We start from the raw sequence: 144,179 nt of genomic DNA, 5'->3' as shown, positions 1-144,179 counted from the left end.
CGCATTTCTCAAGCTTACCGAACAGCTTGTTCTCTCGTAACCGTTGCAACACTCGTCTGACATCCAGAATGTGGGCCTCCATGGATTCAGAATATACCAAGATGTCATCCAAATAGACTACCACACACTGCTGCAACAGGTCACGGAAAACATCGTTGATGAATTCCTGAAAGACTGCGGGCGCATTGCACAACCCAAAGGGCATAACCAAGGATTCGTAATGACCGGTCCTGGTGTTAAACGCGGTCTTCCACTCATCGCCCGCCTTGATCCTTACCAGGTTATATGCCGCCCTCAGGTCGAGTTTGGTAAAGACCGTGGCCCCTTTAAGGCGATCGAACAGCTCGGAAATCAAGGGTATCGGGTAAGCATTCTTGATCGTGATGCGATTGAGACCCCTGTAATCGATGCAAGGCCTCAACTCACCGCCCTTCTTTTTCACAAAGAAAAATCCAGCCCCTGCCGGGGACGAAGACTTGCGAATGTGTCCGCGTGAAAGCGCCTCCCTCACATACTCCTCCATGGCCTCATTCTCCGCTACCGACAGTGGATAGACTTTGCCACGAGGAGGAACGGCACCAGATTGTAACTCTATGGCACAATCGTATGGGCGGTGCGGAGGTAGGGCAACCGCGCGCACCTTATCGAATACTTCCCGGTACTCCTCGTATTCAGGAGGCAACAGAGAGTCCGAGGAAGTACACAGCAACTTGACAGACCCATGGATGCAACTAGCCCCACACTGCGGTGACCACGAGAGGATCTCGACCGATCTCCAATCGAAAGTCGGATTATGCTTCTGAAGCCAGGGGTACCCCAAGACCACCGAGTAGTGTGGAGACGAAATAACCTGGAGGCAGACCGACTCTCTGTGAACGGCACCAATGGCTATCCCCACTGGAAGGGTCTCATGAGTCACGTGTGGTGGCAGAAGGGGTCTGCCGTCTATCGCCTCAAGAGCCAGTGGGGAACCTCGAGCCTGCAGAGGAATGGAATTGGCGGCAGCGAACACACTATCAATGAACAAACCACCAGCACCAGAGTCCACCAACGCCTGGGTCGTCACAGAGCCCCCGACCCAGGAGAGGACAACAGTGATCAGTGGTTTGTCAACACGGGAAACCGGGGACGAGGAGACTCCACCCAAGATCTGCCCCCGACAGGATCTCAGGGTACGAGCGTTCCCCGGACGGTTCGGACATGCCAACCGAAAATGCCCACCGAGACCACAGTACATGCATCGGCCCTCGCGTCTCCGGAGTGCCCTCTCCCCCTCGGACAGGCGAGCAAACCCCAGCTGCATGGGTTCACCCCCAGACAAGTGATCCCCAGGAGGCGTGGGAGGAGAGGGAGGCACGGGTGGGACAGCAAACGTAGGCACCAATCTGTTAGAAGACCTCCGCAGGTTCTCCTTAAAGGAAGGTCTCTCCCTGAGTCTGGTGTCAATCAAAATCAGGAAAGAAATAAGAGACTCGAGCTCAACTGGTAGGTCCTTAGCTGCAACCTCATCCTTCAAGGCATCCGAGAGACCATGAGAGAAAGCAGCGACCAGAGCCTCATTATTCCAGCCCACCTCTGCTGCCAGGGTACGAAACTCAATGGCGTATTCAGCTACGGATCGTGAACCCTGTCTGATGGACATAAGGAGCTTCGCAGCAGAGGCAGCACGAGCCGGCACATCGAATACCTTCCGAAGAGAAGCAACAAAACCGGAAAACTCGGCAACCACCGGATTGTTGTTCTCCCATAAAGGGCTGGCCCAGGCCAAGGCCTTGTCCGAGAGCAGCGAGATCAAGAAGCCCACCTTTGATCTCTCAGTAGGAAAGGCATGTGGCAGCAACTCAAAATAAATGCCCACCTGGTTAAGGAAACCTCGGCACTGAGTTGGCTCTCCCCCAAAGCGCTGTGGAAGAGGGGCAGAACCGGTCATACCCCGAAACACCGCAGGCGCAACAACAGGTGTCGGGGTAGACTCTGGCGCAACAACCGGAGCGGCAGTAGGAGCGAGCCCAGGAGCGACAACCGACCCATCGGCAACGGGAGCGAAATGAGCCGTGCGTTCAAGCAGGGTTTGCAACGCCACAGCGAACCGACCCAACAGGTGATCCTGCTGATCAAGTCTGGCAACCAGTGTGGGTAGCGAGGATGGCCCTGTACCGTCAGAATTCATGGCTTGGTCCTAATGTCACGGAACCATGAACCAGACGTACAACAAGAGATAAGTGAAAATACGAAGGCTTTATTGAAAATAAAGCTGTAAAGCAAAAGTCCAAACGGATGGTGAAACCGAGCAGAGTCTTTGCGAAGCCAGAGGTCAGGAACCAGAAGGGTAGTCAGACGAAGCCAGGATCAGGAACCAGCAGGGTAGTCAGACAAAGCCAGGATCAGGAACCAGCAGGGTAGTCAGACGAAGCCAGGATCAGGAACCAGCAGGGTAGTCAGACGAAGCCAGGATCAGGAACCAGCAGGGTAGTCAGACGAAGCCAGGATCAGGAACCAGAAGCAGCAGCAGTCTAGAAGCATGTGAACACAGGAGGACCAAGCAAGGAACTGAAGCCACAGACCTCCTATATATATGAGCTAGGCATCCAGCTCCTCCCAGGGGAAGGAGGAGCCGCAGGGTGGAAGGCTACAAGAAACCCAGAACCCAAGATGGCCGCCAGCACATGTCAAACGAAGGAGAGCAGCAAGCAGGTAAGACCATGACACCTGGAAACAGATAGCCACACCACACCCAGAATTGCTGATGGTCTGTCGCTGTAAGACAATATACATGTTATAATCATACAGTCATTTTGTTAAAAGCTGGATTCCCACAGTACACTGCTTGGGAAAGAGGAAAGAAGAAAGAAGATTATTGAACAATTCTTTGTCTTCTATAATAATCTTACACATATAACATCACTTACTCTGCATGATTCCCTGCCCCCATGATTCCCTCCCCCCTTTCCCTGCTCCTCTTATCTCAGGAATGTTTCTGTGTGAAGGTGGGGGGGAAATGAATTTCTCTATTTCACAGTTCATTTCTGAACATTTAACACAAGCGCCTTTCTGATTGCAGACACTGGGGCACTTTCTTTCTTGCTAATGCCATCAATTATCATCCTGACACTGCTCTGTTTTCTCACTCGTTAAAACTCCCCCTTCAACATCACCGGAGTTCTGATGCCCTCAGTCTGTGAGCTCAGTTTCTTACAGATTTTCATCCCTGTTGCCAGCCGGGCGACCTTCTGTCCGGGGCCACACTTCTCTAACATTCTTTGTCACATTTTAACTTTCAATTCTCCATATCACATCCTATAATCTCCCTTAACTTCTTATCATTCTTCACATGTTAACTTCCTTATTCTCTCGCTACAATCTGAGGAGCAGTATATTCTCTGGACTGCCCTCTTAACAACAGTATTTCAAACTGACACACACACAAAACAGAGGAGTGATCAGCACCTTTAGCCCTTTCTTCCGCAGACAAAGGATTCACCCTCCCCACTGGTTTTCTCAAATCTGACTATCACATCTGACTAGTCAGCTGGGACTCCCCGCACGTCTTCCCCAAAACCAGGGGTCAGGCGGGCTCCGTCGCGTCTTCCTGGGGTCAGGTCAGGTAGAGAATATCACCGCAGTCTTCCCCTAGATCAAAAGGTCATGAGAGGTTCTACCGTCTTCCTAGGGTCAGGTCAGGTAGTCTCCACAGTCTTCCATTAGATCAAAAGGTCATACGGCTCTACCGTCTTCCTGGTCAGGTCAGCCGGAGTTTCTTTGTCCCACACCTCGGCGCTACAGCGCCTCCTTCCAAACCAGGAGGTTACTGTCCCCTCCCTTTGTCTGTGGTTTTACCGTCTGTGCTCAACTCACTCCTCACATAAATCGCAGACACACACAAAACATATACACACCAGAGTGATCTATAATTTCAGACTATGGTTCTCTGGACCCCAGGCTTTCAGCATTACAGCCGACTACTATACTTACATGGGTACCACCTCACAGCAGACTAAGCCAACATGAAGTGACGAACTAAATGGCAGAAAGGCAGGTAAGAGTATTTTTACCGTTCTATGAAAGCCGGCCATCTCCTCTCTGCCGTTCGTCAAGTCCTGGGGCCTCTTGTGTGTCAGCTGTTGATGCTCCCTTCACCTTGGGGCCCCACATTGGGGGCGCCATTTGTTAAAGCAGCCCTAAATTAGGGCATTTTAGATACACTCTGGTGTTCCAGATCAATGTACCCCCCCCCCAGAGGTTAATATCCACGTGTGGCTGAGAGACTAGACGCTGACACATAGATGGTCAATGCAATCTCTAACTTTTATTACATGGGATAAGCCGTATATACATCTTCAGAAGAGGGCAGTCCTCTCTGAGGCTAAAACATTGTTTCATTGGTCAAAAAGGAAGAAGAGATAAGAGAGAGGAGATAATACACCTGCATCTGCGCACTGGGCCCTACTTTGGAATGTGAACTAATGTAAACATCTGGTTACCATCGCCATTTTGTAATGGCTTCTATTCTAACAATAATACTGAATACGTCATATGTGACATTTCAAAGAGGTGCTTCTCTATAGGCAGTGGATAATATATATCATCAAGTCATATGATTGGTCTACGCATTCCACCACACTCCATGGGACACCTGCAGAAAGATGAGAAATCAGACACTGCCCGCAGCACTTTGCCCCCCTTCCTCTCCTGCTTGAGACAACGAGAAGGGTGGGGGGGGTAGGCACTTGGAGAAGAAAAAGTTTAACTCATTACAGTCCTAGATATACAAAATATAGAATAAAATTCACACATCTTTAACAGGGTTAAAGACCCAACCAGTGCTATACTAGTACGGCGACGCCGGAAAGCGGTTAATGATGTATCCTCAGGATATGTTATCAGATATCAATATGAAATCATTTGGGGCTCTGACTTCAGGCGCCTCTGCTGATCAGCTGTCTGAAGGGGTCGCAGGTGCAAGTTCAGCATTCAGTGTTTTCCTGCAAACCGTCGACATTGTAGCGACAGCGCAGTGTAATTACAATTGCTCCATTCCATTCCTGTGAATTAGCCAGAGCAGTTGTAATTATCCTGCACCACTGCTGTAGTGTTGACAGCTTGCAGGTAAACACTGAAGAGAAACCAGCTCTCAAACAAGAGCTGCAACCCCTTCAGACTGCTGATCAGCGGGCTTTCTGGGAGTCGTAACCCAGCCAATCTGATTCTGATAACTATAGATGAATGAATTTAAAAAAAATTATATTTGACCGGTTCGCTGAATTTTCTGAAAAAATTTGCTTTGATATATATTCGCGATGAATCGCGATAAAAAATTGCTATTTTCAGGCTGCATAGAGCCTCTATATGGGTGTAGAACACTGTGCCTTGCAGTAACACGCATAGGGAGTATGCTGGGGTAGTGAAATAATACTGTCAGTCAGTATGACATGCAGATGACAGGCGTCGCTATTAGAATCACAGCACACTTCACTTATTTGGGCAGTATTAACTCAGCCTTACAGGTCCATGTTAGCGTCAAGAAGAAGCGCACTCCTTTTACACCCTCATCAGCTGATTTCACATAGATGTCTACACAGAATCTGTTCTATTAAACGCTTATACAAGTAGAGCCCCCCCCCCCCCGACAGAGTGGAGAGGGTGTCAGCAGTAAGTTTGTGTTGAAGTCACTGATTATTTTGCCCTTCCTCTTATCCGTCAGAACAATAAGCCACAAAAAACTGATCCTGTCTGTGGAGCATGCACCTTCAGCATTTGCTCAATAATCCATCAGTATTTTTAATGCACATAATATTAATTTAATATTGTAAAATCCGGTGTCTCCATGATAAATCTGCAGCGTGAGGGCCCCATTTCAGCTTCTACACACTTTCAAAATAATCCTTCAGCGGGGCGAATAGATGCTGGATGACCGGGGCGCTCCATGACCTTCCAAGGAGCAGCTGTCAGGAGCAGCAGTTCATTTCTGAGACGTCCGTATAGTGCAGGGGGAATCCAAAGACCCTCTCCATCTCCGTGCACCACAGGATGCCCTAATGACTGGGAACCCGTGATGTTTTCACCGGACGAAGAGACCGGGGCCTGGTTGGTTGGTTTAAATCTTGAGTAACTTCGCGACTCTTCCGGGCTCCAAGCTATCTTTAAGATTTATCTTCTCATTGTCTGTAGCTACTGGAGGCCTGTTTATGCCAGGCAGGTTCCCCCAGAAGTATCATGGTCGATGAGCAGCCCATACCACACTTGCATGAATCTTGACAGGATTTGTCTCCAGGTGGAGAGGAATTGTTTTCTTGGCATGCTTTCTCCATCGAAACACCACGTTGTTGAATAAACAGAAGACTGGCCAATTCCCTCCTGTAGTAGGCAAAATTGAAATTTTATTAGTAAATGTATTAAATATTTTATTATTAAATTAATTACCATATTTTTCGCTTTATAAGACGCACCTAGGTTTTTGAGGAGGAAAATAAGAAAAAATATATTTTGAACCAAAAGGTGTGCTTTTGGTGGATTTTGAACTAATGGTCTGGGGATGACACTGTTATGGGGCTCTGTGGATGACGCACTGTTATGGGGGATCTATGAATGATGCACTGTTATGGGGGGGATCTATGGATGATGCACTGTTATGGGGGGGAATCTGTGGATGATGCACTGTTATGGGGGGATCTATGGATGATGCACTGTTATGGGGGATGTGTGCTGTGAAACATAGGGCCATGAGGGGGGCCAGCATAAGATGCTATATGTGTGGGTGACACACATATAGCATCTTATGCTGGTCCCCCTTATGGCCCTATGTTTCACAGCATTACAGTACTTTATTCTTTGTATGTAAAATATTTCTTTAATCCTGAATCAATCGCTCTCCTTTTGATAAACTAGCTGACACTGATATATCGCCGGCCGCTATGCTGCTGTCACTACCAGAGCTTTGGGACGTTCTCACAGCTCTGTTTCTCCACCCCTGTGATGATGTCACTACTAGAGCTGGGAGGAGTTCTCACTGCTCTGTTTACTTTTGGTTTCCTTCCTCCCAGCTGTTCCTCATGCGTTTGATTTCCCTCTCTTTATATCACCCCTCCTCCTATTGTAGGGCGTGGATTATAGTTCTCATTTCAGTTGTAGCTCTTGCTTTAGTATCTTCACTTGTAGCTATCAGTTCACTGGACCTGTGTTCTGCTGCAGCAGGCACTCCGGATATTGCCAGCTGTCCTTGGATCCATCTTCTCTGCGGCTGCAACACCTTCAGCTAAGTGTACAGACATTGTTGTGTACCTGATTATTTTCTGACTGGATCTGAGGTGGCCACGGTTCCCTCCATATACTGAGTAGGGCACCGGTGGCCGTGCCCCTTCCACTATTGTAGGGGTCACAGTGGTCATCAGTCTTAGGTACGTGGGCATGCCTCGTTCCGCCATTTGGATCCGGGCATGTGCTTTAGCAGCATAGGGAGAGCTTTGAGGGTCTGACAGGGGTCGCCCTTTATCCTCCCTAGTTTGGGTCCGGTCAGTAGCTCTTTTACTGTGTATACTATTGTTGCTCACATACAGCCGTGACATTATAATCCACCAAAACCGTCCTTTTTTGACATGGATCCGCTTTCTGGCCTGGTTGACCGCATGCAGGGTCTTTCTTTGGAAGTAGCGGATCTCCGTCAATCTATGACAGCTTCAAGCATTGGGCTCTGCTCCGGCTCATGGAGTCTGTTGCGAGCCAAAGGTCTCACTTCCGGAAACGTTCTCCGGGGGCAGTGAGAATTTTGTTCGCTTCAGAGAGGCATGCAAACTCCATTTTTGCTTGTGTCCCCACTCCTCTGGTAAGGAGGACCAGAGGGTGAGGATTGTCATCTCCCTGCTCAGGGGTAATGCTCAGACTTGGGCTTTTTCGCTGCCATCAGGGGATCCCTCCCTTCGATCCGTGGAAAGATTTTTTGTGGCCCTGGGGCAGATTTATGATGACCCGGATCGTGTTGCTCTGGCCGAATCTAACTTACGTGTTTTATGCCAGAACAAACTGTCTGCGGAGCTTTATTGTTCTGAATTTCGGACATGGGCAGCTGATTCGGGTTGGAATGATGCTGCACTCCGGAGTCAGTTCTGTCATGGTCTCTCAGAGAGATTGAAAGATGCGTTTGCTTTCCATGAGAGACCAACGTCCTTAGAGTCTGCCATGTCATTGGCGGTACGCCTTGACAGGCGTCTAAGAGAAAGAAACGAGACCTCTCTGTCCAGCCATTGTCAGTCTAGGGGCAGTGGTGCGGACTCATTCAGTGTGCAGGGGCCTCATCCTGTCTCGCTCCCCTCTGAGGAGGAGCCCATGCAGCTAGGTCGACTTGCCCCTGATAAAAGAGGATTTAGTCCTCAGAGTATGGTGTGTTTTTGTTGTGGGGGCATAGGTCATTTGGCAAATGTTTGTCCGTCTAGGAGATTCTTGAACTGTACTAAGAGCGATAATAAGAGAAAAACCTCAAAAGGTAAATCATCAAATTCTGCTTCATCTGCTACTTTGGGCAAAGTTGATGTAGGAATTGATGCTTTTCCTCTGACCTGCAGTTCCCGTTTTCTCCTGTCTGCCAGGGTGGCGCTAGAGAGCAAAGTCATTTCTTGTGAGATTTTTGTCGATAGTGGAGCGGCCGTCAATCTTATTGACACTCAATTTGTAGCCATGCATGGTTTTCAGGTTTGCACATTAGAAAAGGATATACCTGTTTTTGCTATTGACTCTGCTCCACTCTCACAGAGATCTCTGAAGGGCATTGTTCACAATATCCGGCTAGCTGTAGGTGACACTCATGTGGAGGATATATCTTGTTTTGTCCTTAACGGATTGCCTTCTCCTCTAGTTTTGGGGTTACCCTGGCTCACTAGACATAACCCCACTATTGATTGGCAAGGAAGGCAAATAAATGAGTGGAGTGACTTTTGTAGAGAGAATTGTCTCACAGCGACTTTTGCAGAGGTGTCTACTAAAACTGTGCCATCATTTCTCTCTGATTTCTCGGATGTGTTTTCCGAGAGCGGTGTTCAGGAGCTACCTCCTCACCGGGAGTTTGACTGTCCCATTAACCTCATTCCCGGCGCCAAGCTGCCAAAAGCACGCCTCTACAATCTCTCACAACCGGAAAGAATCGCAATGCAAACTTATATCTCCGAGAGTCTCGAGAAGGGACATATTCGTCCCTCAAAGTCACCTGTGGCCGCGTTTTTTTTTTTTTGTTAAAAAAAAGATGGCTCTCTGAGACCTTGCCTAGATTTTAGGGAGCTGAACCGTATCACGATTCGCGATCCCTATCCCCTTCCTCTGATCCCGGACCTCTTCAACCAAATTGTTGGGGCCAAGGTGTTTTCCAAATTAGATTTGAGAGGCGCGTACAACCTGGTCAGGGTCAGAGAGGGGGATGAATGGAAAACGGCCTTTAATACCCCTAACGGGCATTTCGAGAATCTCGTTATGCCTTTCGGCCTGATGAATGCTCCGGCCGTCTTTCAGCATTTTGTTAATAGTATTTTCTACCATTTAATGGGGAAATTTGTATTGGTGTATCTTGATGATATTTTGATTTTTTCCCCTGATGTTCAGACCCATCAGGATCATCTTTTTCAGGTTCTGCAGATTCTGCGGGAAAATAAATTGTACGCCAAGCTGGAGAAATGTCTTTTTATGGTATCGGAGATTCAATTTCTGGGTTTTCTCCTCTCTGCTTCTGGTTTTCGCATGGATCCGGAGAAGGTCCGTGCTGTACTTGAGTGGGAGCTTCCTGAGAATCAGAAGGCATTGATGCGCTTTCTGGGTTTTGCGAACTATTACAGAAAGTTCATTTTGAATTATTCCTCTGTTGTCAAACCCCTTACTGACATGACAAAAAAGGGGGCAGATTTTTCCTCGTGGTCGGAGGAGGCGCTTGCAGCCTTTTCTAAGATTAAAGAGAGTTTTGCGTCTGCTCCCGTCTTGGTGCATCCCGATGTTTCCTTACCTTTTATTGTTGAGGTGGATGCTTCCGAGGTGGGTGTGGGTGCGGTTTTGTCCCAGGGCCCTTCTCCTGCCAAATGGCGACCCTGTGCCTTTTTCTCTAAAAAACTCTCCCCGGCAGAGAGAAACTATGATGTGGGAGATAGGGAGTTGTTGGCCATCAAGTTGGCTTTCGAGGAATGGCGCCATTGGTTGGAGGGGGCCAGGCACCCTATCACCGTTTTTACCGACCATAAGAATCTGGCATACTTGGAGTCGGCCAGGCGTATGAATCCGAGACAGGCCAGATGGTCTCTGTTCTTCTCCAGATTCAATTTTGTTGTTACATTCCGACCTGGGATAAAAAATGTGAAGGCTGATGCTCTCTCTCGCTGTTTTCCGGGAGGAGGAAACTCTGAGGACCCGGGTCCCATTTTGGCGGAGGGGGGTAGTTGTTTCTGCTCTATATTCCGATTTGGAGGCCGAGGTCCAGGCTGCCCAGACTGAGGCACCTGCCCGTTGTCCTTCTGGGAAGTTGTTCGTGCCTCCTGAGCTACGTCACAAACTCTTTAAGGAGCATCATGATCGGTTCTTGCTGGTCACCCCGGGAGTAGAGCCACGGTAGATCTCATTGCTCAGAGATTTTGGTGGCCGGCTCTTCGTAAGTCGGTGGAGGGTTTTGTGGCTGCTTCTGAGACGTGCGCTCGCGCTAAGGTCCCTCGTTCACGGCCTTCAGGTTCCCTTCTCCCGTTACCCATACCTTCCCGTCCTTGGACACACCTGTCCATGGACTTTATCACGGATCTTCCTCGTTCCTCGGGGAAGTCGGTGATCCTGGTGGTGGTGGACCGTTTTAGCAAGATGGCTCATTTCGTACCTTTCCCTGGTTTACCCAATGCTAAAACGTTGGCGCAAGCTTTTGTCGACCATATTGTTAAATTGCACGGCATTCCCTCTGATATTGTTTCCGATAGAGGCACGCAGTTTGTGTCCAGGTTCTGGAAGGCTTTCTGTTCTCGCCTGGGGGTTCGGCTGTCCTTCTCTTCTGCTTTTCACCCGCAGTCGAATGGTCAGACTGAGCGCCTCAATAAGAATCTGGAGACATATTTGCGCTGTTTTGTGGCAGAGAACCAGGAGGATTGGTGTTCATTTCTCCCTCTTGCTGAGTTTGCTCTGAACAACCGTCGTCAGGAGTCTTCTGATAAGTCACCATTCTTTGGTGCATATGGGTTCCATCCGCAGTTTGGGACATTCTCGGGAGGGGCTCTTTCTGGTTTACCTGAGGAGGAGAGATTTTCCTCGTCTTTGTCTACCATTTGGCAAAAGATTCAGAGTAATCTTAAAAAGATGAGTGAGAGGTATAGGCGTGTGGCTGATAAGAGACGTGTGCCTGGTCCGGACCTGAATGTGGGTGATCTGGTGTGGTTGTCTACAAGAAATATTAAACTGAAGGTTCCCTCCTGGAAATTGGGTCCCAAGTTTATTGGGCCTTATAAAATCTTGTCAGTCATCAATCCTGTTGCCTTCCGTCTTGATCTTCCACGGGTTTGGAAGATACATAATGTATTTCACAGATCTCTCTTAAAACCATATGTCCAGCCCACGGTACCCTCCTCTTTGCCTCCTCCTCCGATTTTGGTTGATGGCAATCTGGAGTTTGAGGTTTCCAGAATTGTGGACTCTCGCATTGTCCGTGGTTCTCTTCAGTACCTCGTTCATTGGAAGGGTTATGGTCCTGAGGAGAGGATGTGGGTTCCGGTTTCGGACATTAAAGCCACTCGCCTCATCAGGGCATTTCGTAGGGCTCATCCTGAGAAGGTGGGTCCTGGGTGTCCGGAGTCCACCCGTAGAGGGGGGGGTACTGTCACTACCAGAGCTTTGGGACGTTCTCACAGCTCTGTTTCTCCACCCCTGTGATGATGTCACTACTAGAGCTGGGAGGAGTTCTCACTGCTCTGTTTACTTTTGGTTTCCTTCCTCCCAGCTGTTCCTCATGCGTTTGATTTCCCTCTCTTTATATCACCCCTCCTCCTATTGTAGGGTGTGGATTATAGTTCTCATTTCAGTTGTAGCTCTTACTTTAGTATCTTCACTTGTAGCTATCAGTTCACTGGACCTGTGTTCTGCTGCAGCAAGTACTCCTGATATTGCCAGCTGTCCTTGGATCCATCTTCTCTGCGGCTGCAACACCTTCAGCTAAGTGTACAGACATTGTTGTGTACCTGATTATTTTCTGACTGGATCTGAGGTGGCCACGGTTCCCTCCATATACTGAGTAGGGTACCGGTGGCCATGCCCCTTCCACTATTGTAGGGGTTACAGTGGTCATCAGTCTTAGGTACGTGGGCATGCCTCGTTCCGCCATTTGGATCCGGGCATGTGCTTTAGCAGCATAGGGAGAGCTTTGAGGGTCTGACAGGGGTCGCCCTTTATCCTCCCTAGTTTGGGTATACTATTACTGTGTATACTATTGTTGCTCACATACAGCCGTGACATTTGCACAGTGTGGCCGGCGATACATCAGTCACAGTGCGGGGAGGGAGGAGGGGCTGGAGGCAACTCACAGCGGGGCCCGGTGCAGTCACTGTAGTACACCGGGCCCCGCGCACAGAAGTCTCTTTGTATGTAAAATCTTTCATTAATCCTTTATACCGTAAATCGCTCTCCTTTTGATAAACTTTACTAGCCTAATCGCCTGCATCAGTACTCACCATGAATGTAGCGTGCGGTCCCTCCGGCGCAAGACTTCATCCTGCTCCTGCTTCATTAATGAAGTGGGAGGAGCGTGACATCAGTCACACGCCGGCCGGACCGCACGCTACATTCATAGTGAGTACTGATGCAGGCGATTAGGCTAGTAAAGTTTATCAAAAGGAGGGCGATTTACGGTATAAAGGATTAATGAAAGATTTTACATACAAAGAGACTTCTGTGCGCGGGGCCCGGTGTACTACAGTGACTGCAACGGGCCCTGCTGTGAGTTGCCTCCAGCCCCTCCTCCCTCCCCGCACTGTGACTGATGTATCGCTGGCCACACTGTGCAGCATAGCGGCCCGCGATACATCCGTGTCAGCCCTGTAAAAAAAAGTCAACCATCGTTTTATAAGACGCACTGTCATTTCCCCCCCTCTTTTGGGGGAAAAAAAGTGCGTCTTATAAAGCGAAAAATACGGTAAATATAATATGCCCTCCTTTTAATTTCCATGATGACTGGGAACCCGTCATGTTTTCACCGGACGATGAGACCGGGGCCTAGTTGGTGGTTTGGATCTTCACTAACTTTGCGACTCTTCCAGGCTCCAAGCTATCTTGAAGCTTTGTCTTCTCATTGTCTGTAGGTACTAGAGGCCTGTTCATGCCAGGCAGGTTTCCCCCAGAAGTATCTTGGTCGATGAGCAGCCAATACCGCACTTGCAGTAATATTGACAGGATTCGTCTCCAGGTGGAGAGGAATTGTTTTCTTTGCATGCTTTCTCCATCGCAACACTGCTTCGTTGAATAAACAGAAGACTGGCCGATTCTCTCCTGTTGTAGACAAAATTAAAATGTTATTAGTAAATGTATTAAATATTTTATTATTACATTAATTAAATATAATAAGGATGACCTCCTTTTCAGTTCCATGATGACGGAACCGTGATGTTTTCACCGGAGGATGAGACCGGGGCCTGGTTGGTGGTTTGAATCTTGACTAACTTTGCGACTCTTCCGGGCTCCAAGCTATCTTGAACCTTTGTCTTCTCATTGTCTGTAGCTACTGGAGGCCTGTTCATGCCAGGCAGGTTGCCCCCCGAAGTATATTGGTCGATGAGCAGCCAATACCGCACTTGAAGCAATCTTGACAGGATTAGTCTCCAGGTGGAGAGGAATTGCTTTCTTTGTATGCTTTCTCCATCGCAACACTACGTCGTTGAATAAACAGAAGACTGGCTGATTCTCTCCTGTCTTAGGAAACATGTAATGTTTATTAGTAAATTCATTAAACATTTAATATTAAATTGAACCAAAATTTGATTAAAATTATAAGAAAATATACTTAAATTCGCCAAAACTGACCAAATAACTCAAGTATAAACTCAGCCTTACAGGTCCATGTTAGTGTCAAGAAGAAGCGCACTCCTTTTACACCCTCGTCAGCTGATTCCACATAGATGTCTACAGAAACTGTTCTATTAAATGCTTATAAAAGTAGAGTCCCCTGACAGAGTGGAGAGGGTGTCAGCAGTAAGTTTGTGTTGAAGTCACTGATTAATTTGCCCTTCCTCTGATCCGTCAGAACAATAACCCCCAAAAAGCAGATCCTGTCTGGGGAGCATATGCCTTCACTCGGTCAGCATTTGCTCAGTAATCCATGAGTATTGGCAATCCCAAGAAAAACAGGAGTGGATCTAAAACAAAGATGACACGTGAAGGTAATATTTGCATGTCTTCTGTGTTTTGTACCCACTCCTGCTTTTGGCTACCAAATGATAAGCCATTTGTGATGCGACCATACAGGCCTTACAGCTGCTACACAGACAGGATCCGTTGTGCGTCAAATTTTTTCTTCCTTCTGACCGATCAGAAGAAAGGTCAAATAAATGGTTATTTCAAAAAGGCCAAACAAGGAAAATAGCGACCCCGTCATAGAGTGGGGAGGGTTGTAACAGCATGAGAAGTCCACAGAGTTGCCCTATGACATAGTGGTGAGGTGGAAGCAGCATGAGAAGACCACCAAGTGGCATAATGACAGGGTCTGAAGGTGGCGGCAGCATCAGGAGGCCACAAAGTGACACAATGACAAAGTGTGGAGGTGACAGCAGCAGTATGATTAGGCCACAGAGTGGCACATTGACATAGTGTGGAGATGGCAGCATCAGGAGGCCACATAGTGGAAAGTGACATAGTGTGGAGATGGCAGCAACAGCAGCAGCATGATACTACAGAGTGGCATGGTAACTTAGTGTGGACAAGGCTGCATCAGGAGGCCACAGAGTGGCAAGGTGACATAGTGTGGAGATGGCAGCAACAGCAGCAGCATGATACCACAGAGTGGCAAGGTGACATAGTGTGGACATGGCAGCATCAGGAGGCCACAAAGTGGCAAGCAGGGGCGTAGCTATAGGGGGTGCAGAGGTAGCAGTCGCTACCGGGCCCAGGAGCCTGAGGGGGCCCAAAAACCCTTGTGCCAAATAAGACATTGGCATTATAGAAAGTGCATGCTGGTCAATTTACACTTCTGGCTGGAGGGAAGGTGTTAGGTCAAGAATATGGCATGAGGGGGTGCCCTTTCAATGTTTGCCTCTGGTAGCAGGAAGGCTACGTGCTCCCCTACCCCTTGCCAACAAGCACTAAGGGAATGGGGGCCCAAGCTGAACTCTTGCACCAGGGCCCGTGAGCCTTTAGCTACGCCCCTGGTGGCAAGGTGACATTGTGTGGAGATGGAATCAACAGCAGCAGCAGCAGCATGATACCACAGAGTGGCAAGGTGACATAGTGTGGACATGGCACCATCAGGAGGCCACAAAGTGGCACAGTGACATAGTGTGGAGATAGCGGCAACAGTAACAGCAGCATGATACCACGGAGTGGCAAGGTGACATAGTGTGGACATGGTAGCATTAGGAGGCCACAAAATGGCACGACGGTGACATAGTGTGGAGATTGCAGCATCAAGAGGCCACAGAGTGGCATGATGACATAGTGTGGACATGGCAGCAACAGCAGGATACCACAGAGTGGCACGGTGACATAGTGTGGAGATGGATGATCTAATCTGAAGCATCAGGCATTGGTGGGTGGAAATCCTGGCTGATCCATGCCTGATTCTTCTTGACAAAAGTAAGTCTCTACACATTTTGGACAAGCGAGTTCTTCTTGGGGTACCTATGGCCCCCGACGCACTAAACAACCACTCTGATGCCACACTACTGGCCGGGCAGGACAGCTTTTCCAGGGCAAACTCGGCCTGTTGCGGCCACAAATCCAGTTTGGCTGCCCAGTAGTCCAGCGGATCTTCTATGACGGCTGGCAGGGTGCTGTCAAAGTATGCCCCCACCTGCTGTTTAAGGTCCTGCTCCAGGTCTACCTGCTGCTGCTGGTAAGTAGTTTCTTCACTATACAAGTGAAGAAAGCTGCTCATCAGCAACTCTAGACTCAGGCTGCTGGTGCTGCTTTCACTTGCGATGAAGTCAAAGATCCAGTCAACCAATCAAGAACCGCTGGGTTAATGGTCAAGACACGACTGCTAGCTGACATGTGGACCTGAGGCCTCGGCAAGAAACCCCTGCTGCCACGCCCCCTTACTCTGCTGCGACCTGTGCCTGCGCCAGAATCATTTACTCCTCTGACACTCCCCTGTGCAGGGCCTGGCACTTCTCTGTCTCTGTCATACTTTTAGCTGAACTAAATAAATTAAAAGCAAATTAAAACACCCCTAAAAGCGCCAAATATATTTTTCTTTTTTTACTGAGATAGGCAACTAAAGGATTTGAAATTGGCAACGAAACGATCTCAGCGTAAATAACAGCAAAAATGAACTGTGTATATATTTCTCGTATTGGACTAAAATAGGCCACTAAACGATTTCTAAGTAAATAACAGAAAAATTGAACTGCGAATATTTTTCTCTTTTTCTCTAGAAATATGACAATAAACGCTTTTAGCGCAAATAACACCAAATGTGAACTGCATCTATTTTTCTCGTATTGTAGTGAAATATGACATAAAAACGCTTTTAGCGCAAATAACACGAAATGTGAACTGCGTAAATGTTTTTTGTATTGTAGTGAAATATGAAAATAAACACTTTTAGGGCAAATAACAGCAAATATGAACTTAGTCTATTTTTCTCTTTTTCTCTAGAAATATGGCAATAAACGCTTTTACCGCAATTAACACCAAATGTGAACTGCATCTATTTTTCTCGTATTGGAGTGAAATATGACAAGAAATGTTTTTAGTGCAAATAACAGCAGATATGAACTTAGTCTATTTTTCTCTTTTTCTCTATAAATATGGCAATAAACGCTTTTAGCGCAAATAACACCAAATGTGAACTGTGTTAATTTTCTCGTATTGTAGTGAAATAAGACAAGAAGCGCTTTTAGCGCAAATAACAGCAAATAAGAACTTAGTCTATTTTTCTCTAGATATATGGCAATAAACGCTTTTAGCTTAAATAACACCAAATGGAAACTGCGTTTATTTTTCTCGTATTGGAGTGAAATATGACAAGAAACGCTTTTAGCGCAAAATACACCAAATATGAACTAAGTCTGTTTTTCTCTTTCTATCTAGAAATATGGCAATAAACGCTTTTAATAAACAAAAAAGATGCCCAAAAGGAGAGAAAATTGATGAGAAGATCTCCCCAACTACCACAAATAACTTGAAAGGACCGGAGGTAGTTCAATCTAAAACTTAACGTTTATTGGATACTAAGTATGTTTGTCCGACTTTGATGGCATTCATTGACGTGCCTTGCCACGGATGTATCCCTTTTATTACTCGCATCACTTGAGATGTTCTCCAATGCGACTGCGAAACTCTCTCCTTGTTTTGCCGATGTATTGTGTACCGCATTCGCAAGTGATCAGATAGACAACTCCCGTGGTACGACAATTGATAAAACCATTTATGTAATGGTTGTATCCACTATCTCGATTGACAAAGGTTTTACCTGTCTGTACATAGTCACAGAAACTACAATTGCGACATATGTAGCATCCCTTAACTGGGTTCTCAAGCCAAGTTCTAGGGCTTCGTACACTGGTGAAGTGGCTATGCACCAGGCGATCCCTCAGGTTCCTGCCCCTCTTATAGGTAATAGATGGATAGGAGTTCAATGCATCCCCTGAATCAGGATCCATTAAGAGTGTCTCCCAGTGTTTTGAGATCATACTACAGACCTGGGTGGAGGCAGTGTCAAAAGTACCTATCACTCTGATGATGTCTGCAGTTTCTCTCTTTGGGCGGTTGGTTGGGTGTAATAAATCAGTGCCCTCCTGACCCCGTGTCCTCTGGAATGCCGTACGTAAGACCCTGTCCAGGTATCCATGTTCCTGGAATCTCCTTTGTAAGTCACCTGCCTGATTAATGAATTCCCTCTCTTCCGAGCAATTCCATCTAAGGCGTAAATATTGCCCGGTGGGAATACCACGTTTAAGTGGTCCTGGGTGGTCATTCTCCCATCTCATCAGGGAATTGGTTGAAGTTGGCTTATGATAGATGCAAGTCTTAATCTGTCCTGATGTTCCTTTCTAGATACAAATGTCTAAAAATGGTAAACAATCCTTCTCGATTTCTGATGTAGATCTCAGATTTACCATGTTTGTATTAAGACCATCCACAAACTCCTTGAATTCTCTCTCGGTACCGCTCCAGGTGACAAAAATGTCATCAATGAAGGCTGACCATAACACGACATTGGTAGGACCCGTTAAAGGGGGGTCCCTAAACATGATGGTTTCCTCCCACCAGCCCAGGAGCAGGTTTGCATACGACGGCGCACAAGTACTGCCCATCGCAGTACCCCTGAGCTGGTGGAAGAAGTGACCATCAAAAAGAAAACAATTCCTAGTCAGTACAAACTGCAGAAGTTCAATGATGAAGTCGTTGTGACTCAGGAATTGTTGGCCCCTGGCTCTCAAAAAAAGTCTTACTGCCGAGATGCCCGCCTCATGAGGTATTTATGAGTAAAGGGCCTCCACATCCACTGATGCCAAGAAACAATTCTCCTCAATTAGTATACCCTCTAGGTTGGTCAATAAACCACCCGTGTCCCTGATGTAGGAAGGAAAACTCTCAACAAAAGGTCTCAACAATTGGTCGATATAAATCCCACAGTTTTGTGAGAGACTGCCCACCCCCGACACGATAGGGCAACCTTTCAGGGGTACAACCCCCTTGTGTACCTTTGGTAGGCAATAGAATGTTGCCATAACCGGGTGAGAGGGATACAAAAAATCATGTTCATCCTGACTAATTAGATGATTCGATCTAGCTCTTAGTGGAATGTCACATAGTTCTGATTTATATTGTATACTTGGGTTTGAGGGTACTCTCTCATAACTCTTCTTGCCTCTCAAGATTGAAAGACACATTAAGCGATACGCTGAGGTATCCATCACTACTACAATGCCCCCTTTATCAGAGGGCTTGATAGTTATGGATGCGTCCTTCTCTAGGTTTCTAATTGCCCTCTGTTCCTCCTGACTACAATTATGTCTGTACGGAAAAGGTTCAATCTTAGTTAGATCCGCAATAGTATGTTTGAAAAACACGTCAATACAGGAGATGTCCCCTTGTGGTGGCATTTTGCAACTTTTATTCCTTTAGACAGTGAAAGGGCCTACCCCTCTTCTAGAAGGCGGCTCTGATTTCAAATTATAGAGGGTTTTAACGTCCTTAATAATCTCCACTGGTATGCCCAGGTCACGACTTTCTTTCTTATGTTGGATCTTTAAATATTTATGTCACCTCAATCTGCGTGCAAACAAGTGGAGGTCCTTAATCCAGCTGAAAATTTCAAAATTAGAAGTAGGGACAAATGACCAAGTATTGTGACTTCGGCAGTGGATAGGGGCCTACAGGATAAGTTAATCACTTGAGTGTTTGTTACAGGTGTTACTGTGTTGATGGCCCTTGTGTGTTTCGATTGAGGAGGGGGTAGTAGGGTCACTGTTACAAAAAACCTTGTTGGATGGATTGATTGTGTGTATACCATCCTCCTCTTCCTCGGCATCTATACCCACCTCTCCCTCTGCTCTTAGTTTTCCTTTGACATTCCCTTTCACTATCGGAAGCTTCAGTCTCTGTTGAAGGCAAATCTGAACCCCTATATTTCTTCGGGTCAGAGTTGTCAAGGAACAGATAAGCCCTGTTATCCTTAAAGTCCTGAAGGTCCTTGGCAAACTGTCGATGCTTGCGCTCCTTCAGTTGGAATTGGTACTGCTCAATGGTGTTTTGCAGCTGTAGTTTCTTGTCTATTTGCTCAAGGGTAATTTTCTCTTCCTCCAGCAAAAGCTGCATGAACCGTAGGGAGCTATTCGTAGCCTTCTTTTCACATTTTTTCATAAGGCCTGGGCTCCTACAGCGTTTTGCTGGGGTAAGAGTAATGCGGAGTCCACTTGGTACAATGCCCTGCTTGATATAATTTTCAAGACCTTGTACTACCCACCACGAGGAAACCTGCTCCTTATACAATTTAGTCAATTCATTCATTTCTTTTGTATGAAAGTGTGTTCAGAAAAGACCTCCTTAGCCTCTGAGAGCCATTGAATCTTGCCTAGCCCTGCCGTCAGGAAACCAGCCATGTCCCTCCAACACTAGAAATAGACAAAAAAACGTATACGAAGCCCTAGAACTTGGCTCGAGAATCCACTTAAGGGATGCTACATATGTGGCAATTGTAGTTTCTGTGACTATGTACAGACAGGTAAAACCTTTGTCAATCGAGATAGTGGATACAACCATTACATAAATGGTTTTATCAATTGTCGTACCACGGGAGTTGTCTATCTAAACACTTGTGAATGCGGTACACAATACGTCGGCAAAACAAGGAGAGAGTTTCGCCGTCGCATTAGGGAACATCTTAATGATGCCATCAAAGTCGGATAAACGTACTCAAATTCAAAGGAATTGAATTGATCACCAGGTCTCCCAGGGGAGGTGATTGGGAGAAACGCATTCTGCAGAGGGAGACCTGGTGGATCCACAAATTGAATACCCCGTGTGCAAATGGACTAAATGAACAACTGAATTTTGGCTGTTTCATTTGAGGGCCATGATCATTGATGTTGTCCCTTGTTTACAATGGTCTTCGTAGGATATGGTTTATGTTATTCCTGTTTTTAATTGTACTATTCGGTCATCATGTCATGATCTAACATACTCGATCACATAGTATATTAACATTCTAGGTGCCGATGTGGCACTTTAGACTGCTTTAGTATCACGAGTTTGGGGTGTCCAAGCCATTGTGACAATATGGACCTATACCTATACTCTGTGTCAAATCATGATTTTTTATTTTCTTCATTTTCTTCACCTCCACTGTATATATAATTTGCATAGCCTCCTTGTTATCAGAATGTGCCGTTATTCAGTAATAGGCCAGCCATAAATGTCCCCTTCTGCCTAAACAGATAATGACACTCCGATTGGAGCGCCTATTTTATTGTGGAGCGATGCGCTGATGAGCGGCTATCTGAGTCCGTCCCATCTGCTAGTGACGCTCGGATGACGTCACGGTGATTCCCGTCGGGGAGGCAGTGTTCGCGCCTCTCCTGGGCGCTCTTATATGCCGAGCGGTGAGACGCATCGGCTTACACTGCACGTGTTGAGGACGGGCCATACACCATTCTCTGTGCTGATTTTCGACCATTTGAATAACCATTAGGGGGTATTTCTTGTGTAGCCATATGCCCTAGTTTACCTCTCTTGGTCTGCATTTTACATTTTTAGGTCTATTCAACTTTCTATATCAGGTATCATCCTCTATATACCCTAATGATAGTGGGGGGTGTTTTTAGCACACACCAGCTATAGGTAGTCCCTCACTTCCAGCCCTTTATCCCCCGATGAGTCTGGGGCTTTAGTAATTACAGACAAAATGCAGGATTTTTTCTGCTTTAGGGGTCCTCATTAAGCTAGTACCCTTAGGCAGGGACATCCAGGGATTCTAATATTTTAGGGTTAGGTTTCGGACGGGCCACCCTGGGTCGGGCTATAGGGATAGGAGACAACATATATACTGTACATAACAGTTGTAAAACCTCTAAAGAGTTGTGAATGCAATAACATTGAAAGAATCAAAGAATAATTGAAGGCCTGACAGGGCTTCCTAGGGACAGTGAGTTTGATTAGGACCCTGTCCGCCATGAAAGATTGATCTCTGGAACTACAAGACGATATCCAAGTGACTCCCATCTACTGGTAAGAATGTTCCTTTTATTAAGTGGAATACCTACATACCTGATTGGGGAATCGTATTATTTGACCGAGTGGTTGCGACTATGAAGGTATGGTCACCCATGGCAATATCATTTGTTTTTTGTGGGTAATGTTTGTGGCATGATTGTTGGTGTGCACACACTTAGCACTATAGGTTATTTTTGTATCCTTTTATTATAGTATCCAGTATCCGGTCCTTTCAAGTTATTTGTGGTGGTTGGGGAGATCTTCTCATCAATTTTCTCTCCTTTTGGGCATATATTTTTTTTTTATTAAAAGGGTTTATTGCCATATTTCTAGATAGAAAGAGAAAAACAGACTTAGTTCATATTTGCTGTTATTTGCGCTAAAAGCGCATCTTGTCTTATTTCACTACAATACGAGACAATTAGACACAGTTCACATTTGGTGTTATTTGCGCTAAACGCGTTTATTGCCATATTTATAGAGAAAAAGAGAAAAATAGACTAAGTTCATATCTGCTGTTCACACCAAATGTGAACTGCGTCTATTTTTCTCGTATTGGAGTGAAATATGAAAAGAAACACTTATAGCGCAAATAACAGCAAATATGAACTTAGTCTATTTTTCTCTTTTTCTCTAGAAATATGGCAATAAACGCTTTTAGTGCAAATAACACCAAATGTGAACTGCGTCTATTCTCGTATTGTAGTGAAATACAAGAAACGCTTTTAGCGCAAATAACAGCAAATGTGAACTGCGTCTATTTTTCTCGTATTGTAGTGAAATACGACAAGAAACGCTTTTAGCGCAAATAACACCAAATGTGAACTGCGTCTATTTGTCTCGTATTGTAGTGAAATATGTCAAGAAATGCTTTTAGCGCAAATAACAGCAATATGAACTGTCTATTTTTCTCTTTTTCTCTAGAAATATGTCAATAGATCCTTTTAGCGCAAATAACAACAAAAGTGACCCACGTAAATATTTCTCGTATTGTATTGAAATAGGCCACTAAATTATATCAGCGCAGTTAACAGCAAAAGTGACCTGCGTATATATTTATCTTTTTCCACAGATATAAGCCACTAAAGGCTTTTCAACAAAGCACTTGCACCCCAATAACTAATTGCTGGAATGACAGAGAGGTATAATGAGACTATCTGGATCCCCAAGTAATGTTTCCCTGAACTTGTAAATCGCTTTTTTTCACAATGAGGATTTTCCTATGACTCTCCCTAGCGTCTGCACACGTCTCTCCCTCCTGTGAAATGATTCCTCTCACTATCCTTTCCCTGCACTAGTAAATCGCTTCTTTCCTTTTTTTTAACAATTAGTTTTTCTTTCACTCTTCCTAGCGCCTGCATACACGTCTGTCCCTAAACAAAGTACGATAGTGAATGGCAAACTCTAAGATGGCCGCCATATTTATAGGGCTGTGCTATCACCGGGCTGGCTGGCTGCTGATTGGCTGCATGCATGGCATTATGGGTAATCGCGCCTTCCCAGAGTTCCTTGCCCCATGTCCTCACACGAGTAGCCGCCATTTTAGCCACCATTGTAGCCAGCTAGTCGCCATGTTAGGAAACATTGCGAATCGTTACCACGAAGCGTGAGGAAATTATCATTAGTTCAGAATCAAATTTTTCCTGAAATTCTGAACTAATTAGACTTTGTCAGTTTTGATTTGCTCATCTCTACTGATAACTTATCCTGAGTATGATTCAAAAGTGGATAATACTTCAGAAAGGGCTGTGCTGGGATTAGTGAGAATGATAACCAAATCATCCGCAAAGGGGCAATGAAGTGTACCGTATTTTTTATACTGCTGATATGTTGGATTAGTGTCTCGATAACTATGATGAACAAAGATGGGCATCAACTGTTTGAAGGGGTCATGGCGCTCATACAAGCACTGCTTCCTCTTCAAAATGACTTGCGTGCCATCTTCTTTGCAGTGGAGGTACAGTGTAAGAATACGGCGACACGGTCAGATTTCTGCATGCAGTTTTGGAAGCCAAAACCTGGAGTGAATTCAATAAAGAGGAGAAGTTATATCTGTCCTTTTATACTTTCTCTTCTTTTATGATGCACTCCTGATTTTAACTTCCAAAACTGCTTCAGGAAACCTGGCTCTGTGGCCATAGCCTGATTATACCTGCTCGTTCCATTGACTGGAGTGGGATGGAACAGTTGTAATTACACTGTACTGCTGATGCAAAAGAGATGACGTGTAGTTAAACTTTGAAGAAGAAGCAGCAGCGCTTGCAATGCTAACCCATTTGGACACAGAAGTGGGCTGACAGCTATGAAACCATTTGGGAAACTTAGAGTAAGAAAAGTTTAGTAAATGGTTCTGGCAAAAGTGAGTTTCTTGGAACGTGATAATGGAAGGGTTATCCTTTTGCAGCATGACCTGGCTGTGTGTGGTTGGGGATGGGAGTTTAGACCTTTGCCACTAAAGGATCTAAACTTAACTGGTAAGGACAGCATCATCGGAATAGAAGAAAGTAAATAGTAAAGGCTGAGCATAAGGCTTTATGGTAAGCAAGCGTGAAGATAGGAGACAACATACATACTGCACATAGCCATAAGATTTCCCTCACAGATTGCTATTGTCCACTGCAGGGCGCATACTGGTGGTAAAGATCATGTGTCCCAAGGCAATGCCCTGGCAGACGCGGAGGCCAAGAAGGCTGCACTGATGTCCCCGGCCACATTGCAAATGGTGAAATTAGTACCTCCTTCACTTGAGTTAACTCAGATGCTTGTGGATCTCCAGTCCTCAGCTACTGACGATGAAATGGCCGATTGGTGTTATCCAATCTTGCAGAAGAATCCTAGGACAGGATTAATCTACAAAGAGGGGGAACCAAGAAAGGCCGGACGCTGGAGGTAGGCCCTGCATAAAGGGTTTTGGGCTCCGGGGCCGAGGAGGGGCTAGGAAGGGTTAAGATAGTGAGGTGGGCGGAGTGGCGCGGGAGGGCAGGAGTTGCAAGAGGGGGCGGAGCAAGCGGACCGGCGCCATTTTGGGAGAAGAGGAGCAGGAGAGCGGACATCTCGGCATCCTCTCCAGCTCCCAGCTTACCATGTCCGGTGTCGAGGAGGTCCTAGCGAGGCTGCGGGCAGCGGCGGAGGCCCGTAGTCCGGGCTGGCTGGAAGTCCAGGCAGCCGGCTTGCTGCAGGGGGAGGCGGCGGGTGCAGTTTGCCCGCCGTCACAGGAAAAACGGCCACGGCGGGCTAGGCCGCCGGCGCGCCTGATAGAGGAGGACACCCCCAGAGTCCAGCGCCGAGTTAGGAGCCCCTCTAGGGACCCTCCGGGCCATGGGGGACACTCTCAGCCCCTCCCTAAGTCCTCACGGCTTGGGAGGAATCCACAGGCACGGCGGGACTCAGTAAAGGGAGGGGGCGGCCCCCTTCATTGCGTGCGGCTGCAGACGGCGGGAATGCAGGACCAGGTACTGCAGGCTCCTCTCCTAGGCCTGGGGGGGAGGCCTGCTTGACGTGGGAGAGCAAGTGGTGCGAGGGTCTGCGGGGCTGTGCACCGGGAGGCGGAGCGGGTGCACAGGCCCCTTATGGATGACGGACAGCCGACGGCTGGTCCTATTGAAAAGTTGGGTGAGCAGATGGCAGGGGCTGAACAAGACGCGTCCAGCCTGAGAGTGCTGGGACGCCGGGCTACAGTGGAAGATTACCGGAGGGGGAGTCCAGGATGGTGCGATCTGAAGTGGAGCGGCTGGAATCCGGATCAACGGCTGCGGGGTTCACAGCGCCCGGGCAGCCAGGTGAGGCAACCTTGGGGACACTGTTTACATTATTGCAAGGTGTGGGGTGGGGGCCAGCGGGGGTGGTCAGTCTGAACTAATTGGGGGTTTAGGGCGGTTACTGTGCGGGTTGGCTGGTATAGGGCACGGCGGGCCAGGACCTTTGCAAGCTTGGGGGTTGGGGAGGGGAAGTGAGGGAGAAGCGGTGGCTGGGGGATCTGGGCAGGTTTTGGGGGGGGTGGGCCCCGGGGTGGGGGCGAGGGGGGGGGGGGTTTCAGTGCAAACTCAGGTAGGCGGTGAGGAGGATAGGCCGAGGGTAGATGATGCGGCGAGGGTGAGGTGTATGTGTGCTTTGAGGGCCCGTTGGGGGCGCAATTTAAAGCAGGAAGTGAGGGAGCGGATTTGGAAGGGGGAGTACGTGGATATTTTTTCGCTACTCCCGTTGGAGCGCTTTAATTTGGATGTGGTTAGGAAGGATTTGGGAAAGAAGGAGGAGGAGGAGAAGAGACGGTATAGGCTGATCCCCCGTAATTTTAGTAATTGGCTTCAGGCGTTTGCTATTTTGGCGAGTGTGATCGGGGAGAAGGCGCAAGATAGTTGTTCGCCTCTGTTTTGTTACATGGATGGCAGCCTTTTCGTGCAGAGCAGGGGGGGGGGGGGGCAGTCGGGTTTGACGCTGCCTCGGCCAAGGGCTTGTGCTTTTTATTCAATGAGGGGAGTTGTAAGTTCGGTCAAAAATGCAAGTTTAAGCATGAGTGTTCGGGGTGTGGGGGAAGGCACGGGCCAGCCGTTGCTTCCGGGGGCCTAGGCCGAGGGGGGGAGAGGCGGTTGGAAAAGGGGCGGACTCCGGTCAGGGTGGACGCGATGGGGCCGTATTTAAGTAGGTACCCGGATAGGGTGGGGGCGGAGCTGTTACGGAGGGGGTTTGAGGAGGGGTTTGTGATTCCGTCTTGTCATGAGGATGCGGGGGGTGGAAGAGGTAAGAATTTGAGGTCGGCTTTGATGCACCCGGAAGTGGTGTCTCAGAAGCTAGCTAAGGAGGTGAGTTTAGGGAGGTTGTACGGGCCGTTTGGGGAGTTACCTTTGGGGAACTTGGTGGTTTCGCCGTTGGGGGTGGTTCCAAAGAAGGAGTCGAATACGTTTCGGCTGATTCACCATTTATCTTTCCTTAAGGGGTCATCGGTGAATGATGGGATTGATCCGGAGTTGTGTTCGGTTGTTTAAACCTCCTTTGATACGGCGGTTAGTTGGGTTAGGAAGTTGGGGCCGGGTGCGCTGTTGGCAAAGGCGGACATTGAGGCCGCGTTTCGCTTATTGCCGGTTCACCCGGATAGTTTGCGCTTGTTGGGTTGTTTTTGGGAGGGGGGTATTTTGTGGACGGGTGTTTGCCGATGGGGTGTTCGATCTCTTGCGCTTATTTTGAGAAGTTTAGCTCCTTCTTAGAATGGGTAGTGAAGGATGTGGCGGGGTGTCAGTCGCTCATTCATTATTTGGATGACTTCCTTTGTTTGAGCCCGGCGGGTTCCAGGGTGTGTGGGTTGCTGTTGGCTTCATTGCAGGCGGTGTTTAGGGAGTTTGGGGTGCCGTTGTCGGCTGAGAAGACAGTCGGCCCCACTACAGAGTTGTGTTTTTTAGGCATAGTGCTGGATACGGTTCGGATGGAATGTAGGTTACCTGAGAACAAATTGGTTGATGTCAGGTCGGCGGTGCGGTTGGCGAGGGGGGGGGCGAAGATTCTGTTGAAGGAGTTGCAATCTTTGTTAGGGAAGTTGAATTTTGCTTGTAGGATCATTCCGATGGGCAGGATATTTTGTAGGAGATTGGCGGCGGCGACTGCAGGGGTGGTGTCGGGTCACCATTTTATTCGGCTGGGGAAGGAATTGAGGAGGGATTTGGAAGTTTGGGACGGTTTTTTGGGACAATTTAATGGCAAAGCATTGGTCATGGGGGAGGCGGTGGAGAGTTTTGACTTGTTTTCGGACGCTGCTGGGGGGGTGGGTTTTGGGGTGTATTGCGAAGGACAGTGGTGTGCGGGTGAATGGCCGGTGAGTTGGTTTGAGAGGGGTTGGGTTAGGAATGTGGCGTTGCTTGAATTGTTCCCGATAGTGCTGGCTGTGGTGCTGTGGGGGGGCAAGTTCAGGGATAGGATAGGTGGCATTGCGATAACTTGGGTGTTGTGCAGGCAGTTAATAGTCTTACGGCATCTTCGCCTCCTGTGGTTAGGTTAATGCAGCACTTGGTGCTGATGTGTTTGCCTCTGAACACGTGGGTTGTGGCGGTGCATGTGCCGGGTGTTAGTAACGGGGTGGCTGACTCTCTTTCTCGTTTGCAGTGGGAGCGTTTTCGTCAGCTGGCTCCAGAGGCGGAGGAGGAGGGGTTGGAGTGCCCGGTTTGGCTCTGGGACCTATTGGAGGTACTATAGCGGATTTGTTTAGGAGATCATTGAGTGAAGGGACTTGGTCGGACTATGGTAAGGCGTGGCGTTCTTGGGAGCAGTGGTGTGTGAGTTTTGGGGTTGGGGTTGATGGGGGGGGAGATCCCATTGGTGTTTTTGGGGCACATGGTGGAGGAGGGTTGGTCGGTGGCAAGGGTATAACCGGTGTTTTGCGGGTTTGGTTTTTGGTTTTTAGATTGAGGGTCTTCCGGATGTTACCAAAATCCTTTTTGGTAAAGCAGGTGCTGAAGGCGTTTTCGACGTGGGGGCCGGGCGGCAGACGGTCGTAGGCCGGTGTCCTTTGAGTTGCTGTTGAGAGTGGGGGTCTGTGTGGAGTCGGTTTGTAGCTCGGAGAGTGAGGTCCGTTTGTTTAGGCTGGCATTTTCGTTGGCCTTTTTCGGGGCTTTCCGGCTGGGGGAACTGGTGAGTAAGAGTACGGTTTGCGGGGGCGGTTTGGGGAGCGAGGATGTGGATTTGTATGAGGATAGGGTGGTGGTACGGATTAGGGTATCCAAGACGGACAGGGAGGGAAGGGGTCGTAATGTGTCTCTGTTTGCAGTATCAGGGTGCTTGGTTTGTCCAGTTAATTGTTTAAGGGAGTATAGGGCTGGGGTAGGTTGGGTGGGGGAGGGGCCGTTGTTGAGGCATGAGGACGGTTCGTGATTATCAAGATTCCAATTTGTGGCGGTATTCAGGAAGTGTATGACAGAGTTGGGAATGGACTCCAGTGGCTTTACGGGTCATTCCTTTCGTATTGGGGTGGTGGCGGAGGCGGCGAGATTGGGTTTGGGGGACGAAGATTAAGAAGATTGGGCGGTGGGAGTCGGCACGTTTTAAGTCATATGTGCGTTTGGGGGCTTTGTGAGTTGGGGTTTGGAGGGCGCAGTGTGTTGTTTGTGTTTTTATTCTCGTTTTTCTTGTTGCAGGTGGTGAGGCGGCGTTAGTCTGGATCCCGGGACATTCGTTTGTTTTTTGGGGTGCTTTGCGGGCGGATGTGAGGCCCAACGGACGGCAGTTGGGGATAGGACGGGATGAGGCGGTGGTGAGATGGATTGGACGCAGAGGGATGTTGTGGGGGAGTGTGATGGGGGAGGTTCATAGGCATGCGAGGTTGGATAGGGCCCCAGATATTCTGGTGCTGCATGTGGGAGGTAATGACTTGGGGGTGAGGTCTTGTCGGGATTTGATCAAGGATATCAAGTTTGACTTGTTGCGCTTGTGGTCTTTGTTTCCTGGGATGATCACGGTTTGGTCGGACATGGTGTATAGGCAGTCATGGCGAGAGGCCAGGTCGTTCGAGACGGTGGATAAGACAAGGGTGAAGGTGAACAGGGCGGTGGGTAAGTTTGCGGCCAGGAATGGGGCGGTGGTGGTGCGGCATGTCGAGTTGGAGGCGGGTACAGGTGGATTTTGGAGGGCTGATGGTGTTCATTTGAAAGCGGTAGGAATTGATTTGTGGTCCTTGGGTCTGCAGGGAGGCATTGAGAAGGCGCTTTGCATGTGGAGGAATGCGCGGGCTTGAGGGAGGAGTCAAGCCGCGCGTCGTTGGCGGGGGAAGGTCATAGAAGCTGGTGGTCTTGGATGGTGTGGGAAATGGGAGGGCCCCCAGGAGGGGGGGCTGGACTCTCATAGTTGGGGCATTTTTGGTTCGTTCAGAGAGGCGTCCATCAGTTGGTGTCTCCGAGCTGGAGTTTTGCGGCTGGAAGCAAGATGGTGGCGTGTTTGTAATTATATGTTTGAAATTTGGGGCTTCTATGACCTCCCTCGTCCGGGGGTATGGAAAAAGTTATTGTTATATTTATATATTTATATATGTTATGTATTTATTTATTTATTAATAAACGGCTGCTGTGGCCGATTTAATCCAACTCAGACTGTGTGTATTCATTTAAGGGACAAGAGAGGGTTTGGGGGTAAAAGGGGGAGTTTATATGTGGGGAAAGTAGGCCCCGGGGAATGCACAATAACCCATTCATGCATACCACAGCACAGCTCCCCTCTGTTCATTGCACATTTTCATGGAGTAGGACACAACAGCATTCAAACAACACACATGCTGCTAGCACAGAACTTCTATATTACAGGCATTAAACAGTTAGTGTCAGATTATGTGGGAAGGTGTATCACATGTTTGAGGAACAACCCAAACACCAATGTAACCAGATTGATTAAAACCCTAAGTGAATTTGAGGAAAAAAGTTGCTTGTAAGTCTCCTTGTCTTCCACAGGAACCAACTCACCCATTCCAAGTGGGAGATATCGTGCTGATAAAGAAATTAAAGAAAGGAAAATTTGCAGGAGACTTCACCTACGGACCACTGACTACAGTGGTAGCCACGACCCGCACAGCAGTACTCACGGAAGAACACCTACTTGGATCTACGCCACCAGAGTGAAACTTGTAAAGGAGGCACCCCAAAAGGAGGTAATAACGGGGACAGACAGTCCTGACCTCGAAAAAGGACAAAGTGAGGTACTAATGGGAGCAGACAGCTCTGACCTCCACCAGGATACACTCCCTCAATTCTGGAAGATGGCACAGATGGCCCACTTGGACTGTTGGATTACTGACTCTGCCGGAGGATAACAAAGCTGAAGTTGCTATAACTCAGAAAGGTGGAATCACTACCTTCTGGTACAATTCCTCCAGTACTCACGTTGCAACCTACTCCTTCTGTTTATGCAGCATAATGAAGTGCAGTCCTTCCACGAGATGCGGCAACCACTATAAGAATGGACATACCCTCAGAAACAAACAAACCCCCTAAAGCCCTGTATCTTAACTTTTAACAATATGAAAGCAATATCTGACCCAACATATGAAGAGACTCTTGCAGCAGAAACTGGGTTCTCTGATGCCAACCTATGGTTAAAATGGATGAAGTACAGTGCAGCTTCAGTAAATAAAAGTAATTGTTATATATGTGGGACCGCTAAGCCTCACCTAGGTACTGTGCTCTTATTATTGCCCTCTAGTGTTGAGGAATGTTTTTTGCAATTATTCTCAAATTCATCTAGTAACCAGTCTGCATGTGAAGAATGGAAGCAAAAATACCCACTCCTCATAAAAACTCCCCGCCCTGGTGCAGGTATACATATCTATCCTGGTAACTATACCTGCCACAGAGGGGGAGAGCAAGGAAGATCCCTGGGTAATTTCACTGAAGGATACTGTGCAACTTACAGTGAAACAGATACCTCCCTCACACAGAATCAAGTATACTCGATTGGAGATGTATATTGGATCTGTGGGGATGGAAAGATAAGATCTAGACTAGAGGGTTCCTGGAAAGGTGAATGTGCCCTTGCTAAAGCCATCATGAACATACACATCTTCACTGAAAATGAAAAAGACACCAACACACATATACGCAACCGTCGCACCCTCCCAAAAGGTAGCTTCGACCCACATGTGTATATTGATGCAATCGGGGTCCCAAGAGGGGTTCCTGATGAATTCGAGGCGAGAGGTCAGGTGGCAGCAGGATTTGAATCCATAATTCCCCACTTAACAATCAACAAAAATGTAGACTGGATCAACTATATTTACTATAATCAACAAAGGTTTGTAAACTACACCAGGGATGCGTTACAGGGTGCAGAAGAACAGTTACAGGCAGATTCCATTATGACATTTCAAAACCGCATGGTACTCGATATGATACTTGCAGAAAGAGGTGGTGTCTGTAAGGTATTGACAGACCCCTCATCCTGCTGCACGTTCATACCCAACAACACCAGCCCTAATGGTAAGATCACACTGGCAATAAAGAAACTCGAGGATTTATCAATCGAGCTCAAAAGAAACTCAGGTATCGATAACCCTTGGGATCAGTATTTTGACTGGTTCACTAACTGGAAACAGGCACTTGTACAGTTGGGAATTATTATCCTGATAATTATTATAGTAATAGCAATAGTTGCAACATGTATCATACCATGTGTACGGAAACTGATAATGAAAGGAGTATCAAATATGTCATTTTATGAGACTCTGCTGCCTAATCCTGAAGACAACTCACATGAAGGATATAGAAAATATCTGGCGGTATACAGGGAAAAGGGCAAGGGTAAGAACCATATTATCTAAGAAATTTGGTTCTAAGAGGGGATTGAAGGGAAATGTGACTCCATCTTGTCTTCTCTTACATGTACAGAATTGTTATAGTATCTCACCCACGCACTTCACATCCCCACCGCTGTGAGTTAGGTTCACTTATCTGTCTCAGGACAGATTCTGTGAATCTCCCAGAACTAGAACAAATGTTCTGTCTCATTCAGTGTCATTCGGCCCAACTGCGTACATTCTTATATGTGACATATTACATACCATAAAAGGATGTTCCGGTAGTATCTGTGTGATCACCAATATTTATCTTTTATGATTGGTTTAACGCTGTTGTTATGCAAACTTTTCTACTGCCTATATAAGGCCAAGCTATAGCATAATAAAATTAGAGTGTTTCTCAGTGATTGCCTGTGTGTGTGTCTGTTATTAGCAACTGAGAAACATCTCTCCTGACATCAGTGTCTCAAACCAAGGTGGTTGCAGAGGTCCAGAAAGGTCCAAATCCTTTCAGTAAGCAAGCGTGAAGATAGGAGACAACATATATACTGCACATAAAAGTTGTAATACCTCTAAAGAGTTGTGAATGCAATAACATTGAAAGAATCAAAGAATAATCCAAGAAGGATTATATAATTCATTAGCTATTTGGGTTTATTGGCTTAGAGAGAAGGCATGGGGCATGCTATATTGGTACACAGAAAAAGTAACAGAAAGAGCAATGTGTGACCTGCCTGTAAAGCAATGTTTAATGAATATTACAAAAACATAATAATAATGACAGGATGAAAAAAAACTGAAAAAGATAAATAGGCCCACTATGGAGCTGAAATTGCAAACTTGGCAACTCACCTACAACATCTACATTAAGATGCAGCAAATAGAACACCCCATTGGCGGTCACTTACAGTTCCACAGATCAACAGCATGGAGTCAAGAGGAACAGTCCAGTCCTGAGGGTGGAAGGCACAGTGAAGGAGGCTCAGTTCTCTGAAGAATTCCTCTGTGATGGTTTTAGGCCATGCTTACGGATCTTGGGAGATTTTCATTTTCCAGTTGTGTGCCAGTCATCTGGTTTTAGAAGATGGGGTAAAGAGAAAGTCATCATAAACTGGTATCCAAGACAGCACATCCATTACAGTTATCTGAAGACAGTCCCAGACTTGTTGAAATTTCCCTGGACTGCGGACAGTAATCTGTTTGCCTTCTTTCATTATGACTGGGCCAAATGGGAAGAGCCAGTAATATAACAGTTTCTCTTTTTGTAGTTGGCCCAGGGGTGGCTTAAATTTCTGTCGCTCCAGGTCTGGGAGTGCTTCTTTAATGTGTAGGGACAGTCATTTTATGTGCTTTTGCTCAAGGCAATCTGAACACTTTTTATTCAGGTCAAATTTATTGAAGTTAGATCTGGTGAATAATTTGTTATAATTGGACCTGAAACAAATTTCAAGAAATTCATTCATCTCTAATAGTAACAAATAGTAGAGAAATGGAAAGTAATATGATTGTAAGATCTGACTACACATGACTTTTTTGTGGTCTGTTGTCAAGTCAAACACATAGGTCTGATTACGAGCTGTATACAGAAAAAGTGCAGTATTTTAGAAGCTGTATACACAAAAGTTGCAATATTTTAAAGCGTACATTAAAGGTGTGCTTCTTTGTACAATCATAACTGTGAAGGAACAGTTATGTTTGGGCTTCCCTAAAGTCTCTTTCAGACATATTATTCCCTGTTTCAGTTGCATGGCTAGATGCATTTCTTTCAGAAGCAGTGAGTGTCTTCCTTCTGCCAGTACTTTATGCAGTGACCTCATTTCCCTTACTTCCAATGTGTTTGTTTTCTTTTAGAGAGATCAAAAAATCAGATAAGGAGGGATAAATCAGATTTACAGAAAAACAAGAGGCTCCTATGATGTTAAGAAGCAGTTGTTTTATCAGGCTCACAATCTCAACTAACTCTGACACACCCCCACTTCCTCTCAGCTGTCTCTTGAGTCTGTGTTACTAGTGATGGATCTCGCCTTAACAACAGACAGTGGCCTGCAAGTTAGGTAAAAGTGATACCCCCTAGTGGCCATTACTTTACAGCTTTTGGTGGCTACATGCATATTTTTTTAATTAAGTGATTTCGATATTTGCTAGTTACACCATTCTCTATTAAATGAAATTGTGTGAAAGTACAGTGACTCTTTAAGGTTATTTTATATTGTTTTAATGCATGAAAATAACAAAAAGGCTTGTGAAGGTAACCCAGCCCTTTAAAAGATAATATTGGTAGTAAAATAATAAATAATTTTCATTTTTAACAGTTGTTAAAGCACATGAAAACTCTCTCATACATTTAACACTCTGAAATATTATAGAACATTACACTATAGCTGCATTTTCAGCACTTTTACAATGCTGAAGTTATATGCATAATTGTTGAGCTGAGAATAGATCCAATTACATGGTTATTAAAAAGCTTTACTAAAAGTAATTGGTTTCTGAGGGTAGCAGAATTGAACGAAACAAAATAAAGTGCTATCATGAAAAGTAATATTGCTAAAATGGCCAATAAGCATACTGTATGATGAGTTATATGTTATTTTGATAATGCTACAGCTGAGATAAATAATATAATTGTAGGAACCTGAAAACATACAGAGGCACATGTACCAGCTATCAGGTAATTGTTGTTTCTTGTGTACTGCATTCTTTTCAAATAATGTGTGACTAATTTGCGTTCTGCAGGGACTATATGCTAAATGGAGATATCTAATAACAATCTATGCCTGAATAGAATGCTAAAAAATAAAACAATAAATCTTTATTTCATATGTTTATTAAAACAAAGGAGCAAGCAGCTCACTTGCAACACCTAATTAGGCTAACAAGTATCACCTCATAGGGGGGTAGAATTTAAAGGATGGAGGCCATATAGATATCTGCCTACACCTGCCGTCTCTCAAGATTGATGAAAGAGAATAAGGCACTATACACACACCCATATTTCAAAGGCTTTACAATTGAGATGTGGCACTATCAGAAATTTATCAATATATCAATACTAGTGTCTCAAAAAACTCAGCACTTCGTCATTGGCACAACTGTACGCTGCTGAGCTGAGGGATATCCTCAGGACAGTTCCCTAAGGCAAAATCAAACAATAGGTTCTGTGTGGCGGACTTATTTCATATGGTCGCTCACAGAGATAGCGCTTTGGTTTTACGCCTACTCCTTTCACCTATTCAGAATGCTAATCACACTTCACAGTAACCTATGGTACTCTACGCGTTTCTATGCGGTGGTGAGCGAGCATTTCATCAGGAGCAGGTAAGATCTAGCAGGTTAGTACATAGGAAAGATTAGCCCATGTGTACGCTCTACATAGTAGTGCACATCGCAACAGCCTCCCGGCACTATGATGGCCGTGATATGCTAAATGGAGATATCTACTTTCCAAACAATTCTAGTGTAATTGCATGCTGAATTTTTCTGTAAATCTACTAATTAATCAGTTATTAATTGAACCAATTAATTAAGCACTTGTAGGAAGTTATAAATTTTTTGCAAGATGTGGTTAAAGGTATTGTCCAACATCCATGGAAAAAGAGTGGCCAGCTGGAAAGTGCTTGAAAAAAATAAAAATAAAATCACCTTTTGACAGTTCTGCTGTTCCAGCTCCATGGCTCCTGTCCCAACGGTTTATGGTCGCTTTGGACTGGTAGTGATGATGTTCTGTATTTTCTCACAGGACCAATGAGGCCAATCACTGCCCTCAGCAATAACATGTATATGAGCAGCACATGATGGCAGAGCCTCAGCAGTCACAGGCTTTTATTTAGTGCATCTATCACCACTGAGGCCATTAACGTGACTAGAAAGGGAACAACATCAATTTCCATCCGATGGGGACCAGAAATGGTGGAGATGGGAACCACAGCGCTGGGACTTTTAAAAGGTGATTGATGTTTTGTTTTTTTCAACCACTCTCCAGCTCGTTTTTCATGGTCTCGGACACTCCCTTTATAATGGGGCCCAAGTAAGCCTTTTTTGCTGCATAACCAACCTACTGAATAGATTATGCTTGATCTATGGTAACTTTATCTTCCAGAATGTGCCTGGGCCATTGTGTAGCAAACAATAAAGGAATGCACTGGATGACAATTGCAAATCTGTTTAGCCCTATGCACTGCATTCTGATGTTGGTACTAAACTTGCTCCAGACTGCTTTATGTTTTTCATTTTCTGTAGACAATGTATTTCTGTTTTCGACTAGGCATCTATGCAAATCCTTGGAGTGAACTGCAGTTTGCATGCTGCCTGTAACATGCATACTGCTACGTAAGCACAGTCTGCTGCATCCCCTGTGCCTTAAACAATTCCAGACTGGGCCATTTACCCACTTCCTGACCAGGCCTAATTTTGCAAATCTGACATGTGTCACTTTATGTGGTAATAACTTTGGAACGCTTTTACTTATCCAAGCCATTCAGAGATTGTTTTCTCGTGACTAGAGTTGAGCGAACACCTGGATGTTCGGGTTCGAGAAGTTCGGCCGAACTTCCCAAAAATGTTCGGGTTCGGGATCCGAACCCGATCCGAACTTCGTCCCGAACCCGAACCCCATTGAAGTCAATGGGGACCCGAACTTTTCGGCACTAAAAAGGCTGTAAAACAGCCCAGGAAAGAGCTAGAGGGCTGCAAAAGGCATGTAGGTAAATCCCTACAACATCTAGGTAAATGCAAACAAATGTGGATAGGGAAATGAATTAAAAAAAAATAAAAAATGACCCAATATCAATTGGACAGAGGTCCCATAGCAGAGAATCTGGTTTCACGTCAGCAGAGAATCAGTCTCTTCATGCCATAGCAAAGAATCTGGCTTCATGTCAGCACAGAATCAGTCTCTTCATGCCATAGCAGAGAATCTGGCTTCATGTCAGCACAGAATCTGTCTTCATGTCATAGCAGAGAATCAGGCTTCACGTCACCCACCACTGGAACAGGCCACTGTCACACATTTAGGCCCAGGCACCCAGACAGAGGAGAGAGGTCCCGTAACAGAGAATCTGGCCTTATGTCAGCGCAGAATCTGTCTTCATGTCATAGCAGAGAATCAAGCTTCACGTCACCCACCACTGGAACAGGCCACTGTCACACATTTAGGCCCAGGCACCCAGTCAGAGGAGAGAGGTCCCGTAACAGAGAATCTGGCTTGATGTCAGCACAGAATCTGTCTTCATGTCATAGCAGAGAATCAGGCTTCATGTCACCCACCACTGGAACAGGCCACTGTCACACATTTAGGCCCAGGCACCCAGGCAGAGGAGAGAGGTCCCGTAACAGAGAATCTGGCCTTATGTCAGCGCAGAATCAGTCTTCATGTCATAGCAGAGAATCAGGCTTCACGTCACCCACCACTGGAACAGGCCACTGTCACACATTTAGGCCCCGGCACCCAGACAGAGGAGAGCGGTCCCATAACAGAGAATCTGGCCTTATGTCAGCGCAGAATCTGTATTCATGTCATAGCAGAGAATCAGGCTTCACGTCACCCACCACTGGAACAGGCCACTGTCACACATTTAGGCCCAGGCACCCAGGCAGAGGAGAGAGGTCCCGTAACAGAGAATCTGGCCTTATGTCAACACAGAATCTGTCTTCATGTCATAGCAGAGAATCAGGCTTCACGTCACCCACCACTGGAACAAGCCACTGTCACATATTTAGGCCCCGGCACCCAGACAGAGGAGAGAGGTCCCGTAACAGAGAATCTGGCCTTATGTCAGCGCAGAATCTGTATTCATGTCATAGCAGAGAATCAGGGTTCACGTCACCCACCACTGGAACAGGCCACTGTCACATATTTAGGCCCAGGCACCCAGGCAGAGGAGAGAGGTCCCGTAACAGAGAATCTGGCCTTATGTCAGCGCAGAATCTGTATTCATGTCATAGCAGAGAATCAGGCTTCACGTCACCCACCACTGGAACAGGCCACTGTTACACATTTAGGCCCAGGTACCCAGGCAGAGGAGAGAGGTCCCGTAACAGAGAATCTGGCCTTATGTCAGCGCAGAATCTGTCTTCATGTCATAGCAGAGAATCAGGCTTCACGTCACCCACCACTGGAACAGGCCACTGTCACACATTTAGGCCCCGGGCACCCAGACAGAGGAGAGCGGTCCCGTAACAGAGAATCTGGCCTTATGTCAGCGCAGAATCTGTATTCAAGTCATAGCATAGAATCAGGCTTCACGTCACCCACCACTGGAACAGGCCACTGTCACACATTTAGGCCCAGGTACCCAGGCAGAGGAGAGAGGTCCCGTAACAGAGAATCTGGCCTGATGTCAGCGCAGAATCTGTCTTCATGTCATAGCAGAGAATCAGGCTTCACGTCACCCACCACTGGAAAAGGCCACTGTCACATATTTAGGCCCAGGCACCCAGGCAGAGGAGAGAGGTCGCGTAACAGAGAATCTGGCTTCATGTCAGCACAGAATAAGTCTTCATGTCATAGCAGAGAATCAGGCTTCACGTCACCCACCACTGGAACAGGCCACTGTCACACATTTAGGCCCCGGCACCCAGACAGAGGAGAGGTTCATTCAACTTTGGGTTGCCCCGCAATATAATGGTAAAATGAAATAAAAAATAGTATTGAATGAGGAAGTGCCCTGGAGTAGAATAATATATTGTTAAGGGGAGGTAGTTAATATCTAATCTGCACAAGGGATGGACAGGTCCTGTGGGATCCATGCCTGGTTCATTTTTATGAACGTCAGCTTGTCCACATTGGCTGTAGACAGGCGGCTGCGTTTGTCTGTAATGACGCCCCCTGCCGTGCTGAATACACGTTCAGACAAAACGCCGGCCGCCGGGCAGGCCAGCACCTCCAAGGCATAAAAGGCTAGCTCTGGCCACGTGGACAATTTGGAGACCCAGAAGTTGAATGGGGCCGAACCATCAGTCAGTACGTGGAGGGGTGTGCACAGGTACTGTTCCACCATGTTAGTGAAATGTTGCCTCCTGCTAACACGTTCCGTATCAGGTGGTGGTGCACTTAGCTGTGGCGTGGTGACAAAACTTTTCCACATCTCTGCTATGCTAACCCTGCCCTCAGAGGAGCTGGCCGTGACACAGCTGCGTTGGCGACCTCTTGCTCCTCCTCTGCCTTCGCCTTGGGCTTCCACTTGTTCCCCTGTGACATTTGGGAATGCTCTCAGTAGCGCGTCTACCAACGTGCGTTTGTACTCGCGCATCTTCCTATCACGCTCCAGTGTAGGAAGTAAGGTGGGCACATTGTCTTTGTACCGGGGATCCAGCAAGGTGGCAACCCAGTAGTCCGCACACGTTAAAATGTGGGCAACTCTGCTGTCGTTGCGCAGGCACTGCAGCATGTAGTCGCTCATGTGTGCCAGGCTGCCCAGAGGTAAGGACACGCTGTCCTCTGTGGGAGGCGTATCGTCATCGTCCTGTGTTTCCCCCCAGCCACGCACCAGTGATGGGCCCGAGCTTCTTTGGGTGCCACCCCGCTGTGAACATGCTTCATCCTCATCCTCCTCATCCTCGTCCTCCTCGTCCTCCAGTAGTGGGCCCTGTCTGGCCACATTTGTACCTGGCCTCTGGTGTTGCAAAAAACCTCCCTCTGAGTCACTTTGAAGAGACTGGCCTGAAAGTGCTAAAAATGACCCCTCTTCCTCCTCTTCCTCCTGGGCCACCTCCTCTTCCATCATCGCCCTAAGTGTTTTCTCAAGGAGACATAGAAGTGGTATTGTAACGCTGATAACGGCGTCATCGCCACTGGCCATGTTGGTGGAGTACTCGAAACAGCGCAACAGGGCACACAGGTCTCGCATGGAGGCCCAGTCATTGGTGGTGAAGTGGGTCTGATCCGCAGTGCGACTGACCCGTGCGTGCTGCAGCTGAAACTCCACTATGGCCTGCTGCTGCTCGCACAGTCTGTCCAGCATATGCAAGGTGGAGTTCCACCTGGTGGGTACGTCGCATATGAGGCGGTGAGCGGGAAGGCCGAAGTTACGCTGTAGCGCAGACAGGCGAGCAGCGGCAGGGTGTGAACGCCTGAAGCGCGAACAGACGGCCCGCACTTTATGCAGCAGCTCTGACATGTCGGGGTAGTTGTGAATGAACTTCTGCACCACCAAATTCAGCACATGCGCCAGGCAAGGGATGTGCGTCAAACCGGCTAGTCCCAGAGCTGCAACGAGATTTCGCCCATTATCGCACACCACCAGGCCGGGCTTGAGGCTCACCGGCAGCAACCACTCATCGGTCTGTTGTTCTATACCCCGCCACAACTCCTGTGCGGTGTGGGGCCTGTCCCCCAAACATATGAGTTTCAGAATGGCCTGCTGACGTTTACCCCGGGCTGTGCTGAAGTTGGTGGTGAAGGTGTGTGGCTGACTGGATGAGCAGGTGGAAGAAGAGGAGGAGGAAGCTGAGTAGGAGGAGGAGGAGACAGGAGGCAAAGAATGTTGCCCTGCGATCCTTGTCGGCGGAAGGACGTGCGCCAAACAGCTCTCCGCCTGGGGCCCAGCCGCCACTACATTTACCCAGTGTGCAGTTAGGGAGATATAGCGTCCCTGGCCGTGCTTACTGGTCCACGTATCTGTGGTTAGGTGGACCTTGCCACAGATGGCGTTGCGCAGTGCACACTTGATTTTATCGGACACTTGGTTGTGCAGGGAAGGCACGGCTCTCTTGGAGAAGTAGTGGCGGCTGGGAACAACATACTGTGGGACAGCAAGTGACATGAGCTGTTTGAAGCTGTGTGTGTCCACCAGCCTAAATGACAGCATTTCATAGGCCAGTAGTTTAGAAATGCTGGCATTCAGGGCCAGGGATCGAGGGTGGCTAGGTGGGAATTTACGCTTTCTCTCAAATGTTTGTGAGATGGAGAGCTGAACGCTGCCGTGTGACATGGTTGGGATGCTTGGTGACGCAGGTGGTGGTGTTGGTGGTACATCCCATGTTTGCTGGGCGGCAGGTGCCAACGTTCCTCCAGAGGCAGAGGAAGAGGCCGAGGCGGCGGCAGCAGCAGCAGAAGAGGCCGAGGCAGCAGCAGAAGAGGCCGAGGCGGCAGCAGCAGAAGAGGCAGCAGGGGGAGCCTGAGTGACTTCCTTGTTTTTAAGGTGTTTACTCCACTGCAGTTCATGCTTTGCATGCAGGTGCCTGGTCATGCAGGTTGTGCTAAGGTTCAGAACGTTAATGCCTCGCTTCAGGCTCTGATGGCACAGCGTGCAAACCACTCGGGTCTTGTCGTCAGCACATTGTTTGAAGAAGTGCCATGCCAGGGAACTCCTTGAAGCTGCCTTTGGGGTGCTCGGTCCCAGATGGCGGTGGTCAGTAGCAGGCGAAGTCTCTTGGCGGCGGGTGTTCTGATTTTGCCCACTGCTCCCTCTTTTGCTACGCTGTTGGCTCGGTCTCACCACTGCCTCTTCCTCCGAACTCTGAAAGTCAGTGGCACGACCTTCATTCCATGTGGGGTCTAGGACCTCATCGTCCCCTGCATCGTCTTCCACCCAGTCTTGACCCCTGACCTCCTGTTCAGTCTGCACACTGCAGAAAGACGCAGCAGTTGGCACCTGTGTTTCGTCATCATCAGAGACGTGCTGAGGTGGTATTCCCATGTCCTCATCATCAGGAAAAAAAAGTGGTTGTGCGTTAGTGCATTCTATCTCTTCCACCCCTGGGGAAGGGCTAGGTGGATGCCCTTGGGAAACCCTGGCAGCAGAGTCTTCAAACAGCATAAGAGACTGCTTCATAACTTGAGGCTCAGACAGTTTCCCTGATATGCTTGGGGGTGATGTGACAGACCGATGGGCTTGGTTTTCATGCGCCATCTGTGCGCTTTCTGCAGAAGACTGGGTGGGAGATAATGTGAACGTGCTGGATCCACTGTCGGCCACCCAATTGACTAATGCCTGCACCTGCTCAGGCCTTACCATCCTTAGAACGGCATTGGGCCCCACCAAATATCGCTGTAAATTCTGCTGGCTACTGGGACCTGAGGTAGTTGGTTCACTAGGACGTGTGGCTGTGGCAGAACAGCCACGTCCTCTCCCAGCACCAGAGGGTACACTAACACCACCACGACCATGTCTACGTCCGTGTCCCTTATTAGATGTTTTCCTCATTGTTCCCGTTCACAACAATTTTGAGAATGGCAAATTTGGGAATGCTTTTTCAACCCAGAACAAAAAGTCTGCTTTTACGGTCACTACAAATAACTTGACCAGCTAAAACTGTGCAGATTTGGTTGAATAGAGATGTGAGACCTGTTTTTTTTTGCGCTGTGTGACAGGTATAGGTTTAATCACAGAATCACACTTCTATCAGCACGCTAGCGTGTGTCTTAGGTTTTTCTGAATGACACTATCAATACCTTCAATGTAAGATTTTCTTTTTGGGATAGATTTCAAGTAGGCCTCAAATACCAGAAACTAGTTATTTTGAGAATGGCAAATTTGGGAATGCTTTTTCAACCCAGAACAAAAAGTCTGCTTTTACGGTCACTACAAATAACTTGACCAGCTAAAACAGTGCAGATTTGGTTGAATAGAGATGTGAGACCTGTTTTTTTTTTTGCGCTGTGTGACAGGTATAGGTTTAATCACAGAATCACACTTCTATCAGCACGCTAGCGTGTGTCTTAGGTTTTTCTGAATGACACTATCAATACCTTCAATGTAAGATTTTCTTTTTGGGATAGATTTCAAGTAGGCCTCAAATACCAGAAACTAGTTATTTTGAGAATGGCAAATTTGGGAATGCTTTTTCAACCCAGAACAAAAAGTCTGCTTTTACGGTCACTACAAATAACTTGACCAGCTAAAACTGTGCAGATTTGATTGAATAGAAATGTCAGGTCTATTTTTTAGGCGCTGGGTGACAGGCTCAACTTGCCCCTGATGTAATATATGGCCAAAAAATAACCACACTGTTGATGGTTAAATGCACTTGGGTGACACAGGCTCAGCCTGCAGCTGATGTAGTATATGGCCAAAAAATAATCAGACTGTTGATGGTTAAATGCACTTGGGTGACACAGGCTCAGCCTGCAGCTGTTGTAGGATATAGCACAAAATAACCACACTATCGATGGTTAAATACACTTGGTGATAGCTCGTGCTGGCGCACCACAAGTCACAAAATGGCCGCCGATCACCCCAGAAAAAAAGTGATCTAAAAACGCTCTGGGCAGCCTCAAAAAAGTGAGCAAGTCAATAATAGCACTTCAATGATCCACAGCTGCAGATCGATCACAGAATGAAGTCTTTTGGAGGAGTTAATCTGCCTAATCTCGCCCTAACGTCGCAGCTGCAACCTCTCCCTATACTGATCATAGCAGAGTGACGTGCGGCGCTACGTGACTCCAGCTTAAATAGAGGCTGGGTCACATGGTGCACTGGCCAATCACAGCCATGCCAATAGTAGGCATGGCTGTGATGGCCTCTTGGGCCAAGTAGTATGACGCTTGTTGATTGGCTGCTTTGCAGCCTTTCAAAAAGCGCCAAGAAAGCGCCGAACACCGAACCCGAACACGGACTTTTACGAAAATGTTCGGGTTCGGGTCCGTGTCACGGACACCCCAAAATTCGGTACGAACCCGAACTATACAGTTCGGGTTCGCTCATCCCTACTCGTAAAACATTGTACTTCATGTTAATGGTAAATTTGAGTCAATATATTTTACCTTTATTTATTAAAAAAATCCAAAAGTTAATGAAAAATTGAAAAAATTCACAGTTTTCTAAGTTTGAATCTCTCAGTTTTTTAAACAGATGGTGATACCTCATAAAAAAATCTATTACTTAACATTCCCCATATGTCTACTTTATGTTGGCATCATTTTATAAATGTCATTTTATTTTTTTAAGACGTTAGAAGGCTTAGAATTTTAGAAGCAATTCTTAAAGTTCAGGTCTGAAGTCACTTTGTGGTGCTTACACAGTGGAAACCCCCCATAAATGAACCAATTGTAGAAACTCCACCCCTCAAGTTACTCAAAACTGATTTTAGAAACATTGTTAACCCTTTAGGTGTTCCACAAGAATTAAAGGAAAATGGAGATGAAATTTCAAAATTTCACATTTTTGGCAGATTTTTCATTTTAATCCATTTTTTTCTTTAACACATTTAGAGTTAACAGCTAAACAAAACTTAAGATTCTGCAGTTTACAGAAACACCCCTCATGCGGTCGTAAACTGATGTAAGGGCACATGGCAGGGCGCAGAACAAAAGGATCGCCATATGGTTTTTGGAATTATACCTGCTATAAATGGAAAAATAGAAGCTCTTTGCGCACATTTTTGATCAAACGTGTGTCGGGCCCTTCTACCAGGCATCAAGGTGGCTTCCGCAGATGGGTACCTAACACTAATATACCGCCTCTCTTGGACTTACCTAAGGTACCAGTTGTTTTTTTTTTACAGACAAAATACGCTGACACTAATAACTACCCACACAAAACCCTGAAACACTAAAACACAGACACATTTTTTTTTTTCACATACGAAACAGACAGCAAAAGCCTACACTATACTATACTGTATCTCTATCTAACCTACGCTACACCCTGCACTGGACCCTATCAGCTATGCTATTCACTCACTAACCTACATTGACTATCTAACACTAACTATCTGGATTATATATATGAGCTACCTAACTAATGTACCTAACACCCTACACTGGACCCTATCAGCTACACTATTCACTCACTAACCTACACTGACTATCTACCACTAACTATCTGGCTTATATACAGTACAGACCAAAAGTTTGGACACACCTTCTCATTCAAAGAGTTTTCTTTATTTTCATGACTATGAAAATTGTAGATTCACACTGAAGGCATCAAAACTATGAATTAACACATGTGGAATTACATACATAACAAACAAGTGTGAAACAACCGAAAATATGTCATATTCTAGGTTCTTCAAAGTAGCCACCTTTTGCTTTGATTACTGCTTTGCACACTCTTGGCATTCTCTTGATGAGCTTCAAGAGGTAATCCCCTAAAATGGTTTTCACTTCACAGGTGTGCCCTGTCAGGTTTAATAAGTGGGATTTCTTGCCTTATAAATGGGGTTGGGACAATCAGTTGCGTTGAGGAGAAGTCAGGTGGGTACACAGCTGATAGTCCTACTGAATAAACTGTTAGAATTTGTATTATGGCAAGAAAAAAGCAGCTAAGTAAAGAAAAACGAGTGGCAATCATTACTTTAAGAAATGAAGGTCAGTCAGTCAGCCGAAAAATTGGGAAAACTTTGAAAGTAAGGGCTATTTGACTATGAAGGAGAGTGATGGGGTGCTGCGCCAGATGACCTGGCCTCCACAGTCACTGGACCTGAACCCAATCGAGATGGTTTGGGGTGAGCTGGACCGCAGAGTAAAGGCAAAAGGGCCAACAAGTGCTAAGCATCTCTGGCAACTCCGTCAAGACTGTTGGAAGACCATTTCAGGGGACTACCTCTTGAAGCTCATCAAGAGAATGCCAAGAGTGTGCAAAGCAGTATTCAAAGCAAAAGGTGGCTACTTTGAAGAACCTAGAATATGACATATTTTCAGTTGTTTCACACTTGTTTGTTATGTATATAATTCCACATGTGTTAATTCATAGTTTTGATGCCTTCATAGTCATGAAAATAAAGAAAACTCTTTGAATGAGAAGGTGTGTCCAAACTTTTGGTCTGTACTGTATATGAAATAACTATATAATGCCCCTAACACCCTACACTGGAACCTATCAGCTACACTACTCACTAACCTATACTATCTAACACTATCTGGATTATATATATGAGGTATCAGAAGTCACAGGAATTCAGCACAGCACAAAGATCACACTCCTCTCTCTCTCACAACTGCATGAAACAGCACAAAATGTCTGTGGGGAGTTTCTCTTAGGCCTCTTGCACACGACCGTATGGATTTTTCAGTATTTTGAGGTCTGCAAAAAACAGATCCGCAAAACATACGAATGACGTCCGTGTGCTATCCGTTTTTTGTGGAACGAAGCAGCTGGCCCCTGACAGAACAGTACTATCCTTGTCCATTATGCGGACAATAATAGGACATGTTCTATCTTTGAACGGAAAAACAGAAATACGAAAACGGAAGGCATGCGGAGTACCTTCCGTTTTTTTTGCGTATCCATTGAAATGGAAAAAACGGAACGGAAACGGAAAAAAAAATCTTTGTGTGCAAGAGGCCTTATATAGTAAGAGGTAGGCAACTTTCCTATTGGTTGCTAGGGAATTTGCTAAGCTTTTGCGGTCTTCTCATTGGCCATCAAGCTAGAAGCAGGGAGGGATCATGTGTACTGTGAAAAAAAACTACGAATATTAGAATTTACTAATATATAGCTCTATATTCTAAATATTCACGAATTCTCAAAGTGACGATTAAAATTTGCGATTCGAACATTCACGCTCAACACTATTTATGAATACACAGGATAGGTGATATATGTCAGATAAGTGCAGGTCCAACCACTGAGACCAGCACTAATCATGACACAAAGGTCCCGTGTTCCCTGTTTGAATGGAGCGGTGACATGTATGTTCATGGCTCCTCTATTCAAACTGTATGGGACTGCTGGATAAAGCCAAAATTTTCTTTGCATCACTATATTCTGACAGCCATAACTTTTTTATATTGCGGTCTACAGAGCTTTATAAGGGCTTGTTTTTTTGCGTGGCGAACTGTAGTTTTCATTGATACCATTTTTGTAGTATATACAACGTCTTGATCACCGTTAATCAATTTTTGGGGGGGGACAAAATGACAAAAAAATGGCAAGTTGCGAGTTTTTTATTTTTTTTTCTGTTACTGTGTTCACTGGACAAGAATAAAAAAAATATATTTAAATAGTTCAGACAGATACAAACCGGATTCCAAAACAGTTGGGACACTAAACAAATTGTGAATAAAAACTGAATGCAATGATGTGAAGATGGCAAATGTCAATATTTTATTTGTAATAGAACGTAGATGACAGATCAAACGTTTAATCCGAGTAAATGTATCATTTTAAAGGAAAAATACGTTGATTCCAATTTTCATGGTGTCAACAAATCCAAAAAAATGTTGGGACAAGTAGCAATAAGAGGCTGGAAAAAGTAAATTTGAGCATAACGAAGAGCTGGAAGACCAATTAACACTAATTAGGTCAATTGGCAACATGATTGGGTATAAAAAGAGCTTCTCAGAGTGGCAGTGTCTCTCAGAAGCCAAGATGGGTAGAGGATCACTAATTCCCACAATGTTGCGCAGAAAGATAGTGGAGCAATATCAGAAAGGTGTTACCCAGCGAAAAATTGCAAAGACTTTGCATCTATCATCATCAACTGTGCATAACATCATCCGAAGATTCAGAGAATCTTGAACAATCTCTGTGCGTAAGGGTCAAGGCCGTAAAACCATACTGAATGCCCGTGATCTCCGGGCCCTTAAACGACACTGCACCACAAACAGGAATGCTACTGTAAAGGAAATCACAGAATGGGCTCAGGAATACTTCCAGAAACCATTGTCAGTGAACACAATCCACCGTGCCAGAGTGCCAGCTGAAACTCTACAGTGCAAAGAAGAAGCCATTTCTAAGCAAGATCCACAAGCTCAGGCGTTTTCACTGGGCCAGGGATCATTTAAAATGGAGTGTGACAAAATGGAAGACTGTTCTGTGGTCAGACGAGTCACGATTCGAAGTTCTTTTTGGAAATCTGGGACGCCATGTCATCCGGACCAAAGAGGACAAGGACAACCCAAGTTGTTATCAACGCTCAGTTCAGAAGCCTGCATCTCTGATGGTATGGGGTTGCATGAGTGTGTGTGGCATGGGCAGCTTGCATGTCTGGAAAGGCACCATCAATGCAGAAAAATATATTCAGGTTCTAGAACAACATATGCTCCCATCCAGACGTCATCTCTTTCAGGGAAGACCCTGCATTTTTCAACAAGATAATGCCAGACCACATTCTGCATCAATCACAACATCATGGCTGCGTAGGAGAAGGATCCGGGTACTGAAATGGCCAGTCTGCAGTCCAGATCTTTCACCTATAGAGAACATTTGGCGCATCATAAAGAAGAAGGTGCAACAAAGAAGGCCCAAGACGATTGAACAGTTAGAGGCCTGTATTAGACAAGAATGGGAGAGCATTCCTATTTCTAAACTTGAGAAACTGGTCTCCTCGGTCCCCAGACGTCTGTTGAGTGTTGTAAGAAGAAGGGGAGATGCCACACAGTGGTGAAAATGGCCTTGTCCCAACTTTTTTGGGATTTGTTGACACCATGAAATTCTGATTCAACATATTTTTCCCTTAAAATGGTACATTTTCTCAGTTTAAACTTTTGTTCCGTGATTTATGTTCTATTCTGAATAAAATATTAGAAGTTGGCACCTCCACATCATTGCATTCAGTTTTTATTCACGATTTGTATAGTGTCCCAACTTTTTTGGAATCCGGTTTGTATTTTTGGACGCGGCAATATCCAATATGTTAATTTTTTTATTGTTTATGTATTTTTATATGTAAAATTGGGAAAGGGGGTGATTCAAACTTTTAATATATTGGTGTTTTTTAACTTTTTTTTTAACTTTAATAAAAAAAATTTTTTTACAACAATTAGTCCCCATAGGGGCCTCATACATGGGATCTTTTGATCCCCTCTCCTATTCACCATAATAGAGATCTAATACTGTGAATAGGATTTTGACACACTCTATACTGCGCTATGCCTCGTGCATAGCTCAGTATGGAGAAAGCCATGCCAGGCCTGGATCGCTTCAGCAGCATCCAGGCTGCCATGGCAACCAATCAGAGCCCTGCAATTTCACTGCAGGGGCTACGATCGGAAGGAAGACAGAGCCGCATCACTTCACAGGTGCCGCGATAAGCCTTGATCGCGGCAGCTGAGGGGTTAAATGGCAGGGGCGGCGCGATCGCCGCTTCCTGTCAATGAGGCCGGATGCCTGCTGTAGTATACAGCTGACAGATCGCGCGTATGGAGCAGGCTCACTGCAGAAGCCCGCTCCATACATCCTCTGGCACGCAATGACGTACCTGTACGTCAAAATGCGTGAAGGGGTTAAAGATGCAACAATATTTGCTTTTTCACCTCCACGTTCTGAATATTAGAATATTTATAGTTTGCCATTAGTGTCGCCATAAGAGGGCTTGTTTTTTTTGCCGAATTGGTTGATTTTTTTTAAGCACCAGTACATACCTTATAAGGTAGTGAATAGATTTTGTTGGGGGATTTTGGAAGTTGGGTCCTAAGTTTATTGGGCCTTACAAGATCTTGTCCGTCATCAATCCCGTTGCCTTCCGTCTTGATCTTCCTCAGACTTGGAAGATCCATAATGTTTTTCACAGGTCCCTATTAAAACCTTATGTCCAACCCACTGTACCCTCCTTTTTGCCTCCTCCTTCGATTTTTGTTGATGGCAATCTTGAATTTCAGGTCTCTAGGATTCTGGATTCTCGCATTATCTGCGGTTCTCTTCAGTACCCTCTCGTAATTGGGAGGGTTATGGTCCTGAGGAGAGGATGTGGGTCCCCGTGCGCGGACATTAAGGCCACTCGTCTCATCAGGGCTTTCCATAGGTCTCATCCTGAGAAGGTGGGCTCTGAGTGTCCAGAGTCCACCTGTAGAGGGAGGGGTACTGTCACCACCAGTTCTGTGAGAAGGTCTGGCAGACGTTCTTCTCTACCTTTTGTATGACGTTCTTTGTTTTGGTTTCACTTTGTCATCTCCTTTCCTTCTGCCAGGTGTCACTTATTTAGACTAATCATCCTCCTTTATATTCCCTCCCATATTGCTTCACTTTGCGGTTTATACTACTTCCTGGATGAAGTGTTCACTGGAGGCTGCTGCTGCTGTTTGCTCAGATAAGTCTTTTTCCTTTATTGTGTTTCCTTGCTGGCTTGATTCTAGGTGACCCTGACTCCATCCGTATTAAGTGCAGGGAGCCGGTGGTCCTGTCCCCTCATTATTATAGGGTTTTCAGGTGTGACACAGTCTTAGGTACGTGGGCATGCAATCATCTACCATTGAGACCCTTGGATGTGCATAGCAGTCAGGGAGAGCTCTTAGGGTTTTAAAGGGCTCGCCTATATGCTCCATAGTTTGGGATCAAGCCAGTCGATTGTTTATTTATACGTTCCAGCTATCTGCAACTTCATCTGTGACAGTACATCACCAATGCGGAGTGGGTGCAGATACACCAGGTCTGCCACGTGTTAAACCCATTCGAGCAGGCAACCAAGATGGTCAGCAGGGAGCATGTCGGACTCAATAACGTACTCCCCATAGTGGTCCTGCTAGACAGGACACTAGATCGCCTGTTCGATGCTGGGGAGAGTGCCTTGGTGGAGCAAGAAGAGGCAACAATGCTACACCAAGACCAGGCCCAGGACGAGGAGGAGGAAGAATTTGTTGAGGAGTTTGCCAACGTCCAGGAGTCTGGGCCTGGTCAGTAGGGAGAGCCGTGGGGCAGCTCCCACAGGGAGCAGCAGCAGCAGGAGGACCAAGATGTCGTGGTCCCGGTCAGCCAAGAAGAGTCACAGCGGGCTGTCCTCTTCCCCCTGGCTGCCCACATGCTGCGATGCCTCAGGAGGGACTCCCGGATCAAGAAAATTATGGAGAGGGATGAGTTTTAGTTGGCAACCCATTTAGACCATCGCTGCAAGAGGAAGCTGGAGCAGTTCATTCCAGCCAGCCGGAGGCATGCCCGTATGAATAACCTGTGAGCCTCTCTGATCCTCCGGCTGGAGCAGGCAAACCCTCCGCCTCAAACTCCAGTTCTCCCTGCCCATCTCACCTAGCAGGTGGCTGGTCCAAGCAGCTCCAGCAGAGTAGGTGATCTTATGGGTGAGATGAGTTTGTTCTACCAGTCTGTGCGATCCAGTAGCAGCAGCAGCAGTCACCACACGCGACTGGCCTGCATGGTGGCAGACTACAAAGGTTCGGTCGGTGCATCCGATAGGATGAGCACCGTCGACCCCATTAAGTACTGAGTTGCCAGGCTGGACACCTGCCGTGAGCTCACTCAGTATGCGCTGAAAGTACTATCTTGCCCCCCCTCCAGCGTACTGTCTGAGCAGACATTCAGCAAAGCAGGTGGGGTGGTCATCGACAAGCAGACCTGTCTGTCCACTGACTCTGATGACAGACTGACATTTATCAAAATGAACGAGTCCTGGATCGGCAGCGACTTCTTGGCCCACGCCGTCTGTTCCGGGCGTGGAAGTGTTCCTTGTCAATCCCTCTCCTTTGCTCTCCCTCCCAAACTTCGTTGTTTTTTAACTTCTGTATACATTTCTTGATGAATTTATTTATTTATGGATGAATTTTTTAAATATATTTATTTATAACTTTATATATTTCTGTATTAATGATTTAATTTTAGTATTTTTTTATGAATTTATGTATGTATTTATTTATTTATGGATGCATTTATTAATATATTTATTTATTGATGACTATTTATATATTTCTCTATTGTTGAATTTCTTTTCTTTTTTGGGGGCGAACAATTTTATTTTTTTTCCAATCGATGAGTTTATGTATATTTTTTTTCATTAATTTATTAAACCTCTTATTGATTTATTCATTCATTTAATTAATTGTTGAAATTATATATGTATATATATATATATATATATATATACAAATAACAGAGCAGCACCTGCAGAGACAATCGCAGGTGCAAGCTACCAGGCAGCAATACAGCAAACAAAATAAAGTAGCAGCACACTATTAAATGCACTAAGACTGAGTGAACAGGTGAATGTGTGAACAGTGAAGAAGCTCTTAGCTCATATTATTGATCAAAGTACCTGCATCCCTTGTAATGGAGACAATGGCACAAAAAATGGAAAAAGGCAGAGTGGATCCAACATGCATGTGGGTCCAACACTCATTATGGCGCATAACAGGTAGTATTTAGTGTTAGGACCCGTCTAACAGAGATCGCCTTGACGTTCGGCAGACGGGCTTAGATGGTTTTGTACAAAATGCATTGTCCAAGCATCTCGCTTTTATAAATAAGCGTAGTAGTAGCACCATAATGCTGCTGCATTGTCTCTTTTTTTTCCTCTAGGTCTTTGCCATGGCAGCGTGCACCTGCGCACTGGGAGGTGCTGACTAACCCCCTTTTTTTGCAGATTCTCAATCGTCAGTAGTGATGGCCTTGCGGTTCACCCAGCGGTCGTTTCACGGCGAACTTTGCGTGTTCGCGATTCGCCGAACATGCGAACATATGGAGAAATTCACGCCCGCCATATTCTTTTACATTATGAAGATCTTTGACCCATGACACATCCATCAGGTGGTACAGGACAGCCAATTAAGACATTTCAGCACATGGACATACCCCCTACCTTATAAATAAACCTGATCTGGCTGCCATTTTACATTCAGTGTTTTGCCAGTGTAGGGAGAGGTTGCTGTGTGGAGCAGGGACAGGCTGTTAGGGACACCAAACGCTAGCTAATAGGGCCACAAAAGTCATTTTAAGCACTAGTATAGGTGTGCTATCAATATGTGTGATACACAGAGGGGTGTAATATACTTATAATATACTTTTATAATGAGTCAAAAACACGTAGATCTATATAGTGATCACCTGGAAGGCAGGGGCCTAGGGGCTAGGGGGGCTTACTAGGGCCATTTTTATATAGGGTAAGGTTCCGGATGGGGTCACTCTTATCAGGGCAGGTGGTCTGTGGTTGAGCTATCAGTGCCAGAATAGCACCCTCCTGTAAGGCAATATCAGGGACAGTTCTTTGCCCACCCTGTCCTTCAATACCACATCATCATCTAGACCAGGGATGGATGTTTTTTTGCTTTCCCTCCTGGATTCATCGATGTGCACTGGAACCCCCCGGATTGTGGTAGGACATATGGTTTCTGATTTGGTGCCGCCGAGCACCTGATTTAGTGCCGCCGAGCACTAGTTATTGCCTACCACATCTATGTTTTTTGCTTAACTTTAATAATTTAATTTATTTTCATTTTGATGAATATCTTTTCTATTCACATATCCACAAAACGGGTCTGCATCCGTTCCGCAATTTTGCGGAACGGGTGCAGCCCCTTTCATTTTCAATGGGGCCAAAATGTGCTGTCCGCATCTGTATTTGCGGATCCACATCCGCATTTGCAGATCCGCACTTCCGCATCGGTGCTTCCGTTTCCGCAAAAAAATAGAACATGTCCTATTCTTGTCCGCAATTGCAGACAAGATTAGGCATTTTCTATTATAGTGCCGGCGATGTGCGGTCCACAAATTGCGGAATGCACATTGCTGGTGTCCGTGTTTTTGCGGATCCGCAAAACACTTATGGACTTGTGAATGGACCCTCATAGTAAAATTATGAAAGGTTACGTTTTATCTTTATGTACAGTACAGACCAAAAGTTTGGACACACCTTCTCATTCAAAGAGTTTTCTTTATTTTCATGACTATGAAGGCATCAAAACTATGAATTAACACATGTGGAATTATATACATAACAAACAAGTGTGAAACATCTGAAAATATGTCATATTCTAGGTTCTTCAAAGTAGCCACCTTTTGCTTTGATTACTGCTTTGCACACTCTTGGCATTCTCTTGATGAGCTTCAAGAGGTAGTCTCATAACACCAGGTGTGTTTAATCATCTGCCCCTGATAAGGGACAATTTTTGGATACTTTGAAATATGAAAAAAGCATGTCACATGTGCCGTAGGGGTGTGTTTGTAAACAAGCTGTATGTTATCCCCGTCAAAAGTGCGTTTACCCATAGCTATGTATGTCAGTGTCACTAAATTAATTTAATCAATAACAGCATCAATAACAGCAGTTTTTTAATGTCCAGGCAAAGTTGGGGCCTGCATCATGGCCACTAATGCCTCAAAGAGTCACTTTCCATGTACTCACTTTAAAAAATGTATTTGGGGGGAGGGGGGAAGATTAAGTCACAGAACACAGAAATGTTCTCACAGTCCAGGCAGGCTGATCAATAAACCTCTCCTTGCTGCCAGTGCCCCATCTTGCCAGTCTTGCTGTCTGTCTGCCTACCTACTAAATACTGATCGTGTGATAGAGGCCCCATGCTCAATTTGCATGAGCTTTGGCCATTTGCCTTTGAAATCGGTATTATTCAGATGGAAAAGAATTCCTGCATGGAGTTTTTAGTCATTTTTTGCACTAGTATTTGATCAGTATTGATAAGGAAAAAACAGGAGTGGGTCCAAAAGAGAGATGACACGTGATGGAAATATTTGCATGTCTTTTGTGTTTTGGACCCACTCCTGCTTTTGGCTTCCAAATTATGATCAAGTTCAGATGCAGAACACTGACTGTGGTATAGAGGCCGTATGGATGCTCCAAAGACAGAATCCGTTGTGCTTTTCATTTTTCGGTTCTTCTCAGAACCGATCAGAAGAAGAGTAAAATAAATGATGATGTCAACAAGGACAAACATAGACACTACTGGCCCTGTCAGAGTGAGAGCCAACATGGTGGCCCAGTCACAGTATAGTGTGGATGGCAAAAGCATGAGGAGTCAACATAGTTGCCAAGTCACAGAGTGGGGAGGGTGGAAACAGCGAGAGGAGTCAACATAGTGGCGCAGTCACAGATTGGGGGGTGGGGGGGCAACAGCAGTGGTGCAGTAACAGTACAAGATGGTGGCAGTAAGAGAGGAAAGCAGAGGCAGCAGGTGTAAAAAAAAATTGTGCTGATCATGAGCGGCCGTGGGTGTGCCGGCAGCCATGGTCGTGGTAGGAGAGTTGGTTCCAGTGCTGGACCACTCCCAGCAAGGGGCCCAGGGGCAGACTGAGCGGTCGGGCACTTCGGACGTGGGGGTGTTCCTTCGGACGTCACTGTGTTCCTTCTGCACCGCACTGACGTTACACACACACACCACCAGTGGCGTAACTACAAGGGACCTGGCAGCGTGTGTGACAGTTTATTTTCAAGTTAGTTAAATATGATCGATTCTTGTCTTAATGTTCAGGGCCCCTTCACAGCAGCAGCGGCGGCGGACCAGGCCCCCTCGCTAATGTGATCTTAATCTTACTGTCTCCTGTAGTCTCCTGATGTGTCTGGGATTCGAACCCACAACCCTAAGTGTACATCTATACACATAACAGCTGCCCCCACACACCCAGCACTGCTATATCTCTATATGACAGCTGTCCCAGCACACTCAGCTCTGCTATATCTCTATATATGATAGCTGCCCCAGCACACCCAGCTATGCTACATCTAATAGACATGACAGCTGCACCAGCGCACTCAGCTCTACTATATCTCTATATATCTATCTACTGTATAGCAATACTTAGAGATATATAGATGTAGCAGAGCTGGGTGTGCTGGGGCAGCTGTCATATATAGAGATATAGTAGAGCTGAGTGTGCTGGTGCAGCTGTCATGTGTATTAGATGTAGCAGAGCTGGGTGTGCTGGGGCAGCTATCATATATAGAGATATAGCAGGCTGAGTGTGCTGGGACAGCTGTCATATAGAGATATAGCAGTGCTGGGTGTGTTGGGGTAGCTGTCATGTGTATAGATGTACACTTAGCCAGCTATAACAGTAGAAGTCTCATATTTTTTCAGTCATTGGCAAGGCTGCTCTTATGGCTGTGTGGTTAAGTGCTTTGCCTCTGATACAGAAGGTTGTGGGTTCGAATCCCAGCAGAAACTTTTCTGAAATACAAGCACTGACTCCATATATGGAGATACAGGGCGGGACACAGAAAAGGCTGACATGGAGGTAAGTATAAGTGTTTTATTTTATTTTTTAATACCCGACTGTTTACTGCATGGGGGGAGCGGGAGGCACTTGATACTGGCACATGGGGGGAGGGGGTTGGCACCTGATACTGGCACATGGGGGGAGGGGGGTTGGCACCTGATACTGGCACATGGGGGGGAGAGAGGCACTTGATACTGGCACTTAATTTTTTTGGGGGGGGGGGCTGGCACTATGATACTGGGACATGGGGGGAGGAGAGAGGCACTTGATACTGGCAAGTGGGAGGGGGTGTTTGGCACTTGATACTGGCACATGGGTGGGGGGGGAGAGGCACTTGATACTGGAACATGGGGGGTTTGGCACTATGATACTGGCACATGGGGGGTGGGAAGGAGAGAGGCACTTGATACTGGCACATTGGGGGGGATGGCACTATGATACTGGGACATGTGGGGGGGGAAGAGAGGCACTTGATACTGGCACATTATTGGGGGGCATTATGGGGGACACTAGGCCGGCAGCCTATTAGAGGCCGGACACTGAGGGGCATCTACTGGGGCACTATATATGGGGCATTTTATACTGGTACATTATGGGGGGCACTAGCAGGAAGGGAAGAGATGATCACTATGGGGGAATTTACTGGGGGCACTATATAGGGGTATTTTATACTGGGACATTATGGGGGCACTATGGGGGCACTATGGGGACATTAGCTCAACTGGGGGCATTACAAGGGGGTATTTTTGCACTGTCACATTATAAGGAGAATTATTTCTACTGGGGGCATTATGGTGGGCTTTATTACTCCCCTATGGTATGACCCCCTAGTAGCAGCACCAGCCTCTCCCTGCTCTGTTATCCCTCTGCCCCTTCTCCAAATCCTTATTATGAAATCTTTCTCATTAGGACAAAACACAACATCAGCTCCGCCGAGCCCCCGGCAAAAGTGTTGAAGTGGTATCCGAGATCCCCAAGGGCCAAGCCAAGTAACTGTAAGTTTTCATATGAAATATGTTTATGTTATACACATATAGCATACACTGTGCCACACAATATACAGTATACCGCTACACTGTGCCACACAATATACAGTATACCGCTACACTGTGCCAAAGAAGTGGGGTTTACACAGGAGGAGGGAGGTGCGAAGTGCGCTGGGGGGGCCCTTACAAATATTTGCTGTGGGGCCCAGTCACTTCTAGTTACGCCCCTGCACACCGCAGCGCTGTTCACGCACTCATTGGCGCTGTGGGATTCGCGGGAGAAGGAAGGGAACTCTGAGGAGCGTGGGCACAGAGTTCGCTGAGGTAGTGGTTTTTGGTTAAATGGTAGCCTAGGCAGCTTTACGTCTCAGCCATGTCTGGTCTGAAAGAAATTGAAAGACTGCTCTGGGCTGGCGGCGCTGCTGTTGCTGTGGGCTGTGGCAGGGCCGGGGTGAAAAGGGGAGAAAAAGAAGTTAGAAAAAAGTCTGATAAATACCAGTGTGAATGAAGGACTGTTAAAAGGGGTTAATAACTACTGAAGGCCCTTCACAGTAGTTATTAACCCCTTTCAGCAGTCCCCCATTCACAGTATTTATTAACCCCTTTCACTAGTCCCCTCTTCAGTGAAGGGGGACTGCTGAAGGGGTTAATAAATACAGTGAATGGGGGACTGCTGAAGTGGTTAATAAATACTGTGAATGGGGGACTGCTGAAAGGGGTTAATAAATACTGTGAATGGGGGACAGCTGAAAGGGGTTAATAACTATTGAAGGCCCTTTACAGTAATTATTAACCCCTTTCAAATGTCCCCTGTTCACAGTATTTATTAACCCCTTCAGCAGTCCCCTCTTCACTGAAGAGGGGACTAGTGAAAGGAGTTAATAACTACTGTGAATGGGGGACTCAGGACTGCTGAACTAGGTTAATAATACAGCGCTTTTCCATCCCGCAGAGTACAGTAAAGCAAAAGCGCTATAGTGACGTATTTTTTTTTTCTTTTGCCGGGCACTTACTGGGAGAGGGGCTTCGTTTATCAGGTTGAGGATGTGGCCTAGAATGTCCTTCTTTTTGGGGTGAAGCAAGTGGCCACCCTAGTCGCGAATCGTAATACTTACCTGTATAGGATAGGACTCAGGAGGGGCCTGGTCCTGTACTCGTGGGTGGGGCTTGCGGCAGAACATGGATGGAGCCTGTAAGGGGGCCCTTGATTTATTTTGCCCGGGGGCCCTGAGGCTTCTCAGTCCACCCCTGAAGGGGCCGCTCCTCTAGCAAAAGTGAGCCATGCCTGTATTGCATGCGCAATAAACGCATATTACATTGCCGATTTTCGCAATGAAGAAAATAATGACTGGAGATCACAAATTCTAGAATTTACAAATTTATGGCGAATATTAGGCCAAAATTTCATGAAATATCGTGAAAACGAATATTGCATATGCTGCTCATCACTACTGATGGAGCTGGTTCTGCTTCTGCCTCTCCACCCTCCTCCAGCAGTCATGGCAGTGGAGCATGAGGTTCCCCCCGGTCAGACCTTCGTGAGATGGCGTATATAGGCAGCGACTAACCGACTACACAGTATGTCTCGATTGTTGTTGAGTTTATTCTCCCTCAGCAGGTGGGAAAAAGGCCCCATCTTGGCCCGGTAGCAAGGGTCCAACATCGTGGAGAGACAGTAGTCATCTCTCTGCCGAATGGTGATAATTCGGCTGTTACTACACAAGCAACTCATCATGCATCTGGCCATTTGCACAAGGGATTTAGAGGGACTCCCTGCCTCTATCTCCACTCCATACTGCCAGGGTCTGTTTGGGTCATCTGCCTGGTCTTCCTCGTGGCCCTTCAGCTCCTCATGCTCCTGTTCATCTCCTGGCTCTTGTGGAGATAAACCACCCATTTCTGTATACAAATCCTAGGCGTTAATGCCCTCCTCCTCATCCTCCTCCTCCACCAGTTCAGCCCCCACAGGGCTCCGGAAATGTAAGCGCTATGTATCCTGTTCCCTGGTCAGCCAGATTTATCCGCATCTGCTCCAGGACTATAAGGAGTGGAATCACATCCTTCATCCCGTAGCCTGACAAATAAAGTGGCCTCTTCAAAGGGCCTGACCAAATGGCAGAAGTCAAGCATGAACTGCCATTGCCAAACGTCGAAGAGAGTACCCAAATTTTCCTGCATAATCAAGAAATCGTTCACGGCTTTCCTCTGCCTATGTAGTCGGTCCAACATGTGGAGAGTGGAGTTCCAATATGTGGAAATGTTGCATATCAGGCGATGTTGGGGAACACCATTCTACCTTTACAGCTCAAGTGTCACACCCGTGACAGGTGGTAGAAGATCTGAAAGACTTGCTGCATGTCAGTGATCTGACAGCTTCTTTTGGTTTCACTTTGTCTACGTGTTGCTGGGATGTCCACACCTCCTTTTCATGTGTAGATCATGTGATCATTACTACTCCCTTTTTAGTCTGGCTTTACCCATTACTCCTTGTGGTTGATAGCTCATTCTGGTTGTGGATCGTTTGGTGTCTGGATCTCGGCTGAGTTCCTGCTTTCCATTTACCTGGAGTTAAGTGTCTTTCCTTTTTGTATTGTGTTTATTTCCCTGTTTCTTGGTACCAGACTTGAGGCAGACTCTTGTTCCTTCACCTGGGAAGGAACAGGTCTTCTGTGGCCCAATCACTATCTTCAGGGCCTTCTAGGGTGAGCCAGGCTTAGGTTCCTGTGGATGAACAGTCCTACCATCGGGGTCTGTTCATTCTGTTTGCAGTCAGGGCTCAGGTTGGTATTTATTAGGTGGTGAACTTCTCCCTTTCCCTAGTTTGCCGGCCTGGTACCTTCTCCCTCCCTTTTGTGTTTGGTGTGGAGGTCCCCTCCCACACCACACCGTGACATTATTAAGCGCCAAAACCGCCATTTTGTTTGTGTCAGTGCGGTGATAGATCCAATCTCTGCACTAGTTGGACAACTACAGGGGCTGTCTTTGGAGGTAGCTAACCTCCGCAAAACTGTCTCGCAGATCCAGGGACCTCAGGCGGCTGGTTCTGACAGTGGGAATCAGTCCCTCCCTGAACCTAAGGTTGCTCTCCCAGACAGATTTTCCAGGGGCAGTGACAATTTCATGCTGTTTAAGGAATCATACAAATTCTATATTAAGCTACGTCCTCATTCTTCTGGTGATGAGAGTCATAGAGTGGGTAAAATCATGTTGTTGCTTAAAGTAGACGCTGAGGCAAGGGCTTTTTCTTTGCCGACCGGATCGCGGTCCCTCCGGTCGGTAGATGAGTTTTTCAGACCTCTAGGTCAGATCTACAACAACCCCGAATGGATTTCCCTGGCTGAGACCAAGTTGCATGGTTTACGCAAGAAAAAGCGGTCTGCGGAGATCTATTGCTCTGAATTTAGGAGATGGGCTACAGATACGGAGTGGAATGATCCAGCTCTCCGTAGTCAATTTTGTCAGGGGTTTTTCCAGACCCTGAAAGATGCATTGGCCTTTCATGAAAATCCGAAGTCATTGGACGCGGCTATGTCACTTGCTGTACATATCGATAGACGTCTGAGAGAGAGATCTAAGGTCTCTCACTCTCAGGATGTACTATTCTATTTGGCGGCAGCTTCCTCTGACACTTAGTGAAGAGACACTTGAGTGTATGTCTGGTGCCGAGCCCATGCAGTTGGGGGGAGCTACCACTAGACCTTTGGGAAAGAATGTTGGTCATAAGAAAGGAGCCTGTTTTTTCTGCGGTAAAAAGAGACATTATGTTAATGTATGTCCCTACGTTCAGCGTCAAGGTGAAAACAAAACCTTTAATTCTCATTTTACTCTTGGTGGTGTGGGTGGAGAGCTAGAGAACTTAATTGTATCATTTACTGGTAGTACCCGATTTCTCCTGTCTGCTGAGGTGGAGCTAGAGTCCAAAATTGTGAAAATTGAGGCCTTTATTGACAGTGGGGCAGGGGTTAACCTAGTTGGTCAGTTTGTTCGCATGCATAGATTGTCAACAAGTGCATTAGAAAAAAATATTTCTGTGTTTGCAATTGATTCCGCTTCACTTACTCAAAAATACTTATCACAGATGGTGCAGAACTTTAAATTGAGGTTGGGTGATTTTCATCAGGAATTCATTTCATGTTTTGTGTTGGAGTGTCTGCCTTCTTCGTTGGTTTTGAGCTTGCCATGGTTAAGTAAACATAATCCTACCATCAATTGGCAAGCGAGACAGATTCTCGATTGGAGTGATTATTGCACGGAAAATTGTCTTAATACCGTACATTGATTTCTGTTGTAACCACTAAAGCTGTACCCTCATTTATATCTGAATTCTCTGATGTATTTTCTGAAAGTGGAGGCCAGGAATTACCTCCGCATCGGGATTATGATTGTCCCATCAATCTTATTCCCACAGCTAAATTGCCAAAATCTCGATAATATCATCTTTCTGAACATGAAAGAACAGCCATGCGAGAATCTATCACCGAGAGTTTGGCTAAGGGACATATCAGACTGTCTAAATCCCCAGTGGCCGCAGGATTTTTCTTTGTTAAGAAAAAGGACGGTACTCTCAGGCCATGTTTGGACTTCTGTGAACTTAATCGTATTACTTGCAAGTATTTAGAGAAGGCTCACCTGAATGCTCAAGAATGGAAATGGGTGCACCTACCAAGAGGATTCACCCAATCCTCAAAAACAGTAATTTTCTAATTTTAATCGTATTACTGTCCGTGATCCTTATCTCCTTCCTTTGATCCCAGATTTATTTAATCAGATTGTCTGTGCCAAGGTTTTCTCCAAGTTGGTTTTGAGGGGGGCATATAATCTGGTAAGGATCAAGGAAGGGGACGAATGGAAGACAGCATTTAATACCCCTGAAGGTCATTTTGAGAATCTGGTCATGCCTTTTGTGTTAACCAATGCACCTGCAGTTTTTCAACACTTCGTTAATGACATCTTTCATCATCTGGTGGGGAGGTTTGTTGTGGTATATCTGAATGATATACTAATTTATTCTCCTGATATGAAGACCCATCAGGATCATGTAAGACAGGTGTTACAGATAGAGTTGAGCGAACCCGAACTGTAAAGTTCGGGTTCGTACCGAACTTTAGGGTTTTCGGCACCCGGACCCGAACCCTAACATTTACGTAAAAGTTTGGGTTCGGTGTTCGGCGATTTTTATGGCGCTTTTTGAAAGGCTGCAAAGCAGCCAATCAACAAGCATCATACTACTTGCCCCAAAAGGCCATCACAGCCATGCCTACTATTGGCATGGCTGTGATTGGCCAACTGCAGCATGTGACCCAGCCTCTATTTAAGCTGGAGTCACGTAGCGCCGCCCGTCACTCTGCTCGGATTAGTGTAGGGAGAGGCTGCAGCTGCTGTGAGGGAGAGATCAGGGAGAAATCTTATTAAGAACTGTTTTTTGTACTCAGCGATCTACAGCAAATGTGTTTTGTGGGTGCAGTGCACAATTTTTTTAAGCCTGCCCTGAGCCAACTACTACTGAAAACTGTCACAGATGAAGTTTGCAGATAACTGGAACTTATAAATAAACGAGCGACTGGATTGATCCCAAACTAAGGAGCTTATAGGTGAGCCCTATAAAACCCTAAGAGCTCTCCCTGACTGCTATGCACATGCAAGGATCTTTATGGTAGACGATTGCATGCCCACGTACCTAAGTCTGTGTGACACCTAAAAACCCTATAATAGTGAGGAGACACGACCACCGGCTCCCTGCACTTAATACAGACGGAGTCAGGGTCACCTAGAATCAAGCCAGCAAGGAAACACAATAAAGTAAAGGATTTATCTGAGTAAACAGCAGACACATCCTCCAGCAGTGAACTCCTCATCCAGAAAGTAGTATAAACCGCAAAGTGAGGCAGTATGGGAGGGAATATAAAGGAAGACGATTAGTCTAAATAAGTGACAGCTGGCGGAAGGAAAGAAGATGAGAAAGTGAAACCAAAACAAAGAACATCATACAAGAGGTAGAGAAGAACGTCTGCCAGACCTTCTGACAGAACTGGCGGTGACAAAAACGAACTTTTTTTTCTTCAGTTAGTCAATATCAATACATAATCGGCAGCCATTTTATGCAACGATAGTGCACCAGCACAGGCTATCTGCAAGTCCAGAAATACAGCTTTTTGTTTACTGGGGTTAAAAAAATAGATCTGTTAAATATAGTGCACATCTATGATCATACGTGCATAATACATCTTTTTGCTTACTAGGGTGAAAAACCCTCTAATATACTGCACATCTGGGATAAGACTTGCATAAGTGAGTGTCACATTTAGGCCACGAATACCGCTGTCATATAGAGTTTTAAAAAAAATTGGAGTGCAATACCCTACATCAGGGTTTTTATTGGCGGTTAATTATTTTTAACAGACTTAACCACTTTTTACTTTGCTTTGTAAACGCTAACTATGAGGCAAACATCTAATAAGGGACGCGGTCATGGTCGTGGTGGTGGTGTTGGTGGAGCCTCTGGTGCAGGGAGAGGACGTGGCCGTTCTGCCACAGCTACACGTCCTACTAAATCTACTACCTCAGGTCCCAGTAGCCGCCAGAATCTACAGCGATATTTGGTCAGGCCTAATGCTGTTCTAAGGATGGTAAGGCCTGAGCAAGTACAGGCGCTAGTCAATTGGGAGGCCGACCGTGGATCCAGCACGTTCACATTATCTCCCACCCAGTCTTCTGCAGAAAGCACACAGGTGGTGCCTGAAACCCATGCCCATCAGTCTGTCACATCACCCCCGTGCATATCGGGGAACCTGTCTGAGCCTAAAGTCATGCAGCAATCTCTTATGCTGTTTGAAGACTCTGCTGGCAGGGTTTCCCAAGGGCATCCACCTAGCCCTTCCCCAGCGGTGGAAGACATAGAATGCACTGACTCACAACCACTTATGTTTCCTGATGAGGACATGGGAATACCACCTCAGCACGTCTCTGATGATAACCAAACACAGGTGCCAACTGCTGCGTCTTTCTGCAGTGTGCAGACCGAAAAGGAGGTCAGTGAGGAAGACTGGGTGGAAGACGATGCAGGGGACGATGAGGTCCTAGACCCCACATGGAATGAAGGTCGTGCCACTGACTTTCAGAGTTCGGAGGAAGAGGCAGTGGTGAGACCGAGCCAACAGCGTAGCAAAAGCGGGAGCAGGGTGCAAAAGCAGAGCAGCCGTCGCCAAAACAGTTCGCCTGCTACTGGCCACCGTCACCAGGGACCGAGCACACCAAAGGCAGCTTCAAGGAGTTCCCTGGCATGGCACTTCTTCACACAATTTGCTGACAAGACCTGAGTGGTTTGCATGCTGTGCAATCAGAGCCTGAAGCGAGGCATTAACGTTCTGAACCTTAGCACAACCTGCATGACCAGGCATCTACATGCGAGACACGGGCTGCAGTGGAGTAAGCACCTTCAAAACCAAGAAAGGGCTCAGGCCCCTCCTGCTCCCTCTTCTGCTGCTGCCTCGGCCTCTTCCTCCGCCTCTGGAGGAACATTGGCACCTGCCGCCCAGCAAACAGAGGATGTGCCACCAACAACACCACCTCAATCACCAAGCATCTCCACCATGTCACACGGAAGCGTTCAGCTCTCCATCTCACAAACCTTTGAGAGAAAGCGTAAATTCCCACCTAGCCACCCTTGATCCCTGGCCCTGAATGCCAGCATTTCTAAACTGCTGGCCTTTGAAATGCTGTCATTTAGGCTGGTGGAGACGGACAGCTTCAAACAGCTCATGTCGCTTGCTGTCCCACAGTACATCGTTCCCAGCTGCCACTTTTTCTCCAGGAGAGCCGTGCCCTCCCTGCACAACCAAGTATCGGATAAAATCAAGTGTGCACTGCGCAACGCCATCTGTGGCAAGGTCCATCTAACCACAGATACGTGGACCAGTAAGCACGGCCATGGACGCTATATCTCCCTAACTGCACACTGGGTAAATGTAGTGGCGGCTGGGCCCCTAGGCGCAGAGCTGTTTGGCACACGTCCTTCCGCCGCCAAGGATCGCAGGGCATCATTCTTTGCCTCCTGTTGCCTCCTCTTCCTACTCGGCTTCCTCCTCCTCTTCTACCACCTCCTCATCCGGTCATCGACGGACCTTCACCACCTACTTCAGCACAGCCAGGGGTAAACGTCAGCAGGCCGTTCTGAAACTAATGTGTTTGGGGGACAGGCCCCACACCGCGCAGGAGTTGTGGCGGGGTATAGAACAGCAGACCGACAAGTGGTTGCTGCCAGTGAGCCTCAAGCCCGGCCTGGTGGTGTGCGATAATGGGCGAAATCCCTTGCCTGGCACATGTGCTAAATTTGGTGGTGCAGAAATTCATTCACAACTACCCCGACATGTCTGAGCTGCTGCATAAAGTGCGGGCCGTCATCCTGCCGCCGCTCGGCTGTCTGCTCTACAGCTTAACTTCGGCCTTCCAGCTCACCGCCTCATATGCGACGTGCCCACCAGGTGGAACTCCACCTTGCACATGCTGGAGAGACTGTGCGAGCAGCAGCAGGCCATAGTGGAGTTTCAGCTGCAGCACGCACGGGTGAGTCGCACTGCGGAACAGCACCATTTCACCACCAATGACTCGATCTCCATGGGAGACCTGTGTGCCCTGTTGCGCTGTTTTGAGTACTCCACCAACATGGCCAGTGGCGATGACGCCGTTATCAGCGTTACAATACCACTTCTATATCTCCTTGAGAAAACACTTAGGGCGATGATGGAAGAGGATGTGGCCCAGGACGAGGAGGAGGAAAAGGGGTCATCTCTAACACTTCCCGGCCAGTCTTTTAGAAGTGGCTCAGAAAGAGGATTTTTGCGACAGCAGAGGCCAGGTGCAAATATGGCCAGCCAGGGCCCACTACTGGAGGACGAGGAGGAGGAGGAGGATGGGGATGAAGCATGTTCACAGTGGGGTGGCATCCAACGCAGCTCGGGTCCATCACTGCTGCATGGCTGGGGGGATACGGAGGACGCAGACGATACGCCTCCCACAGAGGACAGCTTGTCCTTACCTCTGGGAAGACATAGAATGCACTGACTCACAACCACTTATGTTTCCTGATGAGGACATGGGAATACCACCTCAGCACGTCTCTGATGATAACCAAACACAGGTGCCAACTGCTGCGTCTTTCTGCAGTGTGCAGACCGAAAAGGAGGTCAGTGAGGAAGACTGGGTGGAAGACGATGCAGGGGACGATGAGGTCCTAGACCCCACATGGAATGAAGGTCGTGCCACTGACTTTCAGAGTTCGGAGGAAGAGGCAGTGGTGAGACCGAGCCAACAGCGTAGCAAAAGCGGGAGCAGGGTGCAAAAGCAGAGCAGCCGTCGCCAAAACAGTTCGCCTGCTACTGGCCACCGTCACCAGGGACCGAGCACACCAAAGGCAGCTTCAAGGAGTTCCCTGGCATGGCACTTCTTCACACAATTTGCTGACAAGACCTGAGTGGTTTGCATGCTGTGCAATCAGAGCCTGAAGCGAGGCATTAACGTTCTGAACCTTAGCACAACCTGCATGACCAGGCATCTACATGCGAGACACGGGCTGCAGTGGAGTAAGCACCTTCAAAACCAAGAAAGGGCTCAGGCCCCTCCTGCTCCCTCTTCTGCTGCTGCCTCGGCCTCTTCCTCCGCCTCTGGAGGAACATTGGCACCTGCCGCCCAGCAAACAGAGGATGTGCCACCAACAACACCACCTCAATCACCAAGCATCTCCACCATGTCACACGGAAGCGTTCAGCTCTCCATCTCACAAACCTTTGAGAGAAAGCGTAAATTCCCACCTAGCCACCCTTGATCCCTGGCCCTGAATGCCAGCATTTCTAAACTGCTGGCCTTTGAAATGCTGTCATTTAGGCTGGTGGAGACGGACAGCTTCAAACAGCTCATGTCGCTTGCTGTCCCACAGTACATCGTTCCCAGCTGCCACTTTTTCTCCAGGAGAGCCGTGCCCTCCCTGCACAACCAAGTATCGGATAAAATCAAGTGTGCACTGCGCAACGCCATCTGTGGCAAGGTCCATCTAACCACAGATACGTGGACCAGTAAGCACGGCCATGGACGCTATATCTCCCTAACTGCACACTGGGTAAATGTAGTGGCGGCTGGGCCCCTAGGCGCAGAGCTGTTTGGCACACGTCCTTCCGCCGCCAAGGATCGCAGGGCATCATTCTTTGCCTCCTGTTGCCTCCTCTTCCTACTCGGCTTCCTCCTCCTCTTCTACCACCTCCTCATCCGGTCATCGACGGACCTTCACCACCTACTTCAGCACAGCCAGGGGTAAACGTCAGCAGGCCGTTCTGAAACTAATGTGTTTGGGGGACAGGCCCCACACCGCGCAGGAGTTGTGGCGGGGTATAGAACAGCAGACCGACAAGTGGTTGCTGCCAGTGAGCCTCAAGCCCGGCCTGGTGGTGTGCGATAATGGGCGAAATCCCTTGCCTGGCACATGTGCTAAATTTGGTGGTGCAGAAATTCATTCACAACTACCCCGACATGTCTGAGCTGCTGCATAAAGTGCGGGCCTCATCCTGCCGCCGCTCGGCTGTCTGCTCTACAGCTTAACTTCGGCCTTCCAGCTCACCGCCTCATATGCGACGTGCCCACCAGGTGGAACTCCACCTTGCACATGCTGGAGAGACTGTGCGAGCAGCAGCAGGCCATAGTGGAGTTTCAGCTGCAGCACGCACGGGTGAGTCGCACTGCGGAACAGCACCATTTCACCACCAATGACTCGATCTCCATGGGAGACCTGTGTGCCCTGTTGCGCTGTTTTGAGTACTCCACCAACATGGCCAGTGGCGATGACGCCGTTATCAGCGTTACAATACCACTTCTATATCTCCTTGAGAAAACACTTAGGGCGATGATGGAAGAGGATGTGGCCCAGGACGAGGAGGAGGAAAAGGGGTCATCTCTAACACTTCCCGGCCAGTCTTTTAGAAGTGGCTCAGAAAGAGGATTTTTGCGACAGCAGAGGCCAGGTGCAAATATGGCCAGCCAGGGCCCACTACTGGAGGACGAGGAGGAGGAGGAGGATGGGGATGAAGCATGTTCACAGTGGGGTGGCATCCAACGCAGCTCGGGTCCATCACTGCTGCATGGCTGGGGGGATACGGAGGACGCAGACGATACGCCTCCCACAGAGGACAGCTTGTCCTTACCTCTGGGCAGCCTGGCACACATGAGAGACTACATGCTGCAGTGCCTGCGCAACGACTGAAGAGTTGCCCACATTTTAACGTGTGCTGACTACTGGGTGGCCCCCCTGCTGGATCCCCATTACAAAGACAATGTGCCGTCCTTAATTCCCTCACTGGAGCGTGATCAGAAGATGCGCGACTACAGGCGCACGCTAGTAGACGCGCTCCTGAGAGCATTCCCGACTGACGCCGGGGGACAAGTGGAAGCACAAGGCGAAGGCAGGGGAGGAGGAAGAGGTCGCCAACGCAGCTGTGTCAACACCAGCACCACAGAAGGCAGGGTTAGCATGACCGACACATGGAAAAGCTTTGTCACCTCGCCGCAACAACCGGCCCCAACTGCTGATATGGAGCGTGTTAGCAGGAGGCAGCATTTGAACAACATGGTGGAACAGTACCTGTGCACATGACTACACGTACTGACTGATGGTTCTGCCCCTTTCAACTTCTGGGTCTCCAAATTGTCCACATGGCCATAGCTTGCCCTGTATGCCTTGGAGGTGCTGGCCTTCCCTGCAGCCAGTGTACTCTCTGAACGTGTATTTAGCACGGCAGGAGGCGTCATTACAGACAGCCTCAGCCGCCTGTCCACAGCCAACGTGGACAAGCTCACATTCATTAAAATGATCCAGGCTTGGATCCCTCAGGACTTGTCTGTACCTTGTGCAGAATAGACAGTTCTAACAGCCTCAACCATCCATCCTTGTACTCAAGTGCACTTATTCCTTTTTTTTTTTAATTATATGTCCCAATATTTTGGGGGATACCCCTATGTAAAAATGCAAAATAACACACATCTGTGTTGGCTACCTATTCCTCCTTCGCCGCCGCTTCCACCTAGACCGCCACGTGAGCCTACACGGCCACATCCACCCATTTACCGCCTCCTCAAGCTCTTTCTCCTACATCATTCCTAATTTTTATTTTTTTAAGGTCTTTTATGTTTTTTTAATTCATTTCCCTATCCACATTTGTTTGCAGAGCATTTGCCATGCTCTTAAGCATATTTTGCTGCCTTTTGCAACCCTCTAGCTCTTTCCATGACATTTTTACAGCCATTTTAGTTCTCAAAAGTTCGGGTCCCCATTGACTTCAATGGGGTTTGGGGTCAAGTTCGGGTCCAGTTCGGGTCGAACCTGCCGAACCCGAACATCCAGGTGTCCGCTCAACTCTAGTTACAGATCCTAAGAGAGACTAAATTGTATGCTAAGATGGAGAAGTGTGTATTTGCAGTTCAGGGAGTGCAATTCCTGGGTAAGCTACTCTCATCCTCAGGTTTTTGGATGGATCCTGAGAAGGTCCGTGCTGTGCTGGACTGGGATTGTACCGAAAATTTAAAAGCCCTTATGCGGTTTTTGCGGTTCACCAACTACTACTGTAAATTCATTTTAAACTACTCGACTGTGGTTAAAACTTTTACGGACATGACTAGGAGAGGTTCGGAGTGTCTGGTCTGATGCTGCATTACAAGCCTTTTCAGCGGTGAAGGAGTGTTTTGCTTCTTCCCCTATACTGGTGCAACCGGATGTGTCACAGGCTTCATTGTGGAAGTTGACGCATCCGAAGTTGTGGTAGGAGTGGTCCTGTCGCAGGGTCCTTCACCTAGTACAGGGCTGGCCAACCTGCGGCTTTTCAGCTGTTGTAAAACTACAATTCCCACCATGCCCTGCTGTAGGCTGATAGCTGTAGGCTGTCTGGGCATGCCGGGAGTTGTAGTTTTGCAACAGCTGGAGAGCTGCAGGTTGGCCATCCCTGACCTAGTAAATGGCGTCCATGCGGATTGTTCTCTAAGAAACTCTCAGACGCTGAAAAAAGATTATGACGTGGGTAATAAGGAATTGCTGACCATTAAGTTGGCTTTTGAAGAATGTTGTCATTCGTTTGGAGGAGCAATTCATCCTATTACGGTGCTTACTGATCACAAAAATCTGGCTTACTTGGAGTCAGCTAAACGTCTGAACCCAAGACAGGCCAGATGGTCGTTGTTTTTTTAACAGATTTAATTTCATTGTCACCCATCGCCCTGGAGTTAAGAATATCAAGGCTGATGCCTTGTCACATAGCTTTCCTGGGGGAGGTGATTCGGAAGATCCTGGCCCGATATTGTCCGAAGGGGTAGTAATATCCGCCCTATACCCAGACCTTGAGGAAGAGGTGTTGGAGGCCTAGGGAGAAGCACCAAATTCTTGCCCTCCGGGGAAGTTGTTTGTTCTTTCTGAGCTACGTCACAAGGTGTTCGAGGAACATCACTGTGCTGTTCTCACAGGACACCCAGGGAGAAGATCCACTGTCGATCTTATACTGTAGATGTTTTGTCTCAGAGAATCAAGAGTTGTGGTCTTCATTCTTGTCTTTAGCCGAATTTGCCATAAACAACCGTAGACAGGAATCTACTGATAAATCGCCGTTTTTTGGGGCATATGGGTTCCACCCGCAATTTTCTAGCACTGAGACTTCTGGCATACCTGAAGAGGAAAGATTTTCTTCTTCTTCGTCAGCTATTTGGTATAAAATTCTAAATAATCTGGAAAAGATGGGCAAGAAGTATAAATGTATGGCTGACACGGACTATGAATGGTTCGGACCTGAAAGTGGGTGATTCTGTGTGGCTGTCCATAAGAAACATTAAGTCGAAAATAACTTCTTGGAAGTAGGGTCCAAGGTTTATTGGTCCATTTAAGATCACTGCCATTCTTAACCCGGTAGCATTTCATCTTGAGCTCCCCCAAGCTTTGAAAATTCATAATGTGTTCCATAAGTCGTTGTTGAAGGGTTATGTTGAACCTGTTGAACCGTCCACCTTGCCTCCCGCTCCTGTGATGGTGGACGGTAATTTGGAATTTCAAATCGCCAGGATAATTGACTGCCGAGTTCAGATCCCTCCAGTATCTCGTGCACTGGAAGGGTTACGGACTGGAGGAGAGGATGTGGGTCCCAGTGGCCAACGTTAATGCTAAGCGTCTGGTGAAAGCTTTTCACAGAACTCATCCAGATAAACTGGGTCCTGGGTGTCCGGAGGCCCCCCGTAGAACGGGGGTTACTGTCACGCCCGTGACAGGTGGTAGAAGATCTGAAAGACTTGCTGCATGTCAGTGATCTGACAGCTTCTTTTGGTTTCACTTTGTCTATGTGTTGCTGGGATGTCCACACCTCCTTTTCAGATGTAGATCATGTGATCATTACTACTCCCTTTTTAGTCTGGCTTTACCCATCACTCCTTGTGGTTGATAGCTCATTCTGGTTGTGGATCATTTAGTGTCTGGATCTCGGCTGAGTTCCTGCTTTTCATTTACCTGGAGTTAAGTGTCTTTCCTTTTTGTATTGTGTTTATTTCCCTGTTTCTTGGTACCAGACCTCAGGCAGACTCTTGTTCCTTCAGCTGGGAAGGAACAGGTCGTCTTTGGCACAATCACTATCTTCAAGGTCTTCTAGGGTGAGCTAGGCTTAGGTTCCTGCAGATGAACAGTCCTACCATCAGGGTCTGCTCACTCTGTTAGCAGTCAGGGCTCAGGTTGGGATTTATTAGGTGGTGACCTTCCCCCTTTCCCTAGTTTGCAGCCCTGGTACCTTCTACCTCCATTTTCGGTGTTTGGTGTGGAGTTCCCCTCCCACACCACGCCGTGACGAAGAAGGACGTATTTTGCATGGTAAGAGTGGCTGATGTACATGCACAGTTTCCTGGCCATTTTCAAGACATCATGCAGTTGGGTGGAAGACTTCAGGGGCCATGTCTGTGAAGGTTCTCATTTAACCAGGTCATGGTATATCTGTAAAGAATAAATCAAGGCAACTGGACTTACTGTAGATTTCTTGAAAACGTTTCACTCGTTCTTCCAACGAGCTTTCTCAGAATTGAGAAAGCTCGTTGGAAGAACGAGTGAAACGTTTTCAAGAAATCTACAGTAAGTCCAGTTGCCTTGATTTATTCTTTACAGATATACTTCAGGGGCCAGGTTGCTACCAGATTAAAGATGTTTGCCATGTAGGGCACATGGGTCAGCCATCCTTTACACAGCACTGACAGAACATTCTCCCCGTTATTGGTGACCATTGTTCCAATCTTCAGTTGGTGAGGAGACAGCCAGCATTCGATTTCTTGGTTGATGACGCGGAGCAGTTCCTTTCCAGTGTAACTCCATTCTCCCAGGCTGGCCAAGTGCAGAACGGTGTGATAACGCCATGCTCTGCATAGGTGGTATGTTGGAGGACAGGCTGAGGACAAGGTGGAAGATGAGGAGGCAGAGGAGGACATCAGTGCTGGAATCACAGCATGAGAACACAGAAGTGGCATTGCAATCACCTAGCCAAGTTTCTGGTGTACCTGGGCAGGAACCACATTTACCCAGTGGGCCGTAAAGAACATATTTTGTCCTTGACCATAGTTACAGCTCCACATGTCGGAGCTGCCATGAACTTTTGTCAAGAGTAGGGTGTGCATGCTCGTTTCCTACTATTTGACCTGATTTAGGGCAGGGACTAGCTTCATAGGTCCCTTAACCGCCTCCGGACCGCCTAACGCAGGATCGCGTTCCGGAGGCGGCAGCCCTGCGCACAGTCACGCATATATGCGTCATCTCACAGAGAAGCAGACATCACAGTGAGTAGCACCAAACACTTCACCTTAGCCCCAGATCACCCCCATCACCCGAATTAACCCCTTGATCACCCCTTGATCGCCCCTGTCAATCACCTAGTGAAAGGAAAAAAGTGATCAGTGTAAACTGTCACTTTTTTTTTTCACTGGTATTGACTGTTAGGTTTTAGGATAGTTTAGGCCCCTTGGTTAGGTAGTTTAGCGTCAGTTAGCGCCCAGCCCACCGCACCGCAGTCACTGATTCGCTGATTAGCGTATCGCTAATCAGCATTTGTACTTTTATAGTATCTGTAAGTGATCGAAACTGATCACAGTCAGATCTATAATTGTATTAGTGTCACCTTAGCTCGCCCTCCACCCAAAACGCAGTGTTTGCCCGATCAGGTCTGATCGGTCGCCCACACGTGCGTTCACCCACACCCGCCCCGCCGCAGTGACAAAAAATATATATTTTTTTGATCACTGCACAATCACTTTACAAGCACTGCGGCGATAAAAAAAAACAGTTTTGATATTTTTTATCAACCGCAGCGGCCTCCGGTACTTTGCTAGCCTCCCCTTTGTAAGACAGGCTTGCTTTTTTTCTTGGGTAGTCTCAGGGAATACCCCTAAATTTAGTAGTCCAAATGTCAAACAGGGGGTATTCTTCTGAAGAGGCCTACAGGATTCTGACCCAGTCGGATGAGGAATGGGAACCCTCATCTGACTAATCTAGCGGGTCAGAATATGAACCTGTAGAAAGCAGTGGCAGTCTGACCCAAAGTTCGGACGAGGAGGTGGAGGTCCCTGATAGAACCAGGCGTACCCGGCCCCGTGTCGCTAGACCACAGGTTGCGCAGGATCCGCTTCAAGAGCAGCAGAGTGGGACTGGCGCTGTCGGATCACGTGGTGAGGCATACACCAACAGCGCAGCCCTCCCTGGACCTAGTACCAGCACTGCCGTACAACATGGTGAAGTGGCGAGCACCAGAAGGGCAGTTGAAGCTGGTACGGTGGCACGTGCAGTAGTTACCCCGTCGCAGCCACCGCAAAGACAGGCCCGTAGAGCCCCCAGAATCCCTGAGGTGCTGGCAAATCCTGATTGGCAGTCACCAACTTCAGCGCACCATTAGTTCCCCCTTTCACCGCCCAGTCTGGAGTTCGGGTTGAGACAGCTCAGATCGGTTCGACCCTGGGATTTTTTGAGCTGTTCTTGACTGCGGAGCTCTTGGACTTAGTCATGGCAGAAACAAATCGGTATACCACTCAATTTATATCCGCCAACCCGGGAAGCTTTTATGCCCAGCCTTTCTGGTGGAAACCAGTCCAAGTTTCCGAAATTAAAATTTTTCTGGGCCTTCTCCTCAACATGGGTCTAACCAAAAAGCATGAATTGCGGTCATATTGGTCCACGAACCCGATTCATCACATGCCCATGTTCTCTGCTGCTATGTCCAGGGCACGATTTGAGGCCATCCTGCGTTTCCTGCACTTTAGCGACAACACCACCTCCCGTCCCAGAGGTCACCCAGCTTTTGACCGGCTCCACAAAATTCGGCCCCTCATAGACCACTTCAACCAGAAATTTGCAGATTTGTATACCCCAGAGAAAAACATCTGCGTAGACGAGTCCCTAATACATTTTACCGGGCGCCTTGGCTTCAAACAATACATCCCAAGCTAGCGCGCCCGGTATGGGGTCAAATTGTATACGCTCTGTGAAAGGGCCACAGGCTATACCCACAAATTTCGGATCTATGAGGGAAAAGATCAGACCCTGGAGCCGGTCGGTTGCCCTGACTACCTGGGGAGCAGTGGGAAGACAGTCTGGGACTTGGTGTCACCCTTATTTGGCAAGGGGTACCATCTTTATGTGGACAATTTGAACTAGTCGCGTGGGCTTCCCCCAACGGCTCGTTACCACCCGTCTTGCAAGGGGGGAGAGTGCTGCCTTGTGTAACGAAGAACTGCTCGCGGTGAAATGGAGAGACAAGCGTGACGTTTACATGCTCTCCTCCATTCACGCAGACACGACAATACAAATTGAGCGAGCAACCCGTGTCATTGAAAAGCCCCTCTGTGTCCACGACTATAATTTGCTCATGGGAGGGGTGGACTTCAATGACCAGATGTTGTCTCCGTATTTAGTTTCCCGACGCACCAGACGCTGGTATAAGAAGGTGTCTGTATATTTAATTCAATTGGCTGCATATAATAGTTTTGTTCTCTACAGTAAGGCTGGGAGAACGGGATCCTTCCTCAAATTTCAGGAAGAGATCATCGAGAACCTCCTGTATCCAGAAGGTTCCGTGGCCCCATCCACCAGTGTAGTTAGCCGTCTACACGAGCGACATTTCCCCAGTGTCGTTCCTGGTACCTCAACCCAACCGTCACCCCGAAAAAGATGTTGTGTCTGTAGCAGGAGTGGAATAAGGCGTGACACCCGCTATTTCTGTCCTGACTGTCCTGACCTCCCTGCCCTATGCTTTGGAGAGTGTTTCCGGAAGTACCACACACAGGTACACTTAGCATAGGGATTGCATCTCACAGGACAGGCACACAGGGCTATTAGGGCCCTTTTACTCACAGCTGCTGCAAACCTCTCCTTTCACCTGGGATAAAGTGCATAATGTACTTCGCCACATCTTTGGGCGATTTGCGCTTTGCACATTGTCCCATGGGGAAGGAGAGGTTTGTCCTATAAAAGGTAAAAAAAAAAAAAAAAAAACAGTAAGCAAAAAAGTTTACTTCAGTTCAAAAAGTTTAAAAAAAGTTTATATGTTCTGTTCAAAAGTTATTATAAAGTTAATAAAATTTATTGCGTTGCGGCCTGGTTCTTTCTTTTTTGTTTTGTTTTTTTTACCTTCCAGGTGGACCAACGGATGGATTAGCTGCAGCACTGATGTGCTTTCTGACAGAAGCATTGCACTGCTGTCAGAATGCACACAAGTCGGTGTATGCGGCGCTGCAAGACGAGATTTCTCCTCTGCAGTAAAAGATACGTTTGCCGAGGCATATGAGCTGAGGAGGCGGCGGTGTTCATATGCTTTGGCAAACACTTTGCATATATAAAAAAAATAAAAAATCCCGGCAATGATTTATTCATCCACATCGATTGATGTGAATGGATAAATCTGGTTTGCCAGGGCATACGGGCTAAGTGGGTATGGATGTTGGGCGGAGCTCCTATGTCCTGGCAGACCCCTTTCCCCTCCTTTTTTTTTTTTGGCAGAGATTTTTTCATCCACATTGATCGATGCGAATGAAGAAATCTGTGCCGTTCATTTTTTGCGGAGACCCTCAAATGCCAGGGCAGTACAAACACCCCACAAATAACACCATTTTGGAAAGAAGACACCCCAAGGTATTCGCTGAGGGGCATATTGAGTCCATGAAAGATTGAAATTTTTGTCTCAAGTTAGCGGAAAGGGAGACTTTGTGAGAAAAAACCCCAAACAATAAATTTCCGCTAACTTGTGCCCAAATTTTTTTTTTCTATGAACTTGCCATGCCCCTCATTGAATACCTTGGGGTGTCTTCTTTCCAAAATGGGGTCACATGTGGGGTATTTATACTGCCCTGGCTTTTTAGGGGCCCTAAAGCGTGAGAAGAAGTCTGGGATCCAAATGTCTAAAAATGCCCTCCTAAAAGGAATTTGGGCACCTTTGCTGCAAAAAAGTGTCACACATGTGGTATCGCCGTACTGAGGAGAAGTTGGGGAATGTGTTTTGGGGTGTAATTTTACATATACCCATGCTGGGTGAGAGAAATATCTTGGTCAAATGCCAACTTTGTATAAAAAAAATGGGAAAAGTTGTCTTTTGCCGAGATATTTCTCTCACCCAGCATGGGTATATGTAAAATGACACCCCAAAACACATTGCCCAACTTCTCCTCAGTACGGAGATACTGTACCACATGTGTGACACTTTTTTTCAGCCTAGGTGGGCAAAGGGGGCCACATTCCAAAGAGCACCTTTCGGATTTCACCAGCCAATTTTTACAGATTTTGATTTCAAACAACTTACCACACATTTGGGCCCCTAGAATGCCAGGGCAGTATAACTACCCCACAAGTGACCCCATTTTGGAAAGAAGACACCCCAAGGTATTCCGTGATGGGCATGGCGAGTTCCGAGAATTTTTTATTTTTTGTCACAAGTTAGCGGAAAATGATGATGATTTTTTCTTTTTTTTTCTTACAAAGTCTCATATTCCACTAACTTGTGACAAAAAATAAAAACTTCCATGAACTCACTATGCCTATCAGCGAATACCTTGGGGTGTCTTCTTTCCAAACTGGGGTCACAACTTTTCCCATTTTTTTATACAAAGTTGGCATTTTACCAAGATATTCTAGGGGCCCAAATGTGTGGTAAGTAGTTTGAAATCAAAATGTGTAAAAAATGGCCGGTAAAATCCGAAAGGTGCTCTTTGGAATGTGGGCACCTTTGCCCACCTAGGCTGCAAAAAAGTGTCACACATGTGGTATCTCCGTACTCAGGAGAAGTTGGGCAATGTGTTTTGGGGTGTCATTTTACATATACCCATGCTGGGTGAGATAAATATCTTGGTCAAATGCCAACTTTGTATAAAAAAATTGGAAAAGTTGTCTTTTGCCAAGATATTTCTCTCACCCAGCATGGGTATATGTAAAATGACACCCCAAAACACATTGCCCAACTTCTCCTGAGTACGGAGATACCACATGTGTGACACTTTTTTGCAGCCTAGGTGGGCAAAGGGGCCCACATTCCAAAGAGCACCTTTCGGATTTCACCGGCCATTTTTTACACATTTTGATTTCAAACTACTTACCACACATTTGGGCCCCTAGAATGCCAGGGCAGTATAACTACCCCACAAGTGACCCCATTTTGGAAAGAAGACACCCCAAGGTATTTGCTGATGGGCATAGTGAGTTCATAGAAGTTTTTATTTTTTGTCACAAGTTAGTGGAATATGAGACTTTGTAAGAAAAAAAATCATCATTTTCCACTAACCTGTGACAAAAAATAAAAAGTTCTATGAACTCACTATGCCCATCAGCGAATACCTTAGGGTGTCTACTTTCCGAAATGGGGTCATTTGTGGGGTGTTTGTACTGTCTGGCCATTGTAGAACCTCAGGAAACATGACAGGTGCTCAGAAAGTCAGAGCTGCTTCAAAAAGCGGAAATTCACATTTTTGTACCATAGTTTGTAAACGCTATAACTTTTACCCAAACCATTTTTCTTTACCCAAACATTTTTTTTTATCAAAGACATGTAGAACAATAGATTTTGAGAAAAATTTATATATGGATCTCGTTTTTTTTGCAAAATTTTACAACTGAAAGTGAAAAATGTAATTTTTTTGCAAAAAAATCGTTAAATTTCGATTAATAACAAAAAAAGTAAAAATGTCAGCAGCAATGAAATACCACCAAATGAAAGCTCTATTAGTGAGAAGAAAAGGAGGTAAAATTCATTTGGGTGGTAGGTTGCATGACCGAGCAATAAATGATGAAAGTAGGGTAGGTCAGAAGTTTAAAAAGTGGCCTGGTCATTAAGGGTGTTTAAGCTATGGGGCTGAGGTGGTTAATATGATAGTCAGTGGGTGTTACTGTGGTTAAAACCCTGTTAATAATCAGATGGTTATATATATCCTATACATATGTCATAAAGGTTTATCTTGAAACTAATGGATGATACAATGGGGCAGATTTACTTATACTATCATTTTTAGACAGTCTAAGCTTAAGTAAATCAAGCTTCTGATCATAGACCTGAAGTCGATAAATTCAAAAAACTTTGTGGTTAATGCTATTTCCGTACAGCAATAAAATGTATTGGCTCAATGGAGCCAAACTTCGTCTCACCCGAAGTCGCGCGAGACTTCGGTGAATTATTACTGTATTCATATCTGTGTATTTAGAAATATTTTAAGATAGGAATCCGAAGTGGGCTTTGATACTGGCTGGTACCTCAGTACCAAACCCCTACTTCGGATTCCTATTGCATGCCATTTATTATATTTGTCACATGAAATACCAATACGTTTTTCAGTCTAAATTATGTTTATTACAAAAGTTCTGTCAGTTTGTACGCTGACATAAAAATATAACTCCATCCACAAAACATATCGCCCACTTTTTAGTATATGCAAACTGCCTGGCATGATGCACCTGTGTATGTGTGTATTTTTGCTGCAACAGTGTTAAAAAAACAATGTGAGTCCACCAACGTGAGTCCACCATCGAACAACGTAACAAGCAAATATGTTATAAATCACAAAAGTTACCAAAGTCCCTTAATTTTTCTTACACAAATTGTGCATTTATTAGTTGGTTTATTATGGCTTAATTTGGGCCAGAATTTTGGTGCAGAGTGTTGCAGCTTAACCTGTTAAAGATGCTGTCTAGTTTGGTTCGTAACGCTCTGCTAATTTTTAATTTTTTTTGTGTGTTTTTTTATCTCAGCTTTTCAAAGTTGGAATCACATGTGTACTTGTGAATTTTGGCTGCAACATTTTATTCTCAGATGCGCTCCCTTGCCCTGCACTAGATCGCGCAGGGCAAGGGCTCTTTTGTTTACAATAACACACTACTGGGCGGAAGCTTCTGCCCGGCAGTGTGTTCGGTGACGTCACCGGCTCTGATGGGCGTGCTTTAGCACTGCCCTAGCCGTTTTACTGTCAGTGATGTCACCGGGCTTCCTGGCAGCCCCATGGAGAGCCCGGTACTTCACCGGAACTCCTGAAACTGCCTTGACCCTGCGCGATTTATCGCAGAGCAAAGGAGAGCATCGGAGCATGAACTGCTCCGATACTCAAGTCAGGGGGGCTGCCTGAGTGAAAATGGAGGTATGTCCGGGTTCAGCTCTGAACCCGGACAACCCCTTTAACTTTATCCTGCAGGTCAGTACGATTACGGAGATACCAATTTGATGATGCATTTTTTATGTTTCACTATTAAAAGTCTTTCTTTTTAAAGATTGTTCCGTGTCATATTCTGATGTCCATAAGTTTTAGATTTGACTGAACTGTGTGGTGGCTCATTTTTTGTGGTGCAAGCAATATATTTTTATTGATATATTTTGGGATAAATTGGACCTCCTGATAATTTTTTTAAATTCAATTTATGAAAGATGCGAAGTGACAAAAATCCAAAAATGTTGGCAATGGGGATTTTGTTTTTATTTAAATCATTCACTCTGTGGGTTAAACAATGGGATGTTTTAATTGATTGGGCCATTGTGGATGTGGTGATACCAATTGTGTTTATGCAATCACCTAGCCAAGTCAATCACCTGACCTGAATCCGATTGAGCATGCATTTCACTTGCTGTAGATAAAACTGAAGGGAAAATTCCCCAAGAACAAGCAGGAACTGAAGACAGTTGCAGTAGAGGCCTGGCTGAGCATCACCAGGGATTAAACCCAGCATCTGGTGATGTCTATGCGTTCCAGACTTCAGGCTGTAATTGACTGCAAAGGATTTGCAACCAAGTATTAAAAAGTGAAAGTTTGATTTATGATTATTATTCTGCCCCATTACTTTTGGTCCCTTAACAAGTGGGAGGCACATATGTAAACTGTTGTAATTCCTTCACCGTTCACCTGATTTGGATGTAAATACCCTCAAATTAAACCTGACTGCAGTTAAAGCACATCTTGTTCGTTTCATTTCAAATCCATTGTGGTGGTGTATAGAGCCAAAAATGTCAGAATTGTGTCGATGTCCCAATATTTATGGTAAGTTCCAGCTAAATTTAATCACAATATAGAAAAGTGAGGGGGCACTCCAAAAGGGATGTCTAGATAATATAGATATTTATTAATATATTAAGAACACACCCTTAAAACCATTAAAACATACATAAAACACATATGCAAAACGTCACTGGTATGGTCCCAACTTCAATCTGTATAAAATTGACAACGCTTACAGTCTTATTGCAATGGTAAAGACAGAATGAATGTCCCAATCATATGTTGCAACAGTGTGCAATTCCACTGTAACCAATGACGTTGAAGCTATAGTGATGCTTATCACTAGCGGCCCTGTGGCCCAGTCCTATTGGGGCAACGATGATGATGGTGTCCCTTAATCCGATGTTTCTGAACAAGCAGAGGTATGTACCAAATTTGGAGACTGAACTCCAGCTACTTACAGTCTCTCGTCGCTTTCAGTGTTGCGGTCTTACCCTTCCTGGCTGTCTCTCCGCAGCGCTGGTTTCCAGGCGGCCGTACACTCACAGCGTCTCACGTGGTGTACTCGGCCAAGACGTGGCGTCCCACGTGACCTGGTTACCTGGGGTGCCGGCTGGACGCTGGTTTGACGTCACTGGTATGCGACTTGAGCTCCGGTTCTATGCCGGTGAAGAATCTAGTGTAGCGATATCTTTGTCTTTGTTGTAGAAAGCTTTCTTGTTCTTTCCAGGAATCCACGCTCACTCGGTATTTGCCAGACGCGTTTCAGGGTCATACACCCCTTCCTCAGTGGCCACACTGTTGCAACATATGATTGGGACATTCATTCTGTCTTTACCATTGCAATAAGACTGTAAGCGTTGTCAATTTTATACAGATTGAAGTTGGGACCATACCAGTGACGTTTTGCATATGTGTTTTATGTATGTTTTAATGGTTTTAAGGGTGTGTTCTTAATATATTAATAAATATCTATATTATCTAGACATCCCTTTTGGAGTGCCCCCTCACTTTTCTATATTGCCATTACCTTTTGTGGGTCCTGAGGGTAGGACCAGAGGGTGAGCACCTATCCATACGGAACGGGGGTGAGCCGCTGTACGTTTTCACGTTAAATTTAATCACATCTATATACTGGGGTTGAAAAATTCATATATGTTCCAGCAAAGAAACCGCTAAAATCACAATTTTATTGATATACATTAAAAAGGGACCCGTTAGGGACCTTCGATATACTCAAGAAAAATACACAAAAAGTGGTTTACTATATAATTAATATAATAAACAGCATCCAGGTAAGTAACAATGATTATGGGGAAGGGGGAATAAATTGTCCCTACACTTACCCCTATCTTAAAGCCTCAGCCCAGGGAGGACCCCTGATGGTGGAGACCCCCTGTCCACGTTCCTAGGCTATTGTTAACCCTGCGTTATCCCTAAGGGCTTCAGATATCAATAAGGTATAAATGTCCCCGGGTTAGGGCAGAGATAAAAATTCACAGATACCGGATGCTGTAGACAGAGTCCATATGGTCAACTACCAAAACAAACCTCAACGCGTTTCCCTCTAGTCAATACTATGGGATCATCAGGAGGTAAAGATATCAATTCAGTATAAAATGATAATCTGTCAAGCACTGATGTAGCACAATATATACTGGGGCAACACCAGGTTACATAATCAGATAGCCGCTATGCATATTATATCAATGGAGAGCAGTCTGAGCCTGATCAGCTTAAAATATAGCACCGTTCCAGATTAACCACAGATATCAAACGTGGCACTGATATCAGTGCTGTAGTCGCAGGTCTTGAAGGCCGGAGAAAAGTGTGTTCCACATCCTGTTAAACAGAAATAATAATATACTGATATAAAAAAAAATATCCCTAATGATATGTATCAAAAGGCAATAGTGTAGTGAACACTCACAGCTGAAGGTCTGGTACACCTTGCTCAGGCAACGTCACTGTCATCCCAATGCGGATTGCCTTGATAGAGCCCAAAATTCTCCAAGCCTCCTCCTGTTCAGCGCTCCCCATGTAAGCAAACTGCTTGTGTGTCCCTTCCATATGGGACCACGTTTGATATCTGTGGTTAATCTGTAACGGTGCTATATTTTAAGCTGATCAGGCTCAGACTGCTCTCCATTGATATAATATGCATAGCGGCTATCTGATTATGTAACCTGGTGTTGCCCCAGTATATATTGTGCTACATCAGTGCTTGACAGATTATCATTTTATACTGAATTGATATCTTTACCTCCTGATGATCCCATAGTATTGACTAGGGGGAAACGCGTCGAGGTTTGTTTTGGAATTTGACCATCTGGTTAACCCTGATTATATGTATATGTATCTAATGCACTCTGTCTACAGCATCCGGTATCTGTGAATTTTTATTCCTGCCCTAACCCGGGGGCATTTATACCTTATTGATATCTGAAGCCCTTAGGGATAACGCAGGGTTAACAATAGCCTAGGAACGTGGACAGGGGGTCTCCCCAATATTTATGTACCTGACTGTAATCAAGAAGGTATGCGTGTCGGCGATGTCTAAGACAATGTCCCGTGTAGCCCAAAGGTGTTGCATATAGCCCAGTATGTGTTGTCATGTACAATACAATATCGTTGTAAACCCGGGCAGAGGGGCAATGTCATAAATAGTGGTCCTCACCATGTGCATATATATATGTGCCTAGCCGCCTTCTGAGTCGGGACAAATGACCCCGGGGACCCCAGGACCCCATGAGGTGGTGGTGGGTTCATAGCTCTAGAAGCTTAATGTGAGTATCATGGGTTAATACCTGTCTCATTTGACCGTGGCCAGTGTGGATTCATGTTGCTTAGGAATACCATGCATCCGCATGGATCCTGGACATATTAGTGTGCGATATTGAACAGCTATAATAAACCTTAGTGCTCACAAAGGGTATAATAATGGGGTTATTACTATATCATGGAGCAAGAAGATGTTAAGCCAGACGCCTTTCCCACTATGCAATAGCAACCTTGTCAAACGCAGCTGAAAAAGTAGCTAAAACCCTTAATAAATATCTTCTAAGGCACGTGCACCAGAATTCTAGTGCATTTGCAATAGTAAATCTGCCAGAATGATGTAATACTTAAAGGTCATGTACACCTTCAGGGACAATTTTTTTTATGATTGCATTTTATTTATTTGGGGCTAAAATTCTTATTTTTTAGTTGGTCTTTATTAAAACTATTGAGCCGTTCTCACAAAGGGTTAACTGTTTTTCTAGCTGTGTGCATCCTACTTTTACTTTGTGCAGGTCTTCTAATAACCCTTATCTCTAAACTACTGAGAGGTCATAAACATTTATTTAAGCCACATTCTAATCAGTAAGATAAGGATTGAGCTTTGATCAGTGTTTAGAAGGTCTGAGAACAGAAATAAGGAGCCCATCAGCTCCCTGGCTGACAGAGCAGAGAGAACATTTAGATCCTGCTAATAGAGCATCTCAGCTCTGTACATAGAAAAGGACTCCATATTTTTAATAAAGACCAACTGAAAAAAAGATTTTTAGCTTATAATGAGTACAATGCACTAATGCAAAGAAATTGTCCCCCAAAGGTGTACATAGCCTTTAAATACAGATACAGGAGGTTAATGCTCACTTTGTCATGAGTTTTACCACCATGCATGTTTAAGCAAACAAGCATGTTTGTTTTTTATTGAAACTAATCCTCACTGTAACATACTGGGAACATGGTATAGTGTTTTTGATAATTTCTTTAAATATAACATAACATTTCAAGCAAACAATGTCACCAGTCTTTTCAGAATTGCATTCATTTTCATGGAAATGCTTTAAAAAGTATATAAAGCAGTTTATTTAAGTATTCTGCTGCTGTTCTGAGTTTTTCAGAAGCAGACTTTGTGAAGAGCAGTCTCATCTCCTAGGCAACCATGTATAATTCATGTTTTGCCAGAGGAAAGAACAAAAAAATGTATGTGCTGCATTTCACAATCCCCCGCCCCTCTAGGTCAATGTGTGTGGTTACAGCTCTTATCGGTGTGAATAACGGAGAGAAAGCAGAAAATTAAGTGTGAAATAGACTTTGCTCATATTAAATGGTACTTCATGCGTGACTCATACAGAATGTTTCTTTAGGATGTTGCCATATATTTACTATATATGTCTGTTGCTTTAGCATACTTACATGCTAAGTTGGCAATGGATAGGAATGTATGATGTGGTGAAATTAAAATAAAGTGCCTTTAATTGAAAAAAAGCAACGAATTCTCAGTGTTGGAGAGGAATCAAACTCGTATGTTAATAAATATTGTGACCCACTTTTCTAATACTATATTTTCATTAACAGACTGACATACAAACCATACTGTGAGTTCTCAGCTACACTACTATATCTAATTTTAGTTTACAGAGAGAAAAAAAAAATTGAAAATTAAAAAATAAAAAGTTACAAACAAGAGGAAAAATATGATAGGTCCTAGGAAACCGCAGAACGTAATGCACAGATTTTCAGGTCAATTAGAGCACTTTAGATTCAGGTAGAATCAATTCAGACCTACTTGAATTGGTTGACTGATTGGCCTAATAGAACCCAAATTGAATTTCAAGCGATTCGATCATCTCATATGAAGAACATGAGACTACAGTTTTCTCCGGAATCATTTTTTTTAAACAATTTTCAACTGCAAGTACAAAAGTGGCACCAGAGTAAGAAGGTCTTACAAAGGTAAGTACAATAATGTAAATCATCAAGTTTTTTTGCAGAATTATTGACAAACAGAAGTGCAACTGTATTTTCCAAAAACTTTTGATATGTCATAATGACATATCAAAGGCTCTGGTCAATGGAGCGCTGAGCCCTTTATTGATGAGGAGTTAAAAGCGCGAAGACAGAGCACTATCTCTCCTCGCTGCTGTACACATACTGGAGATGGGCACATACATTTTCTATTGAACCTGTCTTCAGCAGCACTCCATGTGAGGGCTTTGAAATGCTCGTTTTAGAGATTAGCAGAGGGCTCAGCAATCAGCCCACTATCGATCAAAACCTTTGATATGACACTATGACATTAACTTTTATGAAAGTACAATTGCACCTTAATGTTCTGAGAAATGATTGGATGAACTAGAGGCCAACCATGGCTTATAAACCTATAAAAGAAAAAAGAAAAGAAAACTGTTTAATGAGAAATACTGTACTAAACGCAAAAAGAACTGCACTCAACTATCTGTGTTATACCGTATGCACAATGCTGTTGCAGCCTGGATCTGGACTAATCAAAGATGCATTAGTGCTGGTAAGCAGGCATACATGTGATAAAGAAACAACTGGATATCCAGTTCATCTCTGCCATCAGGGAATCACTTGAAGTTTCAAAAATGTACAGATATCTTCCTAAGGTAAAATATGTTTATACCGAAAGAAGACAATGATGTATTTTCAAATTGCTTTTCACATATAAATCAAGGCCAATAAGAATTTGTTCATATGGTAAATACTGGAGGAGAAAGCTGAGGGCAAAAAGGGGTAGAGAAGGGAAATTACGGGAAAACTAAACGGGAGCTAGAAGGGAGAACTAAATTAAATTAGACTTGACTTTTCTGTGTCATAGAGTAATCCAGTATTAATGGACATCACAACCTGTGAGAGATTCAAGTGGAATATGTGGATGCGCATATCAGATCCATGGACACCAAATATTTTCAAATTTAATGTTAGAGTCAAGGAGGATATTGGCAAGTTTTTTCTGACGTAGAAGTTAACATGTCGAGAGTTGACTTCATCGTAGGGTACTGAACCTTTATTCCAGATTGTACAATTATCATTTTAGCAGCTAAGAGAACAGAATTAAAGGGAACCTGTCACCGGAATTTAGTGTATAGAGCTGAGGACATGGGTTGCTAGATGGCCGCTAGCACATCCGCAATATCCAGTCCCAATAGCTCTCTGTGCTTTTATTGTGTGAAAAAAAACTATTTGATACAAATGCAAATTAACCTGATTTGCGTCCTGTCCTGGAGATGAGTCCAGCGTGAAGGAGCCCAGCACCGCTCCGCATCCTCAGAATCTCCTCCTTGCTCCCCGACGTCAGAAAGCTAGAGTGCCGTAATCTTGCGATGCGCGAGCTAGCACATGCGCAGTTCATTCCCTGAGGCTGATGCCAGCACAGGGAAGGAACACTATGATGACATTGCGCATGTGCTAGCTCACGCATCACGAGATTACGGCGCTCTAGCTTTCTGACGTCAGGGAGAGAGCTATGGGGACTGGATATTGCGGATGTGCTAGCGGCCATCTAGCAACCCATGTCGTCAGCTCTATACACAAAATTCTGGTGACAGGTTCCCTTTAAGTAATTTCCAGTAAATTGCATATGGGTAAGCGAAGGAGGTTTACAAAGAAGTTGAGAAACTTTGGGGTCCTTGTTTATAGCAAAGTCAAACAAACTATCTGCAATCCATATTTTCCTATTTGTTGGGGATATCTCTATAGATCTTTACTTTTTCCCTGGTATCAGCTCTCCTGCCATTCGGCCCAGGTGATTTTAATTAGCAGGATTCTGCATAAGCATTAATAAATTCCTACCAGCTCTCATTTGTAGTTCCTGAGAGCATATAAGGTGAGCTTTGACAACTATTCACATGACGCGGTGCTGCTTGGTTACCATTGTAGATTTGGTGCTGTGCTGGTGAGATGGTGGGGCCCAAGGCCTGGGTGGCTTTGTCTAGCAGCAGGGGTGTTGTTTGACTGCTGGGTCCCACGGCCTGCTGGTGCGGTGTCAGTGGTCGCCACGTGGTGCCGACCAGTAGGTTCCCACTGAAGGAGGCAAACTTGTCGTGGTGAGTGGGCTTATGCTTTTGATCAAAGTGTATCTAATGCCTCATGTATAGTACATAGATTAAGGGGACTGTATATTATTCATTAGGCTGAGAAGCGATATCAATTGTTCTTAGAAGCAGTTATAGATAAAAGCATAGCATGTAGATGTGCGATCCATGTTTTTCTCTTTTTTTGGGGGATATTAAAGTATCTTTCCATCCTCTTTTCTATCTCTGAATTGTGTCTCACTATGATACATAAATTGCAATCATTAGTATACTGTATTTTCATGATTCAGATTTTGCAAAACAAAGGGTAATAATTAGAAATGAGTGAACTTCTTGAAATTTGTTTTGTGTCCAAGTTGAATTTTTCAAAACAATTTTTCTAAATTTTTCAGAAAATATGTATGTGACACTGCCAGGAGCTCTCCTTGTGATACTGTGCAGAGTCAGTCTGGCAGGGTTGCTATGACAACCAGACAAGCCTCAGCTGCTGGACCTGTCAGTCTCTGTGTCCAATCATAGAGTGAGGCACGGTATTAAAATCAGCTGTTCCCAATCATCAATCCTGGTATTTTATTTCTCTAAGCTCTATAATGTTGGGGTAATTTATTAAGACTGGTGATTTATAAGTCAGTCTTAATACTCCTGTGATGGCAGTGGATGCGCCTAAGTTATGTAGAGGCACAGGCCTCTACATAACTTAGGCGCATGTTCCGGCGTGCTCACTTGCTGGCGTAGATTTAAGCCATTTTCTACACCAAAAACTGGCATAGAAAATGATAAATGAGATGGGTTTCCAGCTCACCCTCTTACCCACCCATTCCATGCCCCTATTCACGGCACTGGAGTAAGCAGTGCAAAAGGGGGGAAAGTCAAAAAGTGGCGTATATTGGTTGATAAATGACCCCCTGTGTTTACTATTGCTTTCTCTGGTTTTGACCTGTGGCTTGTTTTTGGATTATCCTTGCTGCTGATTTGGCTCACATTGACTCTCCTGGCATCGACGCTGACTTGTACCTTGATTTCCTTTTGTTCTCTGCAATCATGATCTTTGTCTCTCCTGGTATTCTGACTCTGCCTGCTGACGATTCTTTTACTTACCTGGTTTTCCTGACAGATCTACTAGTAGTGTGCCTGCACCAGTAGTCTGTGTTTATGGATCCGCAGGCATATACTAAGTACTAAGCAGCCAAGTCCATCTTGCCTTGCGGCGGGCTCTGGTGAACACCTAAGAGTAGCCTTAGTTTCATACTACAAGGAGAGATTTCAGAAGGCTGGTAGTAGGTTTTTGGCACACTAGCGGTGGTCTGGATGGTGACTGCAGTTTCCCTAATAGACACTCTGTGGTCTCCTAGAACTCTCCAATTTTTTTAAATTTTACTTTTTTTTATATATATATAATTTCGTTACCTCTTCTTTTTGATGGTGTTAACAAACAACATGTTTAAAAATACACTGCGTCATCTTACGAGTTAGGCTTTTGTATATTAGAAAGTTTCCAAATACTTTCCCTTATTGTAGGCATATGGTGTTTAAGCACATATTGTTATGGGAAAAAAAGGTGGCTTCTTAGGACCAAAAGTTCATAAATTATGCCTCAACAGGGGCAGGTCCGTGCTCCTATTTATACACCAATGTTAATGTCTTAGGAAACAATGGCTTGTTCAGAACAAGTGTCCAAAAATTATACTTTAATGGGGGCAGAATACCTGCCCATATTTATTAAAAAAACAAGTGTTCATTATCAGAAGAAAGAATGGCTTGTTTGGAATGAGCCTGGAAGCAGTACAGTGTGGATGTGGAAAGGGTAGGGTAATAGTGCCATGTGGTTGCAATAGTAGCGGCAGCAGTAGCAGCACAGCATGAAACAGACAAGACAATAGGTGTGTGTGTCGCTTTCTAGGGGTAGTAGTAGTAGTAAAGGTAATGGTAGTGCAAAAAGGGGCAATTGAAGTGGCAGTGGCGGGAACAGTAGCCATACAGTACAAAACATTATGGTAGGCAGGCTGGCAGCAGCCATACGCTAAATAACATGATGGTATGAAGGTAGACAGTAGCAGCGGCATGATGGCAACAGCAGCCTCCATATGGTACAGAAAATGATGGCAGCCAAGGTGACAGTGGCAGTGGCTTCTTGGCAGCAGCAACCATATGGTATGGAACATGATGGTAGGCAATCAGACAGCAGCAGTGACATGATGGTGGCAGCAGCCATACAGTATGGAACTTGATGGAAGGCAGGCTGACAGCAGCAATCACATGATGGTGGCAGCAGCAGTCATACAGTACAGAACATAAAGGTAGGCAGGCTGACAGTGGCATCATAGCAGCAGCAGCAGCTATACAGAATGGAATATGATGATAGGCAGGCAGACAGTGGTAGTGTCATGATGGGGCACAGTCAGCAATGGGAGATCTGTTCAATGGCCTCAGCTGGACGGCTGTGAAAATCCTCATGGATTCATTTTGACAAACGTGATGTTTTGTACACTGGCGGAGGACAGCTAGATTTCTTGTCTCAAATAGACGTTGGCCAGATGCCTTGTTGGGAACTGGTCGATGCGGAGCTCATTCATTGGTTCACAGCCAAGGTAACTGTTACTTTTATTTGTATGTTATTTATTTTATCATAACTTAGTAAATCTATTTTTATTATTTATGCACCAAAACCGTGTCAAGCCTATATATTCTCAGATCTCAAAATTCACAGTAATACAAGGGGCCCACGTTCTCAGCTACCTGACAGTACAAGGCAGAGATGGCTTTTTTGGAGAAAAAATGCTTGGTAACTATCTTCCAGTAAGGCTTAGCACACACCATCAGCTCCCTAAGGACATTGCAATCCACTAAGTGGTATGGCAGTGACTCCACCGTCAGTAACTTGGCTAGGTGGGAGTTAAGCTTAAGCACCAGCGGATTGCTGGGCATGTAGAGTTGCTTCCTGGCCACACATTCAATTGCTTTTGTCTTCCGGCACTTTGAAGAAAAACTGCCAGATGGAAGATACTTGCACACTTCGCCCAGAGCTAGCAGCAACCGAGATTGGCTTGAGTATGGCACATTTTAAGCCTGCGCCCACAGTACCAGTGGCATCACCAGTTCCCAAGCTGATGATGACAGAAGCAGGTCTGGCCCTGGCGGCTTTTGGTGGGAGGTTCTAACTGTGCATTACCTCTGATCTTTAATGTTACCTCCTCCTTAGCACCCCAATCCCACTCCCAGGTCCTGTCCAATACTCAATATTCTCATCCTCACTCTCCACTCCACATTTATCAGACTGTGATGTCATCATGGGCTCCTAGGTTCCACTCATGATTCCTTGTTCTGTATTGGCCCCGAGTGCTACCACTGCCCCTGCCACCATCACCATGGCTATAGCTGCCCCTATTACCACCACCATCACTACCAAAGCTATGTATTTTGTCCCCCGCCTCCGCATGAAAAATAATGGGCCCCAGTAGAAGGGGCAGTGAAGACAGAGATGATGCAACTGAAATGCTTTCTTGAGATTGCAGGGAGGAGGAGCAAGAGGAATGCTGTTACCCTTGGCTCCAGGGAACAGTATCAGACTTAGAGGTCACATCAACATTATCCTGCTGTGACTAATAAGAGAAGTGAGTCATAGTAGTACACAATCTCTTTCTCCTCACTAATAATGTGGCACCTATTAGAAGCCAGGGAGAACTATGTCTTAGTACCACTACTGGACATATGGCTGGTGCTGCTACTGCTGCTACTACCCACATTCTGACTCTCGGATGATGAGGGCTTGGTCTTTCATTTTGCGCTCTTCTGTTTTCCAGACATTTTATTATGAGGCCTACAAAAGGCATAATTAAATGTCCCTCCCCTTCTACAAATACACTGTACATTGGTATTGACAATTTACTTTGGTAATAATGCAAATTTTACTGTAAAATGCTTTCAATATCACGATTATAACTATGCAATTTTTGTGGCTTAATGTCTTTGAACTACACTGTTATGCAGTAATGCTTTTACTAAAACATATACAAAAATACATTGTAGCAAAAAGTCTAAACTATTGGGGATATTTATCAAACTTGTGTAATGTTGCCCATAGCAACCAATCAGAATCCACCTTTAAATTTCCAGGGGAGCTATGAAAAATGAAAGGTGGAATCTGATTGGTTGTTATGGGCAACTAGGCCAGTTCTACTTTACAGCAGTTTGATAAATCTCCCACTATGTTTTAATATCATGGGTGTAACAATGGAATTTTTGTAGTAAAATGTATTTGAACTACACAGTCTTATGCAGTAATATATTAGCATAATAAAACAGATATAACAATGCATTGTTTGCAGTAAAATGTCTAAAGTATGCGTTCAGTATATCACAAGCATAATTGCAATTTTTGTGGTTAAATGTCTTTGAACTGTACGTTCAGATGCAGTAAGGCATTTGCTAACACGAATATAGCAATGTAATGTTTGAGATAAAATGTTTTTGAACTATGCATTCAATATCACAGGTATAACAAGAATGCTGGTTTAAAATTACAATTATAATCAATGTCACTGGCTCACCTGCATGGTGCTCTCTCCCAGGGCAACACCCCAAGCCCAATAGAATGAACAAAATGTGGTTAAGGTATAAAATTGGAGGGCACTCAATTTACCAGGAGATCAAATGGAGATGGAGAAATATACCATATTTTTCGCCCCATAAGACGCACCCCCCCCCCCGCAAAAAAAAAGTGGGGGGAAATAGTGGTGCGTCTTATGGTGCGAAAGCTGCCATTTTTATATTGCTAACTCTGATACATTGCCGGCTGCGATGCTGCACAGTGCGGTGATGTATCAGGGGGAGGAAGGAGGGGCTGGAGGCCGGCAACTGCTGGAATCGCTGCGGGGCCTGGTGCAGTCACTGTACTCTTACACTGGGCTCCGTCGCTCACAGCAGTATTCATATGTAAACTGCATTCCTTAACCTCATCTTAACTTTAGTTACAGTAGCGCTATCCCGTGTACTACTACTTACTATCAAGCTCCCGTAGAAGGCAGAGCGGCCGGCAGCTGTAACGTCACTCACTCACGTCACGTGCCTGCTCTGCCTGCTTCATTAATGAAATGGGCGGAGCGGGCGCGTAACGTGAGTGAGTGACCTTACGCTGCCGGCCGCTCTGCCTGCTACGGTACGGAAGCTTGATAGGAAGTAGTAGTACACAGGATAGCGCTACTTAACTAACGTTAAGAAGAGATTAAGGATTACACTTTACATATGAATACTGCTGTGAGAGGAGGGGCCCAGTGTATTGGGGGACACTGTTATGGGGGGATCTGTGGATGACACATATATAGCATAAGATGCTATATATGTGTCATCCACAGATCCCCCCCATAACAGTGTAATCCACAGATCCTCCTCCCCATAACAGTGCCATCCACAGATCCTCCTCCCATAACAGTGCCATCCACAGATCGCCCTCCCCATAACAGTGCCATCCACAGATCGCCCTCCATAACAGTGCCATCCACAGATCCCCTCCATAACAGTGTCATCCAAAGATCACCTCCATAACAGTGTGCCATCCACAGATCCCCCATAACAGTGTATCATCCACAGATCCCCCATAACAGTGTCATCCACAGACCACCATTAGTTCAAAACCCACCAAAAGCACACATTTTGGTTCAAAATTTTTTTTTTCTTATTTTCCTCCTCAAAAACCTAGGTGCGTCTTATGGGCAGGTGCATCTTATAGGGCAAAAAATACGGTACATCCAATCTAAAATAGTAGAGAAATACATTCTCTCTTTAAAGTAACCCAGATAAACTGATGTCAATTAAATTAGATGCTCAGTGACACAGACAGTGCTCAGGTGCTGTATGCAGCTTACTTGCGCATTACTAATACCTTGCAGTACATAAATACTTTGTGCTGGGCATGTTTTACTCATGTTATTTTATTCAACTCCCATTTAGAAATCATTGCACTGGAAATAGGATTAGCTAACAATGTAAAATCAAATATCATAAAATGTCATCTCTAGTACAGTAAATAATATAGAATTGACATGGAAACCAACTACTATAGACAATTACATTTGCTATAATAATATATGTTTTAATAGACATTCAGGAAATTGGGAGCACGTCCCAGAACTCAAATAGTATTGCTCAAGACTACATAGGTAGAGACTTCTTATTACTACCTACAATTGTTGCAAACTAAGCACATACTGTAGTTTTCGCCCCATAAGACGCAAAAGTGGGGCAAAATGCCCCTGCGTCTTATGGGGCAAATACTAATGAGTGCTTCCATTATGGAAGCGCTAATTAGTACCTGAGGACCAGGAAGCAGTGAAGGCTCTGTACTTAACGCTTCCTGGTCATAGGCTTTCGGCTGTGCAGTGGCTGCGCACAGCGTGAGGGAACTCTGTGACCTCGCACTGTGCGCGCCAGTTCACAGCACAGCCGACAGCAGGAGGAAGAAGATCGCGGACGGTGAGAAGGCGACGTCCAGGAGCAGGAGAGGTAAGTGTTTTTTTTTTAAATAAAACAAAATGAGGCAATATGGGGCTGCTGGGGGGGAGTGATCTGAGGCAACATGGGGCTGCTTGGGGATGATCTGGGGCAATATGGGGCTGCTAGGGGATGATCTAGGGCAATATGGGGCTGCTGGGGGATGATTTGAGGCAATATGGGGCTTATGGAAGCTGATCTGAGGCAATATGGGGCTGCTGGGGGCTTATCTGACTGAGGCAATGGGGGCTAATATGAGAGGAAATAGGGGCTAATATGAGAGGCAATGGGGGCTGCTGGGGCCTAATATGAGAGTCAATGGGGGTTGCTGGGGGCTAATGCCTAATATGAGAGGCAATGGGGCTGATCTGAGGCATATGGGGGCTGATGAGACATAGGGCTGATATGAGACTGCTGGGGGATGATGAGAGGCATGGGGCTATTATCTGAGGTCTGAGTGGGGTTCATTCACATTGGGGTCTAAACTGAGGTCTGGTTGGGGGTCTGATCTAATGTCTTGTTGGGGTCTTATTAACATTGGGGGTCTGACCTGAAGTTTAATGAAAAACATTTTTTTCTTATTCTCCTCTTCTAAAACCTATGTGTGTCTTATGGGCCGCTGCGTCTTAGGGCAAAAAATACGGTACCTTCCAACTTTTTGGATGGTTAAAAAGTACACTCAGTTTTTTATCCATGGATATGCACTTTTTTTTAAATATGTTTTTATTTACATATTACCACAATAATCATCTGAACATAGACATTTTAAGATCCAACCTGCATCAAATTATGAAATAATATACACATCTGTTCGAATATAGGGTTACAAAGAACACAAAGATTTAATGGAGCAGCACAGAAAATGTATTAATACAGATCTAATTATTAGTTCAAAAAGAGGGACATATGAAAGGCTTCTCTGGAATATTATTTTTTAAAATAATTTTTTTCAATTGGTCTTTATTAAAAATATGAAATCCTTTTTTGCAGCCTGTGAATTTTCTGTCTTTTCCTTCATTTGCGGAGCTGACGGGCTCCTTATCTCTGCTCTCTGATATTATAAACACTCATTATAGCTCAGTTTTTATCTTAGTGATAAGAATATAGCTTAAATAAGTGTTTATAGCTGCTTAGTAGTTTAGAGATAAGGGTTATTAGATGACATTACCCCTTTGTGACAGAATGGCTCAATATTTTTAATAAAGGCCAAGTGAAAATAAGATTTTTAGCCAAAAATTTGTAAAATGCAATTATAAACCAAAATTACCTCAAAGGTGTGCATACCCTTTAGGCTACATTCACAGCACCGTTCAGCCTTTCCGTTCTCCTGCTCCGTTTAGGATAATGCACATAACTGATGCCAAACGGAGTCAAACGGAGCCCTTAGGACCCCATAGACTACAGGGAGTGCAGAATTATTAGGCAAGTTGTATTTTTGAGGATTAATTTTATTATTGAACAACAACCATGTTCTCAATTAACCCAAAAAACTCATTAATATCAAAGCTGAATATTTTTGGAAGTAGTTTTTAGTTTGTTTTTAGTTTTAGCTATTTTAGGGGGATATCTGTGTGTGCAGGTGACTATTACTGTGCATAATTATTAGGCAACTTAACAAAAAACAATATATACCCATTTCAATTATTTATTTTTACCAGTGAAACCAATATAACATCTCAACATTCACAAATATACATTTCTGACATTCAAAAACAAAACAAAAACAAATCAGTGACCAATATAGCCACCTTTCTTTGCAAGGACACTCAAAAGCCTGCCATCCATGGATTCTGTCAGTGTTTTGATCTGTTCACCATCAACATTGCATGCAGCATCAACCACAGCCTCCCAGACACTGTTCAGAGAGGTGTACTGTTTTCCCTCCTTGTAAATCTCACATTTGATGATGGACCACAGGTTCTCAATGGGGTTCAGATCAGGTGAACAAGGAGGCCATGTCATTAGATTTTCTTCTTTTATACCCTTTCTTGCCAGCCACGCTGTGGAGTACTTGGATGCGTGTGATGGAGCATTGTCCTGCATGAAAATCATGTTTTTCTTGAAGGATGCAGACTTCTTCCTGTACCACTGCTTGAAGAAGGTGTCTTCCAGAAACTGGCAGTAGGACTGGGAGTTGAGCTTGACTCCATCCTCAACCCGAAAAGACCCCACAAGCTCATCTTTGATGATACCAGCCCAAACCAGTACTCCACCTCCACCTTGCTGGCGTCTGAGTCGGACTGGAGCTCTCTGCCCTTTACCAATCCAGCCACGGGCCCATCCATCTGGCCCATCAAGACTCACTCTCATTTCATCAGTCCATAAAACCTTAGAAAAATCTTGAGATATTTCTTGGCCCAGTCTTGACGTTTCAGCTTGTGTGTCTTGTTCAGTGGTGGTCGTCTTTCAGCCTATCTTACCTTGGCCATGTCTCTGAGTATTGCACACCTTGTGCTTTTGGGCACTCCAGTGATGTTGCAGCTCTGAAATATGGCCAAACTGGTGGCAAGTGGCATCTTGGCAGCTGCACGCTTGACTTTTCTCAGTTTATGGGCAGTTATTTTGCACCTTGGTTTTTCCACACGCTTCTTGCGACCCTGTTGACTATTTTGAATGAAACGCTTGATTGTTCGATGATCACGCTTCAGAAGCTTTGCAATTTTAAGAGTGCTGCATCCCTCTGCAAGATATCTCACTATTTTTGACTTTTCTGAGCCTGTCAAGTCCTTCTTTTGACCCATTTTGCCAAAGGAAAGGAAGTTGCCTAATAATTATGCACACCTGATATAGGGTGTTGTTGTCATTAGACCACACCCCTTCTCATTACAGAGATGCACATCACCTAATATGCTTAATTGGTAGTAGGCTTTCGAGCCTATACAGCTTGGAGTAAGACAACATGCATAAAGAGGATGATGTGGTCAAAATACTCATTTGCCTAATAATTCTGCACGCAGTGTATAATGGGGTCCGTTATGTTTCCGCTCAGAAGATAATTTTTAAGCGGAGACAAAAGTCCTGCATGCACTACTTTTGTCTCCGCTTAAAAATCATCTTCTGAGCGGAAACATAACTGACCCCATTATAGTCTATGGGGTCCTAAGGGCTCCGTTTGACTCCGTTTGGCGTCAGTTATGTGCCTTATCCGTCCTTTCCGTTCTCCTGCTCCTAAACGGAGCAGGAGAACGGAAAGGCTGAACGGTGATGTGAATGAAGCCTTAAGGGGCAAAGAGTAAAAGAGTAATTTGGATCACGAGCTCAATTAATGAGTACTCAATGAGCACTGTGTATACAAATCAGGCAGCTGCAATGACGTTTCCTGCTCCAGTGGTAATGATCATGTGTGGTACTTTTTCAATAGACGGTGTCAGCTTTTGACAGTGACATTAGCTGTGCCACACCTCCAGTGTAAAGTGTGCGCATCGAAAAATATATCTGTGGCATCCAGTGTAATTTTTCAATAGACTGTGTCCACTTCTGACAGTGACATTAGCTGCGCCACATCTCCAGTGTAAAGTCTGCGCATCCCAAAAATATCTGTGACATCCAGAGTAGATTTTCAATAGACGATGTCCGCTTCTGACAGTGACATTAGCTATGCCACATCTCCAGTGTAAAGTGTGCGCATCCAAAAACGTATCTGTGACATCCAGTGTACTTTTTCAATTGACTGTGTCCGCTTCTGACAGTGACATTAGCTGCGCCACATCTCCAGTGTAAAGTGTGCGCATCCAAAAAATATCTGTGACATTATCACGGTCGGCGTGGCTATCACATACGTGACACAGAGGGAGGGAACGAGGAAGGCCCTGCCCAAGTGAGAGGGAAGATGGTGACCCCTGACTCACCTGGCGGCTGGCACCTGGCTGCCCTGACGTCCCTAGACGGGTTCCTCACCCGTACGCCGATCACGTGCCTAAAGCCCTGGCTTTCCCTGAGCTGAGCCCTAGGTAGTGAACAGGGCGATGGGAACACTAGTCCGCACCACTAACTCTAAGGGAAAACACCAAGGGGAGGACAGACAACACAGACTCAACATATATTCCCAGGTGGGCGACAACAGGAGACAACAATAAGCCAAACAGGGATCCGGAGGGTAGCACACAGGAACAACAACCAGGATTAACCACTGCAGTGGGTCAGTATAGATGTCCAGGCAGGAAGCTCTATAACTGGCAACTAGAGAAGTGTGAGGGGAGAATATAAGGAGGTAGGGAGTGGCAGACACGAAACAGCTGAGGAGGAGAAGCTACGGATCCCTGAGAGAGACAAAAAGGATAGCAAGGCAAACACAGAAAACAATAACTAAGAAACACCATGATCTTTAGATATAGAGCGCGCAGCCACCCGCTGCGACTTCCTGACCCCGGGTATAACGGAGTCAGACGTGGCTTTTGATACCCTCGTGACAGTACCCCCCCTTTCACGAGGGGCCTCCGGACACTCAGGACCAGGTCTCTCCGGATGAGAGGCATGGAAAGTCTGAATTAACCTGTTGGCGTTTACCTCTGACGCTGGAACCCACATTCTTTCCTCGGGACCGTAACCCTTCCAATGCACAAGATACTGAAGAGAGCGGCGGACCCGACGAGAATCAACAATTCTGGCTATTTGAAACTCCAGATTACCATCCACAATAACAGGAGGAGGTTGCAGCGGCGATGGTTCTAGAGGTGGAACATACTTCTTGAGTAACGATTTATGGAAGACGTTATGGATCTTAAAAGTCTGAGGTAACTCCAGGCGAAAAGCCACAGGGTTAATGACGGCTACTATTTTATAGGGACCAATGAACCTAGGACCCAGTTTCCAAGAAGGAACCTTCAACTTAATATTCCTAGTAGACAACCACACATAGTCATTCACTCCTAGGTCCGGACCTGGCGACCGTTTCTTATCGGCCATGCATTTATATTTACCACTCATCTTTTTCAAGTTAACTTGCACCTTCTGCCATACCGATGAAAGAGATGAAGAAAACCTTTCCTCTTCGGGAACCCCAGAAGACCCCCCCTCTTTGAAAGTACAAAATTGGGGATGAAAACCGTATGCACCAAGGAATGGTGACTTGCCAGTGGACTCCTGATAATGATTATTTATGGCAAACTCAGCTAACGGTAAGTATGATGACCACAACTCTTGGTTTTCAGACACAAAACACCTTAAATATGTTTCTAGGTTTTGGTTGGTACGCTCAGTCTGTCCATTCGACTGAGGATGGAAAGCTGAGGAAAAGGACAAGTGAACCCCCAAACGGGAACAAAAAGCTTTCCAAAACTTAGAAATAAACTGGGTTCCCCGATACGAAACCACATCGGAAGGGACCCCGTGAAGCTTCACGATTTCACTGATAAACACCTGAGCAAGAGTTTTAGCATTAGGAAGTGCGGGTAGCGCAATAAAGTGTACCATTTTGCTAAACCTGTCTACTACTACCAAGATAACTGTTTTACCCGCCGACAACGGTAAGTCAGTGATGAAATCCATAGACAGATGTGTCCATGGCCTATTGGGAATGAAAAGTGGCAATAAAGACCCTGCTGGACGTGTATGAGAGACTTTCGCGCGTGCACAAGTAGAACAAGTAGACACGAAATCCATTACATCCTGACGCAACCTTGGCCACCAAAAACGACGAGATAAAAGCTCCAAGGTTGCTTTACTACCCGGGTGTCCAGCAAGTGCCGAATTATGATGTTCTTTTAATAATTCAAGACGCAGGTTTAACGGTACAAACAATTTCTCTGAGGGGCAAGAGGCCGGGGCGTCCCCCTGAGCCTCTAACACCTTTCCCTCTAGAACAGAGTGTACAGCAGAGACAACCACTCCTCTTTGTAAAATAGGTACCGCATCACAAACATTACCCCCTCCAGGGAAACTACGAGATAATGCGTCTGCCTTGGTATTTTTTGCCCCAGGACGATAGGTGATTACAAAGTTAAATCTGGTAAAGAATAGCGACCACCTAGCTTGTCTAGGGGTGAGACGTTTAGCCGATTCTAGGTACAGAAGGTTCTTGTGATCCGTAATCACCGTGACGGGGTGGATTGCTCCCTCTAAGAAGTGACGCCACTCTTCAAGCGCCAGTTTAATCGCCAACAGTTCCCTATTTCCAATATCATAATTCTTCTCTGCAGAAGATAATTTTTTGGAAAAGAAAGCGCAAGGACGCCATTTGCCAGGAGACGGACCCTGAGACAATACAGCTCCCACTCCCACCTCTGACGCATCTACCTCGACAATAAAAGGCTGGGAGACATCAGGTTGAATTAGAACAGGTGCTGAGGTAAACCTCTCCTTTAGAGAGAAAAATGCATCTTTAGCGGCGTCAGACCATTTGGAAAAATCCGTCCCCTTCCTAGTCATGTCGGTAAGGGGTTTAACGATCACTGAATAATTTTTAATGAACTTTCTATAGAAATTAGCGAAACCCAAAAACCGTTGTAGGGCTTTAAGGTTCTCAGGAAGATCCCAAACTAAAATTGCCTGGACCTTCCCAGGATCCATGCGGAAACCTGAAGCAGATAATAGATATCCCAGGAACTGTAATTCCTGAACAGCGAAGACACATTTTTCAATTTTCGCATATAATTTATTCGTCCGTAGGACCTGCAGTACTTGCCTGACATGCACCTCATGTGTTTTCAGATCAGCCGAATAAATTAAGATATCATCTAGGTATATGACTACAAACCTGCCGATGAGATGACTAAAAATATCATTAACGAAATGTTGGAAGACAGCAGGGGCATTGGTCAGACCGAAAGGCATAACAAGATTTTCATAATGCCCCTCAGGGGTGTTAAAAGCTGTCTTCCACTCATCCCCTTCCCTGATACGAATCAGATTGTAGGCCCCCCTAAGATCAAGTTTGGAGAACCACTTAGCACCCGCAATCTGATTAAAAAGGTCAGGAATGAGAGGAAGAGGGTATGGGTCACGGATGGTTATCTGGTTTAACTCACGGAAATCTAAGCAAGGACGCAGGCCCCCATCTTTCTTTTTAACAAAGAAAAACCCTGCAGCCACGGGTGAAGAAGAGGGTCTGATGTGTCCCTTAGCCAGACTCTCGGAGATATAATCTTTCATGGCTTGTCTCTCGGGACCCGAAAGATTATACAACCTGGACTTGGGTAATTTTGCCCCGGGAATCAGGTTAACCGGGCAATCATAAGGACGATGAGGTGGTAGTTTCTGACAACCCTTTTCAGAAAAAACGTCCTCAAAGTCCGAAATAAATGTAGGTAGGGAAGCTATGGAGGCGATTAAGCAATTGTTATTTAAGCAATTCTCTCTGCAATGCTCACTCCACTCCAATATCTCCCTGGCCTGCCAATCCACCACTGGATTGTGCGCTACCAACCAGGGAAGACCCAATACCACCGGAGAGGGAAGGCCCTCCAGAACGTAACATGAAAGACACTCATTATGGTGGTCCCCTACCCGAAGGTGTAAATTGCGAACAATGTGGGTGAGGTTTCTCTGAGACAGAGGAGCAGAATCTATAGCGAATACGGGAATAGGTCTCTGCAGCGTACAGAGAGACAAACCCATAGTGCGGGCAAAATGGGCATCAATCAAGTTTACCCCTGCTCCACTGTCTAGAAAAACAGAAATAGACTCCGTCTTAACACCAAAAACAATGACCGCTGGTAACACAAATTGAGATGTTCGTAAGGAGGAAACGTATACCCCCCGGCTGACATCCTCCGCACAGCCCGGGGTTAGTAGTTTTCCGACGGTCTTTTGTTTTTGAGAAAGGAGGGACAGACATTAGTGAAATGACCCCTCCCCCCACAGAAAAAACAAGCCCCCCCCCTACGGCGAATCTCGGGAGGACGGACCTGACGAGAAGTTCCGCCTAGCTGCATAGGCTCATCTAAGTCAGTACAGGCTGACTGTTGCTTGGGAGAGGTAACCAATTGCTCCGGAATTTTCGATCTCTCCCTAAGACGTCTATCTATTCTGATAGAGAGGGACATAACAGCATCAAGGGAAAGGGGGGTCTCATACAGCGCCAGTGCATCCTTAACCCTTTTAGATAACCCAGAGCAGAACTGACTCCTGAGAGCCGGGTCGTTCCACTGAGTATCCGTAGCCCACCTACGGAACTCTGAGCAATATTCCTCTGCTGACCGATCTCCCTGTAGGAGTCTCCGTAACTTCGACTCAGCCAGGGCGACTCGGTCAGGGTCATCATATATGAGACCCAAAGCCCCAAAAAATCCCTCCACTGACCGAAGAGCCTGAGAACCAGGGGGTAACGAGAACGCCCAGGATTGCGGATCCCCCTGAAGCAGGGAAATGACAATCCCAACCCGCTGTTCTTCATGACCTGAGGAGTAAGGGCGCAACTTAAAATATAATTTGCAGGCCTCACGGAACGTTGCAAATTTGTCCCTTCCCCCAGAAAATCTGTCGGGAAGAGCAACCTTGGGTTCAGTGACAACCTGGTTACCCATAGCAACCGCTGGGGGTGCGGTCTGCTGCATTTGCTGCTGTTGTTGGAGAACAGACGCCTTCAATCCTGCCACCTCCAAAGACAGGCTTTGAAGCTGTTCTGCCAAGGCATCAATAGGATCCATATTGGATTCTAAGTAGAGAGAGAAAAAAAAAACAACAAACAAAAAATTAAAAAAATATATATTTTTTATTTTTATTTTTTTCTCAAAAAGTAAGGGCCAGTTATAATATCACGGTCGGCGTGGCTATCACATACGTGACACAGAGGGAGGGAACGAGGAAGGCCCTGCCCAAGTGAGAGGGAAAATGGTGACCCCTGACTCACCTGGCGGCTGGCACCTGGCTGCCCTGACGTCCCTAGACGGGTTCCCACCCGTACGCCGATCACGTGCCTAAAGCCCTGGCTTTCCCTGAACTGAGCCCTAGGTAGTGAACAGGGCGATGGGAACACTAGTCCGCACCACTAACTCTAAGGGAAAACACCAAGGGGAGGACAGACAACACAGACTCAACATATATTCCCAGGTGGGCGACAACAGGAGACAACAATAAGCCAAACAGGGATCCGGAGGGTAGCACACAGGAACAACAACCAGGATTAACCACTCCAGTGGGTCAGTATAGATGTCCAGGCAGGAAGCTCTATAACTGGCAACTAGAGAAGTGTGAGGGGAGAATATAAGGAGGTAGGGAGTGGCAGACACGAAACAGCTGAGGAGGAGAAGCTACGGATCCCTGAGAGAGACAAAAAGGATAGCAAGGCAAACACAGAAAACAATAACTAAGAAACACCATGATCTTTAGATATAGAGCGCGCAGCCACCCGCTGCGACTTCCTGACCCCGGGTATAACGGAGTCAGACGTGGCTTTTGATACCCTCGTGACAGACATCCAGTGTACTTTTTCAATAGACGATGTCCGCTTCTGACAGTAACATTACCAGTGCCACATCTCTAGTGTAAAGTATGCGCATCCAAAAAATATCTGTGACATCCAGTGTACTTTTTCAATAGACGGTGTCCGCTTCTGACAGTGACATTACCAGTGCGACCAGGTGGTCGGTTGGATTGCAGCAGATAATGCTTCCAGTTGCTTAGGAACCACCCTGTTTTCCACCAAGTCCTGTCTCGGTAGCCAAGAGTCTGCTTAACACAATCCTTACCCTGATCCTTCTTCCTCCCACCATGGAGAGTCTGGGTAAACAAGTGATCCCACACTCGTATATTCCGAGGAGCTATTTTCTGCGGCATTCCTCGATTTGGCCCTCTCGCCAAGCACGCTTGAAGAGGGACAGATTTTGTGCCCTGATTCCCAAACTCTTGAGCATCCCCAGTCACAAGAAGATGATAGTGGGGAATGGCAATTACTGTTTAATGAGGTGGATGATGATGAGACACAGTTGCCAATAAGTCAATGGCAATTACTGTCTCAAGAGGTTGATGAAGAGAATGAGACACAGTTGTCAATCACTGAGGTTGTGGTTAGGTCAACAGGCCCACAACTGTTCCACGAAGCACCCCCTTGCGGAAATATCCTTTGCCAAGGGGTTGGTGTTAAGCTGTATGGCACTTTTTTGAGGAAAGTGCGGATGACAAAAGAATAGTAGTTTGCAACTTGTGCCGTACCAAAATTAGCCGGGCGTGAACACTAGCAACCTCACCACCACCAGCATGATCTGCCACATGGCATCCAAGCACCGTAATAAGTGGGCCAAACGCCTGTGTCCACAGTCTGTGTCTGCGGGTCCCTCCACTGCCTCCTCTTCCTCTGTGTTACGTGCTGGCCAATCCCCTGTCCAGGATGCCTCCCGCCATGCTCCTGGACCTTCGCAAGAACCTTCAGCAACCACATCCACTTCCGTGTCCCAGTGCAGTGTACAAATGTCCTTACCCCAGGCATTTGAACGCAAGCTCAAATACCCAGCCACCCACCCACAGGCCATAGCACTAAATAGCACTAAATGCGCATCTTTACAAATTGCTAGCCCTGGAAATGTTGCTATTTTGGCTTGCGGACACTGAGGCCTTCCGCAGCCTGATGTCGGTGGCCGTCCCACTTTTCGAAGTCCCCAGCCGCCACTACTTTTCAAGGTCTGATGTGCCCGCCTTACACCAACATGTATCCCGTAACATCACACGTGCCCTGACCAATGCAGTTACTGGGAAGGTCCACTTAACCACAGACACATGGACAAGTGCATTCGGACAGTGACGCTACATTTCCCTGACCGCACACTGGGTGAACATTGTGGAAGCCGGGAGCGAGTCGTACCCTGGGATGGCACAGGTGCTACCAACGCCAAGGATTGCAGGCCCTAATTCCATCAGGGTTTCCACAACCACCTACTTTAGTTGCTCCACTTCTCCTCCATCTCCTCCTCCACTTCCACCTCAGAATTATCCTCTTGCAGCACCAGTCAGCCATCAGTCGGTAGCTGGAAGCAGTGTAGCACTGCAGTGGGGAAGCTGGTCTGCTTAGGTGACAAACCGCACACTGCCGCAGAGCTGTGACAGGGGATAAGAGACCAGACTGAGCTGTGGCTCTCGACACTGAACCTAGAAACATATAGAGATAATCCACGGCACACCAATATCTTATTATTTTGCAAATTTATTTTAGGTACACAATGGTATTTCACAAGATTTGTCAATATATGACTAGTCGCGCCATAGCTGTGATATAAGCAAAAAATCACGTATATATTTGTAGGCCTTGATATGTCCCAACGTTTCGGTCCTGTCAAAGACCTTTCTCAAGGGATCTGAAAAGGAGTATAAATAAAGGTTTTATTGTCGTCTCAATATGGCGACCTTAGTGCACTATTGACCCATGTAAAAAACATAAAGAAATAGGAAGAATTGATATATATATATATATATATGCATGTATGTATATACATATATGCATGCACACGTGCACGCTAGTACACACGCACATACATACACATATACACACACCCATGCACATACAGCCGCATACAAACACATAGGTCTCAGATTTATAACATTGGTAAAGAGAGAGTAGAAGGTAGGTAAAGTAGGAGGGATATTATGATTGGTCGAGTAAGTACTGTTTCTAATAAAAAGAGGACATAATGAGCAGAATAGGGCTGGAGCATGAACCCTTACTCATCAGTAAGGTATAAATCAAAATTTTGGAATCAATCTAATAGGTAGGTAACGTTTGGTATGGTGAGTTTAAGTAACAATATATCTATAGATAAATGGAGTGGCGGTTTGGATATGGGTATATAGCACCTCAATCTGTAGCAGTGCATGAACTTACCGTGGCCGGTTGGTAAAGCTGCATGGTGTAGGCGCTGTGTATGCGAACCTCTGGTGGCGTTTTAAGACGTGCGGCCGGAAGTCATGTGTCTGCTTTGACCTGTGTCCGGGTTCAGCAGGTCACATGATCGCCAATGACGCCATGTGAGCCGCGCGGCCGCAGGACACAGTGGGGCATGCGCACTGAGTGCTGGGACGATAAAGTAGAGGTCTAACATTGTTCTAGAATTGGGTACTGTATTGTGTCTAAAGGGCTGAATAACGGTAATAATCGATTAAGGATCAGTCCACTGATTGATTCAAAAGAAGGGAGAGGGGTTGTATGAAAAATTTAAAAGATATTTAAAAATGGAGAGTGTTGTTAGTTCTATGCTGCTGCTTGAATCAAGGAGAATAGAGTGAGTTGTAGCGGTTGAAAAAAGGGTCACATCAGTGGCGTTGCGAGGGGGGTGCGGGGGGTCCGGGCCGCACCGGGTGACACCAGTCTGATGGGGTGTCACCCGCCGGAGTTCTCCTTACTTCTCGCAAGCACGTCTGCCCGGCCGTCACGTGGTGAAGGGGGTGTGACTGCCTGGTGAGTGGCGCCGCGGCGGATGCACTGCAGGAGCAGCCAGCAGGCCTAGGACTCGAGTCTGGAGCTAATGGATTGGGTGGTGAGTCACGTGACAGCAGTGACTCACTCACACAGCCAGCCAGACCTGCCACTGCCGCGCCTGAAGGAGGAGGAGGTGTGGTAAGTAGCGCAGAGAGTGCATATTGACTTTATATTTAGATTATTTCATTTAATACCCCATTATAGTATTTATTAAATTTAGAGGGGGAGGGGGGGGTTTGGCCTCCAGGTCCAGCCAGGTTAAAGCTTGAACAGAAGGTGGAAATGCACTTTAATGCTCTATGACTCATGGAGCATTAAAGTGCATTTCCTGGAAATGCAGCAAACTACATAATGGAGGGCAGTGTGGGGGCAAATTACTTAGTGGGGGGGGGCAAACTACATAATGGAGGGCAGTGTGGGGGCAAATTACTTAGTGGGGGGGGCAAATTACTTAGTGGGGGGGCAAATTACATAATGGAGGGCAGTGTGGGGGGCAAATTACTTAATGTGAGCCAGTGTGGGGGGGCATATTACTTAAAGGGATTCTGCACTTTGTTTTAACTGATGATCTATCCTCTGGATAGATCATGAGCATCTGATCAGCGAGGGTCCGACGCCCGGGACCCCCGCCGTTCAGCTGTTTGAGAAGGCAGCGGCGCTATAACAGCGCCGCGGCTTTCTCACTGTTTACCGCTGGCCCAGTGACACCACGACTAGTATCAACTGGCCTGGGCGGGGCTAAGCTCTATTCAAGTGAACAGAGCTTAGCCCCGCCCAGGCCAGTGATACTAGTCATGACGTCACTGGACCAGCGGTAAACAGTGAGAAATCCGCGGCGCTGCTATAGCGCCGCTGCCTTCTCAAACAGCTGAACGGCGGGGGTCCCGGGGGCATATTACTTAAAGGGATTCTGCACTTTGTTTTAACTGATGATCTATCCTCTGGATAGATCATGAGCATCTGATCAGCGAGGGTCCGACGCCCGGGACCCCCGCTGATCAGATGCTCATGATCTATCCAGAGGATAGATCATCAGTTAAAACAAAGTGCAGAATCCCTTTAAGTAATATGCCCCCCCACACTGCCTCACATTAAGTAATTTGCCCCCCACACTGCCCTCCATTATGTCTGTGTCGGACCCTCGCTGATCAGATGCTCATGATCTATCCAGAGGATAGATCATCAGTTTAAAAAAAGTGCAGAACCCCTTTAATGTGGGGCAGTGTGGGGGGGCATATTACTTAATGTGGGGCAGTGTAGGGGGCAGTATTATAATTATGGAACTCTAGAAGGGAATTACTATGGGTGGGACTATGAGGAGCACAATTACTATGGGGGCACTATTATTTCTTCAGGATAGTTTTTGGGGGAATTGGGGAGCACAGCGAGCCGCAGGATAACACTGTGGGGACTCCAGGTTGGGGGATGATGATAGAAAAGTGAGGACACTAAGATGTCCGTGTTTCACACTCTGCAGAGATGAGACGTGGCTGAAAGAAGTGTCTGGACCAAAAGGAGAAGATGATGACAGAGAAGATCTACATCGGAGGAGACGTCACCTGGGAGGCCCTGGATGTGAGAGGTATGTGCTGCTGTATAGTATAGTGTATTTACAGTATGTATGTGTACCATGTATATGGTGTATTTATATGTATGTGTGTTGGATATATATGGTGTACGTGTCCCGACGCCACGCGCCCGCCGTAGTAGGGAATCTGTTCTCAAAAATTTTAATCCGACCCCCCCCCCCAGTTGTCGATCTGCCTGCTAGCACCCCCAACCCCCCTTCCTGTTGGCAATCTGTCTGCTTAGCCCCCCCCTCCCACATCAGCGGTCTGTTTACTATCCAAACCCTCCCCCCCGCATTACCGCTTGGGTCAGTCGGCAGGCTCAGTGAAGGACGTAAGGGGTGTCAGCGGCACCGCGGCGGAGCTTGAAGGACGTCCCCTACGTGACTCATCCTGGGGGGGTGACACCATTTTCTACCGCACCGGGTGACACCAGCCTTAGCAACGCCACTGGGTCACATACATGTGTGAAAGGAATAATTTGAAGCATAATATAGTAATTACTTTGATTCTTAACATACTCAATTATACAGAAAGAAGGCACAAAGCAAAAAACAAAAGGATAAGAAATAAAAACAAAAAAACAAAAACAAAAAACAAAAGGCGAAAAAACATAATATAGTTCTTATATTTTATGAATGAATATTCAGGCATATAGGTATCTACGCGTTCTAAAGACTTATACTATATACTAATCTATGATGAGGGGGAGGGTAGGAAGGGGGAGGGGTGGAGGGGTGGAAGGGAGGAAAAGGTGGGAGGGGAAGCGGGGGGGTGGGGGCGAGGGGAAGAGGGTAGGAGGAATGTGGGGAAAAAAGGGGGGGAAGGGCAACAAGGGGCGCAAGGGCGGCGCCGGGGGGGCGGCAAGGTAGTTTTCTCACCAACTTGTATATTGACTATGTTTATAATCCAACTAGGGAGCCTGAAATAAAGGAGAGGTACATATGTATTAATATCAGAAGTAACATTATAATACCATATCAGTCCACAATACTCAGAAATAAGTATAAATATTTAAGGATTGAGTATTTAGAGATCGCAATAAAAGTCACATTCCCGGTTAAGGCCTCTCGGGGATAAAGTGTCCAGATGGTGTATCCAAAAGCTTTCTCGTTCTTTCAATGTTTTGATCCTGTTGCCACCTCTCCGTGGGGTATTAACTTGTTCCAAGACCTGGTAGCGTAAGGATGAAATCTGGTGGTGGTGTTCCTTAAAGTGTGCTGGGATTGGTAATAACAATTGTTCAGTCCTAATGGTGGATTTGTGTTTGGAAATACGGTTCCTTATTTGTTGCGTGGTTTCACCCACGTAACAAAGTCCACATGGGCATTTAATTAGATAGACTACGAATGAGGAATCACAGGTGAAGTATCCTTTGATAGGGAATCTTTTGCCCGTGTGTGGATGTGTAATAAAGTTACCCTTAATCACACTCGAGCACTGTGCGCAATGTAGGCACGGGAAGGTGCCATATTTCGGATTTTGTAAAAAACGTTGCTTAGGTATTTTTTCTAGAGGTCCAATATCTGCACGGATGAGGTGGTCCCTAATATTTTGTGATCTTTTATAACAGGTGATGGGAGGAGTCTGGAATTCTGGAATCTCGGGGTATGCTTGTGACAGTATAGACCATTGTTTTCTGATTGTTTGTTGGATTTTTGGAGCCAGGGGGTGATATGTGAGAATGCATGGTATCCGTGGTAGGGGAGTGGTGGTCTGTGGAGTAGTTTGTTTGCATATTGCCGGTTTGTTGGTAATCAATTGGTCAGGGTAGCCCCTTTCTCTGAATTTGGATTTCATATCTGCTTGTCTCTGTTGTAATGTTAATAGATCCGTTACTATTCTTTCTAACCTTGTGAGTTGAGATTTAGGGAGTGACGCTTTGGTGGCTCTAGAGTGGTTACTGGTATAATGTAGTAAGCTGTTCCTGTCCGTTGGTTTATTGTAAAGGTCAAATTGAATGTGACCTGATGGATCTTTGAGAACTAGGGTATCTAGAAAACTGATTCTCTCAGTATTGGTTATGACAGTAAAGCCAAGTTCAGGGTAAATGTTATCAAGGTAATGATGAAAATGTAAAGCACTTGATATAGGACCTTTCCACAAACAGAAAATGTCATCGATAAATCAGAGCCATGTTTTCGCGTGCTGTTGAAAAAGATGGTGTGTGTAGACAAACTGTTCCTCAAAGTGGATCATGAAGGCATTTGCATAGGGCGGGGCTACGTTGGCCCCCATTGCGGTACCCCGTTTTTGAACATAGTATTGATCCCCAAAGAGGAAGTAGTTTTCTTTCAACACTAAAGTAAGCAAGGATAGGCAGAATTCCTGTTGTGTAGGAGTTAGAGTGGAGGTAGTAGAAAGTAGATGTGCTGTGGCTTTGATGCCTTTGTCATGTTCGATGGACGTGTATAGGCTGTTGACATCCATGGTCAACAGAATGGTATCTGGTTCTGGTTGAATCTGTTTGATTTTGGAAATGAAGTCATTGGTGTCTAATAGAAATGATCGTGACGTCTTGATAAGTGGGGTAAGTATACGGTCTAAATAAATAGAGAGAGGGGACAGGATGGATTCTGTGGAGGCAACGATTGGTCTTCCGGGGGGGTTCTCTAAACTCTTATGTATTTTGGGCAGGATATAAAAAACTGGAATTATTGGATGTTGTTTGGTTAAATAAGTAGATGTTTTGCTATCTATTATACCTCGTTCTTGGTAATGTGATAAGATGGACTGGATTTTGTTGGCTAACATAGATGTTGGGTTAGATGGTAATGGCACATACGTAGTGGAGTCTCTCAATTGTTTTTGCACTTCGTTAATGTACATGGACTTGTTCATAACCACTATCGCTCCCCCTTTGTCAGCCGGTTTGATAATGATGTCCTGGTTGGTTTGTAATTCCGTGATAGCCCTTTGTTCTTCTATGGGGAGGTTGTTAGTGTGTTTAAATTTACCTGTCTGTTGGGCCTTAATGATCTGTTGAATTGATTGGTATGTAAAGGAGATATAGGTTTCGGCTGGGTGGTAGGTTCTAGGAGGCATGAATGTGCTTTTTAATCTCAGATCTAAGTTTTTTAATGATAAAGGGTCTGAGGTACTGGCTTGTGATGGAGTTGATATGGGGTCTGTCTGGTTGAAATGTGCCTTTAATCTTATATTGCGAAAAAATCGCTGTAATTCTAATTCTAGATGGAATGTATCTAGAGGAGTGGTAGGGCAAAAGGTTAAACCTTTTTGCAAAACTGAGATGTGTGCTGGAGATAAGTTCATGGAGGAAATGTTTACGACTAAGTTCTCGACTTTACCTGAGAGCGAGTCTGTATCCTGTTGTCGGTGTCTGTGCCTCTTGCCCCTCCGCGTTCATTTCTGTTGTAGCGTTGGCGTGTCCGTCCTCGTCCTAAAAAAGGTTGGGAATTATATTGGTTGTAGGGTCGGTCGCTTTCGGATCCCGAGGAGCTGGCGGAGAAGTGTTGTTGACGGTTATCCCGTGGTGGTCGAAAGTTAGGATCCCTCCACCTGTAGACTCGATTGGAGCGGTAGTCTTCCGCGTCTCTGATGAACTTTGTTCTTTTCCTGTTCTCTGTCAGCTTCTGGAACTCAGAAATCTGTTTGGTTGTTTTCTCCTTTAGGTTCGTCCACTCCTCTTGTGGTAATAAGGTTGAGAGCTGGTTCTCTGTGGATTCAATCTGTTTCGTTAATTCGCCAATTGTTTGATGAGCCTTGTCTATAGTCAGGAGCATTAAATCAATCACGAAAAAGTGTGGGACGCAAGTGGGACCGTAGTCCCCTCGGTATTCTATAATAGAAGCTACTAACAACATCATTGCCCAGGTACAGCTGGGAAATGATTTCCTACAAATTCCCTCACAGGAATGGAAAACCAGAGATTACACACGTGACCAACGAAGACTGGTTTCACTGCAGTTACATTGCAGTACACTCACCGAGTATCACAAAAGTGGTCGCATACTGAGGGGACTACGGTCCCACTTGCGTCCCACACTTTTTCGTGATGACCCTGACTTTTGCAATCGCTTTGAAAGCATACTCAACAAATGCTCTTTTGATTTAATGCTCCTGACTATAGACAAGGCTCATCAAACAATTGGCGAATTAACGAAACAGATTGAATCCACAGAGAACCAGCTCTCAACCGTATTACCACAAGAGGAGTGGACGAACCTAAAGGAGAAAACAACCAAACAGATTTCTGAGTTCCAGAAGCTGACAGAGAACAGGAAAAGAACAAAGTTCATCAGAGACGCGGAAGACTACCGCTCCAATCGAGTCTACAGGTGGAGGGATCCTAAATTTCGACCACCACGGGATAACCGTCAACAACACTTCTCCGCCAGCTCCTCGGGATCCGAAAGCGACCGACCCTACAACCAATATAATTCCCAACCTTTTTTAGGACGAGGACGGACACGCCAACGCTACAACAGAAACGAACGCGGAGGGGCAAGAGGCACAGACACCGACAACAGGATACAGACTCGCTCTCAGGTAAAGTTGAGAACTTAGTCGTAAACATTTCCTCCATGAACTTATTAAATTTAAACACACTAACAACCTCCCCATAGAAGAACAAAGGGCTATCACGGAATTACAAACCAACCAGGACATCATTATCAAACCGGCTGACAAAGGGGGTGCGATAGTGGTTATGAACAAGTCCATGTACATTAACGAAGTGCAAAAACAATTGAGAGACTCCACTACGTATGTGCCATTACCATCTAACCCAACATCTATGTTAGCCAACAAAATCCAGTCCATCTTATCACATTACCAAGAACGAGGTATAATAGATAGCAAAACATCTACTTATTTAACCAAACAACATCCAATAATTCCAGTTTTTTATATCCTGCCCAAAATACATAAGAGTTTAGAGAACCCCCCCGGAAGACCAATCGTTGCCTCCACAGAATCCATCCTGTCCCCTCTCTCTATTTATTTAGACCGTATACTTACCCCACTTATCAAGACGTCACGATCATTTCTATTAGACACCAATGACTTCATTTCCAAAATCAAACAGATTCAACCAGAACCAGATACCATTCTGTTGACCATGGATGTCAACAGCCTATACACGTCCATCGAACATGACAAAGGCATCAAAGCCACAGCACATCTACTTTCTACTACCTCCACTCTAACTCCTACACAACAGGAATTCTGCCTATCCTTGCTTACTTTAGTGTTGAAAGAAAACTACTTCCTCTTTGGGGATCAATACTATGTTCAAAAACGGGGTACCGCAATGGGGGCCAACGTAGCCCCGCCCTATGCAAACGCCTTCATGATCCACTTTGAGGAACAGTTTGTCTACACACACCATCTTTTTCAACAGCACGCGAAAACATGGCTCCGATTTATCGATGACATTTTCTGTTTGTGGAAAGGTCCTATATCAAGTGCTTTACATTTTCATCATTACCTTGATAACATTTACCCTGAACTTGGCTTTACTGTCATAACCAATACTGAGAGAATCAGTTTTCTAGATACCCTAGTTCTCAAAGATCCATCAGGTCACATTCAATTTGACCTTTACAATAAACCAACGGACAGGAACAGCTTACTACATTATACCAGTAACCACTCTAGAGCCACCAAAGCGTCACTCCCTAAATCTCAACTCACAAGGTTAGAAAGAATAGTAACGGATCCATTAACATTACAACAGAGACAAGCAGATATGAAATCCAAATTCAGAGAAAGGGGCTACCCTGACCAATTGATTTCCAACAAACCGGCAATATGCAAACAAACTACTCCACAGACCACCACTCCCCTACCACGGATACCATGCATTCTCACATATCACCCCCTGGCTCCAAAAATCCAACAAACAATCAGAAAACAATGGTCTATACTGTCACAAGCATACCCCGAGATTCCAGAATTCCAGACTCCTCCCATCACCTGTTATAAAAGATCACAAAATATTAGGGACCACCTCATCCGTGCAGATATTGGACCTCTAGAAAAAATACCTAAGCAACGTTTTTTACAAAATCCGAAATATGGCACCTTCCCGTGCCTACATTGCGCACAGTGCTCGAGTGTGATTAAGGGTAACTTTATTACACATCCACACACGGGCAAAAGATTCCCTATCAAAGGATACTTCACCTGTGATTCCTCATTCGTAGTCTATCTAATTAAATGCCCATGTGGACTTTGTTACGTGGGTGAAACCACGCAACAAATAAGGAACCGTATTTCCAAACACAAATCCACCATTATGACTGAACAATTGTTATTACCAATCCCAGCACACTTTAAGGAACACCACCACCAGATTTCATCCTTACGCTACCAGGTCTTGGAACAAGTTAATACCCCACGGAGAGGTGGCAACAGGATCAAAACATTGAAAGAACGAGAAAGCTTTTGGATACACCGTCTGGACACTTTATCCCCGAGAGGCCTTAACCGGGAATGTGACTTTTATTGCGATCTCTAAATACTCAATCCTTAAATATTTATACTTATTTCTGAGTATTGTGGACTGATATGGTATTATAATGTTACTTCTGATATTAATACATATGTACCTCTCCTTTATTTCAGGCTCCCTAGTTGGATTATAAACATAGTCAATATACAAGTTGGTGAGAAAACTACCTTTCCCCCCCCCCACCGCCTCCCTTCCCCCCCTTTTTTTCCCACATTCCTCCTACCCTCTTCCCCTCGCCCCCCCCGCTTCCCCTCCCACCTTTTCCTCCCTTCCACCCCTCCCCCTTCCTACCCTCCCCCTCATCATAGATTAGTATATAGTATAAGTCGTTAGAACGCGTAGATACCTATATGCCTGAATATTCATTCATAAAATATAAGAACTATATTATGTTTTTTCGCCTTTTGTTTTTTGTTTTTTGTTTTTGTTTTTTTGTTTTTATTTCTTATCCTTTTGTTTTTTGCTTTGTGCCTTCTTTCTGTATAATTGAGTATGTTAAGAATCAAAGTAATTACTATATTATGCTTCAAATTATTCCTTTCACACATGTATGTGACCCTTTTTTCAACCGCTACAACTCACTCTATTCTCCTTGATTCAAGCAGCAGCATAGAACTAACAACACTCTCCATTTTTAAATATCTTTTAAATTTTTCATACAACCCCTCTCCCTTCTTTTGAATCAATCAGTGGACTGATCCTTAATCGATTATTACCGTTATTCAGCCCTTTAGACACAATACAGTACCCAATTCTAGAACAATGTTAGACCTCTACTTTATCGTCCCAGCACTCAGTGCGCATGCCCCACTGTGTCCTGCGGCCGCGCGGCTCACATGGCGTCATTGGCGATCATGTGACCTGCTGAACCCGGACACAGGTCAAAGCAGACACATGACTTCCGGCCGCACGTCTTAAAACGCCACCAGAGGTTCGCATACACAGCGCCTACACCATGCAGCTTTACCAACCGGCCACGGTAAGTTCATGCACTGCTACAGATTGAGGTGCTATATACCCATATCCAAACCGCCACTCCATTTATCTATAGATATATTGTTACTTAAACTCACCATACCAAACGTTACCTACCTATTAGATTGATTCCAAAATTTTGATTTATACCTTACTGATGAGTAAGGGTTCATGCTCCAGCCCTATTCTGCTCATTATGTCCTCTTTTTATTAGAAACAGTACTTACTCGACCAGTCATAATATCCCTCCTACTTTACCTACCTTCTACTCTCTCTTTACCAATGTTATAAATCTGAGACCTATGTGTTTGTATGCGGCTGTATGTGCATGGGTGTGTGTATATGTGTATGTATGTGCGTGTGTACTAGCGTGCACGTGTGCATGCATATATGTATATACATACATGCATATATATATATATATATATCAATTCTTCCTATTTCTTTATGTTTTTTACATGGGTCAATAGTGCACTAAGGTCGCCATATTGAGACGCCAATAAAACCTTTATTTATACTCCTTTTCAGATCCCTTGAGAAAGGTCTTTGACAGGACCGAAACGTTGGGACATATCAAGGCCTACAAATATATACGTGATTTTTTGCTTATATCACAGCTATGGCGCGACTAGTCATATATTGACAAATCTTGTGAAATACCATTGTGTACCTAAAATAAATTTGCAAAATAATAAGATATTGGTGTGCCGTGGATTATCTCTATATATTCTGCGACTGAAGTCCTCTGCGAGCACCCACCACCATACCAAGGTGTGCGGATTCTACAATTTCCTACAATTGAACCTAGAAACAGACATGGTTGTGTCTCAAAATGGGCATAACTTGGTGGCGGCTTTGAAGCTCGGCAAGCTCACACACATCCCATGCCTAGCCCACGTCTTAAACTTAGTGGTTCAGTGGTTTCTCAAAACCTACCCTGATTTGCCTGAGCTAATGGTGAAGGTGCATCGCGTGTGTGCACATTTCCGCAAGTCATCGACAGCTTCAGCTGGTCTGTCAACGCTGCAGCAGCACTGGAAATTGCCAGCTCACCGGCTGTTGTGCGACGTGAGCACGTGCTGTAACTCGACGTTACACATTGGCCAGGCTTTGTGAGCAGCAGAGGCAGTAGGGGAATACCAGCTGCAACATGGTCGTCGCCTTTCCAGTCAACTTCCGCTATTCACAAGCGAGGAGTGGGCATGGATGTTTGAACTCTGTGAGGTTTTAAGAAACTTTAAGGAATCAACACAGATGGTGAGCAGCGATAACGCTATTATCAGCGTAACTATCCCACTTCTGTATCTACTCAAACGCCCGCTGCTCACAATTAAGGACGACACTTTGCATGTGGAAGAGGTGGAAATGGGGGAAGACATTACACAGGGTGATAGCCAGACCAGCCTCCGTTTGTATTCTGAGCGCGAATTGGACGATGAAGAGGAGCAGGAGACAGTTGCCTCCGCTACAGAGGGTAGTACCCATGAAAGTTTAATTCCATCTGTTCTGCGTGGGTGGGCAGAAGAAGAGGAAAATGAGGAGATTGAGAGTCATCCTCCTGATGACGACAGTGGAGTCTTTTAAACCTACACAAAGGCCACTCTGTCAAACTAGACAGCTACAATTACCACTTGTACAACATCCAGAATAGACTAAAACAAACAAGTGGAAGTAATGTATCAAAATTTCATTTATTATAAAATATAGAGTATGGGGAAACAACAGGATGGTATACAGTATACAGAAAAGCAAAGGGCCAAACGACACTAATTCATATACCTATCAGCCTGTGCAATGTAAAACACAGTGAAGTCTTGCCTGTTGGTACTTTGGCACACATGGCTGACTTCATGCTAGGCTGAAATTTCCACGACCCGCGCGTTATATGCATTTTAAACAACACGGATTACTGGTTGTTCAACCTTCTCGACTCCGCTACAAATTTTCATCTGACAACGCTGGCGGCAGAGTCCGTAGTTCCTTGGCCAACCGAGGAGGGGAGACAAGGGGAACACACAGCAGTTCCAACATAGGCAGGGCAACACTCTCCAAAGCCTGGGACAGTTTCATGACACCCCGCCAGCACCCTCACCCTGAGGAGCGGCCTACTGTGACAAGGAGGGAACATTTTTGGAAGATGGTGAAGGAGTACATAGCAGACCGTGTCGGCGTCCTCAATGATCCCTTAGTGCATTACAACTACTGGGTGTCCAAGCTTGACACGTGGCACGAACTGGCGCTCTACGCCTTGGAGGTGCTGGCCTGCCCTGCCGCCAGCGTTTTGTCTAAGCTGGTATTTAGTGCTGCTGATGGCATTATAAGAGATAAGCGTATCCACCTGTCAACTGAAAATGCTAACAGGTTGACTCTTATAAAATTGAATAAGGCCTGGATTGACCATGACTTCTCGACTCCACCAGAGGAAAGTGGCTGAACATAAAGGCACTTTAAATGTGTTGTTTTATAATGTACTGAATACACTGTAATCCCATGCACCCCTTCCACCACAAACAAGGTTATATGGTTGAATATTCCATTTCTAATCCTCCTCCTCCTCTTCCATCATATCAACATGCTTATTCATCACACATAGTGCCCTCACATATATGCCCTTTGCATATAATGTTTTACAGGGTTAGCTCACCTGCAGGCCCTCGCATATAATTTTTTAGAGGGTCACCTCACAGCAGGCCCTCACCTACAATGTTTTACAGGGTCAGCTCACAAACAGGCCCTCACCTACAATCTTTTAGAGGGTCAACTCACCTGCAGGCCCTCGCATATAATGTTTTACAGGGTCAGCTCACCAGCAGGCCCGCACCTAAAATCTTTTACAGGGTCAGCTCACCAGCAGGCCCGAACCTACAATCTTTTAGAGGGTCAGCTCACCAGCAGGCCTTCACCTACAATCTTTTACAGGGTCAGCTCACCAGCAGGCCCGCACCTACAATTTTTTACAGGGTCAGCTAAGCTGCAGGCCCTCGCATATAATTTCTTTTAGAGGGTCAGCTCACCAGCAGACCTTCACCTACAATCTTTTACATGGTCAGCTCACCAGCAGGCCCTCGCATATAATGCTTTACAGAGTCAGCTCACCAGCAGGCCTGCACCTGAAATATTTTACAGGGTCAGCTCACCTGTAGGCCCTTGCATATAATTTTTTAGAGAGCCAGCTCACCAGCAGGCCTTCACCTAAAATCTTATACAGGGTCAGCTCACCAGCAGGCCTTCACCTACAATCATTTACAGGGTCAGCTCAGCTGCAGACCCTCGCATATAATTTTTTAGAGGGTCAGCTCACCAGCAGGCCCTGACCTACAATCTTTTAGAGGGTCAGCTCACCAGCAGGCCAGCACCTACAGTCTTTTACAGGGTCAGCTCACCAGCAGGCCCGCACCTAAAATCTTTTACAGGGTCAGCTCACCAGCAGGCCTTCACCTACAATCTTTTACAGGGTCAGCTAAGCTGCAGGCCCTCGCATATAATTTTTTAGAGGGTCAGCTCACCAGCAGGCCCTCACCTACAATCTTTTACAGAGTCAGCTCACCAGCAGGCCTGCACCTAAAATCTTTAACAGGGTCAGCTCACCAGCAGGCCTTAACCTAAAATCTTTTACAGGGTCAGCTCAGCTGCAGGCCCTCGCATATAATTTTTTACAGAGCCAGCTCGCCTGCAGGCCCGCACCTAAAATCTTTTACAGGGTCAGATCACCTGCAGTCCCTCGCATATAATTTTTGAGAGGGTCAGCTCACCAGCCGGCCATCAATCATCATTTTTCAAGGGTGTATAATGAATGCCCTTCTTTATGTGTAATAAAGGGTGTATTGGAGCGCCGGTTCCTTGTATTTTTGGCAGCCCTTTAACTTAGTGCATAGGCTTTATGAGTGTAGGAGTCCCACTACATGAACAATTGTACCACAATGTGAATGAGGCCCTCCTTTATGTGATATACAGGTTGTATCGGAGTGCCTCTTCCTTGTAATTTTTGACAGCACTTTATATACAAATAAATATACAGGAAAGAATGTTTCCTAACAATTTTTCCTCCGTCTAAAATCGATTTTATCTTCGGTTTGGTGCGTATTATTGTCAGTCAGTAAAAGTGGTATACTACTCGGACAACATCGTTCCCAGCAGTGACCTGGGAGTCCAAGATGCATCCAGACATCCACCCCATGCTGTTCCCGAACCATTTCAGTGGTGTTTCCATCAATTTAGGAACTTTTCGCATCAACCAGACACCCTCCCCTCTTCGGTAGAGCACTCGAGCATCCCGAGGTGTTCGGCCCGAGCACCCGAGCACTATGGTGCTCGATCAACACTATAGGTTGATCCCTTGTTAAGCTTATATTTTTATGGTATACAGTGATCAAATTTGTGTCATAGAAACAAGGATTTATGTCTTAGGGAACTATACAACTATGAGAAATAGTTTTGATTCTCTAGTTAACTTATTTTATTATGGTTGATTTTTGACTGATATCTTGGTTTCATTCCATATACTGTGTACTTAAAGGGTTTTCCAATTTAAATAAAAATTCGGGCACTTCCTGAACATATGACATAACTAAGAAAGAGATACTTAGAACTTTTCTCCCTGCTACTTCCAGCGCTGCATTCCTGTCCTCTATGCCTCTGACATCATCTTCCTGGTTGCAGCAGTGATGTGCTATGAACGGAGAGTGGCATGCAGCAAAAGTTTGGGCACCCCTTGTCAAAATTACTGTGAACAGTTAAGCAAATGAAGACTAAATTATTTTCAAAATGCATAAAGTTAAAGATGTCACATTCCCTTTGTATGTTAAGCAAAACCATTTTTTTACTTTCATCTTTTACATTTTCAAAATATCAAAAAAGGAAAGGGCCTGAAACAAAATACCATGCATGGCTAGTACCTAGTAGCACCCCCTTTGTCAAGTTTCACAGCTTTAAACGCTTTTTGTGTCTTTCAATTCTTGTTTGAGAGATATTCATCAATTTTTTGTTGCAAAAGTCTTCCAGTTCTTTGAGATTTTTGGTCTGTCTTGCATGCCCTGCTCTTTTGAGGTCTATCCACAGATTTTCAAGGGCCACGGTAAAACCTTCAGCTTGCGCCTTTTGAAGTAGTTTATTGTGGAGTTTGGAGTGTGTTTAGGATCATTATAGATATGTAGAAACCATCCTCTTTTAAATTCATTTTTTTTTATAGTTGGTGCTCTGTTTGCTTCCAGAATTTGCTGGAATTTCATTGAACCCATTCTTCTCTCTACCTATGAAAGGTTCCCCGTGCAATTGGCTGCAACACAACTACAAGGCATGATTGATCCACCCCATGCTTTATGGTTGGAGAGGTGTTTTTTTCATGAAATTCTGTGCCCCTTTTTACTCCAAACCTTTGCCATTGCGGCCAAAAAGTTATATTTTAACCTTATCAGTCTCCAGGACTTGTTTCCAAAGCTTCTGTCACAGAATTTCGTGGTAAGAACACAGTAGAGGTTTTTTTCTGATGACTCTTCCATGAATGCCATATTTATGCAGGTGTTGCTGAACAGTAGAACAATGCACCACAACTACAGATTCTGCTAATTCTTCCTTAAGGTTTTTTGCAGTCAAGCGGAGGTTCTGAATTGCCTTTATAGCAATCCTACAAGCAGCTTCCTCTGAAATTTTTCTTGGTCTTCTACACTTTCGATTGACTTCCACAGTTCCTGTTAACTGCCATTTATTACATTTATTACATTTTGAACTGAGGAAATGGCAACCTGAAAACACTTTGCTATCTTCTTAGCCTTCTCCTGCTTTGTGGGCTTCAACCATTTTTATTTTCAGAGTGTTATGCAGCTGCTAAAATTTATCTAAGCACTCAAATTTCCTTGGTTTACCATAATATAGCAAAATACTCCTTTCCTTTTTTTACTCTACAATTGTACGAAACCAAAGTAATACACTGATATTGGTTAAAATGTTGAAAAGTGCATTTTATCTTAACATTATGCTTTTTGGAGATCATTTCAACTTAACTTTTCACAGTAACAGCAATTTTGACCAGGGGTGCCCAAAGTTTCAAAGTTTTGCATGCCACTGAATATATATATATATATATATATATATATATATAGATCCAGAAAAACGGGCGGCACTCCAGAAGATAAAAGTAAGTGAACCTTTATTCACCCAGGTGGTGCAACGTTTCGGCTCTACACTTGAGCCTTTTTCAAGCAAAGATACAACTCAAATCACAGCATTATATACAGGTGAAATAATTAGCATATCAGCATGTGATCACACTCCACCCAGTGGGTGTGTTACAAATCATAACAATCATATATGAAAACAAATGTGAACATCGCAAAAAGACAGTAAATAAAGTGCAGATCAGGTCGAAACTACATGTAACATACATGTCATATATAAGGTGACTAGAGGCATGTGCCACAAATCTCAGAAAAAAGATTGATCTGACCGATCAGTGCATTGTGGTGTGATATATTATTATACAGGGGGCAAAAACAGAGAGGAGGGGCGATCGAGCAGACATACCAGGAAGGTGAGGTGATTCCTGTCATGCCGCTGTTCGGCGTTGTTTGCCATTCAGTGCGCAGACGTAGCGCAGCACCAATCAGGGATATAGAAGCCGAAGACGTCTGATGTCATCAGACCAGGCTGCAGCGTCATCTTCCTGAGTCAGGACGTCTAACCCCAGGCGCATGCTCAGTGGAGAGAAACCTGCTAACGGCGCCATCTTGCTTTAGGGAAAAAAAACACAATATCAAAGCACTCAGTGTAGCGCATCAAACCCACATAGTAACGGGTATAGGCAACTCAGAAAGACAGGGGTCACCTGGTTACCAGGGTGTCCATCTGTATTGTCCAAGTGAGGCCATGTCATGACCACGGGACCCGCGGTCCATGCAAGGACATCACCAGGATTACTGAGAGCCATTCTACCCGAGAGGGATCTCCTCTTGTGGGCACCCAGATGCCACAGAATGCAGATAGCATATATATATCTCTTGTCGCCCAGGCTTCCTATCTAGATCGGCCAATCCCATGGTGCTAGTGAAATTAAAAAACATACAGTGTAGACAGAAATATAATACAACCATCAAAGATCAAAAAGGGGACAAAGCGTCCAAAATAACTCTCTCCTGTACGGTATGCTGCGATCACCCCAACCGAATCTGTCACTCCTCCTGTAGTGAAGTGTAAGTGATCTGTGTGAAAAACAGAAAAAAACACATTATTATCTTATTAAAACAAGAGAAAAATGATAATGAAGCAAGAAAAACATATTCTTTGAGTTATATAACTCTCTTAGTGTATACATGTAACACCTAATGGCATCCGTCATGACACAGGAGGCAAGCCATCCCTACAAAACATCCCCAAAATGATACTCTACATTTGAACCATAGGGTTTCAAACTGCCCAACCTGTGAATCCAGTTGAGCGCCCTACGCCTCAATGCCCTCGATCTGTCCCCACCTCGTCTGGGTTGGGAAATATGGTCCACTATCCAGCATCTCAGGTCGCTTTCCCTATGCTTGAATTCCGTAAATAATTCTTCCCCTTGCGGATGTATTTGCAGTTAACGCAATTGAGGCAGGGATAACAGCCCAAACCCGATTGCGTTAACGTGGTCTGTCTCAAGGATCCTTTTGAGCCAATATCCGCCTTGACTAACTGATCTTTTAAATTTCCGGAAATTTAAAAGATCAGTTAGTCAAGGCGGATATTGGCTCAAAAGGATCCTTGAGACAGACCACGTTAACGCAATCGGGTTTGGGCTGTTATCCCTGCCTCAATTGCGTTAACTGCAAATACATCCGCAAGGGGAAGAATTTTATACATCCTGGTACTGGGGCATCTTTTCAAATTTTATTTCACCTAACCTGTGACTCTAGTCATGTTGTCTATGTACTATCCTGTCCATGCAACCTAATATATGTGGGCGAGACGACTACTGAACTTAAGACTCGCCTAAATAAGCATCGCTTGAGCATCCGGAAAAAACGGCTGGATCTACCAGTATCCAAGCACTTTACGGAATTCAAGCATAGGGAAAGCGACCTGAGATGCTGGATAGTGGACCATATTTCCCAACCCAGACGAGGTGGGGACAGATCGAGGGCATTGAGGCGTAGGGAGCTCAACTGGATTCACAGGTTGGGCAGTTTGAAACCCTATGGTTTAAATGTAGAGTATCATTTTGGGGATGTTTTGTAGGGATGGCTTGCCTCCTGTGTCATGACGGATGCCATTAGGTGTTACATGTATACACTAAGAGAGTTATATAACTCAAAGAATATGTTTTTCTTGCTTCATTATCATTTTTCTCTTGTTTTAATAAGATAATAATGTGTTTTTTTCTGTTTTTCACACAGATCACTTACACTTCACTACAGGAGGAGTGACAGATTCGGTTAGGGTGATCGCAGCATACCGTACAGGAGAGAGTTATTTTGGACGCTTTGTCCCCTTTTTGATCTTTGATGGTTGTATTATATTTCTGTCTACACTGTATGTTTTTTAATTTCACTAGCACCATGGGATTGGCCGATCTAGATAGGAAGCCTGGGCGACAAGAGATATATATATGCTATCTGCATTCTGTGGCATCTGGGTGCCCACAAGAGGAGATCCCTCTCGGGTAGAATGGCTCTCAGTAATCCTGGTGATGTCCTTGCATGGACCGCGGGTCCCGTGGTCATGACATGGCCTCACTTGGACAATACAGATGAACACCCTGGTAACCAGGTGACCCCTGTCTTTCTGAGTTGCCTATACCCGTTACTATGTGGGTTTGATGTGCTACACTGAGTGCTTTGATATAGTGGTTTTTTTCCCTAAAGCAAGATGGCGCCGTTAGCAGGTTTCTCTCCACTGAGCATGCGCCTGGGGTTAGACGTCCTGACTCAGGAAGATGACGCTGCAGCCTGGTCTGATGACATCAGACGTCTTCGGCTTCTATATCCCTGATTGGTGCTGCGCTACGTCTGCGCACTGAATGGCAAACAACGCCGAACAGCGGCATGACAGGAATCACCTCACCTTCCTGGTATGTCTGCTCGATCGCCCCTCCTCTCTGTTTTTGCCCCCTGTATAATAATATATCACACCACAATGCACTGATCGGTCAGATCAATCTTTTTTCTGAGATTTGTGGCACATGCCTCTAGTCACCTTATATATGACATGTATGTTACATGTAGTTTCGACCTGATCTGCACTTCATTTACTGTCTTTTTGCGATGTTCACATTTGTTTTCATATATGATTGTTATGATTTGTAACACACCCACTGGGTGGAGTGTGATCACATGCTGATATGCTAATTATTTCACCTGTATATAATGCCGTGATTTGAGTTGTATCTTTGCTTGAAAAAGGCTCAAGTGTAAAGCCGAAACGTTGCACCACCTGGGGGAATAAAGGTTCACTTACTTTTATCTTCTGGAGTGCCGCCCGTTTTTCTGGATCTATACATTGGGGTAAGAAGCCTATTCCCCCTGGGACATGCACCCTAACTTTAACTGATTCTGGACCAGTGCCGCCTTTTTTCCTTGATATATATATATATATAAACTGTTAGAGTAGGTCCTCTCTGCTAGAAGCTACCTTGTCGCTGGTAGATGGGCCCAGCATATTCTTGATCAAAAAGTATAGCAGTAATGCTTTTTACACTTTCATGTATTCACCATTAACTTATGTCTTTGTGCATTAAGCAGTGTGCTGTTACTTTTAGTTCTACACATTGTGTTGCAGTCACAGTAGCGTGCACCTGTGCCCACGTGCCCCCCCCCTTTTTATATCTATTTTGGAGGTTTTGCTGGTTTCATTTTTCACAAAAGAAAATTAAAATTGCCTATTCAACATTTTTTTTCTCACTTCACCTCCAAATACCGTATTTTTTGCCCTATAAGACGCACTCCCCCACCCCAAAGTGAGGCGAAAACAATAGTGCGCCTTATAGGACAAATACAGGGGGAAGATAAAAAAAATGGCTGGCGTTTTACATGTGGCTGGTACATCGCAGGCTGTACTGCATAAGGACAGCAGCCTGCGATGTACCGGACATCTATCCTGGCATGTACGGTACCTGCTGAGGAAGAGCCCGGCGCTTCTATGTGGTATGGATAAGGGGACAGCCTGGCCGACAGCGCTCCTGCCCATCTGCAGCATTGAGGATGTGGGCAATGCGCTGCTCGGCACACTTCATTTTCACTTCGGCCACTCAGTAAAGAAGGAGGGCGAGAGGAGGGATGAGCGAGGAATTAAACTGCTGCGCCGTCTGAGCTTGTGAGTGTGATGAATAGCAGCAACAGCCTTCCCTCCTGACTGTCCTGCCCTCCTCAGTATCAGTCTGGGCCCCAGCCCCACAGTGTGCACTCAGCAGCAGCCAGTAGGTATCAACTCTTCCCCCCCGGTACAAGAGTGATTAGTCTACCTGAAAATAAAGGCAGGCAAAAACATATGTACCAGGCAGTCAGCAAGATTGGGGTTAATGTTACTCATTAACCCGACCTTTTGTTCAAAATATTTTTTTCCTATTTACACCCTCTAAAACCTAGGTGCGTCTTATGGGCAGGTGCGTCATATATGGCGAAAAATACGGTAATTGAATAAAAAGTGAGCAAAAACTGTACATACTCCAAAATGGTATCGATAAAAACTAAAGATCGTCCTGCAAAAAATTAGCACTTACACAGCTCTGTGAACATAACTATAAAACAGTTATGGGGCTCAGAATATGGCAATATAAAGAAAAAAAAACATTTTTTTATTTTTCAGCATTAAAAGAAAAACTATATAAATGTGGTGTTGCCGTAATCGTACTGAACTGGAGAATGAGGGTAACTGGTCAGTTTTACCACATAAGCAAGACAGCACATCTAAAGTGCCATTAAATTGCCAATATTTAGCCACCATACAATTATCTGGTGACAGAAACTGCACTTTGTACCTACCACAAGTTATATTTTGCACTAAATAAAGAGAGACTTTTATACTTTTACTTGTGACCTGAATCTACAAACCATCTTTCCACTACAGCGATGCCCAGGGAGAAACAGCTTGAGGAAGTTCACCATGACAGTTCTCATCAGGGCCACTACCACTCCTATTCTCTGCACCACGCTGCAATATGAAAAAAGTATCTGAAGAAAACCTAAAGAAATCTTTTACCGAAAATAACAAAACTATTCATTAACAGGAGATTATCTAGGATAATATGTTACTGTGGACATCCCCATGCTTTGGGATAACCTTATTTTATTTTCACAGACAAAAATGGTGTTATTAATTGGTAGAAATTGCACTGCTGTTGTGAAAATATCGCATGGCTGCTTCTTGGCCTGTTTGCAATACCAATTGTGTTATTTCCCTTGGGAACCTTGGACTGAGGCACAAGGAAAAGGGAAAAACATTGCAGTGATGGAACCTGTTTTTATGGCTAGTGCATCATGCATGTGGATTGTAATGATAGACTATCATAGGAAAATTGACTGCTTTTAGATATGAGAAATGAGTAAAGGTGATGAGACTTGGATGCAGAAGCTGTGCATAATGACACATTTGAATATAAATAACTCACCCCTCATGTTTGTTTCATAGACGTGAGACAGCACAGCTAAAGTCACATGTTTAATTCAAGGAGAATGGCCACATCGTAGGCTATAATCTGCACTGATTCCGTGACCCTGGGGAAATTGAAAGATCCTGCTGATGCTCAGAGAATTTAAAAGCAAAGCCAATTGAAGTGCATTGCCTCAAGCTATTTTTTCCTATGGATCCCTTTTTATCTTCCCGTACTTAAAATGTCCTCAAGTTTTGCTACAGTATTTCAAAGCTGCTTCAAAATCTTTATTTAATCCCAAAACAGGGGGAAAAATGACAAAATCATAAAAATGGAACAATTATGTTGCCATAGTTTCTGTGATAATTAAATTACCTATAGGTTCAAGTATGACAGCACTGAATTTTGAATAGTGGTAGGAAGAAGGGGAAGGCTTCAGGTCTGGGTAGAATTGTAAGAAATTAAATTGTATAAATTGGATGACAAGGCTAAATAATTACCAACTGATAGCCCTTAAACTTAGTTTTCAAAACACTTTTGATATGTCATAGAGACAGATGTGAGAAGTGTGATATGAAAGCTTTTCCTTGTTCTAGTCATCGTTGGGGGTCTCAGACCCCTACCAATCAAAACCTTTAATATGTCGCTTTGACATATCAAAAGGTTTATGAAAATACAATGACCCTTTAAAGGGGTTGTATCATGTAACCTTGTAACCTCTTTTTAAAGGGAACTTCACTGAGGGCAACATAAAGTAGTGATGGACATATTGAAATCAGTGGGCTGTCCCTTACCTTCTAAAGTTAAGTTGCTGCTGAGAACCTGGGGGTATATACTGTATATTATGATGGGACTTTTTGAAGTGAGTTTCGCCTATCCTGGCGTCCCAACATCTCGTCCATCTTAAAGAAGGCTCACCAGCGGCTCTACTTCCTTCGACAACTGAGGAAGTTCGGCATGACTCAGGATCTACTGAAGTCCTTCTACTCCTGTACCATCGAGTCGGTACTGTGCTTGTCTCTTCTGGTTTGGTATGCCGGCTCATCAGCCAGTGACAAGCGCAAACTACAAAGGGTCATCAGCTCGGCGGAGAGAACTACTCGACAGCCACTACCACCCCTTGAATCTATCTTCTCCAACAGACTGCACTCCAGGGCTCTGAAAATATCCTATGACCACTCCCATCCGGGCCATCATCTCTTCAAACGTCTAAAGTCCGGCCGCAGGTATCAGACCATCCCTGCAAGGACATCGAGGAGGCTGAACACTTTCTTCCTAACGGCCATCAGACTGCTGAACTCACCACGCCCCATCTCCCGCCCATAACCCCTCGCCCTGATGTGCCCATTGCATAACCCTACCCCCCCCCCAGTACTATGCCTGTACCTGTGCCTAACCCAATTCCGAGCACGATCGACTGTGTTGTGTTTGGCGAATAAAGCTGATTCTGATTCTGATCTGATTCTGATTCTGAGTTTGCTTTGGCGAAAGTTGTGCCAAATGTATCCAAAAGTTGATTGTTGTATGATACATTTTTCCCATTTTTAAACCTAACACTTTTCTCTAGAAATGCTACTCCAGTTTACATATGTCAGCATCCCATCCCTACTGGAATGATTAAGTGAATTTGCAACTTTTGTACACCAGGAACTGGTGAACAAATGTGTGCCTCATCCCCATTGTTTTGTCCTGGCAGCATGCACTGGAGAAGAGTCTGACGCTCCCAGAGAAGAGTCTGGCTTATTCATGAGCTCCCCTTCTCCCCACCCACTCATGAGCTCTCGCCTTAATTTTCTCCCTAGAAGGGAATTGACAATCATCAGCAGGTGGGTTGGGAGAGGTGGAACTCATGAATAAGCCAGACTCTTCTTTGGTGTGCAATGCCAGGATTAAACTGTAAGTTCTTTAGCAGATTGCTGATTTCAGCTTTTCTGTCACTGCTTTGTGCTTCCCTCAATAAGGATAGCATAAACTATGTGACAAGTTCCCTTTAATTACAGCCAGCCCCTGATAAACTGTTACCACTGGAGAAAGCTATGGTTAGACAGACATATCCTCTGCAATATTAGATGGCAATGATTATAAATAAATAAGATTTGTTATACATGGCTGGGCTGGGTCAGCAAGATCATAAAATATACTATTTTATTGTCTCTCTGCTCTAGTCAATAGAAATTTCTGAGTAGAAGACCCTTCTCTATGATTTCCATTTGTCCTAATAGGGCATATAGCAAGAGACTGTTCAAGTTCAATGACTGCAGAATACAAAACCATACCTCGCTCAGTATATAACTAATAATGTGTATTAATTGACAAAAGAAGCTGTCACATAGTAGCTGTTAATGTTGTCTTCACAGTTATTTTATCTGGCTGTTCATAAGCACGGATTGGCACGGCACATGCTTTAAAGACCATCCACATGAATAAATCTCAACCTACTATTTATATTTGCTATGATGAATGGTTTGGAAGACAGTGAGTGGTATTCTAGCAGACCTACATTGCACGAATCCTATATATATGGATTTGTAAATTCACACTGAAGAATAGGTACTGTCAGGCAAGCTCAATGACTGTATTATCAAGTTCATTTAACATTGTATGGAAAATACCATTTCAAAATACTGTTGTTTCTTTAGAATTTCACCTTAAAATAACAAGTGAATACTTTAACTCCATTACAAACCCACTTGAAAAAGAGCCAAATAAGCTGCTGTACCTAAAGGTACACCTTCAGGACAATTTTGTATGATTGCATTCTATTCATTGTGGGCTAAAAAAATTTTTTGCAATTGGTCTCTAATAAAAATTTTCAGCAATTTTTGTGATACAGGGGTTAAGTTTCAGTCTATTTGTACACTGTCACTTTTAGGTTTTTTACCAAGACCACTTAAGTTCCCAGTCTGCCCCTGATAATGAGGGTTTACGAGGTCAAAAGATGAGATATGAGCTATACATGAACCGTCTCCTGATAGGACATCAGATAGGAATCAACAGTTTCCCAAAAACTGCTGAAAATTTTCATAAAGACCAATTGCAGAAATTATTTTTAGTCCAAAATGAGTTAATGCAATAATAATTTAAAAAAAAATGCTTCCAAAGGTGTTCATAGACTTTAAACAGAAATAAGCTACTGTTTAAATCAAGTCATTATTTTTAGATTTTTTTTATTTTATATTATAAAATTATATAAAAAAATCCTGGCGTTTTCGCTCTGGCCACTGAACTTCATAGTAGACTGCAATGTACAGGGTGGGCCATTTATATGGATACACCTTAATAAAATGGGAATGGTTGGTGATATTAACTTCCTGTTTGTGGCACATTAGTATATGTGAGTGGGGGGGAACTTTTCAAGATGGGTGGTGACCATGGTGGCCATTTTGAAGTCGGCCATTTTGAATCCAACTTTTGTTTTTTCAATAGGAAGAGGGTCATGTGACACATCAAACTTATTGGGAATTTCACAGGAAAAACAATGGTGTGCTTGGTTTTAACGTAACTTTATTCTTTCATGAGTTATTTGCAATTTTATGACCACTTATAAAATGTGTTCAATGTGCTGCCCTATGTGTTGGATTGTCAATGCAACCCTCTTCTCCCACTCTTCACATACTGATAGCAACACCGCAGGAGAAATGCTAGCACAGGCTTCCAGTATCCGTAGTTTCAGGTGCTGCACATCTCGTATCATCTGAAGGCAATCATCTATGCTGTGAAGATACGAGATGTGCAGCACCTGAAACTACGGATACTGGAAGCCTGTGCTAGCATTTATCCTGCGGTGTTGCTATCAGTGTGTGAAGAGTGGGAGAAGAGGGTTGCATTGACAATCCAACACAATGGGCAGCACATTGAACACATTTTATAAGTGGTCAGAAACTTGTAAATAACTCATGAAAGAATAAAGTTACGTTAAAAACAAGCACACCATTCTTTTTCTTGTGAAATTCCCAATAAGTTTGATGTGTCACATGACCCTTTTCCTATTGAAAAAACAAAAGTTGGATTCAAAATGTCCGACTTCAAAATGGCCGCCATGGTCACCACTCATCTTGAAAAGTTCCCCCCCCCCCCTCACATATACTAATGTGCCACAAACAGGAAGTTAATATCACCAACCATTTCCATTTTATTAAGGTGTATCCATATAAATGGCCCACCCTGTATTGTTCTGTACAGATCCCTTTTCGCAGTCAACATATTATCGCATGCAGGATTACAATGACAGGTAACACATCTTGAATCCACCATTTATATAGGTCAGGGATGGCCAACATGAGGCTCTCCAGCTGTTGTAAAACTACGACTCCCAGCATGCCCAGACTGCCTACAGCTATCAGCCTACAACAGGGCATGGTGGGAGTTGTAGTTTTACAACAGCTGGAGAGCCAGAGGTTGGCCATCCCTGATATAGGTGATGTTTACAGCTTATGTCCTACCCTTTCCTATATACATATCTTTACACAGGTTACAAAGCACGTCTGAAAAAATTTCTCCTATAGATGTCAAAGAGCCATCTTCAGTCTGCAGATTTTTATGATCCATATGGTTGCTGTAAACAGCAGCTCAAGCAAAATAGCAGCCTCATAATTATGTACAGAAACTATGGTGCTAAAAATCTACATTCAGAAAAAAAGGAGATCAGAAAAATTATTCCTCAATAAATGGTTTTAATTAGTAAAAAAAATATATAGGCAATTAATTTAATAGATATTTGCCTCCCAGTATATTGAGGAAAGCCCTTTTACTAGTTTGTCGAAGAAACAGGAAAGGCTGGACTTACACTCACCTAAAGAATTATTAGGAACACCATACTAATACGGTGTTGGACCCCCTTTTGCCTTCAGAACTGCCTTAATTCTACGTGGCATTGATTCAACAAGGTGCTGATAGCATTCTTTAGAAATGTTGGCCCATATTGATAGGATAGCATCTTGCAGTTGATGGAAATTTGAGGGATGCACATCCAGGGCACGAAGCTCCCGTTCCACCACATCCCAAAGATGCTCTATTGGGTTGAGATCTGGTGACTGTGGGGGCCATTTTAGTACAGTGAACTCATTGTCATGTTCAAGAAACCAATTTGAAATGATTCAAGCTTTGTGACATGGTGCATTATCCTGCTGGAAGTAGCCATCAGAGGATGGATACATGTTCTCATTCTGTTTACGCCAAATTCGGACTCTACCATTTGAATGTCTCAACAGAAATCGAGACTCATTAGACCAGGCAACATTTTTCCAGTCTTCAACAGTCCAATTTTGGTGAGCTCGTGCAAATTGTAGCCTCTTTTTCCTATTTGTAGTGGAGATGAGTGGTACCCGGTGGGGTCTTCTGCTGTTGTAGCCCATCCGCCTCAAGGTTGTGCCTGTTGTGGCTTCGCAAATGCTTTGCTGCATACCTCGGTTGTAACGAGTGGTTATTTCAGTCAACGTTGCTCTTCTATCAGCTTGAATCAGTCGGCCCATTCTCCTCTGACCTCTAGCATCCACAAAGCATTTTTGCCCACTGGACTGCTGCATACTGGATGTTTTTCCCTTTTCACACCATTCTTTGTAAATGCTAGAAATGGTTGTGCGTGAAAATCCCAGTAACTGAGCAGATTGTGAAATACTCAGACCGGCCCGTCTGGCACCAACAACCATGCCACACTCAAAATTGCTTAAATCACCTTTCTTTCCCATTCTGACATTCAGTTTGGAGTTCAGGAGAATGTCTTGACCAGGACCACACCCCTAAATGCATTGAAGCAACTGCCATGTGATTGGTTGACTAGATAATTGCATTAATGAGAAATAGAACAGGTGTTCCTAATAATTCTTTAGGTGAGTGTATATATTTCATATTAAACCATTTTGTTATAGATACACATATTCACAGTAATTGGCATTTATGATTATGAAATATACTAGTTGTATGCAGTAGAATATCCCCTTTTAATTGCACTGTTAATTTTCAGTCCAATATTTATTCTGTTCTAATTCATTTCTGATTATATATTTATGGCAGTTGGACCTCTGTTTTTCTGATACAATGCTCCAAATCTTCTGCATAGACCTACCTTAGAAACCTCTGTCTGCTTTCAGTAGCCACTAGAGGGAGCTTAGGAGCTTTCTGCATACTATTTATCATTAAAAGGGTTTTCCAAGACTTTACAACGGATGACCTATCCTCAGGATAGGTCATCAGTGTCTGATCGGTGGGAGTCTGACTCCTGGGACCGCCTCAGATCAGCTGCTTGAGAAGGCAATAGCACAGAAGAGCAGCGGCCTTCTCTCAGATTTTTCTAGGGCAGTGATGACACATTCATCGGTCACACGGCCTAGGCGCAACTCAACCATATAGAAGTGAATGGGGATGAGCGCAATACCAATACCAGCTGTGCTTGGTAGGAGCATCAGTGCCTTCTCAAACAGCTGATCGGCAGGGCTCCTAGGTGTCGGACCCCCACCCATCAGATAATGATGACCTATCTTGAGGATAGGTCATCAGTTGTAAAGAGTTGGAAAACCCTTTTAATAAAAAGAGTAGGAAATTAGCTTCCAAGCTATGTTATAAATGTCCGTAGACTCACTCCTCGCCGAGAGGCAAGTGTTCCCATGGCCGGTTTTGAAAGAGGACTTCTTATATAGACCCAAAGCACACCTGGCTGGATTGACTACTTCTGTAAATGTTCAAAAGGTGTGATTCCCACTGGGACCTGAAACTAGCTCAAGGACAGGACCCCGTCACGTGCTGCCGAGAATGAAGAGGAGCCAGGAATGTTTGGCTGTTGGCTCTCTCTGTCACTGCTATTAGACAAGCACACTTACACTTCTTGATTGTAGACAGCACACAAAATCTAGCGTAGTGACCTGATGATGTCACCACGCCCAGCCAACACGCTGGTGTGGTGACGTCACACGTCACCCCGCGTGAGAGTTCGAGTGGTATCTTTAATCAAGATGGCTGCCACAGCCAGCGAGCAAATGGATGAGGTATTTTTTTCCTCCCACCATTTCAGGAAAAATAGATTTGATTCGAAGCGCACGGAAATTCAGCTTCACAACAAATTGAATTTTTCTTGAAATTTGGATCAAAGAGCCCCTTTCTTAAGTTATGAGAGGGTTCCAGACATATTCCATGGATATTCCATGTGTCCTGAAGTGAAATTTGCAAGGAAATTAACAATATTAATTTACAGTCAGGGCATAAATTAAAACTGCAATAAATGCCCAATTGGTACATTAGTAAAACCTAATTTCTACCAAAAGAGGTAACATTTTTCAGAAGTTAAAGGGCATCTGTCAGCAGATTTGTACCTATGAATCTGGCTGACCTGTTACATGCACACGTTGGAGAACACAACACTGCTTCCCCATATATAAACTGAGTACACAAAGGTAATTAAAGGAAGTCCTATTTACTGAGTCTTGTTTCTCAACTTCTTATTTTGACTTGGCCATTAGGAACCCCTTGATTGCCAAGTTATCTGCTCCCAGAGATGCTATGCCTGTTTGCCCTAAAATAATTGCTTAGTCTAAATAGTCTTTTCATTAAATTTACAAGTATATTTCGGAAGAATATTACAGTTAAGTAAAGTCATTTCTCAGAACTATTTATATGGCATGGATGGTTGTCAGGGAAACTGAGTCATAGCTGGAGATTTATTATTTTGTACTTGAAGAATTTAGAAATCTACTTGAAGAAAGGTGAATGAAAAGGCTGTGTATGTTAACAATTTTCTTGCCGGTGTTGATAGGAGGTGAAAGTACACACAGTAAGTTATTTAAGGAGATTGAGTTCCTTCCCTGTACAAGGTCTCTTTCATGCATTTGTGTCTGTGATGACATCCGTGAGAAGATGGTCAGTGGTTCAAAAATGCCCCTGAAGAATCCATGTTTGGTCCATGTGTCTGTTTTTTGCCCTCCCTGTGTCATCTCTCTATCACGGACATTGCTAGGCTAAAAATTAATCTCCACAGCATATTCTAGCAATGATCCGTGAAAACCACAGACCAAATATGGATACCGTCTGTGTTGTGTCTGTGCTTTTCATGGACTCATACATTATAGTGTGCGGAGGGATCTGTAATCATGAACAAAAAAAGGACATGCTTCCCTGGTGTCACCACTGACCTGTGGTCTATGGACAACCACTGATGTGTGAATGCACACAAAGTCAATAGATACATGTGCTGTCTGAGACCATGGTCAGGAAGCCTAACAGTGCATGCACAGATAGCTGTCAGTTACTGAGTAGGGCCGCCCACTGGATTCCTAAGAATAGGAAGAGCAGGAATACAAATGAATGAAAGTCAGATTATCTTTAAATACTAATTATTTTAATCCCTTAGTGACCAAGTTTTTATTTTTTTGCATGTTTTCAAAGTTGGATGCTAAAGGTTGTAACTTTTTTTTTTTTTCCATCAATGTAGCTGTATGAGAGAGTGAGTGAGGGTGCCATTCTTGAGGAGAAGGGAAAAAAACAGCAATATCTCCATTGTCTTATTACGTTTTAAATATTGCCATGTTCTTTAGAAATGCATTTGCCATAGGTTTTACTAAGTAGTAAGTTTTACTACTTCTGCAGAATAAAAACCCTTTAACCCCTTTCCGACCAGTGCCATGCATGTACAGCACTCGGCGGTGCCTGCTAGCGCTGTGGGCGCTATAGCTGCCAGGTGCCTGCTATTTTAAACAGCAGGCATTTGAGACTAATGTATAAAATCCACGATAACATTGATCATATACAGTACAGACCAAAAGTTTGGACACACCTTCTCATTCAAAGAGTTTTCTTTATTTTCATGACTATGAAAATTGTAGATTCACACTGACGGCATCAAAACTATGAATTAACACATGTGGAATTATATACATAACAAACAAGTGTGAAACAACTGAAAATATGTCATATTCTAGGTTCTTCAAAGTAGCCACCTTTTGCTTTGATTACTGCTTTGCACACTCTTGGCATTCTCTTGATGAGCTTCAAGAGGTAGTCCCCTGAAATGGTTTTCACTTCACAGGTGTGCCCTGTCAGGTTTAATAAGTGGGATTTCTTGCCTTATAAATGGGGTTGGGACCATCAGTTGCGTTGAGGAGAAGTCAGGTGGATACACAGCTGATAGTCCTACTGAATAGACTGTTAGAATTTGTATTATGGCAAGAAAAAAGCAGCTAAGTAAAGAAAAACGAGTGGCCATCATTACTTTAAGAAATGAAGGTCAGTCAGTTAGCCGAAAAATTGGGAAAACTTTGAAAGTAAGGGCAATTTGACCATAAAGGAGAGTGATGGGGTGCTGCGCCAGATGACCTGGCCTCCACAGTCACCGGACCTGAACCCAATCGAGATGGTTTGGGGTGAGCTGGACCGCAGAGTGAAGGCAAAAGGGCGAACAAGTGCTAAGCATCTCTGGGAACTCCTTCAAGACTGTTGGAAGACCATTTTACGGGACTACCTCTTGAAGCTCATCAAGAGAATGCCAAGAGTGTGCAAAGCAGTAATCAAAGCAAAAGGTGGCTACTTTGAAGAACCTAGAATATGACATATTTTCAGTTGTTTCACACTTGTTTGTTATGTATATAATTCCACATGTGTTAATTCATAGTTTTGATGCCTTCATAGTCATAAAAATAAAGAAAACTCTTTGAATGAGAAGGTGTGTCCAAACTTTTGGTCTGTACTGTACATTTAACCCCTCAGATGCCATGGTCAAACATGACTACAGCTCTGGGATCGCAAAAACCCAGAAACACACATTTCTGGAGGTTTGCCAGCTCTCCCTAGTGAGGATCGGGGGACCCGGAAGGTGTGTGTGGCAGCCTCTGTACTCCTGTGTGATACCAGGCTGTGGCAGGGCTCTATAGGAACACAGTGTAATCATCATAGACTTCATTGCTAATGCATTGGAGTCTATGAGAGAAGCAACCTAATGATTGCTTGTTATAGTTCCCTATGTGGCATTGCCGTAAACGTACTGACCTGGAAAATGAAAGTAACAGGTCAGTTTAATCGCAAAGAGAATGCTGTAAAAAAAAAACCTCATAAAACTGAACAATGGAAATGCCTTTTTTTTCCAATTTCACCCCATTTGGGATTTTTTCCAGTTCCCCATTACATCACACACAATGGTAAGTGATGGCATTAGAGCCCTCCTTGGGTTCCCATACTATGGAGACATTTAGTGCACATGTCAGGTCTTATGTACATTTGCATTTAAAGGGATTCTGTCACCAAGTTTTGGGCTATAGAGCAGCGGACATGCACGGCTAGATCGCCGTTAGCATGTCCGCAATATATCTGTCCTATAGGGCTGTGTGCTTTTAATTTCTTTAAAAAAGGATTTTATAAATATGTAAATTAGTCTTGTATGTGTCCAAGGGGCTGCACTAACCTTCCTGGAGCCCAGCCGTGCCCAACCACGCCCGCCTGTGAAGGAGCCCAGCACCGCCTATGTCCTCCGAATCTCCTCCTTTCATCTACTATAGATTGCCTCAATCTCGCGATGCGCGAGCTCGCGCATGCGCAGTTCTTTCCCTGAGGCTGATGCCAGCACAGGGAAAGAACACTATACCGGCACTGCGCATGCGCGAGCTCGCGCATCGCGAGATTACGGCAATCTATAGTTGATGAAAGGAGGAGATTCGGAGGACATAGGCGGTGCTGAGCCCCTTCACAGGCGGGCGTGGCTGGGCACGGCTGGGCTCCAGGAAGGTTAGTGCAGCCCCTTGGACACATACAAGACAAATTTACATAGCTATAAAATCCTTTTTTAAAGAAATTAAAAGCACACAGCCCTATAGGACCGGTATATTGCGGACATGCTAGCGGCGATCTAGCCGTGCATGTCCGCAGCTCTATAGCCCAAAACTTGGTGACAGAATCCCTTTAACATAGGGGGTAAATCTGATGTGAGCAGGTCTTTAAAGGAGTCCAGGATCTTACTATTGATGATCTAGCCTCAGGATAGGTCATCAATAGAGATGAGTGAATAGAATCCCACGAAGTCGATCAGAATTTCAGAATAAATTTGATTCGCCTCAAGAATCGTGGCCACAGAAATAATTTGAGGCTTAAGGGCCTGTCTGAATCTGTCGCCCCAGATAGGTTGATTCCAGCTCTCACCTCCATCTTCTCTGATCTGCTAGGTCAGGAGACAGGTGACCTTGATATGGATAGAGCGCACAGAGTACTTTGCCCTCTACCTAAACAGCATGAGGCACCTAGATACAGTATGTCATCTGCCAAATGGTAAATTAACAATTAACGGAAAAAATGCTGGCAGCTTCCCGATCTGCTGCCTTTATAGTATATGAGGGCTCTACTATTAGCATATATCAGGACTTATCCTCCATGACGCTGCGCCAATGAAATCACCTGCGGCCACTTTTAGACATTTTGAGGAGCAGAAAAATTACTTATCGTTGGCTAAACCCATTTGGTTTGCTGATCAACTCACCCGGTCGCAAAGTGGTGGTAAGGGCTTACGCTGACATTGCTGACAGGAACTTGGCTCAAAACATAATTTCCTTGTCTCCACTTCCAGTAGTTACTCCTTGGACGCTGGCGACCTCTGCTAAACATCAACGTGTGAGGGCCACCACTTGTCATACAGTATGACCCTGAGGAAGCTGCAACTGACCATGGATGGCTCCTTAGAAGATACCTGAAGATTTACTACTATTCTATCATTGCTTGCCCAGAGAGGCGGCCATAGGCCGTGTGGATGGAAAGTTCCTCTCCTCAAGACCGACTGGGTTCGAAGTTATTTCTTCCAGGTTTACAGTTTTTCTCCTAATATATTCAGGTCAACTGAGTAGGCTATGTATACTAAGAAGCATACTCTTAGCTCTCTTGACTGTTATTCTTTCCATGTTTACCTTGTCTGTCCTTCCCCTCCCCCACTATCAACTTAGATTTGACATGTGCATAAAATGTGATGATCAAGGGGACTCCGTAATGGGGATACATTTTCCCTTCAGCAATTGCTTTCATTGTTTCAGGCCTTTCTTTTCCTATCTTTTTTCTTTCCTTTTTTATAACACTTATGGCTAAGACTACTATTTTTTCTTTTAATGTGACAGGATTGAACGCCCCGGAAAAGAGGAGCCAAATCTGCCAAAGTTCCTAAGCAACATCAGGTGGGAATAGCTTTATTACAGGAAATGCACATCAAAGCTAACCATGTACCCAGTCTGTCACACCTCAGTTATAATCAGTGGTTTCATAGCACTTCTCCCCGCTCTGCTTCACGAGGGGTTAGTATAGCTATACGTAAGAAGCTCTCCTTTGCCATGCGTTCATCCCAAGTGGACCCAGATGGGAGAGATATTTTTCTCAAGGAGGAAACATATACAGCATGCCCCTAATGTCTTCCAGATATATTGGTTGCACAGGATTTTGTCAAATTTAGACAATTTGTGGAAGGATGTATTGTGCTAGGGGGTGATCTGAATGTGGCAGGAGACCCAGCTATTGACTCTATCAACTCATCTATGTCTATATCCAGGCTCTAGATAGGTTAAGGACTTCCCTGGCAGATTCTGCCTTGGTTGATGTCTGGCAAGCAATGCATCCTGGTGACAGATTTTCTTTTCCCATCTCCATCATTCTTATCATTGTCTAGAATATTTATTTGTACCATCTAGTCAGACCTCCGAGTTTGGTAATATCCTCCTGTCCGATCATGCCCCTGTTTTCCTGAGCAACAGCTTGCAGGATCTTCCCAAAACTGCCTATAGGTGGCATTCGAACTGCACCTTATTAAGCTTCGATAAATATGTGAAACAAATTGAAGGAGCTTTATATGATTATTTTCGCTTAAATTACTCACCTGGGATGTCCAAGGGCTTGATCTGGGAGGCCCATAAACCCATTATTAGCGGCCACCTAATTGCCTTAGAAGCCCATGTCAATAAAGTTAGACAGCAAGCCATTTTGGACCTTCAGTTGAAGATTGCACAGCTAGAGGTAATTCATAAACATCAGTTATCTTCCGATGTATTCATTTGACAATGATGTTCTTTTATATATGACAAACCCGTCCGAGGCAATTTCTGCAGTGATTTCCATCTTACTGTAGATTATTTTTTCTCTCACTCTAATTTTAAAATAAACGTTAGTTTTTTCCAGGTTTTTAATGTGTCCCTGCCTTCCCAAACTGGCCTCATGCTCCAACAATTGACCCCTTTCCAGTGGACCTCCCATTCCATAAAATTTCTGGGAGAGAACACCTGAGGTCTCCACATTACATCGGGCTAACTACTAGGACCTCCCTAAACAGATTGATGCTATCCTGCAGTCTTGGGATGTTCCATACGTTTCCTAGTTTGGTCGTAGTGCCCTGCTTAAAATTGAAATCCTCCCTAAAGTATTGTACATCATACAGGTATTCCCCATAACCATCCCCAACATATTGTTTCAAAAGTTAGGATCTATTGTCTCCTCCTTCCTTTGGAATAAACTTAGGCCTAGATTGGCTCATAAATTCCTAGTAAAACATGTGCTGAAGGGAGGGGTGGGCCTTCCAGAGGGACTAGATGCAATACTAGGGGAATAAGGGACTAGATGCTTAGTTTGGCTGCGGGCTTCTAGTGATAGACTGGACATTCAAGGTGAAAATGCGGTAAATCCTCCTCACTCTTGCATCATAATACCAATAACTTACTCACAAGGATACTTTGAAACAGTGGCATGAATGTTTGTTGGTTGAGGAAGATTTTGGCACCTAGACATCTGAATCTGATTCAGGTTGCTGATGCCCTATTATACTCTCCAGGGGCCTTTAGGGACACCTTGACAACTGGAGCTATGACTATCCATCTCCCTTTGCTAGACCTATGTTCTCAGGGTTCTTTGCCCAGCGCTACTATGCTTACTGACCACCCCCTCTTAAAGTGCCTCTTTCTTTTCCACATTCATCACATCATTAACTACATTAGACCATCTATCTCTACTTTAGCCACCTGAGAAATTGGTTTTACAACAGAAGGAACCCACCAAGAAATATTGATTATATATTCTTTATTGCTGTCCAAAGTGAACCCAGCTGAGTGCTGGTTTATATCCAGGTGGGAACCAGACCTGGGTGGAGAGCTATCAGAAAACAAAGTGGCACAACTCTTTTCTTTGTCGCCTAAGAACTGCAGATGTGTAAAACTCCAGGAGAATTATTATAAAGTGTTGACCAGATGGCATTACACACCTGTGAGACTTAGTAAACTCTTCCCAGGTTCAGACTCATTGTGTTGGCGGTGCAGGGGAGAGAGGGTTCTTTTTTTCACATCTGGTGGTAATGCCCTAAAATAAAAGGGTTCTGGTTTTCTGTATGTGCTCAGCGGTCCAAGATATGATATTTCCCTTTCTGTATCCACTCGACTGTGCCTCCTAGGCCTTCTGACTGAAGTCCCCTCTAAAGCCAAATCCTTAATCAAAAGACTGTTGGGAGCCAATCGAATCTTAGTGGGTAGCCATTGGAAACAGGAGTAACCCCCTTTGTTCTCACATTGGCAAAATAGAACTGATCAGTTATTTTACTTTGAACAATTGGCCCATTGGAAGTTATACTCACCGAATAAGTTTGCAGCTGTCTGGGAGCTGTGGAAGAAATACAGGGGCTTTGGATTAGCTACCCCCTACCCTTCTTTGGAGTGAGTATGTACTCCTCCAGATTCAATTACACTTGTGGGCCTTCACTCCATATGCTCATGATAGGATCCCCCTCCCTTCCTCCACTACTCTTCCTTTTCTTTCCTGTACCTCACTACTTCCCTCCTCCCCTCCCGTTCATATCATTTCTGTGCTTATGTATCTTTTTGAAACTAATGTGTTTGAGGCATTAATTTTGGCCTTCCATGACTAATGCTATTGGATGCATGAAAGGGTCTGCTCCTCTTGACTTGATTTAATGTGTCATGTGTTACTATACTTGTATCTAATGCTTATTAAAATAAAATGCATTAAAAGAAAAATAATAAAGTGATCCTGCCATCTTTGTAGTAAATAGAATATGCAGATGGCGATGCATGAGCTATAGCACTGAGTGTGAGGATTACTGTCAGAAGATGGCATTTGGTTCTGAAGAATAGGGGGATAAATGGGAAAGAGTCAGTTTAGGGAACACAATAAGCCTGCCTAAAAAGATGTGTTCTTAAGCCATGTTTGAACCTAAGAAGGTTTGGAATTAACCAGATTGACTGGGGCCAGCTGATGCAGCTAAAAAGAAGCATTAAAGACAAGAGTGAGAGGTTCGAATTATGAAGGTTGTTGATCTTAGATCAGGGGCGTAACTAACATAGCGGCAGACCATGCAACTGCTATAGGGCCCAGAGCAAGAGGGGCCCCAGTTGGGATCATCTCCTCTTCTACTAGAGGTGAAAACTTGGCCAGGACTCTACCCTCTAAAGAATCGACTTTTAGCAAACGAGGCAGTGGAAAAAATGGCCCAAGGGTCATTGAAAGGGGTTTAGGCAGAAACCCTTCTGTCCTGTGTGGGGGGCCTGGTTTGATCCTTGCTATGGGGCCCTTACTTCGATATGTACACCACTGTCTTAGATCGTTTGCAGAACAGAAAGAGTGAGCAGGGTGGTAGACAGAAATGAAGAAGAATTTGTAGGGAGGTGCAGCACTGTGGAGGGCTTTGAAGGAGAGAAGTTTGAACTGTATTCTGTGCTGGATGGGCAACCAGTGAAGTGACTGGCACAGCCTAGAGGCATCAAAAAGATTAGCCTGGCTGCTGTATTTAGGACAGACTAGTAATGAATTAGGCTACTTTCACACTTGCGTTAGGAGCGGATCCGTCTGGTGTCTGCACAGACGGATCCGCTCCTTTAATGCAAACGCTTGCATCCGTTCAGAACGGATCCGTCTGCATTACTGTTTTTTTCAATTCTGATTTTTCACTTCGTGAAAACTCAGATCCGACAGTATATTCTAACACAGAGGCGTTCCCATGGTGATGGGGATGCTTCAAGTTAGAATATACTAAAAGAACTGTGTACATGACTGCCCCCTGCTGACTGGCAGGTGCTGCCAGGCAGCAGGGGGCAGACCCCCCCCCCCTGTATTTAACTCATTGGTGGCCAGTGCGGCTGCCCCCCCCTCCCTCCCCCCCCCTGTATTTAACTCATTGGTGGCCAGTGTGGCCAACCCCCCCTCCCTCCCCCCCTGTATTTAACTCATTGGTGTCCAGTGCGGCAGGTCCCCCTCCCTCCCCCCCCTGTATTTAACTCATTGGTGGGCCGGCCTTCCCTCCCTCCACCCCCCCTAATTAAAATGACCGACCCCCCATCATTGGTGGCAGCAGAGAGTTCCGATCGGAGTCCCAGTTTAATCGCTGGGACTCCAATCGGTAACCATGGCAACCAGGACGCTACTGCAGTCCTGGTTGCCATGGTTACTTAGCAATTGTAGAAGCATTATACTACTGGTAAGTGAAAGGTCTGTGCGGCGCATTGCTTATAGCACAGACCTTTCACTTACCAGTAGGAGGAGCGCCCGGCCAGTCACAGACATCGTAGGTAAGTATAATGCTTCTACAATTGCTAAGTAACCATGGCAACCAGGACTGCAGTAGCGTCCTGGTTGCCATGGTTACCGATCGGAGTCCCAGCGATTAAACTGGGACTCCGATCGGAACTCTCCGCTGCCACCAATGATGGGGGGGGTCAGTCATTTTAATTAGGGGGGGAGGGAGGGAGGGCCAGCCCACCAATGAGTTAAATACAGGGGGGGAGGGGGGGCCGGCCACACTGGCCACCAATGAGTTAAATACAGGGGGGAAGGAGGGGGGGCCGGCCACACTGGCCACCAATGAGTTAAATACAGGGTGGGGAGGAAGGGGGGACCGGCCGCACTGGCCACCAATGAGTTAAATACAAGGGGGGAGGGAGGGGGGGCCGGGCCACACTGGCCACCAATGAGTTAAATACAGGGGGGCGGCCACACTGGCCACCAATGAGTTAAATACAGGGGGGGCTGCCACACTGGCCACCAATGAGTTAAATACAGGGGGGGGGGCCGGCCACACTGGCCACCAATGATTTAAATACAGGGGAGGGGGGGTCTGCCCCCTGCTGCCTGGCAGCACCTGCCAGGCAGCAGGGGGCAGTCATGTATACAGTTCTCAGTATATTCTAACTTGAAGCGTCCCCATGACCATGGGAACGCCTCTGTGTTAGAATATACTGTCGGATCTGAGTTTCACAATCTAACTCAAATTCGATGGTATATTCTAACATAGAGGCGTTCCCATGGTGATGGGGACGCTTCAAGTTAAAATATACCATCGGATTAGAGAAAACTCTGATCTGATGGTATATTAATGGGGACTCCTGACTTTACATTGAAAGTCAATGGGGGACGGATCCGTTTGCAATTGCACCATATTGTGTCAACGTCAAATGTATCCGTCCCCATTGACTTGCATTGTAAGTCTGGACAGATCCGTTTGGCTCCGCACGGCCAGGCGGACACCAAAACACTGCAAGCTGCGTTCGGGTGTCCGCCTGCTGAGCGGAACGGAGGCCAATGGGTGCCAAACTGATGCATTCTGAGCGGATCCACATCCACTCAGAATGCATTGGGGCTGTACGGATCCGTTT

This window comes from Bufo bufo, chromosome 2 (assembly GCF_905171765.1).
Source record: "Bufo bufo chromosome 2, aBufBuf1.1, whole genome shotgun sequence".
NCBI classification, from domain to species: Eukaryota; Metazoa; Chordata; class Amphibia; order Anura; family Bufonidae; genus Bufo; species Bufo bufo.
This window is presented reverse-complemented; position numbering follows the sequence as displayed.